Here is a 144,179-nt window from a genome sequence, read left to right as displayed (position 1 = left end):
GGTTAAGTAACATGTATAGGTAGCTATCCCTGTCTTTTTTTACTTTAGCTGAAATTATAGAGTTTAGCTTCTTATTTTGTCTGTGTCTTTCTATTTCAAGGGTTTCTTGTAAATAAAATCTATTTTCTGAATCATTCTATTTTATTTCATTCTATTTGATGCATTTCTATTTTATGCATGAGTTCATCTACTCACATTCACAGTTATGATTACTAAGTCTGTATTTTCCTCTATTCTATTTTCTTTTGTTTTTCCTTCTTTCTTTTTTTTAACCATCCTCAACTTCAGAAGTCTGTTTTGCTTTTGACCACTTCCTCCCTTAATCCACTCTTAGGGGGCAGCTGGGTAGCTCAGTGGATTGAGAGCCAGGCCTAGAGATGGGAGGTCCTGGGTTCAAATTTGACCTCAAACACTTCCCAGCTGTGTGACCCTGGGCAAGTCACTTGACCTTCATTGCCAGCCCTTACCACTCTTCTGCCTTGGAGCCAATACACAGTATTGTGTGTCAATAGACTCCAAGACAGAAGGTAAGGGTTTTAAAAAAAATCCACTCTTAATCTTCCCTTAGGTCTCACTCATTTTAACTTTTTATGCCTTTATTGAGTCTTGTGTTTGCATGTCAAATTTTCTATTCTGTTTTGATCTTTTCACCAAAAAATGTCTAGTTTTCTCATTAAATATTTGGTTTTTTGTTATTGTTGTTTTTCCATTTTAGGATTATGCTCAGTTTTTCTGGGTAGGATTTTTTTTATTGTTAAGAATCTAGCTTCTTTAACCTCAAGAATATAATATTCTAAGCCAATCACTCTTTTTTATAGGAGCTATTAAACTTCAGTTAACCTTAATGTGGTCCCATTGCATTTGAATGATTTATTTTTGGATACTTACAGTATTTTCTACTTGACCTGGGAGCTCTGGAATTTTGCTATAATATTCTTGAGAATTTTCATTTTAGGATCTCTTTTAGCAGGTGACTAGTGGATACTTTTAATTTCTATTTTGACTTCTAAGATATCTCAGTGATTTTTTTAATTATACTTTCATGAAATGTGTTTAGGCTCTTTTTTTTTATGACTTTCAAGCAGTTGAATAATTTTTAATGATCTTTTCTTGAACTTTCCCCCAGTCAGTCATTGTTTTAATGAGATATTTGCCATTTTCTTCTATTTTTTTCAGTATTTTAAATTTGTTTTATTGTTTCTTGATGTCTCATGGAGTCATTAACATCTACTTGACTGATTCAAATGTTTAAAGAATTGTTTTCTTCATTGTAGTTTTGTGACATTATTTACATTTTGGGCAATTCTGCTTTTGGGATCAGTATTTTTTCAAATTTTTTTGTGCTTCTTTTACCAAGCTTTAAATTCCCTTTTCATATTATTTTGCATTGTTTTCATTTGTTTCCCCAATTTTTCCTCTGCCAGTAATATCTTATTTTTTAATAAGATTTTGGTGGAGGTTGCTTTTTTAAAATCTCTTCTAAGCATTCTTCTTGTTTTTGTTTCCAATTTGCACTTTTCTTTGAGTCTTTACTTATATTTTCATGGCATCATCTTCTGATTTTGTGTCTTGAACTTCATTCAACATCACTATAACAGCTTTTTATAATAAGGCTTTTTTTGTTGTTGTTGTTTATTTTTTCCAGGCTATTTCTTGACTTTGAATTTTATATTAGAGTTGGCCTTGTTTTACCTTTTAGAATAGAGAGCACTGTTACTGTTTCAGGGTTCAGTTTTTTTTCTTTTGTTTTCACAGGTAGTTCTAGGGGCCTCTCACTTACTTGTCTGGTGGAGGTTCTTATATTCTGAAGGACAAGGAACCACATGTATGGGTCTGGGACTGTTGCCCAGATTTAAAGCCTCAATTATCTTTTAGTTGTTTTGTCTTAGAACGTTTCCAGTATGCGTCATGCTCCCCATGACATACCTCATAGTTGACATCTCTGTCGCCCTAAACTAATGTGAACTTGGATTTCCTGTCCTCACTCTTTTTTCTCTCCTGTTAATAACTTATGTTAAAAGCTCTTTGACACTTCTTCCTCTTACTCTGCCCTCTTGGGTCTGCCTGAGCAGCCCTCTTTTTAAGGTATAACTGTTCAATTTGAAGACCCACTCTTTCAAGGAATGCCTTTTGAGAACTCACCATTTTTAAATGGAATAATAGTGTTATTTCATTTAAGATACATAAATGTAAATATATCAAACTGAGGAAGTTCTTTAGTGAATTGAGACCCCACCTTCCCAAATGACACTTTCAAATGAAGCTTCTATCTTGCTTACCACTGTTTACTTGCACCCTGGCTTTTTACTATGAAGCAAATGAGAGAGAACTTGGCAAATGAGGATGGGCTTATAAGCCCAGGTCTAGAAGAGAGCATGATTGTGAATAAGGAATTCTCTGAGCATAACCAATAATCACTCCCTTTGCTTGGCCTTGTTTTATATGTCTTATGCTAAGTATTACAAATAGAATTTGTTCAGTTGGGGTTGAGCTGATTGAATTACTTCTAGTGACTGACTAATCAGTGTCTTGTTTTGTTTTTTTTTTCTTAAATCCTCTGTTACTTAGAAGAGGAGGTGGCAAATATTTCCATGAAAGAGATCACAGAGGGATATACTAGAAGGAACTTTGAAGGTCATCTTGTTCAAAGCTGCTTTCATTTTGTAAATGAAATGAATGAAGTGGTGATCAAATCCACAGTTAGCAAGTCACAGTGTAGAGACCTCAGGGTTCTTGCCTCCTAATACCATACCACACATGATACTAAAGTGTTTAGAATGTTCATAATTCACGTATAGGTTGGTTTTGCCCTTTGCTAATAAATGGGACATTTTCAGTATTTTACTCATTGAATTATTCTTTTTCCTAGTTCATAAAGGGGAGGCAAAAATCACCTTTGTAAGAATCACCACTAAGGGAGCCTGCAAGGGTATCCACAAACTCCAGGAAGGAGAGGCAGGCCTTTAAAAAAGGAAATGAACAGAGAGATCTCAGCAGGACTAGAATTTGTGAAAAGCCTCCCTATTAGAAATATTCACTGCCAGGTGTTTTTCTCTATTCCAGCCACTCCTCAAATCTGGCTATTTTGAAGTTCTCCTTATTTCCCGTATATCATCTTACTAGGATTCCTGTGATTTCAGCTTATTCATTAGTTCTTTGAAATAGCTACATTAGACCCTGGAAACACTGTTTTTCAAAAACCTTTCCCAGGAAGAGGAGAGGCTCTCAATCTTCGTTGGGACTATTTTGTGCACTCATTCAAATTCCTTGTGTTCTTTAGCTATAGTTCTCAACTGAAGAGCTCCATCAGGGTCACCTGCAAAGTATTTGGATTAGTAAGACTTTCCAAGACAGAAAAATCTATGGCTCTCCTCCATCATCCCGAGTGAGGAAAATGAAGAAATCTTCAAAGGCAGTGGGAGAAGGATGGGGAAGATTTGGGTCAAGAAGACTAAAGAGACCTCCCAGATCAAACTAAGAAGTTTAAATAGGAATAATGAAGAAGATGTCGGTACTCTTGTCTGTGAACATTGGTTTATTTAGAATCTCCATTATGGATACTTTTCAGCCAAACTGGAGAAATTGGTTTGAATTGCTTCCAGGTTTTCACTGAATATTTTATTATAGTTTAGGCAGTTCCTTGAAAAGAAATTTTTTTCAAATATATGCATTGAAAGATATCTCTTGCAATGTTGCACATGTGATTATAATATGCAAGCAAAAAAAATAGATGGTATCATTGAAGAATCTTTAGAATCCTAGTTTACCCAGAGCCATGTAAAGGAAGCTGCAAGCAGCTTCAGGAAGTGATACTCATTTTGAGAGACAATGATCCTGAGAATGCTCTACAAGATGGTATTGACTGGGGATCAGTATGTGAAGAACTTAGTGAATGAGAAGATGAAATAGTCCACATCTAGACTCTGAAGTTACTTTAAAGAAAAGTGATTATTCATCACCTTTTTAATGTGCTGAGAAAATGGATCACTGGGCAGCATCTTGATTAAGATAAGTAAATCCTGAATAGAACCAGAACTTTATTTGCTCAGAAAGGGAGTATTTGGGAACAAATTACCAGATGAACCCCAAGGAAACAGATATAGCTAAAGATTCTGATAAGTTGAAGTGGATGCTGGGCTGCTTATGGAAGCACTCCTGAAACTCAAGGCCCCTGGAGGGAAGGTGACATAGAAAATACTTGAGACCTTCAGCATCCATACCCTATAGGTTGCCTTATTGTGCCACTGGAATTTTAGTAGACTCATAGATGGTATGACCCAGGAGCAACCCTATGAAGGTTATGCTAGCCTCCACATACCATTCTCCATCCTGATCTTGCTGGTTGTTACCTAATGGATTATCTCAAGCATATCCTGAGAGTGTTTGTGAATGAAATCTTGACCTGGCCATGCAGCCTATTACCTAGGACAAACTCATTAACATTTTGGCTCAGAGTCGAATTCCATTGAGAAAGCACGGGATGAAATCTACACGCCCAAAAAGGTGTTACTCTTACCTCACCATCCAATCTGAATTGTCCATGCTTTGTAACGTGGTTACTACATGCTTGAGAATACTTCCCTAAACAGACGGAAATAAATATAGAGGCGGCCACATGAATTTTCTCTTGGATCTTCAATCTGCTCTAGGAATCTCTCTGTCTCTGTCTCTCTCTCTCTCTCTAAAGCTTCTCCTCCCCAGAGGCTGTAGCCCCTCTCAGCTTGCATTCTCTACCTTAATCTCCCCTCTACCTCGTGTTCTATAATTCTTATATTTTCCTTCCAAGGAGAAAATCATAGGGGTTTGCCTGCCCTATTTAAACCCTGATTTGTCTGTGTCTGTCATTCTTCACCCTGGTTCTCGGATTCCCTATCTCTCCTCGGGTCCCTATCACAAAGGAAGAACCCCCTCTTTGTAGACCTGCTTATCAGACTCTACAGTTGGAGGCAAAGAGTCTCAAAGTTCTATACTGTGTCTATAGGACTCTGATTTCATAATGTTCCTTTTAATTCTTTAAAAAATTTTTTTAAATCTTAAAATTTTTTCAGTTACATGTAGAAAAAATTTTTGACAATTGTTTTTTGACATTTTAGAATTCATACTTCCTCCCTCTTTGAGACAGTGAAGGGTATGATATAGGTTATATTTGTACTTTCGTGTAATATATATTTCCATATTGCTCATGTCATGATAGAAGTCACATATTACACAGAAATCTCATGAAGGAAATATAGTGGAAAATGGCATGCTTTGATCTGAGTTCAGACTTAACCAGTTCCTTATTAGGCTGTGGAGAGCATTTTTACCATGGGTCCTTTTTGGATATCTTGGAGAATTGCATTGCTGATAATGGTTTAGTCCTTCATGGTTCATCATTTCACAGTCCTTCTGTTATTGTACAAATTGTTCTCCTGGTTCTGCTTATTTCACCTTGTGTCAGTTCATACAAATCTTTCCAGGTTTTTCTGAACTCATCCTGTTAATCATTCCTTATGGCACAATAGTATAGAATCATAATCAGATACCACAACTTGTTCAGCCATTTCCCAAGTAATGGACACTTGGATGGACACCCCTATCCCCTTAGTTTCCAATTTTTTCCCACCATAAAAAGAGCTTTTAAAAATATTTTGTTTTAGTTAGGTTCTTTCCCCTTATATCTGATCTCTTTAGGATATAGACCTATATGTAGTATTGCTGAATTAAAGGGTATCCATAGTCTTATGGCCCTTTGAGCCTGGCTCCATAAGTTTTATCAGTTCATAGTTCCACCAACAGTGTATTAGTGTCCCAATTTTCCCATATCCCCTCCAATATTTATTATTTTCCTTTTTGGTCATGTTAGTCAGTCTGGTAGGTGCGAGGTAGTATCACAGAGTTGTTTTAATTTTAATTTCTCTAATCATAAGTGATTTGAAGCATTTTTTCAGATTTCTATGGATAGTTTTAATTTCTTCCTCTGAGAACTGCTTGTTCATATTCCTTGACCATTTTTCTACTGGGGAATGCTTTGTTATTCTTATACATTTGACTCAGTTCTCTATATATTTGAGAGATATCTTTTGTCAGATATATTAGCTATATTATTTCCCCCCAAATTTGATATTTCTATTTTAATCTTATTTTGATTTGTTTTATTTATACAAAAAACTTTTAAATTAAATATAACCAAAATTATCTACTTCATTTTTTGTCATTATATTTTGTTTGTTTATAAATTCTTCCCTTGTCCATAAATAGGACAGTAAACTTTTCCATGTTCCCCTAATTTGTTTATGGTGTCATACTTTATTTCTTGCTCCAGTATCCATTTTGACTATATCTTAGTGTCTGGTGTGTGATATGGAAATCACTTTAAAAGACTGATATATATTAATTTAAGGTCACCAAGGAATTCAGCTAGGTAATTCCTAAATGAAAACTCAAGTAAGCTGTCAACCTTTTTATGGTGTTTTAATTACAAACAGGAGGAAGAAAAGTATTAGAGAGAGAGAGAGAGAGGGAAAAAGGGAGAGAAGGAAATAGGGCTTAAATACCCACTCTGCTTAGGCTGAGCCAAAGACCCAAAGCCCTGGATAGCCGAGGCAAAGAAAAGAAATCAGTCCCTATCACTCACATGACCAAAATGAAGAAACAGTCTGTGGGCTCCTCCACTACAAGCACCAGGCTCCAATAACCCCTCTCTCTCCTCTCAGGAAGTCCCCAGAACTCCTGAGCTGTCCTCTACCTCACTTCCTGTCTCTCACATGTGCCAATGGTGGCTCTAGCTTGACCTAGGACCACCCAGAGGTCTGTCCTTCTTGCACATGTCTGAAGGCCATATTCTCAAATAATTAAATCTTGAGTTTTGCAGCAACCCTTCCTAATCTTGTTACCCTGAGTAGGGTGGAGATTGTAGTTTCCAAGATCTAATTCTGTTATTCCAAGTATCTCTGTTGTTATTGATCAGGAAATAGCTAAATCCCATCTTTTAAAGAATGGCCTGAATATGGTTGAGTAGTTTTTGAGGCCCTGAGGCCCAAGGAAGACTAATCTCTCTGCTGGGTCTTGTAAACATACCAGCTATGAGATTACAATAGTTGGAGATAAGAGAAAAATAGGAGAGATAGAGAGACAGCAAAACCAATGTTTTGCTGGGCACATTGACAAAAGCCAATTAGGGGGCAGTCCCCTTTGACAGAAGAGTGTACATTCAAAATAAATTCAATCAACCTTCAGTTCAAGCAACCACACCCCAAGGTTCATTCTTGATCTTGATGTAATGCAGGTTTTCTGACATCTTTTTTACAACAGTTCATTCTCTTGATTTAGGAGTTAGCAATCTTCTTCCTTGAAGATCTTTCTCAAACAAACAAAAAAAACTTTTCAAAATCTTGGATTTTTATTAAAATACAATCCCCCCTGAAGTGGGTGTTAAAAAAAATCCAGTTCAGCTCAGGATGCATTGTTGAGTTATGGGGGTGTATGAGTCAGTTATTAAAAGAATTCAAAAACAATAAAAACAAAACAAACAAAAAACAAAAATGTATAAAGGGAAAAAATATGGAAGAAAGTTAAACTTTTGGGAGAAAGGGAAGAAAAAAAATTCAAAATCAGAATCAAAATACCAAAATCTATGTATAAAATGTTGAGTAAACAAGAATAACTTCATAATGGGCCCTTGTAAAGGTCCAATTTACAGTGATTTCTATCCCACAAGTCTGTAGGACAGAATGCAGTAATATTTCACTTATCCACTTGCAGTCAAGACTACAGGAAGTTATCACATTATAAGAAGGAAAGAAACTAGAATTTTATTTTGATAGGGAAGAGTCATTCCCTGGTCTGACTTTTTTCATTCTCAAGGATATAGGGAGCCAGCATGATAGTCAAATTTTTATACTTGTATGAGTACTTCATAAAGAGTGTAGATACAAGGAAGTCCTATGACTTAACATATGTCAAGCGTCGCAACCTCGAGTCCACATTAGTATTTCCTGTGTGCTCTTTTGGTATTATTCAGGTTAAGTCTGTGCTCCTTGTTTTTATCCCATTTCCTGGAATCAGACACAAACATTAATCATAGTCCCATAACATTTATTCAATAAATGGCAGGTTTCCACAGTCTAAAGCTGTTTGGGTATGTATATTTAAACTTATATTACTGCAGAGAGAGAGAGAGAGAGAGAGAGAGAGAGAGAGAGAGAGAGAGAGAGAGAGAGAGAGAGAGAGAGAGAGAAATTTAATTGTATGTACTTTTAGTACAAGAAAGGAGGAAAGGGGAAAAAATTCAAATATTCAAAAGAAAAGCAATAATAAAAAATAAGGGAAAGAGAAGAAAAAAAATCAGGAATTCAATGCATTTTTGAAAAAACAGCATCCACTTGTCAATGGATTATTATCTTCAATGCATGTGATAGGATACAGTCAATCAGTCTTAGCAGAAGATGCTCTCTTTACATGTGAGCAATGAATCCAAGAGTCCTTCTCTCCAACCTTTATAGATTTTGGAGTAGTTAACAATATTTGGAATGGTTCTTCCCACAAAGGCTGAGTTGCTCCAGTACGCTGGAAATTCTTAATATACACCTTGTCTCCTGGGTTCAGGTCATGAAGTGAAAAGTCTAGTGGTCTGGCTTGTACTGCAGCTCCAGATTCATGAAGTTCACGCAGTTTATGCTGTAATTCCTGTATATAGGAAGCAATAGTAGTATCTCCCCCTAATAGTGATGTATATGCCGGGGAGAAAGGCTTAGCCTGTATAGGCGGATGTCCAAAAAGCATCTCAAATGGTGAAATATGTAAGTCTCCTCTAGGCCTGCTTCTAAGATAAAATAAGGCCAGAGGGAGAATTTTAGGCCATTTTAAATGGGTCTCTGCATAATTTGCCAATCATAGTTTTAAGTTCTTTATTCATCCTTTCAACTTGGCCTGAGCTTTGGGGATGATATAGAACATGGAATTTGGGAGTTATCCCAAGCAAGAATATATTTGGTTTAAGACAGAATCGGTAAAATGACTTCCTCTATCAGAATCAATATGTGCTGGCAGGCCAAAACGAGGAATAATTTCCTTTAAAAGCACCTTAGCAACAAAAGCCGTTGTGGCTCGGGTCACAGGAAATGCTTCCGGCCATCTGGTCAGTTGATCTACTATGACTAGACAAAATTTATAATGTCCGGCCTTTGGCATTATTATGGAATCTATCTGGAGGTGCTCAAAAGGTGTGTAAGCCAGAGGACGCCCACCAAAAGCTTTGCCACGAAAGGCGTGTTGGTTATATGCCTGGCAGGTAGAGCAGGCTGAACACAATGTTAAATGATCAGTGGGGAGACTAGTCTCCTAATGATCATCAGGGAGGGTTGTGTAGATTAAATTTAACTCTCCTCTGATTGGGAAAATGAAATTAATTAACTCTCCCCTGATTGTGAAAATTAAATTAAATCCCCTGCCCAGTTTTAGATTTAATCACCAAAAATGTAAATATCCCACTTAATCATTTAGTGGGAAGTCTGTGATCCACGTGTGCAATAGTGGATGACAAATCAGAATCAAATTGACTGCCCACTGGGCAGTCCTAAAGCAAAGCTTTAACTGTGATTGGTAGACATAAAATTAGGGGAAGGCACAGGAAGTGATGTAAAAGAAAGTGTCTTTAAAAGGGAGTTACAATTTCCTGTGAGAGGAGATCTTCAGAGATCTTCTTCAGAGAGTTCTACTTGGAGTTCGTCTTCTTCTGGAGGTCTGAGTTGGAGTTGGAGGCTGGTGAAGAATATGCTGACTGGACCTGAGACCCTGTTCCTGGTGAGGCTGTTCTTAAATCTCTTCCTTTGGACTGCCATGTGGTGAGTGAAAAATGCTGACTCCTTTCTTGGATTTTCTGAAGATTCTAGCCTCAGGAGAGATCTGCTTCTTGAGAGAGACATCCCCAGGTCCTCAGCTTGGGTGAGGCCTCTCTAGCTAAAGACTAACTCTCCCTGACTGGGTTGAGCCAGGGGTTGGGAGTAAATTACTTAGTGCTTAGACTAGATGTCTTACCCTATCCTCTTTATGATTTTCTTACTTTATTTTTTCCTATATTTTGTAAATAAATTGTAAATAAAATCTTTTTGGAAGAAATTAAATTCCTGGAGACCCTATTCTTAAATAATCCAGTCCAACCTTTTTTTGTAAAATAACCTCCTTTCCCCTCTTACAGTGTGAAAGATAACTTCATTAGGCAAGTTGTATTTACATTTACTATTTTATACCTTTGTAAAACTGTATATTTTCTGCATTTAATCCTATTAAGATAACCAGTATTTTAGTGATAAGATGCAAGGAATAATCCTGATGATTAATTAATTGATTATCTGTATATGAAAATTTAGAGGAAACCTAGAGGGGAAAAAATCCTATTGTGAGTAAAATAACTTTTTTTAAGAAAATCCCTTCAAGTGCCTTGAAAAATATCGTTGCCAAGGGAGTTTAGTACATGTCTCCAGTATTCCCAATGTATGAATGAATGAATACTTCATAGAATAGATAGGAAAAAAACATGACCTTCTTGAAGAAGGATACCTTCTGAATGATTAAAACTCTGGTTGCCTCTGTGAAGAAAATTTCAGAAGCCTACTCCTCTTTTTAAGAGGTGGTCTGTGTAATTTGACTCTATGCATACCAATTAACAGATAAGTTCTGGGTCTTTGGCTGAGCCATGATGGGCCTAGCCTCCTAGTTTTTGTTCCCCTCCAAGAGAGCCTCCTGGGGATGCCTGAGATCCTTTTCCTCAAGGGAGGGACATTGGACTTGGATGCTCCCCAGCCAAAGTCCCTATCCCTAAGTCAGGAAAATATCCTTTCTGTTTAAGAATTAACTCAATTCTGGAATCTTGTTATAAGTACCATATTTTATTAAATCTTTTTTTGTTAGGATTTTGTGACCATTGAAAGAGTTAATTTTTTTACCATTTTAGATTATCTGTGACCATTTTAAGGGTCAGTTTGTGACCAGGCTATGAGAATAGAATTATTTTTATTTCTTGTGCCTTCTGACAAAAATTTCCAGATTTATTGACTTATTCTGTATGTGTGTGTGTATCTGTACTTTAAAGGGCTATTTGTAGGTTTATAGCTCCTTTGTTGACTAGTCTATAAGTGTGTATCTAAGATTAGAATTATAAAACTATTTCATCCCTTATGTTAAAATTAAGTGCTATGTCTAGCCCTGACAATGTTTTATGGAAAATAATAGTACTCTGTCTTCAATAATTTTGTGTTTGTTAATATAAGAGCTTCTTAGTGAGACTTTTGATTGTCATATGATATAGGAAACACAAACTCCATAGCATGTGATACTCCATGAAGGCAGCTGATAGCGACATGGAAAAAGGGAAAACTTCCTATTCAGTCAGGCAGGTCAAGAAAAAAGGCAATAAAATTGAATATATTGTGGTCCCATTAGATTAGAGACTCTCTAAGTGAATTGCTGTGGCCAAAGTACAGGGGTTTTAACCAGAACATGTTGAAAGTCCTTAAGTTAGCTCCACAAAAGCTTAAATGTGGGGCACATAAGTTGCTGGTATTTATGGGTTAGTTTATCTAGGTCATACAACAAAGTCCATGCAGCCCAGAATGACCCTACAGATCAGAAACACCTAAAAGAGGCGGAGAAGCCAGTAGCTTCTCCTCCAACTATTTATCACCAGAGGTGCTTCAGGCTTTATAGCTAACCACATCACAGCCTTTTACTCATTCTGTCTCAATGTGTGTATGTAAACAGACAGCTGAACTCTTCCCTTTAAGAGAGGAAGTAACACAAAATGAAACAGGTCTTATGAATGCAAGGATTCATCTCTCCTTTAGCCCCTCAGAATAAACTACATGGAAAAAAAGATGTCTTCCCATTTAATGATTCCCCTGTGGCAGTCATTGACTAGTTCTAAGCTATATTTAGAGGCTTTACTAATGGGGAGATGTTAAAGACTTACTTGATATACTTCTCTCCCCAAGTGAAAAAAATGCAATCACTGAGGCAACCAATAGACTAGTCATAGCTGAATTGCCTCAACAAGGGTGAAATCAGAATGCCTACCAGAATTGGCTGACTTAAAATCCTTATTGAGATCCTAACAACCTGTATACGTGATAGTCTCCTCCAAGAAAGAGATGCCTTGGTTAGAAGAATGGAGGCATTGCAGTCTAGACTGAAAATTATAATAGGTTTCAGGAAATTGCTCAAGAAGATAAGGAGATCTCCTAGTCACTTTTAGAATAGATTATGCAAAGGAGCAAAAGATTTGCTGGCTTAGATTCCATTAACCCTAGGGATGCAAGAATTCTTAACACAGCATTTGTTTATAAGCCCCTAAAATGAACAATTATTATAATTATTAAAAAATTTTTTGTTTAGAATATTTTTGATGGTTACATGATTTATGATCCCCCACTCTTTACTCCCCCCTCCTTAAGCTGACAAGCAGTTCCACTAGGTTATACGTGTATCACTGTTCAAAGCAATTTTTTTTAAACAATTGTTTTACCTAATATGAAAAGACCATAAGTGAAGTACAATCCATAGCACTCTGCATCTCTGAAAGAAAAAAGAAGGAAGGTGGGAAAAAGAAACCAGTGACACAAAACATTTTTGCAGTAGCATCATATTATAGGTTAAAAGCAGATAGACCTAAACCCTTAGATTGCAAAAATTGTTTAAAAAAGGGACATTTAGCTAAAGAATGCTTCAAAAGGAAAAGAGATCAACAGCATAAATTCCAGCACTATTTTGAGTGTGGACCAGGATGTGATGACTTCCAGGAGAGCCATCCTTAGTGTGTCAAGGAAGTTCATCCCCTTCCCCTTCCTGAGTAACTTTACATGTCCATCAAACATTCCTGACACACCACAGTTGCTCCAGGTTTGCATCGGGACATGTTCTGGATGTCAATAAAAGTTAAGGTTTGGAGCAGAACTGGGGAGACCAACGAGAGAAAGGGAGAGATGGATGAGAAGACCATGAGGGAAGCCTGAGGAGAAGGGACAGTGCAAGAGGTGAGGGGGAAATGAGAAAGGAACTGGCAGGCTAGGCTCCATGAAGCTAGGTTACTTAGGAATGATTGTCTACCCTTCATAATAAACTTTGTAAAATATATACCTCTGGGTAGCAAGCAATATTATTACATTATTACATTAACCAAGGCAAGGGAACATGGCCTTTTACATACAAGAGATACAGCATGACAGTATGGGGTGTGGGGAGTTAGAACCTCAACAAGAAAGAGAAAAAATTATTATTCCTGATGTTCTTCTAGCATCAATGAGCTTATCAACTATATATGAGTCCTGCTATGATTTGATTGTTATGATTTAAATTCTCTGGAGATTGTATATTAATTTATAATTTAATTATTAGTAAAGGTGAAAATGGGAGAGGGAGGGAGACAGACAGACAGACAGACTTACCTGACCACCCTAGTTCTTAGTTTCTTTACACAAACTGCCTCACCTCTTCCCACAAGTGCATATGAGATAAGCTAGTTAAACACTCCAGGGAAGGGAGAGAGAGTGATGATTGTCTAGTGTGAGAGAGTGCTTCTTTCATTCCCTTTCTTATAAAGCCAGTTTTTGCCACTCCACCTGAGTCTCTGGTTGGACACCCTTAACTTAAGTTCAGGACAGAGTCCTGACTTTTTGTCATGACACCCTTCATGGGAACTTCTGCCAGTCCCCTTTCTGCTCATCAGGACAGCGTGTAGCTTTCAGACTTCTGACATCCTCCCCCAGTACACATGTGTGACCAGTCAAAAACTGGGCCTGACATCTACCAAGAATGGGTTTTCAAATGGAACAAAAGGGGAAAATTTACATTACATTCTCACAATCCCCTCCTCTGATTCTTTGGGTGATTAACCTGTGTCAGTCTGACTAATGATCTGACCAAGGGACAAATGAGACTAGAGTGAGGTGGTACAGAGAGTCTCAGAAAACCTCAATGTCAAACCCAATTCGGGGAACTGGGGGAGGCCCAGTCTGACTGAGTCACACCTGACTAGATCAGATTAACAGCACTATATATCAGTCTGACTGACAGAAATTTGACACAAGAGACTAATGAGACTAGAGTGAGGAGATATAGCAGGGCTTTATTGGAGGAAAGGAAGGGGGGAATGGGGGAAAGGAGAAGCAAGGAGGGGAGGTCCAATGCCAGGAGGTGGCTATGGAGTCATCTGTGGGGAGGGGAACAAGGAGGAGGGAGGAGATTGATACTAGTAAACAAGACTTCCAAATCTCTACCTGAGTGGAGAAGGGTGTAACTTGTTGTAGGGTAGGAAGAATTGGGAATTGTCATGAATGAGGTAACCTGGATTGCCTCTGTTGGCTATCTCTGGACAAGGTGAGCTACTTGGGTTCAGTTCATTGGATGGTCCTGAGAGGGTGCAGAGTCTCAGTTCTTGGGGGTGTGGGGAGCTGGTTCCTAGACCTGATGTTCAGCCAGGCAGGACAGGCTGAGGGAACAGTGTATTTGTGCCCTGCCAGGCTTTGCTGGGGCTTTGTCTCAAAGTTTGGGCAGGTACTGGGTTGGGAGACTATCAATTTTGGTAGGTGTTGGGGGAAAGGGGGCTAAGGCCCATCAACATGTAGTCTACCCAATGAATCATTTCATATATGATATTTGTACATTTCTGGGTTGACTCACCAGGGTGCATAAAGGCACAATGATATTATACATTTCATGGAGGGTCTAACTATAATTTAGGGGTTTCTTATATTAAAAAATGATTGATAGGCTCATTGGCAAGGAGCCATTAGGAGACATTCCTCTTTTTGGCATAAGGGTTTTATAATCGGGATAAATTAGTGGCACATGAGAAGAGCAAAAGTGGATGGAGGGGACCAACCCCCCACAGTTCAGTTCATTATATTCAAAGGCTCATTCAGTGTTTCATGATGTAGCATTTGATTTCTGGGGAACATCCTCTATTGAAGTCATATTTTTAGTCCATCTGGAATGTAAACCTTAAAATTTCTTAGACTTATGAATGTTGGAAATTTCCCCATTGGGAAATTTCTTACTTGAAAAATTTCCTACTGATAGTAAGAACTCTATTGGAATGTGAAAACCCCTTGGCATGGGAGGATCCTTCTCCTGCCTACTTAAGACTACTTTAGGACAGAAACCTTTTGCTAAACAATGGAAAAGGTTTTGACCTATGCTTAAGCATAGAACAGGAAGTTCTTTGAGTCATGATTGATTTTAGAATTGATACAATAGAGATACTTGGAATGACAGAACCAGGTCTTGGAAAATACAATCTCCACCCTACTCAGAGTAACAGGATTTAGGAAGGGCTGCAGCAAGGATCAAGATTTAATTATTTAAGAATATGACCTTCAACAGACATGTGCAAAGCCACAGACCTCTGGGCAGTCCTGGGTTAAACTAGAGCCACCATTGGCACAGGGGAGACATGGACAGTGATTGGTAGATGTGAGAACTGAGGGGAGGGAACTTAGATGGTTTCCTTAAAGATAGTGGGGTCTGAGAGAGGAGGTTTTGCTCTGAGCGAGGTGGCTCTGAAGGAGGACTGAGGAGGTTGCTCTGTTGGAGGACCAGGAGAGAAGGCTGGCTCTGAAGGAGGAGAATTCTCTGGAAACATTTCTTGAAAGGAGGCTCTCTTGAAGGTGGAGCCTGAGGTTGGCATGAGAAGCCTTACCTAGAGAGATCTTGGGTGAGTGATAAAACCAACTGACTGATTTATTCACTCTTATTCTTTTCTTACTTTCTCTCTTTTTCTATTGATTAATCAGTGTATTATAAATTAAATTTCTCTATAAAACCCAGTTGGCTTGGGCATATTCATAAATTGGGAATATATTCCCTGGTGACCATCTTATATTTATATAAAACCAAGACACAGTAGAAAACATATTTCAGTGGTCATAATTGATGTATATATATATATATATATATATTCCTTTGCTCCCAAACATTTAAATTATCACAGTTTATGGCTCCCACTCTCTTATCTTATCCTCCCTTAGGAGGATAAGATACTGCCCAAGATCTGATACTAAAATAACTTGATAATAATACAAAATTATATTCCAACACAGACCATCTTCACAGAGAGGAAAAAATTTGTTTTGAATAGCAAGCAATTAAAAAGTAAGTAAAACTGATAGGAGACAAACATGAATTATAATTTCTAAATTAAATTAAATAATTCAATAACCTGGAATATTAGAAATTACTATCATCTTTATAGAGGGAAGAGGCAATTAAGCACTAAGATTTTTTAAGTAAAAAAAATAAAGATGCTCACAAGTTTCTTCACTTCACAAGTACCAGCACCCCCCCCCAAAAAAAGAAAAAAGTCTTAAATGAGTAAATTTAAGATGGAACATCTATTAACTAATTTGGGATGCTGTTAAAATACATTTAGAATAAGAATGATTTCATTGATTGGATATTATTTTCATACAGGGCAATTTATATTAAGATTGATTTAATGTGATTGATAAAAACTGCATGTTATCAGCGATTTTGTCTAACGAGACATCTCAGTTTACCAATTTATATTAAGGACTAAATGAATGCTTAAAATAAATTTGATAAAGCATTGTGCTAAAGAGTGTTTAAATGGTAAAAATTTTAACAATCAGGATTTTTTAGAGTTATTGATTTGCAGTTAAAATGATACTTAGTGAAGTGTAGATTATTTGGAATGATGGGTAAAAGCAAAATGAAGAAGATGCAGGGTCTGCTGGATCTGTATATGAGAGAAACCAGGAACTTTAATAAGCTACTAAAATGCAAAGAGCCTGATTAGTTAATACTGATAATGATTATTGTATTACCTTTGTTTTCTGTTTCACTATATTTGTACATTCATTGTAATGATTATCTTGGGGATGATATTTATAGACCTGGAGGAGGTTACTATTTGTGAGTAGGTGAGGTGATGAAAGATAGAAGCCTAGATGGAGTGACTCCTACTGTGCCCTCACATATCAAGGGTGTGATTCAGGAATATGTGATTCCCCTGTGGTAAGCAGGTGATGGGGATTTGAAGGGAAGCCTCCCCCATTGGATGATGGAAGGGGGACCCCCAAATTCCCATGCATGAACCTGCCAGGAAGACAAGCCTCTCCCTAGTCCAGTGTAGGGCAATCTTTTGAGCTTGGTGTGTCAAAATTTGCCAAAAAAAGAACATAACTCAGGTGCTGTGTCACTTCAAGGGAAAAAAACCCCATAATTTTGTGATATTCGGTCCTTTTCTGTATGCGTCTGCATGTGGCCACATGTCATCGAAAATGGCTATGTGTGTCAGTGCTGACATGTGTGTCATAGGTTCGTCATCATGGCCCTAGTCCGCTGACTCAGCAGGAGAAGGGGTCCTGACCAGCACTAGTGGTGGCTGATCAGTACCTCAGAGAGTAGCTCCCTCAAAGCTCCTTTGAATAAATTCCTTTTGTAATATCTGACTGCGATTGAATAGTTTAATAGATATTGGATACTAGGAAAGTGGGGAGTTGGTTTGAGGGTAGCAGGGTCCCTATTTTTCTAACTCCCACGAGGTCCTTTGTTCTGTCAGTTTCAGAGCCAGATCAGAATTTCTCCTCACCTCCCCACTATCTCTGGCTAAATTAAATACTAAAAGGGGTCAAGGAAAGAGTAGAGCAGATGACATAAGGCTGATAGGGGGGATCGGCTCTCGGGCCATGAGTCCAAAGCCCCCACCTCCCCACCCCTATAGGTCTGACAAAACCAAAATCTCTCTATAGATGTTATTAGAGCTATTAAGATGTAATATCAGTCTTCTGGAGAAGTCACAGGGCTAGTGACTTGGAAATCCTTCAGTTGGCTCTTGACAAATCTCTAGCAAGGTAAGACACATCTTCCCACCTTGAGCTCCAAACTCAAAAGTTCCTCTCAGAGCTCTCTCAAGTTCTCGTTCTTCTCCCATGATCCTCTGCCACCAACAGTCTTTGCCCATCAATCGTATCTTCTTCCAATGTTCCATCCTTACTTTTGCATCCTGCTCTTATAACATAAAGTTCTCGTTTACAAGTTGAGAGGATAAACAGGGGATTTATGCCCAAGATAGGGAAATTTTAGGTCCCAAACCATCTCAAATGGCCTGATATTTAGCCTTTACCTCTGTTCTACCTGTGGTAGAGAGAAAAGGAGGAATTATAAGCCTCACCCCATGAAATGTTGTTTGGTCACCTTTCTTTCTTTGTTAAACTTACTTCTAGTGTATATACCTCTCTACTGGGAAGAGACCAGTCTCTTCTTACATCAGATGACTACAGTGATGGCTAAATAAACTGCATGAAATGGGCCTTGCTACAAAGTTTGAAACTCTTGATTTTTTTTTTTCCAATCATGGGAAGAACCATTTCAGATACTGTTAACAATTGCCATTGCTGTTAAGGTTGAAGGAAAAGACTCTTTGATTCATTGTTCTCATGGCAAAAATGGATTGACTTGTTCTTAATTTCCTCATTTTTACACTAAGTGGGGCTTGTACCCTCATTAATCAGTTCTATTTTCCCCAAAAAGTTATAGGCTATTTCAAGCTAGGCTAACCTTATTTAAGCCTTATTTTTCTAGTATTTGATAACAGTGTGGCAGACCAAAACCTTCAGAACCTCTATCAAATTTGGAATGTGACCTTATTGATTTTACTAGCAAATTTCCTTTCCTAATGCCCTTTGGCATCAACTAGGGTACTTAAACAACCTGTACTCCAGTAGAGAATCTAGACAACTCAATTTTGACATCACCTTTGTCCTAGAAAAACCATGTCCCAGCTTCACTATCTACATTTTTTAAAAAGTGACTATCGTCTTCACCTTATAACTTGAAACAATTTAGCTTTTAAGTCTCTTTTTTTAATATTTAATTTTTTCCAATTACAAGTAAAATGTTTTTAACATTTCTTAAATTTTTTAATTCCAAATTCTCTTCCTCTCTTTCCTCCTACTTCACTGAGAAGGCAAGTAATTCAATACAGGTTATACATATATAGTCATGTAAAACATTTCCATGTTAGTCACATTGTGAAAGAAAACAGACCAAAAGAATCAAAAAGCCATGAAAATAACAATCTAAATAATAGTATGTGTTAATCTGCAATTGTCTTGGATTTTCGTATTCTTGAATACCTAAGTCCATCACAGTTGATGATTGTACAATATTGCTCTTACTGTGTACAATATTCTCCTGGTTCTGATCACTTTGCACCAGTTCATGTAAGTCTTTCCAGGTTTTTCTGAAAGCATCCTGCTCACCAATTTTTATAGCATAATAATATTACATCAGTAATGATCTCTTGTAGCAAGTGCTACCTAAGTTGAGGGTTTTTTTTTAAACCTTTCCTTTCTGCTTTAGAATCTATTCTAAGTATCTGTTGAAAGGATAGATGAGTGGTAAGGGCTAGGCAATTTGGAGTCAAGTGACTTGCCCAGAATCATACAGCTATGAAGTGTCTGAGGCCTGATTTGACCCCAGGATCTGATCACAGGGCCGCTGAGAGAAGGCATGACATCCTACCTGGAGTACAGATAATTCCAGGGAAGGTAAGCTGCCAAAGTTTGCATAGTCATAAATTGGTGTGACCCCTGCAGCCCTCACGATCTACTAGTGAGTTTTTGAGAGCTTGTGTGAAATTCTGGGTCTTGAAAGTATGGAAGTATTATGCCTTTTTAAGATGTTTTATGAGCATGTGGACAGTGGCCTGCCTGTGTCTCAGGTGGCAACTATTTGGCCTGATGATTAATGTTAATAGCATTAACCTTATGTCCAGTAAATGAATTTTACTGCATTTGCAGTGGTGCAAAGATGATTATTTCTTCTAGGCGGAAAATTTAATTTCAGTCAAAATAGTTTTTTAAAAAAGAGAAAGAGAAAAAAGAAACATTGTTGAATTGCATTTCCCTCCCCTAGCTTTGTTGTTGTTGTTGGATATAAATAAGGCCATTTATATTACTATTATTCAGTAAATACAAAATTTTAGGATCTGTTGCTACAGTTTGTTCAAAGGGCCTCATGGCATTTGCAAAGCCCATGTTAAGAACTTAAAATGACTTTTAGGCTTTGATTTATTTTTAGTTGATGAATTAATACGCTCTTAGTAATTCAATACTTCACTAGCCTCAGGGTATTTTGGGAAGTCTCAAAGGTCATATAATTTGGACATGAAAATGAATGTGACTTGTTTTAGTAGGATTTTAATTGGGAGAGAACCATATGAGAGTGTGCAGAAATTTGTTCAGAATCTCAAGAAAGTAGAGGAAAGGAAAAAAGTTTTCCTGAATCATTCTAAAGAAGAGATATTGTATGAAATCACTGCAAAGGACAGGCAAGCTCAATCTGTTCTATTATGTCTTAAAAATAATTTAAAAATCAAATCTCTCTACCTAGTTGCAATAATATGACACATCAACAAATGCCATGTAATTCCTCACATGAGTTTTGGGTGGGAATATGGGGTGAGCAGAAGGGGTTATAAAGTTTATTCAAATATTTTCTGTTTATACACTATTTGTTTCCAAACTTACATCTTCACTTTCACCTTTGAGCAGTTCCTTCTAACATAAAGGTGTCTGTATACAATCCCACATAGATACATACTTCAATATATACATGCAAATATATAAACACATCATAAATAGGCATTTTATAAAGAAACAAACAGCTCAGCATAAACAGCCAACATCACTGCATCGGACAGAAGAAACAGCTTTCTGAATCTGCTGGCCACAAACTTTGAACCAAGTGGAGGAGAGTATAATTCAGTTTTTGCTTTCCAGACTAGGGCTAAGATTCTTCAAGACAATGAAAAAGAGAAAGGCAAACAGGGCTGGAGGGCTAAAAAGAAGAGGAATGACACAAAATCGAGTGATGCTCTATTTTACCGCCCCAGTCTCCAGAGTAGTAAGGCGTCTGCTGAACAATCTTTGGGAAAATCAGTAGAGTTTTCTCAGTGGTGGAGAGTTACCAGTGTTCTGAGAAGTCAATGTTCTTTCTGTCACATCCTGTAAAATCCCTCATGCAGCCCCAGCCACTTTCCGAGGAGATAGCCCACATCCTGAAACTTTTCCCAAATCCAGTTCGTCTGTCAACCACTAGAGGGCAGAATTGTTCCAGGGATATCTTGTGCTTTGTCATACTTGCAGAATAAATGGAGAAATTGCTATTGGAAGGGGCTTGAGGCATTATCAAGACTCATTCAATTTGAGCTGATGCTGAGCACTATCAGAGATACAAAGGCATTTCCACTGAAGAAAGTATCAGGCATAGACCTGCTGAGTTGCTTTTCAGGGTCAGACATCTATTGGTTGACTTCATTCCACAGCCATTGTCTATCTCTTAGCACTTCCTTTGGGACAAGTAGCAGCTTTTGATCTCCCTCTTGGTTGACCTTTTCCGCCAAATTGGTCCATCTCAAGCAATATAGCATTCCAAGTAGGGAGACACAATTGAGTTCTGGAATCAAATTCTGGATGATTTCTCAGTTCAGTAGCCTGGTATGGTCAATGGTACTTGATGAGTAATTATATTCATTAGGGGCTAAATCAAGTTGTGGACATACTTGCCCCCACTGTAGCAGACATAATAACTGTAACTGAAATGCTAATGGTATACTGTAATTGTTAGCCTTGGCCAGTGCCTTTATTTCTATTCTTGTAAGGGAAAAGGATAAAGTTCAATTTGCTTCTACTGCTCTTTACTGCCCTGCTCCAAGGATATCTCAATAGGCTGGCCATTTGGTATGAATATATGGAATGGATAATGGCCATGCTTCAACTTGACTCTAACATGTCTTCCACTATACTGATGATATTATAATAGGAACAACTGATGGGAAGATGGTGGAGTAGGGTATGAAGCTTCCTTCTTAATACCCTCCATAAACAATCAAAATAACTCTATAGAGGGGGCAGCTGGGTAGCTCAGTGGATTGAGAGTCAGGCCTAGAGACAGGAGGTCCTGGGTTCAAATTTGACCTCAGACACTTCCCAGCTGTGTGATCCTAGGCAAGTCCCCTAACCCCCATTGCCTAGCCCTTACCACTCTTCTTCCTTGGAACCAATACACAATATTGATTCTAAGACAAGGTAAGGGTTAGGGAAAAAAAAAACAAAAACCAAAAAACAACTCTACAGAATCAGTACTATAAGGGGAAAAACCAGATAAGAATCAGAAGTGAAACTCAGTAATCAAGGACAGCAAAGACAGAAGATTTCTGTCCTCCCTGACCTCAGTCCCACCTTGAAAAATGCAGAATCAACAAGCTACTGTCCCTGGAGACAGGACCAGCAGTCTCACCTTATCTGGTAAATCTGGGAGCTTGCATCTAGAGGAAATCACTAGAGCCTGCAGGTTGAGGGTCTACAGCTGTGTCAGCTGGGGTCTTGGCTCCAGAGATCCCCTCTATGTGCACTAGGTGCTGAAAGGGCAGGACCATTGGCCTCATTACTGACCAGGCAAAGACTTTAGAAGCCCAGATGCTTGGACTCGACACCTGCTCTATCTCAGAGTGCAGCACTGGGAGAGAAGGAGTGGGACTGGGGCCCTGTAAGCTGTGCTCACAACTAGGGGAGTAGAGTCCCTAGTTCGTGGGGGATGAGGGTAAGTGGTGGGGGAGGGCAGCAAGCTATCTGCTTGCAGTGGCAGAACTTCCCAGGGGCTCTTATTGGAGTATCTGGGGTCAGTCATATATTGGGGCTTGAGTAAGGATTCAGGGATTACACATGACCTTGGATTATAGAAATTGGAAGAACTAAATAGAAAAACAAACAAAAAATCCTGAAACCTGAGGTACCATCCCCCAACACCTTAGGATCCCTGGGACTCTAGCATAAAGTTAATCATTAAATTTATTGGCCTGGCCACTAAAATTTTTTTTAAATGAGTAAGCTAAGGGGAACCCAACTACTGATAGCTATAATGGGAACAAAGATAATCTGGGTTCAAACTTAGGAAAATGAAGTAAAAACACCTACTTGAAAAAGAGCAAAGAAATATAATGAATGGTTTCAAGCTCATAAAGAGCTTTTGAAAGACCTCAAAAACCAAATGAGAGAGATGGAGGGAAAACTAGAAAAAAGAACAAGTACAATGAAAGAAAATCAAGAAAATTATGGAAGAAAAATCACCCAAATGGAAAAAGATCCAGAAACTCATGGAAGAAAACATTAAGAACTAAAATTGGATGAGGGGAAGCTAACAATAGTCCCTAAGACAACACGATCCCTAATTCCCAAGACAACAAGAAATAACACAAAATCAAAAGAATGAAATAATAGAAGAGAGTATGATACATCACAAAAACAACTGACCTGGCAAATACATCAAGGAGATACACTATAAGAATAGTTGGACTCCTGGAAAGTTACAATAAAAAAAAGAGTTTAGATACCATATTACAAGAAATCATCAAGGAAAACTGCCCATAAAACCTAGAACCAAAACAAACAGACCCTAAGATAAAAATGCACAGGAACATCATTGCTAAGTTCCATAGCTCCCAGTTTAAGAAAAAAATACTATAACCAAAAAGGAAAAGAAACAATTTAAATATTGTGGAGCTACATTCAGAATAACACAAGACTTAGCTACCTCAACATGAAAAGAACTAAGGGTATAGAACACAATATTTCAAAAAGAAAAGGAATTGGGTTCACAACCAAGAAAAATATATCCAGCAAAGCTAAGCATAATTATACAAGGGGGAAAATGGATATTTAATGAGCCAAAGGAGTTTCAACAAAAACCTAGAACTCAGTAGAAAATATGATCTATAAGAAATACATAAGAAAACAATGATAGAAGACCAATTATAGGCAACCCAAAAGGTCAAGTTGTCTAATTCTTATATGAGAAAATTACATCTTTAACCCTTGTGCTGAGGGGAATCTCATCCCCTTCCCCCTCCTGAGTAACTGACAGGTTTGTCAACATTCCTTACATGCTAGGGTTGCGCCAGAGTTATGCCAGCGTAACAACCTGAACATCAATAAAGTCAATAAAGAAAGTAGGTGGGAGCTCAGCCTTGAGCCAAGGACCTGGGGATGCATGAAGCCTCTCTTGAGAGGGTAGGTCTCTCCTGAGTCTAGTCCCTTCAGAAAATCCAGGAAAAGGAGTCAGTTTTTTTTTCACTCATCTCACATGATAGTTCTAAGTTCAAGAGCAGTCTGAGGTGTCAAGCTGGAGCTCCTCCAAAGTCGAGTTGAAGACTAAAGACTGAAGTGACCTCTCACAGGAAGTACTTGGCATTTTTAAAGATCATACCTTTTAGTCACTTCCTGTGACTTTCCTCCACTTTACGTGTACCAATTACAGCTAAAGCTTTGCTTACAACTGCCCAGGGGGCAGCCAGTCAATTCTGATTTGTCACCCATTGTTGCACACATGGGTCATAGACCTCCCCCACTCAAGCCATGGGAGAGTTAATTTAATCTTCACAATCAGGGGAGAGTTAATTTAATCTTTACAATAGCCACTTTCCAAAAAGTTCAAAGAAGGGGAAAAAAACCTAACAGCCCAAACCCAAAGCCCCAAACCCAAAAAGCAAAACGTTCTCTAAAGGCTAAAGTCAAAAGCCCTCTCAGTAAGCTCAGGCCTACCTTTATATTCCAGCAACTAAATGCCAACTACCAACTAATCACCAACCCACACCACCAGCAACCAACCCCCAATGACCAACTCATGCCCAGCAGCCAATTTCTCTGCACCTGCCAGCCGTACCTGTCAGCAACTGACCCCCCTACCTGTCAGCAACTGATAGCCTGCCCAACTGATGTTTTGCCCAGTAGGGTTTAAAAATTTAGCTGAAATTATCAATAATTTTAGCAAAGTAGTAGGATATAAAATAAACCCACATAAATCATCAGCATTTTAAATATTACTAACAAACCCTGCAAGAAGAGAGATACTCGATATAAAATATCCATAGACAGAATAAAATATCAGAGAGTATTCCTGTCAAAACCAACCCAGTGTAAACCTCAAAATTTCCTTAGGCTTGTAAATGTTGGAAATTTCACCATTGGGATATTTCATACTTGGAAAATTCCTTACTGATAGTCTATTGGAATGGGAATCCCATTGGCATGGGAGGTTCCTTCTCTTCCCTTCTTAAGATTACTTTAGGACAGAAACCTTTTGCTGAACAATGGAAAGGACTTTGACCTATGCTTAAGCATAGAACAGGAATTTCTTTGAGTCTTGATTGATTTTAGAATTGATACAATGGAGATACTCCACCCTATTCAGTCCTAATAGGATTGAGTAAGGGCTGCAGCCTAGATCAAAATTTAATTATTCCAATCTCTACCATACTCAAGTTAACAGGATTTAGAAAGGGCTGTAGCAAAGGAGTAAAGATTTAATCATTTGAAAAATATGACCTTCAACAGACATGTGCAAAAGCCAGAAACCTCTGGGCGGTCCTGGGTTAAGTGAGAGCCTCCATTGACAGGGAAATTGATGAAGAGTGATTGGTAGATGTGAGGACTGAGGGGAGGCAACTTGGATGGTGTCCTTAAAGATAGGAGGGTCTGGAGACTGGAGGGAGGTGGTTGAGTTTTTGGTTGGTGTGGTTCCTGGGCTCTGAGGAAGCTTGCTCTGAAGGAAGCTGAAGGTGGGGGCCTCTGAGACTGTTTCTCCATTTTGGACACGTGAGTAATAGGGACTGATCTCTTTTCTTTGCCCCAGCTATCTAAGGGCTTGGGCCTTTTGGCCCAGCCTAAACAGAAGGGGTATTTAAGCCCTATTCCCTTCTCTCCCTTTTTCTCTCTCTCTATCTCTAATTCCTTTCTTCCTCCTATTGTAATTAAACTCCAAAAAAGGCTGACGGCTGACTTGAGTTTTTCATTTAGGAATTACATAGCTGAATTCCTTGGCGACCTTAAATTAATATATATCAGTCTTTTAAAGTGATTCCCTTGTAACACCAGGCACTACATGAACATAATTATAATAAAACACTTTTAGAGAAAGTCAGATCTAAACAATTAAAGAAATATTCATTGTTCATGGCACATTAACCATGCAACCACCACCTTTGAAGATGAGCGACATCGACGTCTTGCCACTGCGTGTGAACGCCGACACCAGGCCACAGCCGCACCTCCCATAACAACTGGCATCCCATGCCCCATGTGCCACAAACTGTGCGCCTCAAACTTTGGACTTCAAAGCCACATGAGGGTACACCGTAGATGAAACTGCACAAAGACAATAGTCATTCTTGATCACCAAGAGACTACCATTACATTGTTCATGGATAGGCAGAGACAATATAATTAAAATGACAATCCTACCTAGCCTAATCTACTTATTCAATGTCATACCAATTTTTTTTTAAAGGAACCACTGACTAAAGGGGTACTGACCTGATTACTCTGTGGGACCAACTGGGACAAGATAGGGGATCAGTTAACCCAAACTGATATAATTGTTTCAAAAGGACAAGTTCCTGGGTGCCCAAACACCAAGGGCCTAGTAGGGGGCCCCAAGAATATCAGTAGTAAACTTCTGACCCTGAAACTCCTAGCAAGGAACAAAGAGACTCAGTCCTTGATTGGGCTGATGGTAGCACATTCCATACATAGGGATCATTAGGAAGCTTACTCCATCATCAGCAAACTAGAACCTATGGCAGAAGGATGTAGCTGGGATCTAAGACCTCTTGGGTTCTAAACATGGACATTTATAGGAATCATGGGCAATTTTCTTTTGCTCCTGGGTACTGATTGAAACAGAAAGAATGACTGGTGAAATTCCCATCACATTGAAACCTGAGATCCCCATTGTTAAATTTATGGTTGGACTGAATATTTAACTGGTCACCAGGGATTTAATTTCTTTTAAACATTATTTTATTTGGTCATTTTCAAACATTATTCCTTGGAAACAAAGATCATTTTCCTTTCCTCCCTCCTTCCTACCACCCCTCCCATAGCCGACGCACGATGCCAAGAGAGGAGAAAGGAGAGAGAGAATGAGAGAGAACTTGAGCTTCGGCTTCCTCTGAGTCAGGTAGCAATTCTAAGGCCCCAGCCAGGGGAAAGGAGTCTCAAGACAATGGGCCTTTTCTGGAGCCTAATGCCTCCAGAAAGGCCAAGGAAAGGAAGTCAGACTTTACATTCAACATATGTCAGTTCAATCAGCAGATTCTTTATCAGCCTCAACTCCAGTAGAACTTCTTCTTACAGGAGGCTCTACTCCAAGTGTATCTCTTACAAACTCCCAGAAGAACCCCATTCAGATCCTTGTCTCTTTCTTTTAAAGACCTTTTTTCGTGTATCCCTTCCTCTTATTCCATGTCTACCAACCACAGCTGATGCTCTACTCTAGGACTGCCCATAAAGCAGTTAGTCGATTCTAATTCCTTACCCACTATTGCACACATGGGTCACAGACCTCCCACTTCATGATTAAGTGGGATATTTACACCTTTGGTGATTAGATCTAACAGGGACAGATCTTCCCACTCAACTTTAAGTACTGTGCTTACATTTTGGGGGATTAAATCAACAAATAGACAGGGTATTACAATTTAATCTTCACAATCAAGGAAGAGCTAAATACCTTCGTTGTTACAATCTGGGGTGAGCCAAATCCAATCTTCACACCATATGCTAATCATTTCTGACCAATACCAAGTCTAGTGAGAAAGAATTGAGGAAGGGAAGATGTGGGCTGATGGGAAAAAGCTTGGACTCTGGCCTCTCCCCTTTTTAGTTTTATTTACACAGATTATACCAGATGCTGGCTAGGAATTGATTGATATTCTATGACTCTTCATATTGTTGTCCTTTTTTATTTTCTATTTGACTTTCAATTCTGGCCCTCACCCCTATGGTGGAGGCAATCAGGTTTAGGCAGTGCCAAGAAGGTTGTACTACTTCTCGAAGACACTTTTTCATTTTTGTTCCCCACCCCCACAAGGTATATCATTGTAGGGCCAACAATTCCGAATTATTCTTGCATTTAACTTAACCAAGAGCAGCAGCAGCTGATTTCAGTACCAGATGAATCTGTCAGTCAACTCTAAAGGATTGAAGGAGTGAACCTAAAGTGCCTTCCAAATGCTGGCCTTCTGCATGAGAGGCATGGTAATAATCCAATGGATGTTGCAATATATTCGGCATCAGTTCACTAATTCCTTCACTATCCACATACATGCTCTGGATGGGAGAGCTTTGATCAGGATGATGGGGCACTGGGAGAGCTGGGTCATAGGAAGTGGATTGTTAAGGATTGTTAACCTGTGAGGAACAGTTTAACCAACATGACCTCTGGGCACATTTTTGGACTCATGTTGAAATAGTATTGTAAGGGCTCACTTTCCTACTTGTCATTCCTTCTTCCCTGCTCTGAAATTCTTCTCCTTATTGGATCATTTAAAAAGTAACTTCAGGGGGTAGCTGGGTAGCTCAGTGGATTGAGAGTCAGGCCTAGAGACGGGAGGTCCTAGGTTCAAATCCGGCCTCAGCCACTTCCTAGCTGTGTGATCCTGGGCAAGTCACTTGACCCCCATTGCCTAGCCCTTACCACTCTTCTGCCTTGGAGCCAATACACAGTATTGACTCCAAGATGGAAGGTAAGGGTTTAAAAAGAAAAAAAAGTAACTTCATTTTCCAGGTCCTGTCAATAACAGAATGGTATCTTTCTGGTATCCTACTGGATTTTTGTCTCAAATGATATGCAGACAGTTCTCACTTGATATCAGTTTGTATTGCAAAGTTGACTTTACTTAAAGAATTATGAAAGAAATCCACATTTCAAAAAACATCAATATTAACTTTACTGTATAATACTGAACTCTTTCTCTGCTCTTGCCCCTTAGCTCAGTGCTCCACAGCTTCCCACTCTCAACCAGAACCAAAAATCTTCCAAGTGAAAACGGAGGAATGGAGACGTGGAGAGACACCCTCTTGACCCCATGGATTGGGGCTTGGCTTTGAGACCTCTTCAGGAAAGGACACCTTTATCCCACCCCACCTAGCCACCTGTGTGTGTATCTGTCCTCCCTCCTGTGCTAGGATTCCGTGTCTTTGTCCCATGCCCTGTCTGGCACTTGTCCTCTCAATGTCACCCTTCCTCCCCTGTGTCCATGTCTGGCTCCCACCTCTTGGTTCTTGTCTGGCCCTTGCCCATGTGTTCTTCCTCCTCTTCTCGCTTCTCTGTCCCTGGCCCCAAGTGTCTTTTCCTTCCCCCAGTGAGGCCGCTTGCTTCCTCTCTTCCCTTCTCCATGACCAGCAAATTCACATCATATCCCAGTTGCTTTACGTAGAATAGCCCCCTTCTTGTCTGTATAAAGTTAAGCCCTGAGAGTCTGAGCCTTGACTTGAATATAGCTATTTCCCCCAGTACTTCCCCTGTGGCTAAGGAGATTGAGCATGAGATTTCCCCTGGGAGCAGCTATTTCCCTCCTTCCCTTGCGAGTGACAACAGTTTGCTAAAGATTTCTCTGTGGGCTGACACTTCTTGTCTGAACTTCTCTGCCCGACTTATGGAGAATGTTTTGCAGCAGCCACAATGGCTGTGCTTTCTAGAGGTGAGTAGAAAGGGCTCTCCTCCAGGAAGGCACTTTTTTGGAGCTGAGTTTTGAACTTTTGATCTTTCTGCCCTTCTGTCAAGTGGACAGAACCTACTGAGGGAGTCTAGAGCTTGGAGGCTTCATCTGTCACACAGGAGCTCATGGAACTCATCAGAGCTCTCGGGCTTCTTTCGGGGCATGTGGGTAATTCTCAGAAATACACACACTGACCTACCAGTAAGAGTACATGCACTATACAGTAGCAGCCCGTGGGGCCTCCCCAGACTAGTAACTCTGTCCTCAGGTGCCCAACAAAGAGCCTTCTGTTCCCTCCCCACCCATCCCCAGCAGGGAACACAATATAATTCTCCTAGATGATACAAAAAGCCTTTGTCTGTCTTTGCCTTCCAAGAAAATGAATCTTCTCCCAGATGAACATAAGTAGCATTCATATCCCTCCCCCACTTTGTTCCACATTCCTTTCCTTAAGCTGGGGAGATATGAGAGGAGGGGAAGTTGAAGGGGCTGGGTGTACCTCCTTTCCAACCTATGTAGGGTAGAGCCACCTGATATTCCAAAAAAGCCCAAGGAAGGAAAGAATAAAATGACAGAAAAGATTGGCCTCTCCTCTCCACACCTCCCACAAAATCCAGTTACTTACAGTTCTCTCAAGGGCACCTCCAGCTATTCCCAACCTCTGAGTCACAGCTTCACTTGGGCCTTCTTTTCTAATGTGACTTAAGAGGGAAAAGCCTTTAGAGGTGGCAGGACTGGCATGAAATGGTGGTCTGGAAAGAGTACTCTGTGCATCCTCCCTCCTCCACTGTAGATGCACTGCCTGGGTTTGAATCAGTCCCAGCCCTGAGACCTATATGAACTTGGACAAGTTACAATATCCAAGGGACTCAGTTTTCCCTTTAAAGATAGCCACTAAGATTCCTGACAGATATGACTCTGATTGGTGGAATGGCTTTCAGAGGCCATGTAGTTATTTCTTTTTTTGTTGTTTGGATATTTAATCATGTCAAATTCTTTGGGACCCCATTTGGGTTTTCTCTGGCAAAAAATTCTGGGGTGGTTTGCCAGCTTATTTCTTCAGCTCATTTTATTTTATTTTAAATAATTAGATTGTTGCATTAGAATTCTCAGATACCACCTTCCCTCTCTCTCCTTCCTGCACCAGAGAAAGCCTTGTTTGACAAAAAAGACATGTGAATAAATAAAACTATATTTTACTTACTTCTATTTGTCAGTTCTTTCTGTGAAAGTAGACACATCCCAGTCATTCTTCAAACAATACTTCTGTTGTTGTATATAATGTTCTCTTGGTTCTGCTCATTTCACTCTTTGTAATTTCATGTAGGTCTTTTCATGTTTTATTTGGTTTTCATTAACTTGCCTGTCATTTCTTATGGTACAATAGTATTTCATTACCATCATGCCAACAAGACAACATAAGCTCTGAGTTTGAAGTGCCTGTTGTCTTGATTTACATTTCTCTGGTCAATAATGATTTAGATCATTTTTTCATATAGTTATATATAGCTTTGATTTCTTCATTCAAAAACTATCTGTTTATATCTTTTGATAATTTGTCGATTGAGTAATGGCCTATATTATACTTTTGACAAAGTTCTCTACATATTTTAGTTTTGAGACCTCTATTCAAAAATCTGTCTATAAAATTTCCCCCCTAATTTTCTTTTTTCTTTCTAATTTTGACTTTATTAATTTTATTTGTACAAAACTTTTAAATATATTAAAATTTTTCTATTTTACATCTCACAATGCTTTCTATTTCTTGTTTATTTGTAAATTCTTCTCTTATCCATAAATCTTATATGTAAAATGTTCCCTGTTCTTCTAATTTGTTTATGATATCTTACTTTGTGCCTAGCTTATGAATCCATATTGATCTTATCTTAAACTATTATAAAACAGTAATTATCAAGTTATCAGTTACTAATCTTTATCAAAACTAGCTGGTACTGACTAAGAAATAGAATAGGAGATCAGTGATTAAAAGAATAGATATACAACAAACAGTAGTTAAAAAATTATAGTAACCTTGTGTTTGACAAAGGTAAAGATCCAAGATTTTGGAATAAGAATTCACTATTTGGTAAAAATTGTTGGGAAAACTATAAAGCCATTTGGCAGAAACTTATCTTATAAATATCTTATACCATGATAAAATCAAAATGGATACATGATCTAGGTATGAAGGGAGATATACAAAGAACATGCTACCTATCAGATTTGTGGATAGGAGAAGAATTTATGAATAAATGAGATAGAAAGCACTGTGAAATGTTAAGTGGATAATTTTGAATACATTAAATTAAAAAGGTTTTGTACAAATCAAACTAATATAGCAAAGATTAGTAATAAATCAGAAATTTGGGGGGAGTAATTTTATAAAGTTTCTCAAAAAGAGGTCTAATATCTAGAATACATGGAGAATCACAGGGGTAGTGTGGTGTAATGGATGGGAGACTGGCTTCAGAGAGAGGAAGACCTGGTTTCAAGTCCCACCTCTGACAGGTATTGAATGTTTGACCCTGGGCAAGTTTAACTTCTCATTGCCTCAGATAGCTCTCCAGTGATCTAAGTTGCAAAGAAATTACTGTTGTTGACTGGGAAAAAACACAGAACTATTAAATAGCCAGAAAAAACACTCTTTAATTAAGGAAAGGGGTACAGTGCTGAGTTAGGCTTCTACAAAGAGCTGCACACAACACACCTATGCAGATCCGCGGATTGACCGCTGGGAATGCCAACAGCATTAGATTGTACAATTCCGAGGAGCCATTAAAGTTGGGAAGCTTAAATGCTTTTCTTGAGGAACATGGGGACTGAGGATGAGAGAGGATAGCGGATTGACTTTACAATGGTCACATAGATAAAATAAGGAGTGCCCAACAGGAATAACAGTGAGGGGCTGATGCTTTACAATGGACACAAAAGGGAAAGACCTAGTCAAGGGCTGGGCCACCTCGGTAAAGGATTTTGTCCTAAGGAGAGAAACCATTGGGACAAAAAGTTGGGATTAGCCATCCCCACCTAAACTACTTTAAGGTCTATCTGAGACTAGTGAAGTTGGACTTTCCCTCAGGGAGAGACTTTCATGAGACAAGGTCAAACCTGGGGCTTTCGCCTTTAGCTAACTAAATTGGGGGTCATTCAATCTTTCTAGGCTACAAGTTTGGGGGCTTCTAGATTCCACATTGACACTGTCTAGGGATTTCTTGTACTGTAAATAGCAAGAACACTTGGAAACAAAACAAAACAAAAAAAATCTTAGAACTTGAGAGATGGAAGAGACAGATATTATCCAATCCAAATTCCATCCTACCACAATACCCATGATTGATGGTCATCCAGGGTCTATTTGAACACTTCAGGGAGTAGTATGACTCAGTATCACAAAGTAGTCTGTTTGATTGTTAAGGTGTTTTTCATTATTTCTGCCTTGTTTGGGGCTGAAATCTGCCTCTCTTTAGCTTCCATCTATTGGCCCAAGTCTGAATATAAAAACATAGCTACTCCCTCATCCACAAGATACTGGTTAAAAATATTCAAATGTGGAATCCCAGACTTGCAGCATTGAAAGAAATGTCAGAAGCTATCTAGTCTTAAACAGAACCAGCTAGAAATCTCTTCCACAGCCTCTTCCCCCAAATGGTCATCTGGCCTTGGATTGAAAATAGAAGCTTCTTTTACAAGGCATTCCACTCTACTTTGGGGTGCCTCCAGTTGATAGACTTGGGTTTCCCATAGCCACTAGGATCAGAGAGTAAAACAGGGTCACTTTAATGGAAATATATTCACCCTGAGAGAATCTTTCATCTTCCATCTTTAGTCAGACACCATTGACATACTGAATCTCAGATTTAGAAGAAAACCCAGAAGTAATTGAACCCAACCATTCCTAGGAATCCAATCTATAATATCCCCTACCAAAATTCATTTAGCTTCTGCTTGAAGCCTCCTAGTGGGCTGTCCCACATCAGTCCATTTCTTTTTAGAACTATTCCTAAATTATTAGTGTTTCTTTATAGCAAGCTGAAATAAACCTCTCTGAAATTCAATCCATTGTGCTCATTTCTGCCTTCTGGGGACCAAGCCCAATTGCTCTTCCATATGACAGTTCTTCCAATACTGCAAATCATATCATGTTGTCCTTAAGGCCAGAGTTTTTCTGTTTTGCAGAGCATGCCAGAATCTCTCAGGTTAACTCTCAGAGCAATCTCCAAAATGATTGAGTGTTTTTAAGTTCATCCCCTACACAAAAATATTACCTTTTGCAAATTAAAGCAAAATCACAGTTAAAAAAAAAAAGCAAGACCAACATGGGAAATTGTTCCAACTAATAATGATTTTAGCCCAGCAATTATTTAATGTAGTATGCACAAATGAGAGCAATTCTGAGTTAGTATACAAGGGTAATCTGATATCATCATCAAGGTTTGGGTTAGGCTCATGGTACAGATGTACTGTGTTGGTGAGCTTGTTGCTACCTTGAAATAGGAAGTGTGAAAACTCAAAACAAAACCACCTTGGTGGAAGTTAAAGGTATTATGTCATCTATAATATTTCTTGATGTCCTTCATATTGTTACCTACAATATAATAAATATCCAATCAATTCTAAAATACATCCAAAGAAAAAAAGTTTTTTTGGTTAAACATTTTATAAAAAATCCAAGCATAAATTATAACCATAGCCAATTTGCCAAATTTAACCAATTAACTTTTTTGGGTCAAAATTACCATTAGTTGAGTTAAAGAGAACAAAACAGACATTGAAGTATTCTCCTCAACACAATGGAGGGTTTTCACTTTTCACACTGCATAGCCAATACTACATACACTGCAATATTAAGAAAAAAAACCTACCATTTCATTCTCTTTCTACAATAAAAATATGGCCTTTATACCTACATGAGGGAAAGAGAAAGCAGAGAAAGCAAACTATAGATTAATATCCCTAATTAACATGGATATGAAACAAAATGTTAGAAAAAAAGATTAAGCCAACATATCACAAAGATTAGGTACTATAATCAGACTGAGTTTATACCAGAAATCCAGGATTGATTCAACATAGAAAACCTCTGAATATATTAAATCATGCTAATGATACACATAATGAAAACCATATTGTTATGTCAATAGGCTTTTTAGTAAAAACACATATTTTTATTAAAAAAACCAAGAATAAATGAAATTTTCTTAACACAAATACCTATCTAAATTCAAGGATAAAATGATATGTAATTGAAAAATTAAGGCCTCTCTTATAAGCTCAAGAATAAAGTGAGGCTGTGCATTCCCACTATGACTGGTAACATGATATTTGGATATAGCAATAAGACAAGATAAAGAATTGAAGGAACAAACACAGGCAAAAAGAAACAAAATTATTGCTTTTTGCAAATAATGTGATATATGTAGACAACACTAGAAAGTCAAAATTAATTGAAATGCTTTCAGAAAGTTTGCAGGACAGAAAATAAATCCATATAAATCTTTGACATTCCTATGTATATAACCAACAAAACGCAGCAGGAAGTATTAGAAAGAAAATTCCATCCAAAATAACTACTGAAGCTATAAAATAACTGGGAATGTAGCTATCAAGATTGACTCGACTATACAAATCCAACTATAAAATACAGTAAGGCACTTGTAGCCACTGATTTGATATCCACTAATTCAATTACCCATGAAATGAAATAAAAATGAATAGAAAGTTTGGAAAATTCTAGAAAATAAAACATTAGTTCATAGTTTCAAAACATCCAACAAGTGAGTATAGGCTGTATCATGGTCTGTCAACCCAGTACATGATTCATCTCCCTTTGAGAGAGAGAGAAAGAGTGTGTTGTTTTTCTTTTGTTTTCAAAAGGACCAATAATATCACAGGATGATATTTTGACTTGTTCATGAATTAGATTTAAGTGAGTCAGAGTTGTACAAAGGCATCAGTCTCACTCTTCCATAGTTGTTTCAGTTCCGTAGAAAGACAAAAGTCAAGATGACAGGTGATGACCAGGATGCTATGGATGACCTTGACATCATCAATGTCTGACCAAGCTCTAAGTGTCCTGCAGAGCTTGCTTTAGCTGCCTTTCTCGCCATTGGAAAAATTTGTTCTCTTCTACCCATTTCATCAGAGGAAGTCTACAAATGCTTTATGTAGACCCTCTCCAACTCACTGATGGGTTTGTGAACCATCAATTACCTTTAATCTGGTTTAGCCAGTCTGCCAAGATGGTTTTACTGGGGTGTGGCTGCTGGACAGGCTACATTTTCTTGGAGTCACAGATGAGAGTTGAGTGTTGGGTAGACACCAAAGATGGATGAGTGGCCCTAAAAAGAGCTCAGTAAGACCTCTCACCAGAGGTCCTAGTCCTCTTTCATACACCCTGAGAATATAGTGCAAAATAATAATAATATATAATGTACTTTTTATTACTGTATCCAATATTGGTAGTGTCTTACTATGTATTTATCAATTAAACTTTATTCTATATATGTGTGTACAAGAAAATCATGTTATATGTGGGATCAGCAGATGTTTGCTTATATCTGTAGTTTCAACCATACATGGTAGGTCTTGGAACATATCCTTTAAGGTTATGGGGGACCTACTGTACTCTTTTCAGTTCTTTTCATGGAAGCCCCAAATTGAAAACCAAGGGATTGTTCTCTTATTGAGGAATGATAGAAATGTTACAGTTTATTAACATAACAGAATATTATTGTATCATATGAATGATGAAATGGACATTTTCAGAGGAAATTGGGACAGTCTCTCTGAACTGATACAAAGTGAGCGGAAGTAGAACTATTTATATCATGACAATATTATAGCAAAAATACAACTTTGAAAGACTGTGTGACTCCAATCAGTAAAACAATAAACTTTTTTTTAACATTATTTTATTTGGTCATTTCCGAGCATTATTCATTGGAAACAAAGATCATTTTCTTTTCTCCCCCCCCTCCCACCACCTCTCCCATAGCCCATGCGCGATTCCACTGGGTATCACATGTGTTCTTGACTTGAAGCCATTTCCGTGTTGTGGGTATTTGCATTATTAGAGAGTTCATTTAGAGTCTCTCCTCAGACATGTCCCCTCAACCCCTGCAGTCAAAAAGCATGAACATAAAACATGCCACTCAACTTCTGGCAGAGAGATAATGAACTTAAAATGCAGAAAGAGACATACATATTCAGGCATGCTTAACTTGGGGATTTGTTTGACAAAAACTTTGCAGCTATGTATTGAAGGCTTTATTTTGGGGGGGGGTGTTTTTTGTCATTTGCTCAGTAGAGAAGAAGTAGTGGGAGATTCGTTTTAAAAAGAAAAGAAAAAAACTGTTCACTTTATTACTTATAATAGTTTCTACAAACTACATTTAAAAAATTGAAATTCCCTCAGATCATTGTTTCAAATTTTTAACAATGAAATTTTTATCATCATTAATTTAAAAAAATAAAATAATAGCACTTCTTGATAGGCAAATATATAACTTACTTGAAGGAAAAAAAACTACTACATCAGCTAAATCTAAATAATAGAAACAGTTTAAATATCAAAGTAAAAATCCCTAACTCAGAAAATATGATCCACCATATTTATCACTAGGATTCATGGGCACTATGATTGGTGGAGAGGAGACTGACATTTCTCCTTCTTGTCTACCAGGACACCCTGATTCAATCAGTTTTAGACTTTCTAACTCTACTATCATCTATTTCACATCTCTCCTTGTCCAATTCTGAAAGCCTTTGTTAAATTTTGTTAAACTTTGATGAAACACATATATACTAAGATTATTTCATTTCCCCTGAAATACCAGTTGAATAATCCTGTCTAAAGAAAGGGGAAAAAACAAGGTTCTTCTAGCATCAGGACCATGCATGTCCTCAATGAATGCATAGTGGCTTTTAGTCATCAATATTTCTCTTTCTAAATGGTCACCACCCATCCTCTTAATAGTACATTTCAAAATTTTGTCAGGAATTGGAAGGCAGGTTCATCGGCTTATGGTCTCTTGAAGAGTCTTCTTATCCTTTTTAAAGCATTTGTCCAATTCCAGGTCTCTGAGACTCCATCTCTTTTGATAGTTCAGCAATTACATTTATTAAGATCTTTTTTGGGAAAAGACCTATTGGCTCTGTGAGCAAAATATTGTCTAATACCTAACTATCTTCTAAAAAGAAAAACGTCTGAAAGCCTCTAGGATAGAAATGATACTTTATTCTTTTTTTTTTTCAGGATAATCTAGATCACAATACAGAATATGACAGTCTTTGATCACAGCAGTACGGTTTGCTTAGTTTCCACAAGAACACAAGGGTGGTAGGGAAGCAGATTGTGGCTTTCTTTTCCATTTACATTACAATACTCAAGGTTGCACCATTTATGACACACATTTGGGGTAACAAGGGCTAGATTTTTGAGAGGACAAAATAAACAGCCACCTCATGTAATCACCTAAATTATCGCCACCATTCTGAGTACAGGAGTCAGTGTGCAGAGCAAACATAGAAGGGCAGTTATTGAGAAAGAGACATAGGGAGATGACAATTAAAGTCAGGGTGATTGTTGGAATAGACTGAATGATTCTCTCTCTCTCTCTCTCTCTCTCTCTTAACCTCTCTCTCTCTCTCTTTCTGACCTCCTCTTTTCCCTTTGTTCCTCTCTATCTACCCCTCCCCACCATCCCCATAGTTTCTCATTCTGCAACTTTAGCTTCCACTCAACCACAGAGAAAATAGCAATGGGGGACAGATAGCCTCTACATATTATGACCAAATACCCCTAATGAAGCACAATAATCAATCGTTGCCACAGTTCCTGTTTCACAAAAACAAGGGACAGGAGTTCTGAGTTCAGATGGCCCTGGGACATTGAAATTGAGGTCCCCAAAGCAAGATTTGTTTTTCAGAGTAGTGTTAGGTGTCAGAGATGCTGGGGCTATTGCTGAGATTCTGAAAAGCAAGACAAGAGAGAGACTACCCACAGAATCGCAAAACCTTCCCTTTCTTTTTGATTGGAGTGGGTGGGTAGGGTTGTCATGGAAGAAGGACAGAGACTTTAAATGTCGCTGTGACACTCTGGCTTTTCCCAGTTTGGAGTATGGCAAATGAAGGATTATGACTGGAGTTGCTAGCAAGGAAAAAAGCCAAGATAAAAGCCAGACTCACAATGGAATCAAAATCAAATAGATTTTGATTCAAAATATAAAGGAAAGCTTTCTGATCAAAACAATCCAACAATGGCACAGCCTACCTTGAACGGTTATCAACATCCCCATCTCAAGGTGCTCATGCAGGGATTAGGTGACAAACCGTATATGAGGATTGTTGTAGGGGGAATTATTGCACTAGAGGAGGGGTTTCCTAGATGACATCTCAGTGCCTATGGTTCTGAGAGGGGGGAAAGCGGGACCCTTCTTCCCCAGAGGCAAGAGCGCAACTCTGAGCTGCCTTGGGCTTGTACCAGTGAGTACGCATCTTCAGACCAGGCTGACAGGCAGAATAATGGAGCTGTTACAGGCATGAGAGGTGAAAGACCACAAAATAAGAGAACTGACTATACCACTTATCCTGCCAATCTCTGGGAGACTTAAGATAATCAGAAATGTATATCCTGTCCTTCTGTATCCATACAAATCAACAGAAAGAACTGCTGGATCCCTTGGGAAATAGAAGCCTTCTCTAAGCAAGAGGGGAAGGATGCAGATAGGAAGAGAAGACTATGGTGACGGATGGATGGATGGATGACCCAGCTCCTGGCCCTGGGGAAAGCTAGTCCAAGTTTTACTAGGGACACGATATCATCCACAAACATCGAGCCACAAAGACCATATTGACCAACCACACACATACACATCACACAAATTAGACAAGACAGTAGGCTAAGAAGAGCATGAGCATTAGTTTGTCTAGTGAAGTCATGGGCCAGTTTTGGAGGAAATGAACGGGAACAGACACATGACTTCTTGGCTTCTCCTGGGAAATGTTTTGCTGCTATGGTTCCAGGTTTTTCAAGCATCAACGTTGGCATCTAGGGGGTTGAGCAGTGGTCTTAGGGATTGGTGGCTGTGAAAAGAGAGGATAAAAACAGTTCTTTTGGTCTTAAAGGATATTACCAATAATAATCCAACAATAATAGAGCTAGCATACATACTGCTCTTTGCATATATACTGCAAAGTATTTTATATATTTATGATCTCATTTGAGCCTCATGATTACTCTGAGTATTCTGCCTTGGTTGGGTGTAGTTGCACAAACCACGTGGCCAGTTTCCAAGAGTGTCTGATCTGTGCATGGCTGATGACTGACCTCCAAACTCCTGACCCTGAGAGGAGTTGGAAGAGAGAAGCGATAAATAGAAGGAGGGGTGGTATATGTACTTGGTAGTGTAGAAGAAAGCAGGTTCCAAGTGAGGAAATCCAGTGCAAGAAGTGTCAGACCAGCACAGGGTGAGAGATCATATGCAAGTCTGTGTTGGGGAAAATAATGCACATCTCCCCCTTGGATGTTGGTACCTTAGGACAAAACTGAGTTTTACCCTAGTTATGGATCTGCAATCACTCAACTTTCCTAGGATTGAGTTTTCTGATCTATAAAATGGGTATTAATGATTTCTTCCAACCTTACAGGAACATTGAGAAATCATGGCTATTATTTTTAAATAGGTAAATAATGGTAACTACATGGTATTTTAGTTATATTAAAAGTTGGTTTACTTAATGTTCTAACAGGAGAAAGTGTTGCATATGCAGCTCCATACTAAATACAGAGGGGATGCTAGGTGGTTCAGTGATAGAGCACCAGGCCTATAGTTAGGAAGACTCCTCTTCCTATGTTCAAATCTGGCCTCAGACACTTACTATCTGGGTGAACCTGGACAAGTCACTTAACCCTGTCTGCCTCAGTTTCCTCAGCTATAATGAACTGGAGAAGGAAATGGCAAACCACTCCAGTATCTTTGCCAAGAAAATCCCAAATGGGGTCACAAAGAGTCAGACATCACTGAAATGACTGAATAACACTATATGCAGAAAGGACAAATTGTCCTATGATGTATTCATATTACTCATATTTTATATATGTTATATTTTACAGATGAAGAAAGTGAGACTTAAAGAAGCAAAGAGATTTGTATATGGTTCATAGCTAGTGTAAGAGCCAGGGCTCAAATCCAGATCTCTTGTCCAGTGTTCTTTCAGTCTAGCTCTGTGGTAATCCTGAGGACTTACCCAAAGTGCCCTCTGAATCCTCAAATAAAGGTAAAATTGTCTTCAGTGTAGCTTAGGTGTTTTATTACATTCTAATTTCTCAAAAAAGTATAAACACGCAGTATCCATACTAACTCCCCATTAAATAAAGTATTAGATTATCTAGAACACCCTACTTATTATCTGTGGTGCTAGAGAATTTATAGCATTCACACATTTTAGCAATTCTCAGGGTCTTTCATCACTTATCCTCTCCCCTCAGACTCAGAACTCTTTCAGGGCAGAACCCACTCTCTGCACCCATCCCCTTCCCCACAATTCTCTCAGTTACTAGAATAAGACTTTGCTTTATCATTTCCTGCTTAGCTGGCAAGTCCTGCCTCAGTACCATCACAGGCCAGAATGGGAGGAGGAGAGTGGAGTTACAATTAAAATTATCTTAAGAGTCTGATTTTGGGGTAAGAATATAAGTTTATTGATTATATCAGGTTTAGTGGTCAGGCCAGCATCATCACCAATAAAGTGATATAGATTTCTGTGGCTCTTACAACTGGAGCTGCATCAGGCAGACCAATAAATAGATTTTGAGAAGCTCATTATTCAGTTGCTCCCTTGAACAATCCAAGGGATCTTTAACTGGTGAAAGCTAATTAAAAGGTGGCCTGTCAACTTGTCTGCCCCTCCCCATCCCCACAGATAATGTCTATAGGAAAAGAAATTTTGTCTCCTTTAGCTATTAACCAAATTCTTTTAAAAAGGAAGACATACTTTAGGATTTCCAAGGACAAAGAAAATGCAAAAAGCAGCAGACTAGATGCTATATCTGACCCAGATCCCAGACACAGAAATATACAGTAATCCTCCCTTATAGAAATTGACACAATATATGAAAAATAAATTCTCAAGGGGGGCTCACCTTCTTGCCTGATGGACACCTCAGTTCTCCACTTTCTGTGGTTCTGTGGCTGAAATAAAACAGCATAGAACATAACATAGAAAAGCCCAACCAGCAGAGAGAGATTGCCAAGCTCTACCAATGTCTGACCTATTTTTGCTTTCAGTGGAAGGAAGGGGGAAAAGAGGGAGCAACAGTGATCTGGGATATTAGAGGTATTGCTGGTGATTTGGCATTGCAAGATTTATCTAGCCAGCTTTGGGGCAGGCCTCTCTATTGCATTCCTAATGCCCAATGACTTGCTCTATACAAAACTTCTAGGGTTTTTGTTTTTTCTTTTGTTTTTCTTCTTCTTTTAAAAGTAAAACTCTTCTGTCTTAGAATAGATACTAGGTATTGGTTCCAAGGCAGATGCAAGGACTAGGCAATTGGAATTAAGTGACTTGCCCAGGGTCACAAAGTTAGGAAGTGTCAAAATTTAGATTTGAACCCAGATCCTCCAGACTCCAGGCCTGGCCCTCTATTCACTGAGCCACCCAGCTGCCTCTGTTTTGTTTTTCTTTACCATGTTCTTCACTTTACTCTCCATCTCCACCACTGTGATCAGATAGCTATGAAAAATTACCATTTGAAGTTATCAGGTTCTCCACCTGGGCTTCCTCATCTCCAGGAGCTCTGCAAGAGAAGACACAATCCTGGTCCATTGTTCCAAGATAAATCCTAAGAGCATCTATTCCTTAAATTGAAGATATTCTGATAGAGGCCAAGACAGCTCAGAGGTGTTAAAGGAATTTTCTTAATCTCTCCCTCTGTGTCCTTGGGAGGCTAGAGAGCAAGATTTCTAGGTAGATCAGAACTGACAGGAGTCAATGAGCCAGAACTGAAGATTCTATTACCAGGGAGACTAGGATGGAGGAGAGGAAGTGGGCTGTCCTCGGACAGGAAGTTAGGGGGAGAGTTGGTCAGTGAGGAGAGAAAGGAAGCATCATTAACAGTTGAAGGTCTTTTGCCTCTGGGATCTCTAGAGAGCACGAGGTCTGCCTCTGAGGCAAGGGTCTGCTGGCAGTTGGCTACTGAAAACTGATTGAAGGAGTGAGTGAGTGGTGGCTGTCTATTATTTTAGGGAGTTAGGTAGTTAGTGAATAATTTATAGATAGAGTGAATAGGTTAAGATAGGCCTGGTGTGCCAGGCAGAAGAACCTATCCTGTGAAGACAGAGATAGTTTTAGGAAATTTTAGGTGTTATTAGGAATTTTAGGTATATTTACAGGGTATAAGTTTAATAATCTCTCTTTCCTCTGTCTTTCTATCTGTACTTCTTTCTCCAGTTAAACAAAGTTTCTGTTTAACTGCTCTCCTCACTTTGTTGAACCCCTTAATTTAACCCTTACAGAGGGAAGTTAAGAGGCAACCAAGAGCAGAACATCCCTGGTCATCTAAGGGCACTGAACCAGTTACTTCTTGGAGCCCAAGGGTGAGGGGATACTGTGGACAAACTGATAGAGATGGTCAGAATAGACATATACATTTTAAAAATATAGAGCAAAGACCATATAATATATCTGGTCAAAAACTTCCAAAGTCAGTCAATCAGCAAGCATTTATCAAGCACTTACAATATATAAGGCACTGTTTGGGATACTGGAGACATAAAACAACAAGCAAATTATTGTCCTTGGGGGGGGGCACCCTCTTTTACTGTTACTTTCCAAGAGAATTTCTCAGCTTGTACAATCTGCCTCTTCTAACTAGTCCCATCCTCTCTTAAACACATTCATCTTCCATCTGTACCCACTTACTATTTCTAGTATAGATCACAACAGCTGCCCTGCTGCTAGAAGTACAAGAGAGTATTCTGCAGGCTTCCAAAAACAGGAATCAACAGGCTCACCCCTTGGGTCATTCTTTGGCTGATCTGAAAACCTAGTCAGCTTAAGAAAGGATAGAAGGAAACACAACTCTTTGAAATGGTCTCCTAGGCTCCTTGTCACTCATGGAGCCTAAGTTCTCTGAACTTTGGTAGTCTTCTTCTATGTACATATATATCTGTTTGTCAAATGATACCTTCTCTAATGGAGGGAGAGAAAGGAGGGAGGGAGCTAAATGGGCATTTTAATGTGACAAACTAACAAATAAATCTAAATTTTAAAAAAATGGAAGAAGAGAGAATCGTTAAAACTCATTCCATTCTCCTGCTCATAAGATGTACTGTCTTGTGTCCTCCAGCTTCAAGACACAGATAGACTTTACTCCTTCCCATAGGCAGAAGGAAGAGGAAGTTTTCTCTCTTCATCTCACCACAAAGTCCTCAACCCACTCCTCTGCCCCTGACTCTGATTAGGAAGGCAGAAGGACTTGACAGCTTTGGGATCAACCTGGACATGCCAAGCTTTTTCCCAGTCATTTCAGGCTTCACTCTCCCAGTGCATTCCTTACCTGGGCTTCTGATTGAAACTGCACTTGCATCTCCGACCTAAGAGGAAAGAAAGAAAAGATCTAGTGATCCATGTCTCAGATTATGATGGATGAAACTCCTAATGTAGTTAACCCTAGGAGGTCACAGCTGGAGTACTGTGTTTGGTTATGGGCACAACATTTTAGAAAGGAAATTGTCAAGCTGGAGCACATCCAGAGCAGGGCAATGAAGAGAGTAAGGGAATTTAAAGCCATGTCGTATGAGAATAAATTGAAGGAAGTAGGGATTTTCAGCTTCAAGAAGAGTTAGGGGAGACACTGGGGCAGCTAAGTGGTACAGTGAATAAAGCACTGGGCCTAGAGTCAGAAAGACTAGAATTTAAATCTGACCTTGGGCATTTACTAGCTGTGCAAACCTGGGCAAGTCACATAGACCTGTTTGCCTCAGTTTCCTCATCTGTAAAATGAGCTGGAGAATCTGGAGCTGTGTGACCCTGGGCAAGTCACCTAACCCCCATTGCCTAGCCCTTATTACTCTTTTGCCTTAGAACCAATACACAGTATTGATTCTAAGATGGGAGATAAGGGTTTAAAAAAATTTTTTTTAATTAGCTGGAAAAGAAATTGGCAAACCATTACAGAAAACCCCATCAACAGTTGGCCTATGTAGTCACAAAGAGTTGTGCACCACTGAATGATTGAATAATAACAATAAAAATAGGAGACATAGTTAAATACAGAAAGAAAGAGGGATTATTAACTTGTTATCCTTGACCCAGGTAGCAGAACCTAAAGTAAGAGAGAAATTGCAGATTTCAATTGTGAAAAAAGCAAAAAACAAAGCAAAAAATCCCCTGCTAATGTTTAAAGCCAACTAAAGGTGGAATGCATTGCTTTGGAAGTCGGTTAGTTTCCCACTTACTGGAAACCTTCAAAGTTTGGATGGCCACTAACTGAGTATATGAAAGAGGTGATTCCTACTCAGTAAGAGCTGGATTAAACGACCTCTGGAGACCCTTCCAACTCTGAGGCTCTGTGATTCTACTGTCTTTGAGTTAGCACATAAAATTATATAATGTTAGAGCTGGAAGGGGCTTCATAGATCCCCTAGTCTAATTCCTTCATCTTTTTTTCCAATTCTATCCAACTCTTTGTGATCCCATTTGGGGTTTTCTTGACAAAAATACTGGAATGGTTTGCCATTTTCTTCTCCAACTCATTTTACAAATGAGGAAACTGAGGCAGACAGGGTTAAGTGACTTACCTAGTTTTACACAGCTATTAAGTGTCAGAGGACAGATTTGAACTCTGGAAGAAGAATTGTTCTGACTCTAGGTCTGGCACTCTCTTCACTAAGCCACCTAGTTTTTGTCTTACACTCATGGAAATTAATCTCTGGAGAGAAATGATTTGTCCCCCAACATAGGTCTGGTTGGGTCATGTCTGGAGCCCAGGCCAGAATGCTTTCTACTACAACATGACGTGTCTCTTATTAGGTTTAAAAATAGTATTTTTGGAAGGAAGGAGGACAGGAAGGAGAGAATTTGGAACACAATTTTTTTAATGAATGTTAAAAAAAATTGTTTTTATGTGTAATTGGGGAAAAGTAAAATGTTTTAAAAAAAGAATGGTATATTTGAGGTGAAGGGCAAAGGTAAGCCTATTAACTTTGCTCTCTCCTGTGTCCTATTACACCCCTACCTTGCCCACTGTCTCAAACAGAGGTACCATTGTTCATTAAGGGAAATCGAGAAAAATATGCAGAGCTGAGTACAAACCATCCCCACTCTTAGAAAAATAAAAACAAGTACATGCTATTATATATATGTGTATACATATGCCATATTGCTTTGGCTCACTCAGTTTTCTCAACCTTTATTCCATCCATCTCACTTAGTGCCGGACCATTTAAATGGAGAGGCAGCAAGGGATACTGGGGAAAGCTCGGGATTCCAGGTTAGTGCTCCTGGTTAGTCACCTCCTGCGTGACTTTGGGTAAGTGACTTTTAGCAAGTGTTCCTAATTATAGAAGCAACAATTTAGAGCTGGACAGGCCAGAGGAAATCAAAAAACCCATTCTTTATTTTCCATTTAGGCAAGTAAGGTCAGGAGACATAAAGTCCCACAGATAGCTAGGAACAGGGCTGGGATTGGAACCTTCTGATACTATACCCAGAGATTATTCTGCTACACTGCACTGACTCAGTTAATGATTTTTCTACATCTGTCAAATTAAGGGATTTGGATGGAGGATCTCTAGGGTCCCTTCATATTCTAAAACCAGACTCAAGTAATCCACAAATATGTATTTAACTAGACACCAAATACTGATGCTCCAGTTGGGAAGACAGGGTCAATGATGATGATGATGATAACTAACATTTTTATAAAGGCTTTAGATTCTGTAATGCATTTTATACAAGGATAACTTAGAGTGCAAGATAAGTCACAGCCCAGGAACTAAGGAATTATTGGAAGGAACCTCTGCGTCCATAAATGACTAGCCTCAGATTCAAGAAGATCTGGGTTCAAGTTCTATCTTTGACACTTACTGTGTGCCCAGGCAACTCTCCAAAGACCTATGGCCACAGAAAAGGGGTTGATCTGCATTGGTTGAAGAGTGTCCTTACTGCTCGTTCCCTAGCTCAGTGAACTCATAGGTCTAATTCAAAATGAGGATTGGGGCTAGACCTGTGATTCCATTACTATAGGAACTCCCAGGTGAGGAACCATTTTCTCTGCAGTTTATAATCTTAGAGTTGCCTATAACTAAGAGGTTGATATGTGTCAGAGGCAGGACCTGAACACATTTTCCTGGCTCCAAGGGTTCCCAGAGTGATACACTCTTAAAAATTATCGAGGGAGAAGCAGTTCTGTGACTTAATGGATAGAAAGCCAGGCTTGGAGTTGGGAGGGTCTGGGTTCAAACCTGACTTTGGCTACTTCTTAACTGTGTAATCCTGGGCAAGGCATTTAATTCCCATTTCCTAGCCTCTATCATTCTTCAGACAGAAGTTAAGGGTTTAATTTTTTTTCTTAATTGTTGAGGGTATCAAGGGGCTTTTATTTGGGTGGAGTTTTATCTAACCATATTTACAGTATTGGACATTGACATGGATACATTCTTTAATAGGGGAAGCTAAAGGGCTCAGTGGATGAAGTGCTGGGTCTAGAGTCAGGAAGGTTTGAATTCAGATGTAGTCTCAGACACTAGCTTAGGCAAGTCATTTAATTTCTGTTTGCTTTTATCCACTGCAGAAAAAAATGGCACACCCCTCCATTATCTTTACCAAGACAACGCCATGCATAGTTTTGATGTGCCAAAGGGTTACGAAACATCAGGAACAACTGGACAACCACATTTTAAAAATCTATCTTTTAGTGTAAAGTAACAATAAAACTATCACATGTTAATATAGATGGTATTTTATGAAAACAACTATATATAAAAATAACTATACCTTCCAAAACAATAAAATTCAAGTGGCATTGCTTTACATATTTTTACAAATCTCTAATGTCTCCCTTACTAGAAGACAGCTGGATTCTCATCTGTTCCTACAGCCAAACTGTTGCCATCTGTTATTTGGGTTGGGGCGTATGAAGAAAATCTGGTCGCATGCAGATAACGTAGTTGGAAAAGGGAGGAGTATTTTAACATGTCGTTGTTGTTTTTACTCAGTTGTTTCAATTGTGTCCGATTCTTTGTGACATCACTTGGGGTTTTCTTGGCAGAGATACTGGAGTGGTTTGCCATTTCCTTCTCCAGCTCATTTTATAGATGAGGAAACGGAGGCCAACAGGGATAAGTGACTTGAAAGGGTCACACAGTAAGTTTCTGAAGCAAGACTGGAACTCGGGAAGATGAGTCTTCCTGACTCCAGGCCCAGCACTCTATCCACTGTGCCACTGAGCTGCCCCAATGGGTAGTTACGTCTTCTTATTATTCTGAAAATACTTTTGACTTCACAAAAGCCCTGGAAGAGTCTTAGGAAAGCCAGGGGTAGTTAGGCCACACTTTGAGAACTGCTTCACTACATCATTATGTATCTCTACCCAAAATAAAAATTTTAAACCCCAAAATATATAACAAATATAACAAATATATCATATAAATGAGTATTCAGTTTTAAACATATCTAGATTCTGCTGTGATTAATGCAACACACGTTCACTTGAAAAGTTACTGAATTGACAGCAATTTTTGCCATTTTGTGTTTTTTCTACTAATGGTTGACTAATAAACTATTACTAATAAACAACTAATAAACAATTACTTTAATGTAATGCTATTTGCTTTTTTTTTAATGGTAAAGAGGTGTCTTCATATGCAACAGCAGCTACTAAAGACTTTGGGAACCAATGACCTATACCATTAAAACGAGAGGAGTTCAGATGAAGAAACCCTTATGGGCTGGCACAATCACAGAAAGCTTCACAAGAATGAGCCAAATTTGAGCTGAGTCTTGAAGGTTGAGTAGGATTCCAATACAAAGAGAAGCTAGGTGGCCCAGTGGGACTATAGTCAGGAAGAAATCCTCCTGACTTTGAATCTGGTTTTGGACACTAACTGTGTGACTGTGGGTAAGTCAATGAATCTCGTTTGCCTCAGTCTCCTATCTATAAAATAAACTGGAGAAAGAAACGGCAAACCATTCTAGTATATTTGCAAAGAAAACCCAAAATAGGGTCACAAAGAGTTGGACTTGACCAAAACAACTCAACAGCAACAAATCCATCTTGTATATTCAAAGTTGTTTGTTTTGATTTTCTAGGAAGTCACACAGGCCAAAAGTGGTTCCAACAAAAGCTTACATAGAAGCAGGTAGGTGGGTAGGAGCAGTGGATAGAATGCTAGATCTAGAGACAGGAAGATCCTGGGTTAAATCTGTCCTTGGACAAGTATTAGTTGTGTGACCCTGAGCAAGTCACTTAACCTTTGCTTGCCTTGATCCACTGGAAAAGGGAATGGCAAACCACCTCAGTATCTTTGCTGAGAAAACCCCATGGCCAGTATTGTCTATGGGTCACAAAGAGGTGAATGTGACAATATTTATGGGTATCTTGGTGGCAGAGAGGCTAGAGTGGCTGGTCTAGAGTCAGGAAGACCTGAGTTCAAACTGTACGACCCTGGACAAGTTCCTTCATCCTTTTTGCATCTGTTTCCTCATTTGTAAAATGAGCTGGAGAAAGAAATGGCAAACCATTCTAGTCTCTTTGCAAAAGAAAACTCCAACCGGGGTCAGGAAGGGTCAGACATGGCTGAACAACCACTAGAGAAGAATAGAAGACATTCTGAATCATGGGAAGAGACAGATTAGAATGATGGGGATAATAATCATATCAACAATAATAAAAATGAACGGCTAGGTGGGTCAAGGGATAAAGTACTAAGCTTGGTGGCAAAAAACCTGAGTTCAAATTCTACCCCAGCCATTAAATAGCTATTTGATCTTGGGCAAGATGCTTTGTTTTTCTCAGTCTCTGTTTCCTCATCTATAAAATGGGGATGAAAATAATAGCACCTGCCTCATAGTATTATTATGAGGATCTAATGAAATAATATGTGTAAAGTGCTTTGCAAATTTTAAAAGGCTACATAAATTCTAATGATAGTAAGATTTGTATAGCACTTTAAGGCCTGCCAAGTACTTTACAAATATTATTTCACTTGATCCTACTAGCCCTGTGAAGTATATCCTATAAATTCTATTATCCCTATTTTATAGATGAGAATATTGAGGCTGAGAGAGGTAAGGGACTTGCCTGCGGTCACAAAGCTAAGTGTCAGAAGAAGGAATCTCAGTCATTCTTGACCCTGAACCTACCACTCTCTCCACAACATCTCTAAGAGGGATTTCACAGTAGGGTAGGCAGGTCTCAGAGAAGGGCAAACCGCTCTCTTATCTTTGCCCAGGAAACCCTCAATGGGGTCAGGAAGAGGCAGACACGACTGAACGACAACAAAGAACAGAAGACGTTCTGAACCACGGGAGGAGGCAGATTTGAATGGTGGGGATAATAACAACAGCATCGATAATAAAAATGGGCAGTTAGGTCGTAGTCGGAATAGTCAGTTCTCAAAGAAGGGGTCTTTGCCTTAGGAATCATCTCTCTTATAGGATAACACCATTCCCTTAGATCAAGCCCTACCTCATTTCGGGAACAGCTGGGAACTTGAGTTCTAAAAGGACCCCCATTATGGGAGTCTTATTTCCTCTCTCTTCCCTTTATCACTTACTCAGGATGAGGAGAATCCCAACTGAAAACAGGACCACAGCAAACACCAAGCCTCCAATCCTCAGACTCTGGTAATCTGTAGAGGGGGCAGCCAGGTATGAATACAAAGGGCAGGTGAGGCACCGACAGGAACTTCCCAACCCACTTTCAGGCCACCCTCCTCAAAAAACCCCATTAAAACCCCTTTTCCCAAGCCCCCTTAAAGTCCCTTAATGCCCCCAAGAGGTCTTTAGTGCTCACCATAGTGAAAGGGATCTTTTTCTTTCTTCTGATCAGCTGCTGAAAATATAATGAGTAAGGCCATGAGAAGGGGGGAGGGATAATAGTTCATTTACTGAGTACTTAATAGTTACACAGCATTTTCACGTACATTATCTCACGTGATCCTTATGGCAAGCCTGTCCTGTAAACAGGAAGAAGTATTTCTTCTTCTTTTTTTAAACCCTTACCTTCTGTCTTAGCATTGACTCTAAGTATTGGTTCTAAGGTAGAAGAGTGGTAAGAGCTAGGCAATATGGTTTAGGTGACTTAACTAGGGTCACACAGCTAGGAAGTATCTGAGATCCCTTTTGAACCCAGGTCCTCCAAACTCCTGGCCTGGTGATCTAGCCACCTAGCTGCTCCAGGAAGAGGCATTTTCAGTCTATAGCTACAGAACATTAGAATTGGAAGAGATCTCAGGGCTATTATCTAGTCCAGGTTTTCTTAACCCCCCCCCCCTTTTTTTTTCATTCTAGACTCCTTCCTTTCTTCCTTTTTTCTTCCTCCTATTCCTTTCTTCCTTTCTCTTTTCCTTTCTTTTCTTCATTTCTTTTTAATTCCTTTCTTCCCTCCCTTCCTTCTTTTCTTCCTCCCTCCTTCCTTTCCTCTTATTTCCTCTCTCCTTTCATTCCTCTTTCCCTCCCTCCTTCCTCTCTTCCTCTTCTCTTCCCCTTTCCTTCTTTTCTTCATTCCTTTTTTCTTTCTATCTTCCTCCATCCCTCCTTGCTTCTTTCTTTTTCTTCCTTCCTCCTTCCCTCCATCTCTACTTCTCTCCTCTCCTTTTCCTCCCTCCCTTCCTTCCTTTATTCATTCTTTCCTTCCATCCATCCTTTCCCTTCTCAGAATAATGGTTTAAAATATATAAGGAAGGGACAGACAAGTCGCATAGCACATAGAATGCCAGGCCTGTAATCAAGAGGACTTGGGTTCAAATTTGATCTCAGACACTTCCCAACTATGTGAATCTGAGCAAATGACTTAGCCTATTTACCTAGCCCTTGCCATTCTGTCTTAGAGTTATTACTAAGACAAAAAATAAGGGTTTTTTAAAAATGTGTAAAGAAGCCAATGATAGTGAAATATAACTACCCAAATATGGAAAAAAGCAAGAACCTCCAGGCTAGGGCAACTCACACTTGACTGGGAATCCCCTTCACAACACTTGGGCCAAGACTCTACTTGAAGACCTGCAGTAAGAGAGAACCTCCCACTATTTGCCAAGGTGGCCCATTCCACTTTGGGTTATTTTAATTCTTAGGAAGCGCTCCCTTGTGTCAAGCCTAAATCTTCCTCTCTATAACTCTTCATGTTGCAAAACTCAGAGCCAAGCATCCTACCAGGCTCCGGGCAATGACACTGACCAGTACTGAGCTTCATCATAGAAGCCAAAGCCTGGTTCTGCCCCTATACAAGGGCTAGTAGTGCTAGGCTGTACCTGGCAGCACCCAGCTTTTCAGACAACTCTGGGGCATGCAAGGGTGGCAGGTTCTTATCTCTCCTACCCAGGTCCCAGAGAAATCCACTTACCACTGGCCAGAATCACAGGAACCAATAAGCTGCATAGAAAGGTCAGCACCATCTCCATGGTGGTGTCTAGGGAAAGAGGGGAAAAAACAAAAAAAGAAGTGACTCCAAGCTGGTGATTCTCCAGAACTATCATCAGCAAACTTGAAGGAAAAACAAGGTCTGGTCCTGCCTTCAAGGTGCTTACAGTCCACTTGCAGAGAAAAGAGAATTGCTTATTGAAGGCAGCTGGGAGGTGGCGGCTGGAGATCTGGGTCTGGACTCAGAGGACCTGGATTTAAATGCAGGTTTTGCTACCGACCTGTCCAGTGACCACAGAGAAGTCCCTTGACCTCTCTTCAGTCTTAGTTCCCTTAGAATGCTGGGGTACATTCTATGAACCCGTTATCATTGTACCACTCAAATGAGTCATTCAGAACATAAGGGCTACGGAAGCTCAAAGGAAAGAAAAGTCACAGGTGACGGAAGGGATTCAAGGAAGACTTCCTAGAGGCTTTGGGGAGCTGAGCAGGGTACAGATGGAAAACAATAAGGGAAAGCAGGAGAGGGGTTCTGGGGAAGAGGAAGGGTATGAAAAAAGCAGGTAGGCAGAAATGGTTGGTTGATCAATGGGTTGATATTAATATTTTACTCTGTTTAATGAACTGTGCTAAAGTGCTGAGATACAGAGAGAGGTAAAAGACAGTCTCTGCCCTCAAAGTGCTTACATTCTAATGGGTGAAGCAATGCATACTTAGCTATGTACAGGAAACATAGGAAATAATCACCAGAGAGAAGACACTGAAATTAAGAGGGATCGGGAAACTTTTCCTGTAGAAAGAGGGATTTGAGCTGAGACTTGAAGGCAAGGAAGCCAGGAGGCAGAGATAAGGAAGGAGAGCATTCCAGAAAAGGGGGACATGTTAGTGAAAATGCCTGGAATTAGGAGATGGAGTATTTTGTTCCAGGAATATCAAGGAAAAGAATGCCCCAGAATGATAAAACATATTGGAATGTGTGACCCTGGGCAAGTCACTTTTAAAGCTCTACCTTCCACCTTAGAATCAATACTACATATTGGTTCCCAGGCAGAAGAGTGGTAAGGGGTAGGCAATGGGGGTTAAGTGACTTGCCCAGGGTCACATAGCTGGGAAGTGTCTGAGGTCATATTTGAACCCAGGACCTCCTATCTCGAGGTCTGACTCAATCCACTGAGCCACTCAGCTGCTCACCTTGGTATCAATTCTAAAAAAGAAGGTTAAATATATATAATATTTATATATTTAAACATATATATTTATATTTATTTTATTTAAATATTTAAATAATATATTTATATTTAAATAAATATATAAAAATAAATAAATACTATATATAAATTATATATAAAATAAAAAAAATAATAAATATACATATTGGAGTGGGGGAAACATCAGGCAATTCAGCTTTGGTAGGAGAGATCCAGAGTTTGAAGGAATCTTAGAAATGATCTTGTCCAAACTACTCCCTTTATGGTTGGCAATTTATGTTCCATAAGACCAAAGTGAAGAGAGCAAGTGCCTGCTAAGATTAGGAGGCATAAAGAAGGAAAGAGAGACAATTTATCTTTTTAACCAGAGCCTTGCACAACACCTGCCACAGAATAAACAGTTAATAGCATTTCTACAGTGCTTAATACATTCCAGGCACTGTGTTAAGAGCTTTATAATTATTTTCGTATCTGATCCTCACAACCACCTTGGGAGGTAGGTGATATTATTATTTCCATTTTACAGATAAGAAAACTGAGGCAAACAGGAATTAAGTGACTTGTCCAGGGCCAAACAGAGGCACAATTTGAACTCATGACCTCCTAATTCTAGACTCAGTGCTCTAGCCACCACACCATCTAGTTGCCCCTTAGATACTTGTTGATTGACTGTTACAGGACTCACATTTTCTGATGACACTCAAGATCCTCTGGCATTACAGTGCCAATATTCACACGAAGCCACAAAATGTGGGTCCCCAATATTCATAAAGCACCTTTCATGTCCGATGTAGGGGCTGAAGGACATACAAAGATAAAGCAGATGCTGCCCCTGCCCTCACAGAGTTTGCAATCTGGAAGACAGCTAGGCTCACTTCTATATCATCAATACATCCCTGCCCTTGGTGAGCTTGCAGTCTGGGAAGGAGCCTGTGGTACGTATACAAGGAACTATAATTTAAAAAACAGGACATTATATACCTATAGAGAAATTCTTGTGTGCTATAGGAAGTTTGTTAGAGAAAGATCACTTCTGACTGGGGAGGAAAACAAAAACATTGAGGAGGACACAACATTTAAGTTCCTTCATTCTCTCTTTCCTTTAAGAGAGCAACCTGCTGGGGGTCGCTGGGTAGCTCAGTGAATAGAGAGCCAGGTCTAGAGATGGGAGGTCCTGGGTTCAAATCTGCTCTCAGGCACTTCATAGCTGTGTGACCCTGGGCAAGTCACTTAATGTTCATTGTCTATCCCTGACCACTCTTTTGCATTGGAACCAATATACAGTTTTGATTCTAAGATGGAAGGCAAGGCTTAGAGAGCAACCTATGGAATCAATTCCGGACTTTCAGGCGCAGGAACCCCATTAAAGATGCAAAATTTCCACTCTAGGACATTTTAAAAACAAGGATGATGTCTGGCAGAAATCTATGAGAAGCATGTCATATTTCTGGGATGAATCAAAATTCATATTATCTAAAAGTAGAAGATTGGAGCAGATAACCTCCAAGGGGACCCCAATTATGGGACCATACGTCGCACCACACACTAGCAGAAGCAGGGGTGGGGGAGACGGGGCTGGGAAGAATGAGAACTTGATAGAGAAAAAAAGGAGAATATGGAAGGAGGCCACAAAATGGACCTTTGGGGGAAATTCCATCATTTTCAAAGGCTAGCAGTGACCTGTGGACTTAAACTCTTCCTACCTCAAGGTCTGAGATAAAGACTGTCCCCCTGTGGGGAGGCTATCCGACACCCAGAAACGTTTCCCAAGGCCTCAGTACATCCAGAGAACAGCCATCCTTCAAATCCTCTGAAAACCACCAGGCGTCAGGATCGTTTCAGGGATGCCTTACACTCTTCAGTAACTGGAGAGGAATTTTGTCATTGTGTTTAGAAGGGATCCGAGGAGTGATCAGTAAGTCCAGTTCCTTTATTCAATTTAGCAGATTGTAAGCCGAGCTGATGTCGTGTCTAGCACCGTACTGGCCACCATCGCGGATACGAAGATGGATGGGACGGTATCTGAGCTCACAGAACTCTCTATCTAGCTGGGAAGCCATGAAGCTAACAAGATGGCATTAATCCAGCCTGTGAAGGTCCTGGAGGAATACACAGGAGAGAGAGGTCACTGGGGGCTTCATGGAGGAAAGCCTGTGAGGGACTGGAAAGAACCCTGGCCAGGGGAATTACTAGCTCGTTCCAGTCCAATAAAGCACTGATGATTAAACCCGTATCCCTGGTCAGAGTGCTGCTGATACAAAGACGAGGAAAACTAGTCCCTGTCCCCAGGGAACTTGCGTTACAGAGTGTGTATATAGAGACGTCTGTCTGTCTATTTAAGGTAATTTAAGGAAGGGCATCACTAACAATTAGGGAAATCAGGAAAGGCTTCCTCTTCCTCTTCCTCCTCTAGGAGGAGATAAATGCGTTGAGTCTTCAAAGAAAACAGGGATCCCAAGAGGCTGATCCTAAGGGGGAGTCGCGAGGGGACAGGCCATTACCGGCCTGGAAGGTCGTGAGTACAAAGACCACAGAGGGATGAAGTAGTAAGCAGAATCCACGGAATAACAATGAGGTTCATCTTGTAAGACTACAGTGTGTATTTCGGAATTGAGAATTTCAGAAGTGATTTCAGAATAATCTGAAATAATCCTGGAAAGACCAAAGGTCGAGCAAATTAGGAGGAGTTTTAAATGCCAAGCCGAGGAGTTCATATTTTATCTTAGAGACATAAATAGGGAGCCACTGAAGTCTTTACTGAGCAGGGGAGTCCTATGGTCAGATGTGTTTTCCGGGAAATGATGTTGGCAACTGCATGAAGGATGGATTGGAGAGAGGGAGAGACGGAAAGTCAGGTTCTAGATATCAATCTGGGTTCTAGAGTGCTATTCACTCACTCATAAGGATTCCAACATGGCTGAAAACAATTTAACAATTATAAAGCATTTTTTTTCTCTAGTCTCTAACACTCTTTGTCATTGAGGATGGTTTAGAAAAGATCTCAGGCAGAAATAGGCCACTTCTCCTAGGCATACAGTACTTCCAGAGGGGTTGAGATATCTATCGAACTTTATCAAATCTACTACTAAACCTCCACTTTCCTCTTTTGGCAGAGGGTCACTTCTTTATAGTCTCCCCCTAGATCCCTTTTCCACATCCTCCCGGCCTTTCCTACTCAGCCTCTGGCCCTCCTCCACTGCCTTGTGCAAGTTCTGGGGAACAGGGTCATTCCCATCAGAATTCCAGGCCGGATCATCTCCCTCTCTGCCTCTCAGCCTTCTGGACGAAGCCCAAGACTCAGTTCAGGCACCCGTTCTTCGCTGAGGCCCTGAGTGTGGGAGGCAACGCGGTGAAAGTCTCCTGTCCAAGGACACTGACTGGATTGAATTCTGCCTCCCTCTGCCTTTGACTCCTTGTGTGACTTTGGGCAAGCCTCTCTGCGTCTCAGGCTCCTCACCGAACAAATGAAGGGTTCTGAGTAGCCATTTCTGAAATCTCATCCAGCTCTAGAACGAAGACTTTAGAATTTAAGGGATGGCAGGAACGGCCACAAAGTCCACATTTCAGCCCAGAGTTAAAAACAGAACAGTCACGGAGAGAGCGCTGCAGCAGCCGCTGGCAAGGTCACACTTTCTTTCTGACTCAGAGACCAGCAGGAAGGGCTCTCCTCTACCAAGCTCCCCAAGGTAGAGAGGCGGACACTTCTGTGGGCTGGGAAAAACTTTCTGCTCTTCTGTAAAGCCAAGAGAGCCTGCGGGGTGAGTCTGCAGCTTAAAGGATATCTGGCTCATACAGGCCTGGCTCTCGGGGAGGGCCTCCTGAGAGGGGCTGTGAGCAATTAACCAGAAAACACACACACACACACACACAGGCCTACCAGGCCTGGTGCACGTACCACACACACACACACACACACTCTCTGACTCTGTCTCTGTCTCTGTCTCTCTCTAGCTCTCTGTCTCTGTCTGTCTGTCTGTCTGTCTCTCTCTCTCCCTCCCTCTCTCTTTCTCTGTCTCTCTCTCTTTCTCTCTCTGTCTCTCTTTCTCTCTGTCTCTCTTTCTCTCTCTCTCTTTCTCTCTCTCTCTTCCTACTTCTCTCTTTCTCTCTCTCTGTCTCTCTCTCTGTCTCTCTCTCTCTTTCTCTCTCTCTGTCTCTCTCTCTCTTTCTCTCTCTCTCTTCCTCCTCTCTTTCTCTCTCTCTGTCTCTCTCTCTCTGTCTCTCTCTCTCTTTCTCTCTCTGTCTCTCCCTCTCTCCCTCTTTCTCTCTGTTTCTCTCTCTCTCTCCTCTCTCTTTCTCTCTCTCTCTCTCTCTCTCTCTCTCTCTCTCTCTCTCTCTCTCTCCTCTCTCTCTCTTTCTCACTCTCTCTCTTTGTCTCTCTCTCTCTCTCTCTCTCTTCCTCCTTCTCTCTTTCTCTCTCTCTGTCTCTCTCTCTTCTCTGTCTGTCTGTCTGTCTGTCTGTCTGTCTGTCTGTCTGTCTGTCTCCTCTCTCTCTCTCTCTCCCTCTCCCCCTTTCTCCCTCTCTCTGATATCTTAAGAGCGCCGGAGGAGATGGAGCCTCAGTCTCTCCCCTCCTCTCTCCGAGTACTTCCCTGTCTCCTAAGGACACTGACTTACCCGGTCTCCAAACTCAAGAGACCAATGAAGGCTGGGGCTCAGAGGAGCAAGAGAAATGTGGGATGTGACAAAGAAAAGGCCTAGTTCTAAATAGGATACTCTTCCTCAGTCTTCCCTGTAGTCTTCTTCTGGCTTCTCTCTATGGGTTTCTTCAAGATTCCACTAAGATGGGGGGTGGGGGGCAGGCAGCTGGGTGGCAGCTGGGAGGCTCAGTGTATTGAGAGCCAGGCCTAGAGGTAGGAGGTCCTGGGTTCAAATCTGACCTCAGACACTTCCTAGCTGTGTGACCCTGGGCAAGTCACTTAACCCCAGTTGCCTAGTCCTTCCCATCTTCTTCCATAAGCCTTTTCTGGTCCTTCTTAATTCTGGTGCCTTCCTTCTGCCACCACCCTCCATTTACCTTGTGTATATATCTTCAATATACAGAGCTATTTGTTTCCTCCCCATTAGAATGTGAACTTCTTGATTGCAAACACTATGCTTTAGCTTTTATACCCCTAGTGATTCACACAGTGCCTGGCACATGGTTGTTCAGTTGTTTCAGTCATGTCTGACTCCTGGTGACTCCATTTGGAATTTTCTTGGCAAAGATACTAGAGTGGTTTGCCATTTCCTTTTTCAAATCATTTTACAGAGGAAGAAACCGAGGCCAATAGGGTTAAGCAAATGGCCCAGGGTCACATAGCTAGTACCTGAGGCCAGATTTGAACTCAGGTCTTCCTGACTCCAGGCCCAGAACTGTCCACTATACCACTTTGCTGCTCAGATCCATATTTAGATAAAGAACGTTCTATAATTATATTGACATCATTCCTGTGAGTGTCTTGGCTGGAATACAGAAGACTCTTAATAAGTGCTTATTAATTTGATTTAAAAAGAAGGTGGGAAATCTCTCAAAAGAAACCACCTGAAATGAGGACCTTCAACAATCCAGGGAGAGCTCATTGTACTGGCAATGCTGGGTATGAGGAGCCACATATATTTTTCTGGATCTGACTTCATACTCTCCACTCTACCCAATCCCAAATATACCCATATAGGTGCAGGCCTGGAATTATTGAGGTTAGAAAATCTTAGACATCATCTCCTTTGACTTCCTAATCAATGTAGGAATTCCCTCTAAGTGATTTCCAGTGCTTGAATACTTCCATTTATGGGGAGCTCACTATCAACTGAGGCAGTCCATGCCATTGTCACACATCTCTAATTATAAAAAAGTTCTTTATTATATGAATTCAAAGGTCTGTTTTCCCATGTTTCCCACCCACTAGTCCTTGTTCTATCCTCTGGGGCTACATAGAATAAATCTAATCCTTCTTCTCCATTAAATCCTTCCAATATTTGAAACAAGTCATCAGAATAACAGAATCTCCAGAATATAAAGAACTATATAGAGATTTTCTAGTTTGACCTGGTCCTGAACAGAAATCCCATTGCTAAATCTTTGACTTATCCTTAAAGCTGACTTACCCCCATCTGGAGATGAAGAAGTCTCTGCCTCAAGGTTAATATTCCCAGGCTAGATTGTACCCTTAAGCAAACAAGGCCCCTATCCTTGGGATTAGCACTTAATTATAGGCAAGAGCACCTGACTGGTCCCACGTTGAGCAGAGCCATTCTTCCAGAGTTTGAGAGGGTTTTTTAGGATCCTAGATTCAGAAGTGGAAGAAGGATCTCTAGTCTAACACCCTGAGTTAAATGACGAGGAGCCTGAGGCCAAAGACTTAGTCAGAGGAAGAACCTAAACCAAGGTCCTCTGACTCTAGACAATGTTCTTGCCACTTAATCACAAGAATCTATTCAACCTATAATTGTAGTGGAATACAACGATGTCATAAGAAACGATGAAACAGGTGATTTCAGAAAAATATGGAAAAATTTATATGAACTGATGCAAAGTGAAGTAACCTGAACCAGGAGAACAATTGTACACAGTAACATCAGTACTGTATGATAATCAAATGTGAATGACTTAACTATTATCAGCAATGCAAAGATCCAAGACATCCCCAAGAGACTCATGATACAAAAGGCTATCCACTGCCATAGAAGGAACTGATGGAAGTTGAATGCAGATTGAAGTATACTATTTTCCACTTTTCTTTCCTTCACGCATTTTTTCTTGCATGTGTGATATTCATAACATGAGATATATGGAAATATAGACTGCATGGTAACACATATATAACTTATATTATTTGTTGCCTCAGGGAGGGAGAGAATTTGGATCACAAAATATCAGAAAATTAATGCTAAAATTGTTTGTTTGCAATTGGGTGAAAAAATACAAGAAAGGAAAAACAGGAAGGAAGGAAGGAAGGTAGGAAGAAAGGAAGGAAAGAAGGAAGAAAGGAAGGAAGGAAAGAAGAAAGGAAGGAAGGAAGGAAGAAAGGAAGGAAGGAAGGAAGGAAGAAAAGAAGGAAGGAAAGAAGAAAGGAAGGAAGGAAGGAAGGAAGGAAGAGAATTTATACAACCTCCCACAGTAGTGAGTAAAGTCTGTTTCCAAAGGATCTAACCTAGCCTCTACCCCATCAATGGGAAAATGTTGCCTTTACAATATTCACTCCAATTCACAAAGTCATAGATCTTGAAGCAAAGTGCCCTTTGGGGTCATCTTCTCCCACTGCCTCATCTGATAGATGAAGAAATTGAGCTGTGTAGTTTAGAATGACATAAATTCAGACTTGGAAGGGACCTGAGAACTCATATGGGCAAATTCATTTTGGAAGTGAGACTCAGATGGGTCAAATGATTTGCTCAAGGTCATACAGAAGAAAGTGTCCACTCTGTAGCTATAGATAGGAGACAGTTTACTACAGAGGCTAGAATGCTGGCTTTGGAATCATTGGACTGGAGTTCAAATTCTATGTCCTGACACTGCCTGTGTGACCTTAGGTAAATCATTTCATCTCTCCAGGGCTCATTTTCCTCATCTATAAAATGTGGGTATTGAATTAGATAATGATCTGTGTATAGACTGTTTCTCTTGATGCAGTATAAGCTCTTTGTGAACAGGAACTATCTTATTTTTGTCTCTGTATCCCCAACACTTACTACAATGCCTGGCACACAAAAGACATTTAATGAATGCTTGTTAGGGACAGTTAGTTGGCTCAGTGGAAAGAGAGCCAAGTCTAAAGATGGGAGGTCCTGTGTTCAAATTTGGTCTCAAACACTTCCTAGCTGTGTGACTCTGGGCAAGTCACTTAACCCCAGTTGTCTACCCTTACCACTCTTCTGCTTTGGAACCAATATGCAGTATTGATTCTAAGATGGAAGGTGAGGGTTTAAAAAAAAATGTTCGGGTACCAAATTTTGCAAACACGTCATTATCTCTTCTTCCTCTTCTCCTCTCCCATAGCCTTCCCTTCCTATTTCCCTACATCTGGAGCACCTGGCTTGCATCTTTTGCTCTCAACTCCTAATACCCAGTACATCAACATCAGGATGGCAGTCACAGGGTGATTACAGATGCTATGGAAGACAGGGCCCCTGCCTTTGAACCAAAACATACGCACTTAAATACATAGAAAAGTAAAGGCAACAGAATTTTTGTGGAATAGGAAATCCCTTGCAGGTTCAGACCAGGGTAGAAGACTTCTTTTAAAGTCAAATGTATTATGATTCTGTCTTTTATGGGCTGGGAATAGCATTCAACTGTTAGTTTACTGGGTTATGTTGTTACTATTATTTTAAAGTTGATTTAGTAGTGTATGACTCTTTATAACCCCATTTGAAGTTTTCTAGGTAGAGATTCTAGAGTATTTGCCATTTCCTTCTCCAGCTCATTTCACAGATGAGGAAACTGAGTCAAACAGGGTTAAGGCTTGCCCAGAGTCACATAGCTAGTACATGTGAAGCCAGACTTGAATTCAAGAAGGTGAGTCTTCCTGATTCCAGGCACAGCACCACCTGGCTGCTCTCACTAAATTACACTAGGCCTCTATTCCATGATGCTATTGGGTATTAAAGGATGCAATTGGGCCTAAGGTATATCTAAGCCTATATAATAATGAGTTGTTTTATAAGCAGTTTCTATTTCAAAAAAGGAGGGAATAAATATGAAGATGGAAAAGAAAGGAGATGGAAAAAGAAGAAAGAAGAAAATGGGGGAGAGGGGGAAAAAGTTAAACAGGTAGAAAGAAGAAAAGTCAAAAGAAATCATGGAGAAAGAAAAGAAGAGAAGAATTTAGATTTTTATAGAATATGATGGCAGGGTCTGGACATGAGTTTAATAGTGTAGGAAATTCCTTTTACCAATACCAAACAGCAACTCCTTAGAGGATCACCTGAGGCTCTGAGAGAGACAAGATTCCAAGTAAAGTCTCCTTATTCCTGGTAATGTTAGTGCCACATGTTTAATGCAGGACTCAGATTGCATGGGCTTAGAATCACAGAATGACTGCACTGAAGGAGAGTTTAGAGATCCCTTGGTCTAACCCTTTCATTTTAAAGATTGGGTAATTAAGTGTTTGGGCTTAAAAGTCTTCCATTGGACTATAAAAGGAAGTAAACATAAACAAGAAAATCAGCCTTAAGAAATTTAGTGACTTACACTGAGAGCTATTTAATGGTTGGAGAAGGGCTACAATTATATCCCAAGTCTACTGATTCCCAGTCTAGGCCTCTAAAAAGTACTCAGTGGCAAAAACGGGATTGTTGGGATTTGGTGATGAAGAGAGGAAGGCAGTATAAGTGGATGGCACAGCACATGTACAGGTGAGAATGATGAGTGTGAAATAAGGTTTTTCTGTGTGGGTTGGATCTAAGAGCACAATCCAAGGAACACAACGAAAATGCCAAGCAAGGAAGATGAGATGAGGATGAAGGAAACAGTGTGGGAGGCATCTGATGGGAGGCTTTGCAGTCTATAATTAGGGGTTCACATTTGATCAGAGAGGCAATCAGAAGACAGCAATGTTTTCTGGGAAAGGTAGAGACAGATGGTCCAGAGTACGGGGTCTGGGCCCAGGAAGACTCATCTTCTATGGCCTCAGACACCTACTTACTAGCAGTGTGATCATGGGAAAGTCACTCAATCCTCTTTGCCCCAGTTTCCTCATCTATAAAATGAACTAGAGAAGGAAATGGCAAACAATCCAATAACTTTGCCAAGAAAATCCTAAATGGAGTCACAGAGTCCAAACACAACTAAAAACAAAACAAAACAAAACTGAACAATAGAGACAAAATAGAAGCAAAGAATGTTAATGTTGGAAGAGATCTGGGGAATCATTTAGTCCAACCTTCATTTAACAGATGCAGGAACTGAAATAATCAAAACAAGCCCTGACCATCATTTCAGTTGTTTTCTGTGTGTACGTTGGGTTTGGGGCTAGATGCTATTATTATAGCCCAAATATAAGATGGCTGGTTTTGGGTCAAGACTCTGGCTTCAGGAAAGAAGAGGAAGAAAGTACAGTCATGAGAAAGATTAGAGAGGAAAAAAAGAAAGAATTTGGTGCTGAAATGGGGCCATTCTTATTGTGTTGGGCCATTGAAACTTCTCACTCTTTTGGTAGAAAATGGGAGACATGGTCATCTGATTGAAGTCATGTAGACCTAGCCTTTCCTGGAGGGAAGGTAATAGAGACCATTGTTTTAATATTCTATAAAGACATTTTGCACAACCCATTCCCCAGTCTGTGTTCAGCAATGCAGCGATGAATATAAAATGGGAACTGGCCCCCAAATCATTTCTGTGTGTCTTTGGAATAGAGTTAAGGTTGTATGAGTATGCTAAGAATTCAAAATCTTGTCAAAAGAAGAATTAAGTTCAGCTTCAGAAGGAGAGCTCAGCTATGAGATCTAGGAAGCATCTTATAATGCCTTGAGAATGATGGGGGTCAAGGAGTAGGCAAAATCATCCCCTTGCACAGAGAAACATAAACTACCCTTGACCTCATTGACTTTGTCACCTTCCTGATTCACATCTTTCCTTTCCTCTATTGGACATCATAGGGGAGGGAGGTAAAAACAAACAAGGACTAATGGCTTCTGAAACAGGACTTTCTCCCTTTCTGCTGATTTATAGCACAGACCCTAACGTACGTGGTCATTTAAGTACTTATTGACTGATTGATTATACCAACAGAGATCTGAAATGGAATTAGCAGTCCAGGACCTGGTGATAACAGTCTCATCATGTCTGACTACCAGAGTGAGTAGTGTGTGTGTGAGCACAAAACGCACACATACACACAAACACACATGATTTCCAGGAGTTGGGATAACTTTGTGCTAATTTACTCCTGCTGTCCCCCCTTTTGTTAGATTAAGATGTTAGAGCGATAGTAAACCATGGTGACAGAATATAAGAATCTGGGACTATGGGACGGAGTGGGTGACTTTGCATGCACTCTTAAAGCTATAGGCAACACTAGAAGAACCGTCAATAACTCCTCTTTTTTTTTTGCCTCAGTTTTCCCAGTAAAATGAGCAGGAAAAGGAAATGGCAAGCCTTTGGCAATATCTTTGCCAAGAAAACCCTAAATGGGACGGACACAAAGAGTCAGCCCAAACTGAAAGTGACTAAATAAGAACTGATAGGAATTTGTAGTGGGTTCACAAGTAAGGAATTAAACAGTGTTTGAGGAAGACAGTTCTTGCTGCCTCCTACCACTCCACTCCTCCATTTCTGAGGAAGGGGTGTGCTCATGAGTGTAGTTCTTCAAGAATACACTGTACACACTGACAAAACAATGCCAGTGGACACGCTAGTCCCACTGCTCTGTCTCAGATCTTCCTTCATTAGGCCTGAGCCTTATTGGGCTGTCTTTGCCTTTTTCAGCCAGCTTTCCTTCCTCTACCACCATGAAGGTTTAATTAAGATGCCAGAATCATCTCATAGAAAAGAGAGCCAGACTGGTGGGAGGCAGTCCTTCTGGCTAAACATTTACCAGATGAGCTGGGCAACCCTACTATGCCTCACAAATATTCATATGGTGCCTGTCTGCCTGCCCTCCTGAGAGATGATTCATATTCCCTTGTTAAAGCTTGTAAAATGAAAGGGACAAACAGATTATCTCCCCAGTGGGCCCCTTCCAGTTCTAACATTTTGAGTTAAGTCTTATGTACTTTCTTCAATAAACAATGAAGGGTTTCTTTATAGATCTCTGGATTTAAGGAGGGTAGATTTTAGCTCTATTGAAGAAAAACAAACTACTTACTGTTGTCCCAAAGTGGAAAGAGCTTTCTTGAGAAAGGATGATACAGAACAGGGATTCACATTTGGATGCTGCTTTGAAGGTAACAAAGAGTTTTAAGCCATGCTGGAGGCCTAGATAATGAATGACTTTTTGAGAATGTTGTAGAGAGAATGCCTCTTCAGGTGCTGTTTAGACTAGATGCCCTCAGCAGTCCCTTTCATTATTTAAAATCTCTCTTTCAAAATATCCTTTCTCATATTTTGTAATCTTCTACACCAGGTGTTCTTAATTTTGTTTGTGTCAAAGGCCCCTCTGGCAGGCTGGTGAAGCCTAGAGGCCCCATTTTCAGAATAATGTTTTTTAAGTACATAAAATAAAATACATAAGATAAAGGAAACTAATTATATTGAAGTCGTTATCAAGATTTTTTTTTAAAGTCCAAGAGCCTTTACTCTCCAGACCAACTTGCCCATTCCCCACCACAGAGCTAAATTAATTCTTTGTAAATAGGGGGTCTAACCTTAAAATTTTCCAGTATTTCAAAGACTCACTGCCAGAAGATTTTCCCTCCTGTGTCTAATTCAAATCTTTCCTAGTTCAGTGCAAGAGCATTTCTCATATGGATCTAGTCACTGACCATTGTAAGGATGAACTAACACAGGTTCAGAGGATATGCAATAGATCTAATATGGAAAGCTGAATTGTTAGAAGGGAGAAATACCTTGTCCATCAATTGATATCTGGGGGAAGGTGGAATGAAGCTAAATAATGCTAATTCCTCTGTAGGTCTGTAAGTGTATACATAAGTTCTAATGTCAGACTTTTTCTCACAGCATTTCTGGTCCAGTTGTTGCAGAAAAGTGTGCTTGAAGATCCTCATTGCAAGAACTCTGCTGTTAAGTCACACATTTTGCCCCATCTACAAAAAGTCATCTTCCCCCTTGTGGATAATTTTTAGGAACCTTGTCTTCCAAAATGGGGAGGAGAGAGATGGCAAAACACAGTGCTTAAGGGACACCCTTCATGGTTTGATCAATTGGAAGTAATACAAAGAGTTGGGAGTCAGGGGATTCAGTCTAGTCCTGCCTACGACGAACAAGCTTTTTATTGCCTTTATTTATTTATTGCCTTTAGGCACTGACAGTCCCCTGTCAGGTACTGTTGTACACAAACCTGATGTACAAAGCATATAAGGGAGACAGCCACTCCACCGCCATCCACTCCAGGAGTAAAGCAACCCTGGGCTAGGAGGGGCTGAAAGTTCCTTGAAGATATCTCCTAAATAAGGTCTCATTTGTATTCCGGGTGGTGGTGTCACATTAAAGTGAGAAGAGAATTATGGTCTTGTGACTGATACAGTATGAGGCCTTAGAGGTGCCAACAGGAAAAGGGCCCAGGTTCTGTGCTCTGCTTTGACATCTTGGAATTTGTAATATTAGAGCTGTAATCCTTACCTTGATTTGGCCAGACTTCAGAACTGACCTCGCATTCCTGGGTTCAGTAAACACCTCACCTGCCTTACCAGAGGGACGTAGTCTATGGCAAGTTATCTCACTCTGTCTCCTCCTCTCCCTAACATGCTGCCTCTTGCTTTACCCACCCCCCCTCCATTTTTATCTTTTATCTTCCCCTAAAAGAGGAGAGGAATCAGGGAGACCAGGAAAAGCAGAAGGGGGACCAGAGAAACAGGAGGGAACAAGAGAAGGGTGAGTGCTGCCATCTGTTCTCCTCCTCCCTAGCCAGTGTCACATTTGACTTTCTTTCACACAGTGATTCTAGTGTTGGGGAGGAGAAAAGAGGTTAGTCTGAAGCTGACACAAGCACAGAGCAGGACTTGGTGGAGGAGAAAAATGACACCCTAAGCCAACATTTCTGCCTCTATGAGAAAACAACCTGAGTCATCTGAGGCTCTAGTTAATTCTGTAACATTGGAAGAATGTTGTCTGACTGAAGTCCTGGAATGGAGGCAGACATTGTTCTGTGTGTATATGTGTGTAATATAGAGAGGGATAAAGGTGGGGAGGGAAGGGGGAGGGAGGGAGGGAGAAGGATGGAGAGAAGAAATAAGGGAGGGTGGGAGGGAGGGAAAGAGGGAGGGAGAGAAAGGGAAGGAGAGAGAAAAGGAGGGAGGGAGAGAAGGAAGGAGAGAAGGAGGGAGGGAAAGAGGGAGAGAAAAAGAGAGGAAAGGAAGGAGAGAGAGAGAGGAAGAGAGGGAGGGAGAGAAGGAGGGAGAAAGAAAGAGAGAGGAAAGGAGGGAGAAAGAGAAAGGGAGGGAGAGAGAGAGAGAGAAAGAGAGGGGAGAGGGACCCCAAGAGAGGCAAAGGTAGAATGGAATTAGACAAATGATGAGAAAGAAATGATGGGATGGTTACAGAATAAATGAGTGCGAAAGGGAGAGTTCCACAAAGAGCCAGGAACAGAAAACAAAACACAGAGGATGGCAAAGAAATAGGAGGAAGAGACAAAAAGGAAGAGAGGAAGGTAGAAATATAAAGGCAGTGAGAAAAGCCCAAATTGGAGATAAAAATCAAAAGACAGGATGAAAGACCCTGAAATGGGAAAGTCAAAGTGGGGAGCAAGAGAGCTTTAGTGGGAGAATCCAAGATTCTGACGGTAACCCCTTAAAACCTTTGACTAAGCCTGTCCCAAGGCTTGTTGTGTCCGTCCTGTTTCACTGGTGACCTGGCAATACTCTAAAATTGAGAGGAGCTGGAGGCCAGCAAAGGAACATACCATGGGAATGTGTAGAGTATAGAAAAGTCAAAACAATTGTTAAAAGGCAGAAAATCTCTCATGTGTCACTCACTGCCTGACAAAATCTACTTAGTGATATTATAAAATTCCAGCTGCAAAATCCACTGTTAAGCCACCCATTTTGCCCATTTACAAAAAGTCAGCATAGAGTATCAACTTCTTGTGAAACCCTTTCCCCCCAAATGAGAGGAAGAGAGGTAGCAAACTACACTCTTTATAGTTTGATCGATGGAATGTATACAAAGAGTACCTGGTTAGGTGCCAGAGGCCATCATACCCCAACTGGCTGACAAGGTCACAGTCTGAAGAAAGGAGGTCTGCAAAGCAGACCCCAGAATGAGGGCCTCCTGCTGATCTTCCTCTGTGATTTCTCTCCCCAAATTTTCCCCACTAATGGACTTGTTATGATTATTATTCCCTCCCCAATACAGGAGAAATAATATGAGAGCAAATACTTATAGGATCAATAAACATATACACCCTACTTCAATCCCCTTAGGTTATTACCCCCCCCTCAAATTGCAGTTACAGAATTAAAGCCCAAAGATTACTGCCCATGACCCCTCCTTTCTCAAGCACAAGCTCCAAGGCCCTATAATAAACACCAGTCAAAAGCTTGAGTAATATAATGAATCTTTTTCTACAGTTAACCACACTCTAGTGAATTTGTTGAAACAGAAGCCAAGCAGCATTGCTAGGCACTTCAAAGTAACACAAGAAAAACAGAACTTGTAAATTGAGGAAAATCCCCAAACTGGTCTGCTTTAAGTCCTCACACCTAGATACAAAGATGTTTTGTTGTTCATCTCCCAAGCAATTATGATTGATAGTGAAAGCTGACCAAAAGCACAATGATCCTCTCAGCAGGTCTAGGGGTACTAACCTACAAATGGCTTTATTCACATTAATCATATCTATCACAGAGTGTTGTAGAAACCTAGTAAATGATCACAGAATTCTTTGTTGTAGTAACATCACAAGTGTTGTTTAGGTGATTTGATAATATCCAATCAAACTGTAGAATGTCACATACATAGAAGATTGACTGCAAAAATCATCATCCATAGCTAGGTTCTACCCTACATCAAGTACAAGATGAATTGAAGTCACTCCAATTAAAAAACAAAAAAGGGGAAAATGCTGGGATCCATCAAAGACCACGCTGTTTGACATGGTCCATGTGGAAATCAGGGACTGCAAAGCAGCCCCCAGGATGGATGGAAACACCCATTGAAATCCCCCTAAGTGACTTTCCTTATTACCATCCCCATATTATTGGAATTGCTATGATTATTATTCTTACATAGCCCCAGGAAAAGTAGATGAGAGCAACATGCTTGCAGGGTTAATACAAATGTTCCACTCTGTCCCCCCAGTATATTACCAGGAGACTCCACTTGCAAAATTAAACCTAAGGATTCTTATATACCCACTTAGATAGGACTCTCTTTTCTAGGCACAAAAACTTCTGGCAAATCTGTGCTCTAAATTCCCTAAGCTATATCTGGGTCATGTTGATTCTACCCACTGATCCTGCCCTTAGCAACAAAGTTTCATTGACTATCTCCCTAGGCTTCCTGTCTGTTCCTGTCCATGGGAACATGTATGTTGAGAATGAAACTGTGTGCCAGGATGATGTGTGATCATGAGGGTATAAAATAAAGCCAGGCCTCAGCCAAGGTGGAGCAGTTTATCCTGTGAAACCTGTGCTATTGGTCATCATTTTGCCAACACCGTCCCATCTCCAAGACCCCATGCCCTGTGGGAGGCTGGTCCACCCCACAGCAGTTAGGAGTCAGGAGATTCAGTCTAGTCTTGCCTGCTACTAACCAGCCGTAAGACCTTGGACAAGTCACCTAAACTCCCTGGTTTCCTCCTTTATGAAATGAGGAGGGTTGAGCTAGGTCTCGAAGGTATCTTCTAGCTCTAGCCCCCAAGAATGGGGAATGGGCAGTCTGATGTGCAGACATCAAGCCTATGACGAGCCAAGTCATGTACTCTGAACTGCCCAGAGAGAGGCTTCTTTACCACAGCCATTGTATTCCAGCTGTCTCCTGGAACTCTTACTTTACTTGTCTTAAATTAGGAAACCCCCTCTCTGCTCATTATCTCCAGTTTTACCCTGACTATATTTCAATTGTGCTTGGCTGTTTGCATATTGCCTCACCATTAGACTATGAGTTTCTTGAGAGCAAGGACTGTCTCTTGCCTTTCTTTGTTTCACTACTGTGTAACATTTAGGAGGTGCTTAATAAATGTATAATCACTGACTTTCCTGATCCCCATGAATGGTAGTGCCTCCCCTCTCTTGATTATCTCCAATTTATCCTGTCTTGTACATAGATCTTGTTTATACACTAAAGTCTGATATTGTCTCTCCTTTAGATTGAGTGCTCCTTGAGAGCAAGGACTGAATAAATGACTTATCTAAGGAGAATGTTCTTTGGACAGGAAAAGATACGAAACTGGAAGGTACCTTAGAGATCATCCAATGCAAAATGCTTCTGAAAGGAGATATTATAGAGGAGACTAATGCCAATTGGTCATGTAGTATTCAAGTAAAGATCCCTATATGGCATGATATGGAGGCCCTTCAGCATCCCAGGATTACCTTTTTCTGGACCCTCATCAGCTTATCAATAGCTTCTCTAGAATGTGGAGATCAAAACTGAACACAGTACTCCAAATGTCAGATAGGACATATTTCATTCACTTTCTATTTACTTATTTGCAAATATGTCATATCCTCCCTGCTTAAGGCACTCTTTAATTTTTTTCTTTGTAGCTCCATCACTTAGCCTTTATTCCTAGAAAGTGTTTAGTAAATGTTCAACCAGGAAAACAATATGTGTAGTAACATCAATATTGGATCAACTATGAATGACTTTATTATCAAAAATGCAAAGATGCAAAATAATTCCAAGATTCATGATGAAAAAGGCTATCCACTGCCATAAAAGGAATTGATAGAGTCTGAATGGAGATTGAAGCATTCCATTTTTTAATTTATGTCCTTCATGAGTTTCTTCTTGAGTGTGTGATATGCATCTTCTTTTATAATATGACAAATACAGCGGTATTCAGTTGCATCACAGAAAGCTTACAGTTCATTTAAACTCCTATATCTTTACACATGAACTATTGCTTAGCCATGCCTCCCCTCTCTCATGCCTGGTGAAATCTATTTTTTAGAACCAAGCATGGGGATTTATACTTATTTTGATGAACTTTTGTTAGATTTGGCCCATCATTCTAGCCTTTTGATATTTTTGGTTTTCCTGTATTTTGATTTTGCCATCTGAAAAGATGGTTAACAGGGGTTTTGAAATCTCAAATGGGTAGAGAGATGGCAAGAAAGTACCTAGCCCTTCTTACTGAATGTAAGTCAAGAGCAGACAATTGCCTCCCAAAAGACTGAAACAATTAACAAATGTGTTTGCTGAGTTGCTATCTATGATCTTTGAAAAATGGGAGAGGGAGCACAGGATGGAAGCCTAGCAAATGTTCCAATTTGCAAAAATGGAAAAAGATACCCAGAGGCTTCAAATAAGCCAATGAGCTTGATTATGAGTCCTGTCAACATTCTAAAACATATTGAAAGGATGGTTTGTGAGCATTTGGCAGTGAACATTAAAAAAACAACAACTTGGATTCAAGTCATGTCAGGCTAAACTAATTTCCTTTTCTAGCTTGGCTTACTAGACTAGTATATCAAAGAAATCTCTTAGACATAATGTGCTTGGATTTCAGGAAAGCATTTGACAATGAATCAACAAACATGTATTCAATACTTACTATATACTATTTGACAATCAATCAACAAGGATTTATTTATTAAGTACCTGCTGTTTGCTAGGCACTAGAGCTGCAAAGTCACAAATGAAACAGTCTCTCCCTCAAAGGTCACAAAGAATATCCTTATGTGTAAGGTGGAGATACATGAAGATTCTGTTAGGCAGAATCAGAACTTTTTGAATAATAGTGCCAAGGATTAGCCATAGATGATCACCTGGAATGAGTCTCTAATGTAGTCTTCCAGTGGTCCATTGTTGGTGCTGCTTTATACAACATTTTTATCAACGAAAAGATGCAGCATGCGATATTTTAGAGAGCACTGAATCTGTAGTCAGGGGACCTGGGTTTAAATCTTGATTCTGCTGTTCACTAGTTTTGTAACACTAGGTAATCTTTTCTCCTTTCTGGGTCCCAGTTTCCTCATCTGTAAGTTGGGTTGATTAGACTAAATTGTTTCCAAGATCCCTTCAAAATAGCTCTAAATCCTATTACCTATGATCCATAACTTATTTATTATTTTTTAAAGCCCTTACCTCCCATATTGGAACCAATTGGTTCCAAGGCAGAAAAGTGGTAAAGGCTAGGCAACAGGGGCTAAGTGACTTGCCCAGGGTCACACAGCTGGGAAGTGTCTGAGGCCAAATTTGAACCCAGGACTTCCCACCTCTACACCTGGCTCTCAATCTACTGAGCCACCCTGCTGCCCCCATGATCTATAACTTAGATGAAGGCATAGATGAGTTATCTACAATATTGCAAATGTCAAGAAACCAAGAGGGACCTGCCAACACATTAGATGACAGAATCAATATCAACAAAGATCAACAGGATAGGGTTATGTGTCATATCTGCTCAAATCAAATTTAATAGGTATAAACTTAAATGTTTTACACTCTGGTTCAAAAATCAAATTCACAGATATACTCAGAGTTAAAAAATAAAGAGCTAAAAAAATTCACAAGTATAAGATGTAGGAGTCTTAGTGGGCTTCAGTATCAGCAAGAGTCAACAATGGAATGTGCAGGCTGCATTCATAAGAACCACTTTTATTTATTAAGTGCATATTGTGTGACAAATGTTCCTAACATAGTGAAGAGCTGGGAAGGAGATTAAATTTAGATAAACCAAGATAGATCTGCCTTCACAGATCTTATAATCTAGTAGGGGATAAGAGATCAATAAAGACAGCTAGAATATAAGCTATTAGATAATAATTACATCAAAGTAAAATAGAAGAATGCTAAATATGGTCTCAGAGGGAAGGCTGCTTCTGATCTGAAGGGATCAACAAATGAAAAATAGCAATACAGTAACCACAATTAGGTAGGTTCCTCTGTACTCTACCCTGGTCAAACCATATCTGTTCAGTTACGGGCACCACAAGTTAGGAAGAATTTTGAAAAACTAGAACATGTCCAGAGGAGATCAACAAGGATAGCAAGAAGACTGGTTGCTAGATTTGGGGGTGTTTAATCAGGAAAAGTAAATTGATAGTATTTGAAAGGCTGTTATGTGGAAAAAGGATTAAACTCATTCTGCTTGGCTAAGATGAGCAGAACTCAGAACAGGGAGGCAGATATTTGCTTAATAAAAGGAAAAACATTCTAGGAATTAAAGCTTTCCAAAAGCAAAACAGAGTTCTCTATCACTAGAGGTCTTCAAGAAGTATATGGATGTCCAATTGTCAAGGATATTGCAGAAGAGAAAACTGTTCATGTATGAATATGACTAGGTTTCCTCTAAATTCCCTTTTAATTCTGAAATTTTGTGATTCTCTAATGTTCTTGAATGTTAATGATTTCTGTCCTTCTGTGGTATTTCCATTCCTAATCAAGCTCTGCTTAGAGTGATTAAAATAGAAGATGATCTCATGTAATGATCTCATAAAATCCCCACAACCCTGAGAGAGACAGGGAGGGAGTTAGCGTCACTATTTTAGCAACTTTTCCAAGGTCACATATCAAATGACTAGCAAAGGTGGACCCAAATCTTTTGACTTCAGGTCTAGTACTTCACTCTTTCTAGTACCCCATCCTGCTTCTCTTCAATACGTCAAGCCATTAGATTCCATTGACTTGTTTTCTTTCTTTCTAGTAGTTCTGTCTAAGAAGTCTAATCGAATCCAACAAACATGTGCAAAAGACTATGCTAGGTGGTAGGGATAAAGACAAAATGGTCACTTACCTCAAGAATCTTACCTTCTTCTGCATGATACAACATGTGCACAGAGAAAGCATGGGCATTCTAACTTTTTTTTTTTTAAACCCTTACCTTCTATCTTGGAATCAATACTGTGTATTGGTTCCAAGGCAGAAATATAGTAAGGGCTGGGCAATGGGGGCCAAGTGACTTGCCCAGGGTCACACAGCTGGGAAGTGTCTGAAGCCAGATTTAAACCCAGGACCTCCTGTCTCTAGGCCTGACTCTCCATTCACTGAGCTACCCAGCTTCTCTCTGTGCATTCTAACTTGATGTAGAATGAGATAAGGCTAACAATTTGGAGGATCAGGAGAGACTCCTCATCCCCAAGGGTGCATAATTGAGATATGGAGGAAATTAGACAGGCAAAGGGAAGAGTAGAGTGCATTCCAGCCCCACAAAGGTATGGAAGCAACAAAGAGAATACAAAGCAAATAGGCTAGTTGGACTAGACTACAGGGTATAGCACGGTATCTTGTACAGAGCAGGTACTTAATATATGTTTATTGAGTAATTGATGTGAAGGAGAAAGTAACATGCAATAAACAAGCCATACCAGAATGTGAAGGGCTTTGAATACCATGCCAGGAAGTTGATACTTTATCCTAGAAGCAATAGGGAGCCAGTGAAGTTCTTGGCCAAGGAAAAGAGCAGGGAGGGAAGAAGCATTTATATAGCACCTACTATGTGCCAGGCACTGTGCCAAGCACTTTGTTTCTTAACATAAATATTATCTCATCTGATTGATGATCCTCACAAAAACCCTGCAAGGTGGGTATTCAGGCTTTAGGAAGGCATCTGAGTCAATGATAGATTAGAGAGGGGGAAAGACTGGAAACCAGGACTCCAATTAGGAGACTGTCCCAATTGTCCATGCCAGAGGTGATGCCTAAACCAGCGTGGTTACCATACAAGTGGAAGAGGGGAACAGATGTAAGAGATGCCCTAGAAATATAATTAACATGATGCAGCAGTTAATTGGGTATATGCATGAGGGTGAATAAAATTCTGAGGATGACTCTGAGACTGCCAACGTGGATGATGTGAAGGATAGTGGTGGTCTCAACAGAAGGAGGAGACTTTGAAATAAAGATCAGCAGATTTGGCCAGGGGAGGGAAAATAATGAATTCCATTTTGGATATGTTGAATTCAAGATGTCTAGTAGGTAGCTGGTGACAAAACAGGGGCTCAGGAGAAACTTATGCTAGCTAAACAGATTTGAGAGTCATCTTCTAAAAGGTTACAATTGAGCCCATGGGAACAGATGAAATTATGGAGAGAAAGGATAGAGAAAGAATTGATCCCAAGACAAAAACTTGGGGGACACCCAAGGTTAGGGGACAGGACATAAATGATAATCCAGCAAGGGAGTCCAAGGTAGACTAGGCAGATAAATAAGAAGAGGGTTAGGAGAAAGTTGTGTTGTAATCCAGAAAGGAAAAAAGATTTAGTAAAGAGTGTTGTTATCACTGGCAAAAGCTGCAGAGAAATCGGAAGATGAGGACTGAGAAAAGTCTAACAGATTTAGTGATTAAGAATTCACTGGAGGAGGGGCAGCTAGGTGGTTCAACAGATTGAGAGCCAGGTCTATAGATGGGTGGTCCTGGGTTCAAATGTGAGCTTTGATACTTCCCAGCTGTGTGACCCTAGGCAAGTCACTTAACCCCCATTGCCTAGCCCTTACCATTCTTTTGCCTTGAAACCAATACCTGTATCAATTCTAAGACAGAAGATAAGAGTTTTTGTTTTTTGTTTTTTTTTTAAGAGAATTTATTGGTTATCCTGGAGAAAGCCCTTTCAACAAATGATGAAATTAGAAGGCAGATTGCAAAAGGGTGAGAAGTGAGTGGGAAGAGAGGAAATACCAGTCAGTGGAAATACAGAATACCAGGAAATACTAGCAGAAATACAGAACATAGGGGAAACATTTAAATATAAAAACAAACAGATCTAGACATTTTTTATGAGGTTGGCTATGAAAAGAAGGCATATAGGGTGATAGTTTGAGCACATGAGAGGGTCAAATAAAGATGCTGTGAGGGGTGGGCAAGTCTCAGCTCCTTCATTTGTAAAATATGGATAATAATACCTAAGGTAACCACTTCTCAGAATAGTTATATGGCCCAAGTATTATACTGTATGTAAAGCATTTTTGAACTTTAAAATATTATATAAACAGTGTTTATTAAAGCTATTACTCAAATTTCCCCAAATATAGTTGATGGTTTCCTTAGTACAGAGCTAAGGAAGTCATAAATTATTTTCAGAGAAATTTGTTCATGTCTCTTCCCATATCTGAAATGTTCTCCTCACCATCTTCATCTATCCAAATCCAATATTCATTCTGCAAAAACCAATTGTTCTCTGAAAAAGCCTACTCCAATTTCCCAACTCATAGTGGTCCTTCCTTCACTGAGTTCCTTGATTACTTCACCCATCACACTTGACTTTTCCGTTATATCTTTTCCTTCCTACTATATTGTAAGTCTCTCATTGGTGGGGACTAAATCATTTATCTTTATATTCTCCATATTACCTAGTGTGCTGGGTTCATTTCGCATAGTATACACTCCCATAAATGTTTGAGGGAGAAAAGATGACAGGAAGAGAAGGAGGCAATACTGGAAGAAGGGAAGGAGAGAAGAATGCATAAGAGCACTGGGTGCCTGGGAGGCAGAAAAGGTACAAAAAGTAAGGTAATATGGGGCCCATGACACACTTCATCTGTGTATTGTGGTCTAGAGGAAAGAGGACATCTGGGTCTGGGTCCTAGCCCTATTTTTTACTAGCTGTGGGTATCAAAGTCATAGAACCTTTCTAAGATTAAGAATCTTCAAAGTAAAATGGGAATGATATTTACAACACTGATACAAGTAGTATAAAAATTACTTAAAATATTGTTTGTGAAAGTACTTTGTCAAATATAAAGTATTCTGTAAGTGAACTATGATTCTTTACAATTTTGCCAAGGTTTGTGACAGCGGACCCCTCTGAATACTGAAAACTACCTTCCTTGTTGCTTTATGGATCAAACTACCAATGCCTAGTTTAGCCCCTCAGAAGAGACACTTATGATGAGGCTCATGAGCTCACCACTACTGGCCAGGATCCTGACTACTCAAGAAGGATGGGACAGAGACGAGGACCAAGAAAAAAGGTCACTGCTCTATTGACCCAACAGAGTCAGTGAACAGTAAGTAGCTTATCAGTATCCATCCTATCTGCCATTTCTGCATGTTGATGGAAAATCCAAGACTAGAGATATTTTTTTTTGTTTGTTTCCAGCAAAAGGAACTACCATATCAAAAGAAGGTTCCCTTCTATCCACTTGCCCAACCACCTCCTTAGTTTAGGCCTTGTCATCTCTTGTCAAGAATACCATAATATAATTCTAGAAGAGATGTTGAAGATCATTTACTCTAAACTACTCAACTAGGTGGCACAGTGGATAGAGTATCTGGCCTAGAGTCAGGAACACTCACTTACTAGCTGTGTGATCCGGGTAAGTCACTTAACTCTGTTCACCTCAATTTCCGCATCTGTAAAATGAGCTGGAGAAGGAAATGGCAAACCATGCCAGTATCTTTGCCAAGAAAATCCCAAATGAAGTCACAAAGAGTCAAACATGACTGAATGATGACAAAAACTCATTTTATAGATGCAGAGACTAAGGCTCTGAAAGGTTAAATGATTTGACCCAAGATCACACAGGCAGGAAGTATCAGAAGGATATGAACTCAGGTCCCCTGACTCCAGTGCTCTTTCCCCTGTACCACCAAGCTGACCTCAGGAGAAAATGCAATCTTACTTCACCATTTCTATTTTAAGGGCCTCAATATGCCACTAAATACTGGTTTTTCAGTTTCATTGGATTAACTGAGATGTGAAATTCTGCTGATTTTCCTGCAAAGACAGGAAAATTGATGGAGGCTAAGTCCGAGAATTCCAAGATCGTAGACTTAGAGTTGGAAGGGGTATGAGTGCCATCTAGTCCAACCCCTTCATTTTACAGATAATAAAACTGAGGTACAGGGAGGTTAAGGGCCTTGCCTAAGGTAGCCCTAATACAGTCTCTAAATAGAAAAGATGGGTTTTGTACCAAGTTCATCTGACTCCAGATCTAGTGGTCTCTTTACTGTACTAAGTTGGTTCTGAAACAGAATTAAACCTGGGTACCAGAAGGAAAGAGAACTTGTCTAATCTGGAACAGACTTAAATTCAAGAAAAGAAAATGGATTTTTAATAAGGCATTTTTTTTAACTTGAAAGACAGTGAGCACTGGGTTTAGAATCCAGGGGATCAAATCCTGGATGTGCTTACTTCTATGTGATTTTAGGCAAATTAACTTACCTCTCTAGGTCTCACTTCTTTTTATTTATTTATTTATTTAGCTATTTTTAAAAATAAAATGAGGGGGTCAGCTTCTATAACTTCTAAAGTCCTCTCTAGCTTTAAAGCCAATCTCTAGGAGTCCTGATTTTTAGTTCCTGAAAATGTGGTTACCATCAGTTTGCGAGGCAGTCTGCATGCAGGATCTATATACCTACAGAATCTAAAGAAGCTCTCCCCAACTCTCATGTCACTGTCTCACAGACCAGTCCTACAAGTGAGACAGACAATCTATTTTTTCCTGTCACTTTCAAATCCTGACTCTATCATCAAATCTCTTCAAATCGTAAAGGAGCTGTTTTTGTTGTTGTTCAATTGTTTCAGTTGTGGTTAGGCATTATTTGGGGTTTTCTTGGCAGAAATACTGGAGTAGCTTACCATTACCATTTCTCAAGCTCATTTTTCAGAGGAGGACACTGAGGCAAATAGGGTTAAGTGACTTGCCCATGGTCACATAACTAGTAAATGTCTGAGGCCAGATTTGAACTCATGAAGATGAGACTCAAGGCCTGTTACTCTATCCAGGGTACCACCTAGTTGCCCTGAAGGAGCTATTAGGTAGAGCTAAAGATAAGATTGTTTCCTTGACTTTTCAAGCTCCATGGAATGTGTGAGACTGAAAAGTAGCTGGGAGGAGAGAGACTTGACTCCCACATTCTGTCTGGGCACCGGAGCTCAGCTCTTGAGAAGTCTTGCCATCTTGAAGTTGGCAGCTGAGTCAGCCAACAAATGCAGCATTTTTCTCTGTCACCATCAGTAGCCCGGAGACCAGCCAATGGATAGATGATTCTGTTTAGCATAGAAAACTATCTAACTGCTTCTTAGAGAATTCTAGGTGATTTCAAGATGTTCCCTGAAACCCAGAACACACAAAGTAACAGTTGTAGGCAAAGGCATCCTCTCTCCCACCCTCCTTAGAGAAGGAGAGGTGATCATCCTTACTATGTAGTTATTTCCAGGGTGGGAAAATGCAGGCAATTAGAATAGTGCCTAATAAAATGGAGAGAGGGGGTGATGAAGAGAAATCCAGGCTTAGGCAAAGAAATCTGGTTTTATGAGTTAGCAGCTCATTGGATTCAGATCTAAAGATGGAAGGAACCCTGAGAACCACCATAGCCAATCCCTTCATTTTGTAAGTCTAAAAAGGTCAAAGGTTCTTGAGGGGAAAGTCACCAAAAAGTGATCTAGGGGGCAGCCAAGTGGCTCAGTAGATAGAGAGCCAGGTCTAGAGACAGGTGGGCCTGGGTTGAAATCTGGCCTCAGACACTTCCTAGCTAGGTGACCTTGGACAAGTCACATAACCCCAACTGTCGAGTCCTTGACACTCTTCTGCCTTAGAATTAATATTTAAAATTGATTCTAAGACAGAAGGTAAGGGTTTACAAAAAAAAGTGATCTAATCCATCCCTCCCATTTTATTCATCTCACGTATAAAATAAGATAAAGTTACTTGTTCAAGCTCACATAACAGAATCAGAATTTGAACCTAGCTTGTTTGACTGCTCCCTTGAGGCAGTTATAGATAGCTCATTGGATGTGCAGAAAGGAAGTCCTGAGTTCAAATGGATTTTGAACCTCAGATCTTATGGGCAAGCCATTTAAACTCCATCTGTCTCAGAAAGAAACTGAAGCATAGCTGGTGAAGTGAGTAGTCTAAAGTCATAAAAGGTTAGTTGATTAGATTAAGGTTAAGGATAAGAGTTGGAACTAAAATCTCAGCCCCAATTATTCATCCCACTGATCAAGCACCAACTGCTAATACTCTAGGGAGGCTAGATAAATAAGAAAACGATGCTGTCCTCCAGGGGGCTGTACATAGAAATCGGCCACAAATTAGGCTGAGTTCTAATACTCGGATTTTTTGTCAGAGCCTCCCACAGGAAGACAAAGGCCTGGATGGCAGCAGACATTTCATCTGTGGTTCCTGAGAGTCTGAACAGCCACATTCCAACCCAATACTTGACCTGAGAAGTCCCAGACCCAAGAAGCAGCTGGAGCTGGCGTCAAGGATCCCACCAGTGCCTCCTCCCACTTCTTCCCAACAAAGAAGTATTCAAACTCCTCCTTTTCCACCCATGTGAGGGCAGAAACAGTAGCCTCTGTCACAGGCCACCCAGGGCCACACCAAAGGGCAAGTTTCCTTCCTTTGTCTTCCTGCCTGTTCCCACAACTGACCCTTTTACCCCTTCCCTCGAGAGTTCAAGGCTGGCTAACCAATCAAGGCAATAGAGAATACCACTCTTCTGAGAATCCTGGAGACGCGTACTTGTCTTGTGAAGTTTGTGTTTTCTAAGCAGAAGAGGGAGAATACAAGGACCTGAGACAACAACAAGGCTAGTAACCTAGACTGTGCCTCCTCTGTGAAGGAAGCTTTCTGCAGTTTCTGTGGATGGGCCTCAGTATCCATAATATGGGTAATTCTAGTTCATTCTTAGTTAGGTCTAAATTAATGGACTCATCTCCATTAGCTCTCTCTCTTTTTTTTTTTAAATTCTTACTTTTCATCTGTGTATTGGTTCTAAGTCAGAAAGGCAGTATGGGTGAGGCAATGGGGATTAAGTGATTTTCCCAGGGTCATAGAGCTAGGAAGTATCTGAGATTTGAACCTAGGTCCTCTCCTCTAGATCTGGCTCTCCATCTGCTGAGCCATCTAGCTGCCCTCTCTCCCCATCAGCTCTTTTAGTTATTCTGGGCAAATCCTGGGCAAACCCAGCCCAGCACCTGCCTAAGAATCCTTGAAACAGTTTAAAAGAAATTGTAAACTTCTCTCCCTCTCCCCCCCTCCCTCCATCTTCTCTCTTTCCCATACCTCCTTGCTCCTGAACTGTCAGGCTCAGTAAACTCCCAGTCATCAAAACCCATGAATGCCAGCTTCCCTCCTTTACCCTTAGGGCATCTTCCAGACATCAGCTCACTCAGAATTTAACTTCTTCAAACTAAGGCCTAGAGGCTTTGTCAGGAGAATTCAGATGAGGGAGCAGGGAAAAGAATAAAAGTAAAAGGTAAAAAATAAGTATGTGTGTGTATGTGTGTGTGTTTGAGAACAAGTGCATTTATACATCCATGTATAAATTATACAGATTAGAGAGGATATGTGGCTAAGAGGGAGTAATAATAATCATTCACATTTACATAACATTTTAGAATTTACTGACCACTTGGGGGGGAGGTAAAAGCACAAGAATAATTATCCCTATTTTACAGAAGAAGAAAGTAAGGCTCAGAGAAATTGAGGTCAGCCATTTATTAAAGCTCAGCTAGACCTTTAGTATGGTTAGTCCAAGGGGCTCACTTAAAGTTAATGGCAGCCAGAATATATGGGAGACATTGGATTTGGAAACTCCCCTATATAACCTGTGCAGGCCTCTTTGACTAATATTAGGGAAAGCTTAGGAAAAATTTTTCATGCTCTGAAACTCATGAGATCTGCATTGTATGTTCTGCTTTATTTTACATTTCTCCTTTGCTAGTAAAAATGTCTTCTGGTTAACTTCAATCTTGGTCTCGGGAAGAACTAGGGGGACAAAGAATTTGGTGGCCAGAAAAGCAAAGGGAATTCACATCTCCTGGAGGCTAAGCCAGTGCTGGTGGCAGCAGTAGTGAGAGAGAAGCTCCATCCTTGCAAACCCAAGATCCAGGATTGGGAGAGGTTGAAGGAACATTCCCAAAGGTTGTAGTTCTGGGATTCTGACCTTACACCTTCCAAGCCAAACTTCAATTTTCCTTTCCCACTAAAGGGAGACTCCCAATGTATGTCTAAGAAGGAGATATCTTGCCACTGATAGTGATGCTGCCATCAGGAAGAAGAATATGGCACTTACCTCTTTTTTCCTGAGCAGTAACCTGACATCTATGAATTTTAGATTTACTCCACCCTGCTTAGTCTTTAGAATTCTAGCAACCAGGGATGTATACACCCTCACTTAAGGATTAAATGTGGGGAGGATGGTCTGTGAACTGCGTGTGCTAGCAAGTGACAAATCAGAAACAACTGACTGACCCCCTGGACTGTCCTAAGCTTGCTGGCTCTGCAGGTGTTGGGAGCTTTTGGCAGTGTTTGGCATTGGAGTTGATTGGGAGGAGCTCTGTAGTATGGGTCTAGGTGAGGTGATTTCCCTGAATCGACCTTGGTGAGTGATAACGCTGACTCCCCCTTTCCTTGACCTTCTGAAGGCACTATCCTCCAAGGAGGCCCCTCATCTTGGTGGAGGCCTCATGGTTAGAAGCTGAACTAGATTTAATCTTCTGAGAAGGCCCCTTGGCGGAGGCCTCTGAACTCCCCCTGGCTTAGGCCAGGCCAGAGCAGATCATTTACCTTTTTCCTCTTTTCCTTCTTAATTTCTTCCTTCTATTATAAATAAAGCACCATAAAATCCCATACTGACTTGAGTATTTCATTGGGATTGAATTTAAATCCCTGGTGACCACTAATATAAAATATTCAGTCTCAACCCCTAATTTTACCCCTAAAACATCACAGTCATCTTTGGCCTGATCCAGCATTCCTTTTAGTTTATTTTTTAAAACCCTTACCTTCTGTCTCAGAATCAATACTATGTATGGGTTCCAAGGCAAAAGAGCAATAAGGGCTAGGCAATGGGGGTTAAGTGACTTGCCCAGGGAAGTATATGAGGCCATATTTGAACCCAAGACCTCTCATCTCTAGGTCTGACTCTCAATCCACTGAGACACCCAACTGCCCCACCAGCACTACTTTTAAAGATCTTTCAGGATAGTTTTTTTTTTTAAACACTTACCTTCTATCTTGGAGTCAATACTGGGTATTGGTTCCAAGGCAGAAGAGTGGTAAGGGCTAGGCAATGGGGGTCAAGTGACTTGCCCAGGGTCACACAGCTGGGAAGTGTCTGAGGCCAGATTTGAACCTAGGACCTCCCGTCTCTAGGCCTGGCTCTCAATCTACTGAGCTACCCAGCTGCCCCCAAGATAGTTTTTTTTTAAAGAGCTGGAAAAGCTAACTCATTCGGTTTCTTCTCCTTGACACTTCTTGGCTATATACACCATGCCAATTCAATTAGTGAGTAACCAATGTTCTAAATACCTCTAATACAATCCAACCAAACAAGCTTTTAAGTGCCTACTGTGTGCCAGGGATATACTAGGGGATACAAGGACAAAGATGGAACATTCTCTGACATAACAGAGCTTAGATTCTAGGGAGGGCAAGCAGTAGCACCAGAGAATAGATACTACATACACATGGAGGTATAATATTATATAGTGGAAAGAGCATAAGATTTGGAGTTCAAGATCTCAGGTTCTAATCTCAATTCTGCTGCTTACTACCAGTGTGACTTTGGGCAAGACATCTCATCTCTCCAGGCTTTAGTTTTCTTATCTATAAAATAAAGAGATTGAACTGAATGACCTCTAGTCAAATGATCAATGATTTGATAGGCATTTCTTAAGTACTTACCAAATGCCAAGCAGTATGGTTACAAATACACAGAATGAAGCAGTCCTTACTTTCATGGAGCTTACATGCTTTTAAGGTCTCTCTCTCTCTCTCTCTCTCTCTCTCTCTCTCTCTCTCTCTCTCTCTCTCTCTCTCTCTCTCTCTCTCTCTCTCTCTCTCTCTCTCCTCTCTTTACCTCTTTCCTTTCTCTACCTCTTTTTCTTTTTCTTTTTTTTATTCTTTCTCTCCTCTCTCCCTCCTCTTTCCTTTCTTTCTTCTTTTTCTTGTCTTCTTTCTCTCTCTCTACTCCTTTCTCTCCCCTTCTCTTCTTGTTCTCATCTCTCCCTCTCCTTTTCTCCTCTCTTCCTCCTTCTCTCTCACTTCTCCTTTCTTCTCTCTCTTTTCCCCTTTTCCTTTCTCTTATCTTTCTCTTTCCATATGTGTGTATATATGTGTGTCTGTATATATACATAGAAAGAGAATATATAGAATAAAAACAAACAACATGGTTAAAAAACAAGGTATTCAGGGAAGGAGGTATTTAGCAGTTGGAAGGAATCAGGAAAGACTGAAAAATTACAGTGATTGCACCTTGAAGGAAGCAAAGGATTCTATAAGGTAGAGGTGAGGAAGGAGTGTATTCTAGGCTTGGGAGACAGTAAGAGCAAAGATATGGAGATGGGAAATGGAGTACTATGTGTGAGGAACAGAAAGAAGGTAGGTTTGGTTAGACTGGGAAGTACAGAAAGGGAAGGAATGCACAATGAGGTCAGGAAGACAGACTAGAAAGATTACATATATTATCTAAGCTAAGTTTCTCAGAAATACCTCCTTCTACTCCACTCCTTAGAAAATAAAATTATATGGGATGTGTCATCATGGTTGAGGGAGATTTGGAAAAGAAGTCTCTTGTTTGATACCTGGAAATCTCTAAAATAAAGGTTTTCTTTCTTACACTGACTCTGGAATCAGCTGTGTCACTTAGCATATGTCATGCATCTTTCTAAGTCTCAGTTTTCACAACTGTAAAATGGGGGAGATGGGCTAGATTAGATGACTTTTGAAATCCCTTTCAGCTTCAAATATATGATCTATGATCTGGGAAAAGCATAAGAAGGCAAGTACTTGGAAGTACATAAAGTATCTATGATAACAGTTTGCCAGCAGAGGGATCTGAAATTCATCTAGTCCAGCCATTTTTTCAGATGAGGTAACTAAGGTCCAGAGAGGATAAGTAATTAGCCTCAGGTCACACAGCTCACAGATGGTAGAAGGGCTAAGGCCCAAGGCCTCTTGATTCTTTCTATCAGAATGTGCCTTCCTTCTGAACCACATTTCAGCTGCCTGGGCACCAGATTCAGTGCTTTGGCTGGTCTCCATGAGGGAGTTGTAGCCCAGTCTCATAGACGATTTGTTACACAGAAGGTCTTCAAGGGGTGCCTGGCACAGATACTTCACCAGCTGGCGCCTGTGAGGCCTCACCCTCTTAACCTCTACCAGCTCTCATCATCAGAATTTTTGATGGGCTTCTGATTTGGGGGTGAAAATAGGGAGAGGCAGCTTCCCTCTAACCTGAAAGGGTCACATTTTCAAGATTCCTAACAATCAGAAAAATAGTCAAGGGCTCAGGAGCAATCTATGCCTTTCTCACAGGCTCAGAGATTTAGAGCTGATAGGCACATTAATCCGACTTCTTCATTTTACACATGAAGAAACTAAAAGCCAGAGAAACTGGGTGATTTGGTCAGGGTTGCCCAGCTCCAGTAGTGTCTGAGGAGGAGAAGCTTGAACCCAGGACTTTGTTACAAGTCCAGCTTACTATTCATTATACCTTGCTGAAGTTTGGAAAATAAGGTTCCAGGAGCACATATCATCTGTTCTTTGAAGGAGCCAGGAGTAGGACAAAATAGACTGTTGTCCAGTATGTTAAAAGAAAGGTAGGCAGAAGAACATTTTCACCCTCCAAGGGCACAAAATCATCACCATCATCGTCATCATCTTTTTTTTCCTTGTAGCTATTTCTACAACCCCTTGGAAGAACTCATATGAAGAAAACCTAACCACAAGGCATAATCTACAGTAAGGGAAAGGCAATCACTGCTCTTGAGCACAGAATCATAGATTTAATGCTGGAAGAAAATTCAGAAGTCATTTAGCCTAACCCCCTTGTTTTACAAATGAGGAAACAGGCCCAGAGGAGTGAAGTGACTTGACCAAAGTCATAAGGGACCATAAATGGTAGAGGCAGCACTTGAATCTAGGCCCCCTGACCTCAGTCAATGATTTTCTCACTGCACCATAGAAACTTCCTTTCCTAGACTAGATTAGACTCCAATCTGGGGGCTCTGAAGTTCTAAGCGAATATAAAAGAGGAGACAAGGGTGGGAGGGGGATAGAGGAAGAAGGGGAAAAGGAAGAGAGAGATGGGGATAGAGAGGAAAGGGGGGAAGAGAGAAAAGAGGAAAGGACAGGGAGAGGGGGAAGGAAGAGGGAGAGAAGAGGAGAGGAGGGAGGGGAGGGAAGAGAAAGGAAGTGTAAAGGAGGGATGAGGAAGAGAGGAGGGAAGGAAGGAAGGAGAAAAGAAACCATGCTACATGTTGCCCAAGAAGTTGGGAAATAGCTCTTTCCTTCCCTTCCCTTCAAAGCAACTAACTTTCTCAGAGTTGTCAAGGTGGCCGGGGCTCATCTCAGAGTCTCTTAATTTCCCTGTTTACTAATGAGAATCAAGGGGAGCAAAGGTTGCAGAAGAGAGGAATAACATTGAGCACATGACTTTCTCTAGAGTTCAGAAGAGGAAGATAGCAGAAAAATGGGAACATTTCAGCCAAATTTCTGTCCAAACCTCTCTTTCTTCCTTTCTCTGAACTCCAAACACTATATATAGTGTCTCATGTCCAAATTCCAAGCTCACCCTTAGTCCACTGCCTCCAGAAACCCTTTGCTGTGACACCCCAAGGAAACCCTCTTCCTTCTTTTTAATAAGAATAGCTGATTATTCATAGAGAGACAGAGAAAAGGAGACAGAGACAGACAGAGAGAGGAGAGGGGGGAGGGAGAAGAAGAAAGAGAGAGAGAGAGACAGAGAGAGACAGAGAGACAGAGAGACAGAGAGAGAGAGAGAGAGAGAGAGAGAGAGAGAGAGAGAGAGAGAGAGAGAGAGAGAGAGAGAGAGAGTTGTGGTTTTTCATTTGTGTTCAACTCTTTGTGACGTTTTTTGGGGTTTTCTTAGTAAAGATCTTGGAGTATGGTTTGCCATTTCCTTTGCTAGCTCATTTTACAGATGAGAAAACTGAGGCAAACAGGTTACTTTATTTGCCTAAGTTCACTCAGCTAGCAAGTATCTGAGGTCATATTTGAATTTAGGACTTCCTGACTGCACGCCTGGTATTCTGTCCACTATGCCACCTAGTATCTCATACACACGATCTTACTTGAGCAAAAGATATCCTTTGAGGTAAATAACTATTAGTATTATGATCCCCATTTTAGAGAGGAAGAAATTCAGAGACTAAATGATTTGCCTGAGATGATATGCACATTTAACAATCCTGATGAAGGCTAGATTTGAATCAAAAGTTTCTACCAACACCATACTTGCCCAAGGTCACTGAATGGTTCATCCCTCCTGACGTCAAGTCCAGCATTTTATCCTCTGCTTCCTCCCCACCTCCAGGTCCTTACATGGAGTTATGTGAGCGGCATCCATCCCTATGCCTTCATATACTTAGAGCTGGAGACAAACTTGAGAGATTACCCAGTATGGCCAAATTAGCCCTCTTGCCTAGAGGTCTGTCTCAGTTCTACCATTCTCCCGAAATCCTCCTTCCCAAAGCCTGAACCACCATCAGCTCCTTCCTGGTCATCTTCTCTTTTCTCTCAGTTTTCAAGTGACAGGATAAGCCCCTTCTGATCCTCAAGTTAATAGATTCAAGGGTTGTTGGTTACCAGGTTTACTAAGTTTATTAAGGGAGAAAAAAGGAGGGAGGGTGTGAGGGTAGGAAGAAGCAGTGAGGAGGTCAAAAACGGGGAGAGCCTCCGCCTCGAAGGAATTGGGTTTATGCTGGGGAGGGGGTGGGGGAGAGCTTGGGGGCATCAAATTGGAGATGGGGGTTGGGCAACCACAATATAGTCTCCAGAAAACCAGGGATAACCAGTATCTAAGCAACAGTGGGAAGAGGAGGAGGAGGTAGAAGGCAGGGGTGGGGAGTGGGGGAGAGAGGGAGAGGTGGGGAGTGGGCAGGAGAAGGAAAGCTGAGAACTGGAGAGGAGTTTCCATGGCAACTACCAGGCAGATCACGTGAGAAAAAGCGAAGTTACCGAAACACATACACAATTTGAGGGAGGCTAGGCGGGTATAGGGACGGCCAGGGTGGGGTCCATTCAGAAAAGGGACAGCCTGGACACCCCGCTCACCAAGGAGATCCATCCCAGCGTCCGTCGAAGCCCGTCCTAGTTAGTCCTCCCACCCCGTGGAGACAAAGAAGGGGAAGACAAGGGCTGGCAGCTCTAGGCAGACGACTGTACCTCACTCTAAACCTGAGTGCCCGCGGGGCTGTAGTCGTAGCTGGGGGAAGGGGAAATGTTTTGACACGTACCCATTCTCCAGGTGGTTGTGTTTACACCCTACCGGAGGGCCCAAGTCAGTGTCTAAACTCTGCTCCTGCCCCTCCCTCCCCACATCCCTACTTTGTACTGGTCCCTTTTCTAATCCTCTATACCGAGAGAAGGAAGAAGCCTCTGCCGGTCAACGCCCCCAGTTCTCTCCGCTCTAATTGTGGGAGAAAAGAAATAGCCGGAGAGAGGAGAAGGAGGAAAATGAGGCGGCGGCATTCAATCCTGGGAGGAAAGCGAGGGAATGAGGTGAAGGTCCAACAAATTAAAGAAAAGAGAAGGAAGCTTCGCATCCTCCTCCACTAGACCCCCAGCGTTCTCTTCCATCTGCCTGTGCTCCAATCATCACCCTACAACTACTACACCCAGAACTATTACTCGGATACTCGTGTATACACACACAAGCAGGGCACATTCCCAAATCCATACAGCTGCACAGACATACTCTTACCCTGGAGCCACTGATACGGCCTCCAAGTAACAAAGGGTAAATTCCTTTTGAAAGAAAAAAGAGTGAAGGGGGCCAGGACATCCTTTCCCCTTCCTCCAATCTTCATGCCAAGTTCAAGACAACCATAGAAATCTTTCCTGTTTTAAAGTCTCCTCTCCCTGCCTCCATCACCCCTCCAACAACCCGTCTACCCCCCCACCTCCATCTTCGAATCCCCTCTTAACACCCCCTCCTCCAAAAAAACCCACCACACCCCGGTTTATGGCTCCTAAGGTTAGTACCCCTATCCCATTTTCTGAGGGAATCTCATCTAACCCGCCAAATTATGCTATTAGCAAGTCAAACGATTTCCAAATCATCCCTGGGCTCCAAGGGGCTTCCAGGCAAGTCTTTTTCCCCTCCCCCAAACAAGTATCAAACTTTCTCTATCTTCCCCCTACCCATCCCCACCCCTACTTACCTTTATAGAGTCCCAGTCTCCCAAAAAATCCCAGGAGGCCCAAGAAGTCTCAGGTTACTAGGAGTGATGGGGGTGGGGCAAAATAGGGGGTTGCAAATAAACGTTTGCTTTTTACCCTCCTCCCTCTCTTCCTCTGTGTGGGAGTCCAGGCAGGCAGGAATAAAGTGTTCTCTGTGTGATGTGTGTGTGTTTGTGTGCGTGGCAGGGCTGGGCTGCGCTTGTTAAGTCTGGGGACCCAGATGCATCCGTCTCAGCTGTCTAATGGCTTCTGGGTAGCTTCAGGCCCAGATACCCCCTCCCCTTCCTCTCCCCTCCCCCCATGGTCCTGTGTACAGTCCTCTTCTCTCTGACTGGTGGAGGGAGAAAGATAAAAAGGCCAGTCAAGCATGGAGCAAGCAACAGGAGCCCTGCCTTAGAGTGGGTGTGGAGGTGGGAGAAAGAATTTGCAATCAGCTGTTGCTTTTTCATTTTTCTGGGGTAGGAGTGGATGAGAGAAGCATACACATACACAATGAAAGAACTGGCATTTCCCCCTCCTACTCTGTCTCTCAGAAATACTAAAAGAAGGGAAGGGAAGGGTGGGGGGGGGCACCATTAAAAAGCTCAGTGCCAGACTCAGCCCACTTTAATTAGGAGCCTCAGTAATTAAGAAAAAATGAATTAAAATTATGAATGGCTGCATAGTAGTTACAAGGAGCCTGGCCTTTGTTTGGGAGAAGTCTTATTTTCAGCTATTCCTGACCAAGTGGTCCTTGCCAGGATGGCCAAACCTTTCCAGAGGTTCGCTGTTCAGCATACTTGTGGGGTTTAAACACATCCCACCCCCCACCAGGAGGCCGAAGATTCAGGGAACCCCATCTCAAAACATATGTAGTCCCAGCATGCCAGAAACAGTAACAAAACAATAGCAATCTACATGGAAAAAACCAAGGGCAAGATGGGGGCCTTTCTACTGAAAACCATAAAGCATTTTCTAAATAGGAGTTCTTGGTATTATGCTGCCACCACCACAAACCCTGGACTCCTGGCCCATTAGATGGGTATAAAGAAAACCTCTCTGAGTACACATCTTTCCCTGCCTGGACTCCTCAACCAGGAATCAGCCAAGTGGTCTGGGAGAGAGCAATTTGATCCTTAAGAGAGAAATATTACCTTCTGGGATGGGGTGGGGTGGGCTGGGGGGCAATTTGGAAGAAGCACAACAGTAACCTATGGGGATTCATTGCTCCACCATACCCAAGCTGCTTTATGGAAAGGCAAAGACTGAGAGGGGATGTGATTGAATTCCATAAAATCCAAGATGATGAAATCTCAAATGTCATTTGTGCCAAGAGGGATAAAGCTTCGGTCACCTGATCCCAGAAGGTGATGAGGAAGGTTTACCCCCTTGAAACAGTAGTGAGTTACACTTAGGACTTAGATAAGGAAACCACCAATTCCCATGGCAGGTAACAATATACTTAGGGAGCTCACTACCCCCAGAAAGTTCCAATATCTACAGACATAAATGGATTACAAATAGATTTGGATCAATTTGTGAATTAGAGTCGTGTTCTGTTCTCAAGATATGCTAGAACTCTGTTCTTCCTTTTAGATGACGTCAGGGGAAACAACACTAACCTTTCCTCCAATAGAATGTAGGCTTCCTAGAGGAAAGAGAAAAGAAGTACTTCATTTCAGTCCTTGTATCCTCAGCAAAATTATAAGCTTCTTGAGAACAGGAACTGTCTCATTTTGTGTTTGTATCCTTAGCATTTAGCAAAGTGTCCTATACATACAATAGGTACTTAATACTTAATTGATTTGAATTCCCACAACATGTATATGGCTCTGGCTGCATCCATGGTATGAGCCAGTGTAATGATTCCTATGTTCTGTAAGATTAAAATTAATATACAATTACTCCAAGTATTATATTTTATAAAGCTTATTAATACTCACTTGAAGTAGAAGAAATAAAAAGAACAAAAGTAAAAGCCTGAGTAAAAATCACCTGAGTAAAAAGCTCCTGCCTCGCACCTCAGTCCGCTTCCACAGCCACATTTCTGGGAGAAGAGATAGAGAGGGGACGGAGTTACACAAAACTTATATCTTCCCTATGTAAGTAATGTAGATACATAACTGGGATGCTGGGAAAGAGAGTCCCTGGGGAGCAAAATCCTAATTATACAGTTCTTAGGGAAACATTCAAAGTCTTGCAACCAATCAAGGTCCAAAACGTGACCATATCCTATGCCATATTTTTTGACTGAACAGATTGTTCACTCCTTCTGTGCCAAATTCTTTCCACCTAAAAATTCTAGGTTATTCACTTTCTCTTTATTTTCTATTCTGGGCATATCCCAATTCCTGCAACCTGGGCATCTTCTACTGCTATTTTTTAGAATACCTTCTGTCAAGGAAGGGACTACGTCAAATGTGGGCTTTACAAGTTCTTGGGTATGAGAGGATTTGCCAATGGATTAGAAGTCAGAAGTGGTGCCACCTGTTGGTCCTCGCCCTTTTCATGATAAGAATTCCAAAGTCTTTTGCCAAAATACTTCTCAAGGTCACTGACCAATGCTGCAAGGCCCACTTGACTATGATAGAATACAACAGCTGGGCTAAGAAATATTCTCCCTCCTACAAAAAAAGTCCAAGAACAAATAGTAGATGGTTAAAGCTGAAATGGACTAAGATTTTTGAGGACCTCATAGATTATCTAAAGCGATCCCTTATCTATTCCAACACAGTGCTTTGGAAGAATTTTTGGGTGAAATTGGTAGCATTTCATCATTGTGATCACATCCTCCACATATATAGAATATGCACTAATGCTTCATTTTAGTGACCCAGAAAGGTAAATAAAGAGGCTGGTTTAATTTTTTGTCCAAAGGCAAAGAGAATGATCCTTTTCTAGGACACAATCACCTACACAGGAATGTGGTAGAGAACTAAACTTGAAGTTAGGAGAACCTGTGTTCAGATCCTACCTCTGATATTACTAGCTGTGTAACTCTGATGAAGAATCACAATCTCTCCAAGCCTCTATTTCCTTCTCTATAAATAAAGATAACTATGCTTATAATAACTATTTTTAAAGGGTAATTGTGAGGTTCAAGTAAGACAATGTATTAAAAAATTAAGACAATTGCAATTTGTAGACCATTTCAGACAATAAACAGTGAAATTCTGTGAATAATGAGAAACAAACTATGAAAAATTTAGAATGTTATCTCCTTTAGGGAAGGAACTTTTTTTTGTTTGTTTTAATTTTACAAATTTTACCTGTATAGTATCCTCAGCACCTGGCAATCATACCTGACATAGATTGAATTGGGTCCTCCAAATTAAATCAAAATATACTTTGATATTCAATGATTCTTATTTGAAAGTAGACATAGGAGAAGATATTGATGACTATGTTGGGAAATATGATTAAGGCAAAGAAACAAAAGGAGCCAATTCACAACCCCTAAGCTATAAATCACCAATTTACCTCCTTTAGGAAGGGAGCTAGAAGGTGCTAGAACCTGCAATTACTAAAAAACTTCAAATAAATGTAGAGAATCCCCAGAGGTTGTGAGGACCCCATGTGGTTATGAACACATAACCCAGGTGTTATGAAGGCTGTTCCTCATGGGGTTCATAGGGAGGTGGAGGTGGAATAGATACATTTAGCCTCTTCTCCCCCTGCTCTTCTCCAAGGGAAACTTTAATTCTTGCCAGGAGGGGAAGTTAGAAGTTGGGACAGAAAGTCACTCTGCTCTCCTCAGAAAGAGGGGGTACCAGACTAGAATTATATTTGATCCCTTTGATATTATTAGTTTGGGGAATATGATCAAGTTCAATCTAACTTCTGATTACTGTACTATTATTAGGGAGAAGGAGGACTCCAGCTTCTATATCCATGGCTTGACAACTTTCCCACAAAATACCAGTTGGACAATGAACTAATAGAAAACAGCAAAGAAAAGTATTAAGCAAAACAGAAATCAGAGAAGGTATACACAGGACTATATATTGGGAATGAGGTAACTCAGCTTAACCAAGAGAGTCCTAGATTTCACTCAAGGGGAAGATAAATCAAAATCTCTACTGTAGCAAGCTGCAGTTAGGGGGCATTAATGGAAACTGCCAGTTCCTTTCATGTCTTCCTCGAGCACTCTGAAATGGAGTAGGACTCTTCCATCTTCCTTCTCAAAGCTAGAAGGAAGAGGTACCTGAAGCAACTCAAAACTTGAAGAAGATTGAAAAAAGTTGGACAAGAATCGAAATTCTTGCTCTTATGAATTCCACCTTTTCCTTCACACAGGAAAGGACATTCATTTCCATCAATATAGAACATCTCCACCAATTAGGAGAGCATCCTATGCCAATGGACTCTGACATAGAAGTTACATCAAAAAATGAGATGTCTTTACAGATAGGAAAGGGCAAGTAGAACTGCCTTTCAGAATCCAGCATCTGTGTGCAGTTGGATCACAGAGAGATTAGAATAAAGGTCAAAGTCAATACCAAATTAGAAGAGAAGATAAAAATGAGTGTGATTGCAGAAGCTCAGATCCCAGTCAATGCAAGGCCAGTGTTGGGGGGTAGATCTTCTCAGAAAGATTTATGAAAAGACATGGATAAAAATCTCCAAGGAGAAGAAGGCTTAAAGAGCTGTGATATATATTAGTAAAGAGCTTACTCACCCCAGTGAAATCACAAATCAATTGTATCAAGGGGAAGGGCGGGTTGTAGAAAAGAAGAAAATCCATTCTGAACAGAACTATCTAGCTGGTGGCTTTGCCTGCCCAAGACAAAGCTATAGTTGTGGATAAAGCAGCTGAGCACCAAGAGAGCATCAGGAAGAATCTATAGCGTATGTACTAGCAAAATGTAAGCTTCTTGAGAAGAGAGATGTTTTTGTTCCTGTAGCAGTCCACCCCTAGCTATGGGCAAGGGGAACAGTTGGTATGTGCAGATTGCCTTAAAAGAGAGCATGCTCAGTCTTGAGCATGCTCAGTATTGCACATGGCTGGGAAGGCCTCTGACCCTTGACCCCAGCTTCCCCCAGGTTAGGCGGGAAAACAGGTTTCTTTGTGCTCGCCTGGTTAAGAGAAACCACACCTATGCCTTGTCATTAACCAATGAGGATCATCCCTATGTACTGTGTATATTTGCATATCAAAGGGTATATGTAGCCCAGCAAGCTCCGCCTCTAGCTCTCTCTCTCTTTCAGGCTAGCTGATGGCTGTCCTGGCAGGAGCTTGGCCTCTGGCCAAGCTCCATCTTTAATCTTTCTCTATCGCCTCTCTGACCTGTGTGGTATTAAATGTGGATCTCTGGACTGGTAAAATCCTTCAGAAGGGTCCTTTGATCAGAGCTTAGCTGTGGCTCATGGAAAATTAATAAAGACTCATTCCTGCCACCTCATATCTCTACTTCGACTCCGTCATCCCCCTTGTGGTATCTAAAACTTCTATCCTGTCTCTATCTTCCTACCTTAAAGCTTCTCTCCCCTCTGAGGAAGCTTTAGTTCCTGTTTTCTTTGTATCCCCAGGGCTTAGCATGGTGCACATAGAAGATAGTTAATGAATATTGATTAACATTGCATATTATAGGATATCGTTCAGTGAGTTTATGCTGTTCTCTGTCACTAGAATGTTCTCTCCATTTCTTCTGAATTCTTATCCATTGTCTAAAGCTTAACTCAAATATTGCTTCCTCCAGGAAGCCTTACTTGAACTCTTTTTACTCTTTATACTATCTCTCAGTTAATTTACAAAGTTTCTGTTGACTTGAGAATCTGTAATTTATAGGGTAAGGAAAAAGGATAGATATTGGAGCTGGTCCATATAGAAATTATGGGTTTCTCCCAGATACCACTGCTCCTCAGTCCACTCTGCCTTCCCCATTTCCACTCAATAGCCTATTCCACTGTCTCCATTTTCCTCTCTGACTGGGCTTCTATGATAATGCTTATATCACAGCCTTTAACTTCAGGATGAGGGAGACAGAAATAGAGAAAAATAAACAGAGAGAGGGCAGAGAATAAAAAAGACAACGACAGACGGGACAATCCAAAGGCTGTAAGCTCACAGTACCTGCAAGACTCTCAGTTGTGCCTCTTATGGCATGCATGGTGCTATAAAAGTTGACAATGTTTTAAAAACTCTACTCATCCATACTAGTCCTTTCTCCCACCTTCTAACTTAATGCCTGCCCTGAAGTTCCTGCCATTTTCTCTGGTATCTAGAAATTTAGGAATTGCAGGGGGGGAGAGATCCTTTATAAGATTTTTCAGAATGGAAACTTCATACAGGCCTCAGTGGCTTGACAACTGTCCCTACTTTAATGTCTCCTCGAATGGAGATGAGCCTAGTGCTCAAAGAGGAAACCATCGCCACCCCTCCACAAACACAGGTCCTATCAAGATGGAAACTTCTCTAGTCTATGCTCCCTAACACAGGGAGTGCCTGCTGATCAACCACTGGCCCGGCCAGATGCCGAGAGATTAGGTTGACATCTGAGCTGGCCACCGAGTGATGATTTTTGTTTGTTTTTTTTGGTCACAGAAACTTGTGAAGACAGTCTACAGTTATAAAAAGGATGTGATGTGTGACCGTGGAGGGAGGACTATAAAACCACAGGTCTTTTGATGTGCCGTGTCCCCGGCAGACATGAGCTCAGTGCCAAGCACATGGGCTGGTGAGACTGAGGCAGAGTTGTAAAGACCTGCAGGGGAGGCAACACAAAAAGAACACCAGAATTGGAATCGGAGAGCTTACGCTCAAATTTGAGCCTTGCTTTACTACTCTTGTCACCTCAAGCACCTTATGCAACCTTTCTGATTCCCAGTTTCTCTTCTATAAGTTGAAGGCATTGACCCATAAGGTCCCTTCCAGCTCTAAGCATTCAATATATGAACCTTTGGACTTAGAGATCTCTTCCCATTAGCCCCAGGACAGAAGTCTATGAGCAGAGGAGCTTCATTTACAATTACTGTCCTCTATCTCATTGATTATACCTAGATTACCCAAGCTTGATTTTCCTTTATTTTTATTTATTTATTTATTTGTTTATTTGTTTATTTGTTTATTTATTTATTTATTTATTTTAAACCCTTACCTTCCATCTTGGAATCAATACTGTGTATTGGTTCTAAGGCAGAAGAGTGGTAAGGGCTAGGCAATAGGGGTTAAGTGACTTGCCCAGGGTCACACAGCTGGGAAGTGTCTGAAGCCAGATTTGAACCTAGGACCTCCCATCTCTATGCTTGGCTTTCAATCCACTGCCCCCTTGATTTTCCTTAAAAAAAAAAAAAGATTTTATTTTACCAGTTATATATAATAATTTTCCTCATCTGGTTTCTGAAATTATAAGATTCAAATTGTCTCCCTCCCTGCAGAGAGTAAACAATTTGTTCTGGATTATACAAGTATTATCATGCAAAAAACTTCCATATTGGTCATTATTATAAAAGAACACATAATGAATAGATAATATAAAAGAACACTCATATAAAAACAAAACAGTAAGATAAAATCAGAAACTAAAGTTAAAATATAGTATGCTTTGATCTATATTCCCATCCATACAGTTCTTTCTCTGCAAATGGAAAGCATTCTTTGTCATAAGTACTTCAGTACTGTCCTGGATCATATTGCTGAGAGTAGCTAAGTCATTCACAGTTGATCATCATACAATATTGCTGTTACAGTGAACAATGTTCTCCTGGTTCTACTTATTTCACTCTGCATCACTTCGTGTAGGTCTTGCCAGCTTTTTCTGAAAACATCCTGTTTATCATTTCTTATAGCTCAAGAATATTCCATCACCATCATGTACCGCAATTTCTTCAGCCATTCCCCAATTCCTCAATTTACAATTATTTGCTAATACAAAAAGAGCAGCCCTAAATTTTTTTGTGCAAGTAGGTTTTTTCCCCTTTTAAAAATCTCTTTGGGACACAAACATAGTAGTGGTATGACAGGATCAAAGGGTATGCACAGTTTTACAATCCTTTGGGTATCGTTTCTAATTGCCTTCCAGAATGGTTGGATCAGTCCACAATTCCACCAACAATGCATTAAAACATTTATCACTTTCCTTTAATATCATGTTGGCCAAGCTGATAGGCTCGAGGTGGCATCTGTCAGTTGTTTTAATTTGCTTTTCCCTAATCAAGAGTGATTTAGAACATTTTTATATGAATATTGACAACTTTGAATTCTACTTCTGAAAACTATTTATTCATATCTTTTGACCATTTGTCAATAGGGAATGACTTGGATTCTTACAAATCTGGGTTAGTTCTCTGTATATTTAAGAATGAGAGGGGCAGCTGGGTGGCTCAGTGGATTGAGAGTCAGACCTAGAGATGGGAGGTCCTAGGTTCAAATCTGGCTTCAGACACTTCCCAGCTGTGTGACCCTGGGCAAGTCACTTGACCCCCATTGCCTAGCCCTTACCACTCTTCTGCCTTGGAGCCAATACAGTCTCCAAAACGGAAGGTAAGGGTTTAAAAAAAAAAAAGAATGAGACCTTTATTAGAGGAATTTGTTATAAAAATGTTTTCCCAATTTTTTGTTTCCCTTTGAATTTTGGTTCCATTGGATTTGTGTATACAAAACATTTTTAAATTTAATATAATCAAAATTATTCATTTTATATCTCATAATGTTCTCTATTTCTTATTTAATCATAAATTCATCCATTCTCCAGAGATCTGACAGGTAAACTATTCTATAGCCCCCTAATTTATTTATGGTATCACCTTTGTGTCTAAATAATATATCTGTTTTGACTTTATCTTATCGTAGGGTCTGAAATATTGATCTATTCTTAGTTTCTGTTGTCCAGTTTTCCCAGCAGTTTTCGTCAAATCGTGAGTTCTTATCTCCAAAGCTGGGATTTGGGGGTTTATCAAACACTAAATTGCTAAGGTCCTTTACCTCTATATATTGTGTATCTAATCTATTCCATTGGTCCACCCTTCTATTTCTTGGCTAGTTCCGGATTATTTTGGTGATTAATGCTTTATAGTAGAGTTTTAGATTTGGTAATGCTAAGCCAACTTCCTTAAATTTTTTTTCCATTAATTCCCTTGATATTCTTAACCTTCTGTTCATCCAGATGAATTTTGTTATTATTTTTTCTAGTTCTTTAAAATAGTTTTTGGCAGTTTGACATGCAATGAAGAAGTAAATTAATTTAGGTAGAATTGTCATTTTTTATTATATTAGCTCAGCCTATCCATGAGCAAGGAATATTTTTACAGTTGTTTAGATATGACTTTATATGAAAAGTCTTTTGTAATTGTATTTATATAATTCCTGTGTTCATCTTGGCAAGTAGACTCCCAGGTATTTATCTTGTCTATTTTAAATTAATTTCTCTTTTTATCTCTTGCTGTTGGACTTTGTTGGTAAAACAGAGAAATAAAGATGATTTATATGAGTTTATTTTGTATCCTGTTACTTTGATCAATTATTAATTATTTCAACTAGTTTTTAGTTGATTCATTTTTTCTAAGAATGCCATATCATTTTAATAGTTGCTAGTTTAGTTTCCTCATGGCCTATTTTAATTGTTTTGATTTCTTTTTGTTCTCATCACTAAAGCTAGCATTTCTACTACACTATTGAATAATAATGATGATTGTGAGATTTATTGGTATATAATTGGGCAAAATAGCTCCTAATGATTGCTTTAATTTCCTCTTCATTGGTGGTGAATTTATCCTTTTTATTTTTGATCCTAGTAATTTGATTTTCTTCTTTCCTTTTTTAAATCAAATTAACCAAGGCAGTATTTATTTTGTCCCACCCCACCATAAAGCCAACTCCTAGTCTTATTTATTAGTCCAGTGGTTCTCTTACTTTCAAATTTATTAATTTCTCTTCCAATTTTTAGGATTTCCATTGGGGTTTTTGAATTTGTTATTTTTCTAGTTTTTTTAGTTGCATGCCCAATTCACTGATCTGTTCACTCCCCCCCCCCAATCTATTTTGTTCATGTAAGCATCTAGAAATAAAAATTTCCCCCTAAGTACTGCTTTGGCTATATCTTATAAATTTTGACATGTCTCCTCATTCTCATTCTCTTAGTGAAATTATTATTTTTCTAATTTCTTCTTTGACCTATCCATTTTTTAGAATTATTTAGTTTCCAATTAATTTTTAATTTGTCTTTCCCTGGACCCTTACTGATTATAATTTTTATTGCATTTTGATTTGGAAAAGTGGCATCTATTATTTCTGTTTTTCTGCATTTGGTTGTGAAGTTTTTATGTCCTAATACATGTTCAAATTTTGTGTAACATGTACTACTGAAAAGAAGTTATATTCCTTTCCATTCCTATTTCATTTTCTCTAGAGATCTATTAAATCTAACTTTTCCAAAATTTAATTCACTTCTTTTATGCTTTCTTGTTTGTTTTTTGGTTAAATTTATCTAGTTCTGAAAAGGAAGCTCAACCTTCTAGTATATTTTTACTATATTTCTTCCTAAAGCTTATTTAATTTCTCCTTTAAAAATTTGAAAGCTATACTATTAGGTGCATATATGTTTACATCTAGATATTACTTCATTGTCTATTGATGTAAAGATGTTAAGATATAATTTCCATCTTTATCTCTTTTAATTAGATCTATTTTTGTTTTATTCTTGTCTAACATCCTTATTACTATTTCTGCTTTTTTTACTTTAGCTAAAGCATAATAAATTCTGCTCCAGCCCCTTAGTTTTATTCTATGTGAGTCTCCCTGCCTTAAATTTGTTTCTTATAAACAACATATCATAGGATTCTGGTTTTTAATCCACTCTGTGACCCACTTCTCTTTTATGAGTGAGTTCATCCCATTCACATTCACAGCTATAATTCTCAGCTGTGTATTCCCCTTTTGTTTCTGCTGTTTCCCTTTACTTCACTCTATATGTTCTCACAAATGTTTTGCTTTAATACTATCCCCCACACCCCCTCCCCCTTCTATTACCTGCCCCTTGTCTTATTCCTCTCCCACTTCTCTAGAAGGTAAAATAGGATTCTATACCCAAATAAGTATGGTTGTTATTCCCTCTCTGAGTCAATTCCTATGAGAGTAAGGTTTAAGCATTGCTCATTACCACCCTCACCCTCTTTTCCACTGTAATAGTTTCCCATTACCACCCTTCCCCTGCACCTCCTTAGATGAGATAATTTACCCCATTCTATTGTTCCCTTCCTTTTTCTGTCACAACAATCCTCTTTTTCACCCCTTGATTTTTTTTACATTATTATATCATTCTAATCAACTTACTCCCATACCGTCTGTTTATGTATGCTCCTTCTAACTATCCTAATAATGGTAAAACTTTTAAGAATTACAAATATCATCTTTCCATGTAGGAATATAAAGAGTTTGACCTTATCTAATCACTTAACATTTCTCTTTCTTATTTACCTTTTTATGCTTCTCTTGAGTCTTATATTTGAATATCAAATTTTCTGTTTAGGTATGGTCTTTTTGTCAGGAATACTTGGAAATCTTCTATTTTATTAAATAATGATTTTCTCCCCTGAAAGATTACACTCAGTTTTGTTAGGTAGGTGATTCTTGGTTGTAAACCTAGTTCTTTTAACTTTCAGAACATCATAATCCAAGCCTTCCAGTTCTTTAATGTAGAAGTTGGTAAGTCCTGTGTAATCCTAACTGTAACTCCATTATATTTGAATTGTTTCTTTTTGGCTGTTTGCAGTATCTTCTCCTTGACCTGGGAACAGAAGCCTCCTCTCTGATATATATATATATATATATATATATATATATATATATATACCTTCAAACCCTAACAAGGAAGAACAGGATCCCACCTGAGATGGCTCATTTCACTTGTGGACAGATTTAATTGTTAAGAAGTTTTCCCTTACAATAAACCTAAATTTGTGTGATTGTCCAAATTGTCACTCTAGTTTTAGAGGCCTACCTTCTTTTTCAGCAGCCTGTCTACTCTGGAGAGAATTGCACCCCTACCTTCTGCCATTTGCTGAGAATTTCTATGGTGGAAGTTCCCTTGTGTCCCACCCTTACTCTCAATATACACTTTGTACACCAGGAGACTTCCCCTGGCTAATTCTTGCTGCCCTCATTCTAGTGACACTAAGGATAGTTAACTAACCAGAAGCCCTGAAATGAGACCCCTGCTCCTTCCCTATAAAATCCACAGCCCTTAACTGTTATTGGGCACCCTGCTAGATTGCATCCATTCCTTGGCTCTGATATGGGAATTTGACCTGCCCTAATGTTTGAACATGTTAGCTGTTATCATGATTGTAGCCTTCAACTATCCCTCTGTTTTCAAGCAGAAACCTTAAGTGTCTCCTTAAGCCTTTCTTTATATGACTGAAAACACATAGTAATCAAATTTATTGTTTTAACATTAACATCCAGCCTGATTCTTTTATGAATCCTTCTATAAATCCCTAAATTGCCACAATAAATGTGGAATGTGTACTCCTTTGAAACTTCCACTTATCATCTGGGACCAAAAGAAAAAATCCAATTCCTCTTCTACTGGCAGAAAGATATCAGCTCCTTCCCCTATCCAATCTTCTCTCCTCATGTCTCATTCCCATTTCCTTCAACTGATCCTCATACAGCATGATCTTGAGACCCTTCATCATCCCAGTTGCCCTCTTCTGGATACTTTCTAGTTTATCAATGTCCATCCTAAAATTCAGCAATACAACTAAATATCATTCTCCAGGTGTGGTCTGATTGGAATGGAATACAACAGAACTTCCACCTCCTTATTCCTGGACATTCTGCATCCATTAATGGAGCCCAAGATTGTATTAGCTTTTTTGGTTGTCATACTAAACCAGTGATTCATAATTCATTCATAGTCCACTAAAGTCATCAAATCCATTTCAGACAAGAAACTGTTTGGCCACATCTTCCCAATTATATCATTTGAAAAGTTAAATTTTTGGTCCCAAGTATAAGATTTTACATTTAATCCTATTAAATGTTATCATATTGGACTCAAACCAATGTTCTAGTCTTTTCAAGTCTTGTAAAATTCTGATTTTATCATCCAATGTGTTAATTTTCCCATAGTAGCTTTTGTCCTATTTTTAAATTTGATAAGTTTGTCATCTATTGATTTTTAGTTAATGTTAAAAATGTTAATATCACAGAGCTAAGCCTATATTCCTGGAACACTCCATAAGAGGATTTCCTTCCAAGTTGACATTGAACCATTAATGACTATTTTTTCTGTCCAGTCTTCCAATCAGATCCAAAGACACCAAAGATTCTGTTGTCTACTCTGTATTTCTAGACTGCAAGAAAAGCACGGCAGCCTATGTCAAATGCTTTGCTTAAATTTGGTTAAACTCTGTGTATAGCATTCTCCTAATCTACCAGTCTATTAACTGTCAAAAACAGAAATAAGATTAATTTAGTGTGATCTGTCCCCGATGCATCTATACCAGCTTTTTGTTACTACTTCCTTTTCCAGTTGGTTTCACTAAACATATCTTTACAAATATGTTCTGGAATTTCGTTAGAAATAGAAGTTTAGCTTTAGCTCAAAATCTGTAGATTATACTTTTCCTTTTTTGGAATATTGAGATAACCTTTGTTTTTCTCTAGTCTTGGTTTCCACAATCCCTGGCAATGGTGCAACAATCATAGAATCCACTTCTTCCAGTACAATGGGATATGATTATGTGGGGCTGGTTTCTTACATTTATCAAGGAGAGCTAGGCATTCTCTATCTCCCTCCTTACCCTCTTCAATAATAGTGCCCCTCTCCTTTTTTTTCCTGTGCTGACCAGTCCAAAGATCATCCTCTTTAGGAGTAAAAAACAAGCAAAAGTCCAATAGTTCTATCTACTTTCTATCATTCATTGTCATTATTCTATCTATTCCAGACAGCAATCCTTGCTTAATCCTTTTTTTTTTCAATATAGGTAAAGGGGGGGGGAGAGAGCAAACCCCCCCTCTTTTTTAGTTGTTTTTTGCTTTCCCTACTAGGCTTTCCCTACTAGATTATTCTGAGTGATAATGCTCCCCAGACTTCTTAATTTTTAAATTTTTATTTATAGTAATATTACTTTCACTTTTTTAATATATGCCTCCCCACCCCCCACCCCCATTCCCTGCCAGCCAGTGAAATATTCCTTGTAAGAAAGAAGGGAAAAAAGCAGTTCTGAAAACAATACATTAACTGAATTTGACTGGATATGTTGTACTTCAGACATAATATCCCACTTCTATGAAGAAGGGAGGATGGTATATATTTTCTCACCTCTTTGGGGGAGATCAACTTTGTCTATTATAATTGCATAGTATTATTTGGGGGGTTTGTTATTGTTATTGCTATTGTACCACTTGCATGCTTGTAGTCATTGTGAGACAACTAGTTGTTGCAATAGGTAAAGGCCTAGACCTAAGTTTAGGAAGCCCTGAGTTCAAATCTAGTTTCAGACTCTTACTAGTTGTGTGAGCAAGTCATTTAACCTCAGTCAGTCTTTATTTCTTGGGCAGCCAGATGGCACCATGAATAGAGTGTCAGGCCTAGAATCAGGAGGGAACTGAGTTCAAGTCAGGACTTAGATACTTTCTATCTATGTCACCCTGGACAAGTCACTTAAATCTTTTTACCTCAGTTCTTTCATTTGTAATATGAACTAGAGAAATGACAAACCACTACAGTATCTTTATCATGAAAACTCCATGGGGTCATAAAAAGTTGGACATGGCTGAAATGACATAACTGCCTCGGTTTATCCATCTATAAAATGGGGATAATAGCCCCTATCTCCCAGACTTTTTATGAGGATTGAATGAGAATATTTGTAAAATTTTTTTGCAAACCATATAGCACTATATAAATTTAACTATTTAGACCATTGTTTTTTTTTTTGTTTTGCTTACTTCACTTTGTATCCATTCATAGAAGTATTCCCAAGCTCCTCTGAATCAATATTCTTCATTTCTTACAGTGTATTAATATTCCACTACATTAAATCTTCATCATTTGTTCAACCATTCCCTAAAGAGCATTTTCTCCCCAATTCTTTTCTAACTCAAAAAGTAGCTATTTTGATGTCTGTGGTACCTTTTCTTTTGTCCTAACATTGACCTTATGAAACTGTTATATCTATATCTATATCTAAATATATCTATATATATATATCTTGTTATGTGGTAGGCACCGGTTCCCCCTGTGCACCCCAAATTCCTAGAGAGACCACAGGTCAAAGATTACATGAGGAATTTCGCCCTTGCAGTGCTGGTGGCTAAACAAACAAAGGAGTCTCTGACTCTAGCTTTGGATGTATTTACACTAGTTTTATGATAAGGTTTATAGCACAGAGGGATACCTCCTATTCGCATCTCAAACATCACGAGGTTTCTCAAAATAGGTAAATTATCCACTTTTATGATCAGGATGTCATAACTGATGTATATTTGTGCTTAAGCCCCCAGACCCAAAGGCACCTTATTATGGCACCTGTTCTCCCTAGATTGTCCCTCTGTTTGTTCTCATTGTTCATCCCCCTCCCTCCCTTTCCCCTCCAAGTCACATAGATCCCATCCCTTTCGGATATAAAAATCCTGAACTTTTCTCTGTTCAGGGAGGCAGTTTGGTCCTGCATTCTGCCTCTCGTTCATTTATCCTAAATAAATTTCTCTCTTTAAAGGGTAGCCATCGGAGTCTGTCATTCTTAAAAGGGCATCCTCCCCAAAGAGAGTTTAGCCTCCATTTCTCCCACAACAATTACCTGCTCTTTTCCCCATCTGTGGTACATTATGTTCAAAACTCTAAGTTGATCAATGAATTCCTTGGGAACCCACACAGGTTTTTTTTAGATATCTTCTTTTTTATCTCCTTTAGGTTTCATTTACATTTCTCATGGGCTGATTTCCTTGGGAGAATTTTAGCCCACTGGATCCTACTTATTCTTCTCTGAACCCTTTGAAATCATTTCTGCCAAAACCTCGGGTGTATAACAGACTGTGTTCATCTTTCCTTCCGCTATCATAAATTCAAAGATTGAGTGTTTCGTTCAGGGAGACCATATACTCTATGTAAAATCAGATCCAGAATAGGAATTCTCATCATTAGTTTTTCCACCTTTGATGAATGGAATTATCATTAAAGGAAATCAAGAAAATACTAATGACCGTGCTTTTGTATGAATGGCAATACCAAAAGACGTCCATCTGGGCAATTCAAACACACATCACTACTGTATCATACTTCCACCCCAGACTTGGCTTATGATCTATTTCCAAAAAATTCCTCAACTCTTTCCTCTTTCTGTCCACGCTTAATATGTATTTATGTCAATACCAGTGGAAGCAGCTAAATAGTTCAGAGAATATAGCACTGGACCTGGAGTTAGGAAAACTAAATTCAGACTCAGACACTCACTAGTTGTATGATCCTGGACAAGTCATTTGACCTCTATTTGCCTAGTCCACTGGAGAAGGAAATGACAAACCATTCCAGTGTCTTTGGCAAGAAAACCCCATATGGGGTCACAAAGAGTCAGGCTGAAATTACTGAACAACAATATCACTTCTGTTTCTTTTTCCACTGATCTTTACCCAAACATTTTCCTTCTCAAATTCCTAGATTTCCTCATATGTGTAAATTACTCTTGATATGCAGTATTAATCTAATCCATCTTTATTTAACCTACAACTTTTGAATATTGTATATACTTCCAGAACTATAATCCACTGAAAAGTCTCATCTCACTAAGTTTCAATGATACATGTGATGCCACATGTACCCCTTATATTAGCATCTCTAGTTGATCTTTCTTGTTACTGTTATTTAGTTTCTTGGTGCATAAACATCTGTGGTCATAGATTTTATTGCAGAATCCTATCTTGAATTTCATTTTTTATAACCTTCTGTATCTCTATTACTATTCTTCTTCCTACATTATAGCCACTGTCTATATTATATAGTTTGGTGGATATAAGAAGATAGTTTTCTCCCTTTCCATTCTTGGGATGCTGGAAAATACAAAGACAAAAAATACAAAGACAAAAAAAACCCCTGCCCTTAAGAGGGTTATATTATTCCTTGGGGGATGGGGATAAAAGGATAATAACTCAAGGTGCCATGCACATAACAGGCAAACAAAAATGCTTGATGAATGGAATTCTTGGAGTGCTTTAAAGTTTACAAAGAACTTTATAATCAACATCTTGATTCTATTAGTTCTAGCATTTCATTAACCATGTCAATTTATTTAACATTTCTGAACATCAATTTCTTTCTCTTTAAAATGGGAACAATAATATACCTAGCTAACAGAGTTCTAATAATGATCAGAAGAGATAATCTGTGTGAAATTGTTTTGTAAACCTTAAAGTTAAAAAGAAAGTCCCCAATAAACTTCTATATCAATTTTCTTAGTCTCCAATTTGATCAGGAAGACCCTAATCACAAATGCCTTTGTACCCAAGGATTGACCTTAGATCTATGAGATGGAATTAGTGTCTGATTTCTTTTCCCTTCTCCCAAATAGAACAAAAATAGCTAATGTTTCAAAAAATTGCAGCAGGAAAAATGGGAGTGGGGTGGGGAAATGGGATAGAAAAGAGTAAAATACATCATTGGTTCCCAAAACTCACTTTATCCAGGGGCCAAAGTTCTCAAATTAAAGTTCCTGGAAACTTGCTGAGTAAAGGGTTCTAGAGATGATTTGGTAGGGCAGTGTGACATCAGGGAATTGGTTGGGAAAAGAAAAAGGAAGATAGAAGTCCTTCTGGGTCCACATATGAGAAGAGATTGTATTGGGTGGAGTGGAAGAAATGGAGGTCTGGAAGCCAGGAAGTCTGTCTTCATCAATGGCTAAAAAACTCACTTTCCACCCTAGTTCTCTACTTACCATCCAAAGATTCTCTCTTTCTCTCTCTATGTCTCTCTGTCTCTGTCTCTCTGTCTGTCTGTCTGCCTGTCTGCCTGCCTGCCTGCCTGCCTGCCTGTCTGTCTGTCTGTCTGTCTGTCTCTCTCTCTCTCTCTCACACACACACACACACACACACACACAGACAAACACTATATACATGTCTTATTGCTGGCACAACCACTTTCCTCAGTCTCTCCTTCCAAGGTTTGTTGATAGAGAAGACAAGACATATTGAGCAAAGCTACTTTCTCTAAGCCTCAACTTCCTCATCTGTAAAATGGGGGAACTGGATTGGAGAGTTTTTAAGGACCATTTCAGTTCTATATCCAATGATCCTATGAAGTCAGGAATTAAATCAAACCCCAGACAGTGATAATCTAAATGAAGAGCATTATTTAGCGTTATCCACAAACATGGATGAGATTTATTCCCAAGTTATAAACTTTGTCATCCTTCCTACACTGGTTGCCTCCTTAAGTTAAATTTGTATTTTAACAGTGTGAAAGATCATCTTCCAGGGTTGTCCTTTAATTACTAGCCTACATCTCTCAGGGCAGTCCCTTAGCCCTATTTAAAAGCACTTGCCTATCAATTCTCCATCGCCTTCCCCCACCACTCCAGGGTTTACGTGGGCACATTTAGGAGGAACATTTGGCACAATGAACACAAATAGGAGGGATAGCGAGCCACACCAGCCTTTGGAGATAATGGCTTTGGAAACTGAAGACATAATGGGTCCCCAGACAAGACCAGAATAGCTCTTCCCTTCTGCTTTTCTCATGCATAAGGAAGATGACAGCCTGTCAGCATAAGCAGGCACTTGACCTCCTCACTTGCCATGAGGAGCACCAGGGGCCTGGCTTTCAAGGAGAAACACAGGCATTTGCCATTTCATACTTTCAATTCAATTCAATAACCATTTATAAAATGCCTGCCATGGGTCCACCAGTGAGCTGAGCACTCAGGGGGCCAAGATGAAAAAAAAACCACACACACAGAATGCACCTTATTCTGTCTCCTCAATGGTGCTTACAATGTAATGGAGATGTGGGAGTTAGGCAAATAAGATTGATGAGAGGTGCATTATGATAAGGGTAAAAGAGAGATACAAAGGAGCTATAAAACCTTTTGTAAGCCTTAAAGTTCAAAAGAAAGTCCCTTATAAACTTCCATATTAAGTTTCTTAGATTTGAGACATCACTTGGGTGGAAGAAAGTAGTTAGGCAAGGAATCAAAGGAGGCTTCAAGGAGGAGGTGACACCTTATCTAAGCCTTGAAGGAAGTTGTTTTTTTTTTTAATTTTATTTAGTCAATTTAGAACATTATTCCTGGGTTACAAGAATCACATTATTTCCCTCCCTCCCCACCTCCACCCTTCCCGTAGCCCACGCGCAATTCCACTGGGTATTAATTACATATGTCTTTGATCAGAACCTATTTCCACGCTGTTGATGTTTGCACTAGGATGTTCCATATCCTCCTTAACCCATGTAAACAAACAGTTGTTTTTCTTCTGTGTTTTTACTCCCACAGTTTTTCCACTGAATGTGGATAGTGTTCTTTCTCGTTGATTCTTCCAAGTTGTTGAGGATCACTGCATTGCCAGTAATGGAGAAGTCCATTACATTCTATTGTGCCACAGTGTATCAGACTCTGTGTACAAAGTTTTCCTGGTTCTACTCCTTTCGCTCTGCATCACTTCCTGGAGGTTGTTCCAGTTCACATGGAATTCCTCCAGTTTATTATTTCTTTGTGCACAATAGTATTCCATCACCAACATATACCACAATTTGTTCAGCCATTCCCCAATTGAAGGGCATCCTCTCATTTTTCAATTTTTTGCCACCACAAAGAGCACAGCCATGAATATTCTTGTACATGTACATTCCCTTATTATCTCTTTGGGGTACAAACCCAGCAGTTCTATGGCTGGATTAAAAGGCAGACAGTCTTTTAGCATCCTTTGGGCATAGTTTCAAATTGCCCTCCAGAATGGTTGGATCAATTCACAACTCCACCAGCAATAAATTAATGTCCCAACTTTGCCACAACCCCTCCAGCATTCATTTCTTTCCTTTGCTGTCATGTTAGCCAATCTACTAGGTGTGAGGTGATACCTCAGAGTTGTTTTGATTTGCATCTCTCTGATTATCAGAGATTAAGAACACTTTTTCATGTGCTTATTAATAGTTTTGATTTATTTGACTGAAAATTGCCTCTTCATGTCCCTTGCCCATTTATCAATTGGGTAATGGCTTTATTTTTTGTACAATTGGTTTAGCTCTTTATAAATATGAGTAATTAGACCTTTGTCAGAGGGTTTTGTTATGAATATTGTTTCCCAATTTGTTACTTCCCTTCTAATTTTGGTTGCATTGGTTTTGATTGTGCAAAACCTTTTTAATTTATATAATCAAAATTATTTATTTTTCATTTTGTGATTTTTTCTAATTCTTGCTTGATTTTAAAATCTTTCCCTTCCCAAAGATCTGACAAGTATACTATTCGGTGTTCACCTAATTTACTTAGAGTTTCCTTCTTTATTGTCAAGCCATTCACCCATTCTGAATTTATCTTGGTGTAGGGTGTGAGATGTTGATTCAAACCTAATCTCTCCCTTACTGCCTTCCAATTTTCCCAGTGGTTTTTTTTATCAAATAGTGGATTTTGGTCCCCAAAATTGGGATCTTTGGGCTTATCATAGACTGTCTTGCTGAGGTCACTTACCCCAAGGCTATTCCACTGATCCTCCTTTCTGTCTCTTAGCCAGTACCATATTGTTTTAATGATCACTGCTTTATAGTAAAGTTTGAGATCTGGTACTGCTAGGCCACCTTCCTTCACATTTTTTTTTCATGATTTCCCTGGATATCCTTGATCTTTTCTTCTTCCAAATGAACTTTGTTATGTTTTTTTTTCTAATTCAGTAAAAAAGTTTTTTGGTAGTTCAATGGGTATGGCACTAAATAAGTAAATAAGTTTGGATAGGATTGTCATTTTTATTATGTTAGCTCATCCTACCCATGAGCAATTAATGTTTTTCCAATTGTTTAGATCTAATTTTAATTGTGTGCAAAGTGTTTTGTCATTGTGTTCATATAGTTCCTGTGTTTGTCTCAGCAGATAGATTCCCAAGTATTTTATATTGTCTAGGGTGATTTTAAGTGGAATTTCCCTTTCTAATTCTTGCTGCTGAGATGTGTTGAAGATATATAGAAATGTTGATGACTTATGTGGATTTATTTTGTATCCTACAATTTTGCTAAAGTTGTTGATTATTTCCACTAGCTTTTTAGTTGATTCTCTAGGATTCTTTAAGTAGACCATCATATCATCTGTAAAGAGTGATAGCTTGGTCTCCTCATTGCTAATTTTAATATCTTCAATTTCTTTTTCTTCTCTGATTGCTACTGTTAATGTTTCTAGTGCAATGTTAAATAATAGAGGTGATAATGGGCATCCTTGTCTCACTGCTGATCTTATTGGGAATGCATCTAGTTTATCCCCATTGCAGATAATGTTTGCTGATGGTTTTAGATAAATACTGTTTATTATTTTTTGGAAAGACCCTTCTGTTCCTATACTTTCTAGTGTTTTCAATAGGAATGAATGCTGTATTTTGTAAAAGGCTTTTTCTGCATCTATTGAGATAATCATGTGATTTTTGTTGGTTTGTTTGTTGATATGATCAATTATGTGGATGGTTTTTCTAATAATGAACCATCCTTGCATTCCTGGTATAAATCCCACCTGATCATAGTGAATAACTCCTTATGATGACTTGCTGGAGTCTTTTTGCTAGTATTCTATTTAAGATTTTTGCATCTATGTTCATTAAGGAGATTGGTCTATAGTTTTCTTTCTCTGTTTTTGACCTGCCTGGCTTTGGAATCAGTACCATATCTGTGTCATAAAAGGAATTTGGTAGAACTCCCTCTTTGCTTATTATGTCAAATAGTTTATATAATACGGGGATTAGTTGTTTTTGAATGTTTGATAGAATTCACTTGTGAATCCATCAGTGATTTTTGGTGATTTTTTTCTTAGGGAGTTCTTTGATGGCTTGTTCAATTTCTTTTTCTGATATGAGGTTATTTAAGAATTCTATTTCTTCTTCTGTTAATCTAGGCGATTTATATTTTTGTAAATACTCATCAATATCACCTAGATTGCCATATTTGTTGCCATTTAATTGGGCAAAATAGTTTTTAATGATTGCCTTAATTTCCTCTTCATTGGAAGTGATGTCTCCCTTTTCATCTATGATATTGTTAATTTGGTTTTCTTCTTTCCTTTTTTAAATTAGATTGACAAGTACTTTGTCTATTTTATGTTTTTTCAAAATACCAGCTTCTAGTCTTATTCAATAGTTTTTTCACTTTTGATTTTATTAATTTCCCCTTTAATTTTTAAGATCTCTAATTTAGTTTTCATCTGGGGATTTAAAATTTGTTCATTTTTAAGTTTTTTGATTTGCATGTTCAATTTGTTGACCTTTGCCCTCCCTAATTTGTTAATATATGAACTCAAGGATATAAATTTCCCCCTGAGTACTGCTTTGGCTGCATCCCATAGATTTTGAAAGGATGTCTCATCATTGTCATTTTCTTCAATAAAACTATTGTTTCAATGATTTGTCCTTTAACTAACTGATTTTGGAGAACCATATTATCTAATTTCCAATTAATTTTTGTTTTGGCTCTCCATGTACCCTTAGTAATTATTATTTTTATTGCATTATGATCTGAAAAGGTTGCATTTATTATTTCTGCATTTTTGCACTTGCTTGCCATGTTTTTATGCCCGAGTACATGGTTAATCTTTGTGAATGTACCATGTGCTCCTGAAAAGAAGGTGTATTCCTTTTTTTCCTTATTTATTTTTCTCCATATATCTATTAACTAAAATTTTTCTAAGATTTCATTCATATGTCTTACCTCTTTCTTATTTACTTTTTGATTTGATTTATCTAAATTTGATAGTGCTAAGTTCAGATCTCCCACTAGTATAGTTTTACTATCTATTTCCTCCTTCATCTCCACTAGTTTCTCTTTTAGAAATCTGGATGCTATAGCATTTGGTGCATGCATGCTGATTACTGATATTTCCTCATTGTTTATACTGCATTTTATCAGGATGTTGTTACCTTCCCTATCTCTTTTAATCAGATCTGTTTTTACTTTGGCTTTGTCAGATATCGTGATTGCAACTCCTGCCTTCTTTCTATCAGTTGAGGCCCAATAGGTTTTACTCTAACCTTTAATTCTAACCTTGTGAGTGTCTACCAGCCTCAAGTGTGTTTCTTGCAGAAAACATATGGTACAATTTTGATTTCTAATCCACTCTCCTATTTGTTTTTGTTTTATGGGTTAGTTCATTCCATTCACATTCAAATTTATGATTGCCACTTGTGTATTCCCCAACATTTTGATATCCTCTCCTAGTTCTATCCTTTTTTTCTTTTGCTATATTCCTTTAAACCAGTGGTTTGCTTTTAATCAGTTCCCCTAATCCCTGCCCTTAATAAGCTTCCCTTTCTTCCCCCTCCCTTTTTGTTCCCTTCTTATTTTTGTAGGGTCTGTTATGTTCCCTCCCCCCTCTCTTTCCATCCCCTTTTGTACTCAGTGTCTCCCTACCCCCCTTAGCTTTCCCTTTTTACTTTCCCTGTAGGGTAAGATAGAATTCAGTACTCCAGTGGATCTAGAATTGATTTCACTGAGAGTAAGGTTTAAGTATTTCTTATTAGCACTGTCTTCCTCTCCTTCTTATAAGAGTATTCTTCCCCTCCCCTTTCCATGTGTATCTTTGTGTGATAAAGATTATCCTAATTATTTTATTTCTTCAAGTATCTCTTGGTGCCATCTTTGATTTCCCCCTCCCTTTTTCTTTTTTTTTACATATCATCTTATAGTACTTATTACCCCAATCTCTTCCTGTGAATGATTCCTCTAATCACTATAATAGTGAATATAATTTTTAAGAGTTACAATTAACATTTCCCCCATATACTAATATAAATAATTTGATCCTATTAAAGCCCTTAAAGAAGAAAGTTTGAATAAAAAGCATTTTCCCCCTTTTCCCTCTCTTTCTTTTTTAGCTTTTCATGTTTCTCTTGATCTTTGTGTTTGGATATCAAACTTTCCACCTACTTCTGGTCTTTTCTTTACAAATACTTGGAAATCTTCTAATTTGTTGAATGCCCAAACTTTCCCCTGGAAGTATATAGTCAGTTTTGATGGATAGGTGATCCTTGGTTAAAGACCCAGTTCTCTTGCCTTTCTGAATATTATATTGAAGGAAGATTTTTTAAAAATTTATTTCAGGAAGAAGATTTCAATGTTCCCTACAGAGGTGTGAAAGAAGTGTCAATGCTCAGAATCAGGGCCATAGTCACCTTTCTGAGTTGAGAAAAATAAACAAGAGACTTCCAAGTCAACTTACTATTTTCATTGGGAAATTAAGACTAATTTTCTTCTATTTTCTCTTTCTGTCTCCCACTTGGAAGCATTCTTGGATGGGGGTGGGTGGGCAAGCTGGCAAAAAAACTACACTTAGCTGGTAAATACTTGGAACTTATTTGCAAGGCTACTTTGGCCTCACAGGACATTGAAAAACTTTCAGGCAGACCACAATAAAGTGGGGAGGCAGGATGGGACTCCCCCAGAACAAGACACGGTACCTGTGCACAGTGGTCTATACACACATTGGGGAGTTTTTTCTCAGCTGTTAGAAAACAGGGAAAAGATTGGGGCAGGAACACCCATGGTCAGAACATTGATAACTTTGACTACCTTCTTATCACTGGGAAAGGTGCCTAGTTCTATTAGCAGCAGGTGGTCAAGGGAACCCTTACCCATATGGTCCTGCCCTTTTCTCTGATAGATCCTAGAATGGGGGGCAGTCTGAAGACTCTTCTAACATTCCCTGCTCTTCCCTGATACAATTATCTCAATGATGGTATGTTGAAGTAACCAGCTCTCAGACTGAGGGTCATGGTTAATGACGACCTTTCTCGGTTATTGATTTTTGTTTTACAGGATCTGTAAAATGGATCTGCAGAGCAGCTATCTATGGGTTTGATGGAAACCAGTCATTACTCTGTTATGCATTGTGTCATCAGATATTTACATAGCCCTTGGAAAAAAAATGTCCTTCTCTGTAGATTTATAAAGTATAAAATGAACATCCATTTGCCTGAGTCGAGCTCAGTAGGCTCTGTACTGGAGGCAAGAAATGCACTAAAAGACTTGATTCAAGGAGTTAAGCCATATAATTGACATTTAGGCATCAGGAATGATGGGAAGCAGATCAGGGCTCTTACATATATTTGATAAGTGAAGAAACAGTGGCAGTAAATTCAATTCACATCAGTTAGACAAACATTTAGTAAGCACCCACTACCAGTAAGGTACCAATCATGCTAGGCACCAGAAATATAAAGATAGACACTCTGCTAGCAGTGGAGACACTACGATCAGGAAAGTGAGTTTCCCAGTCTGAGACAGCCATTGCACAAACATGGGAAACAATTTCTGCCCACTGAAGGCAATACAACATATGCAGATAAGTAAATATGAGGTATATATGTGACATATGACTTAAGGCCTCCCAAAGGAATCCTGGGATCATGGACACCCAGTTCTGATCCTGGGGAACCTGGTCCTAAAGGGTAAATTAATATCTCTGGCCAATTCTTCCCACCCATGAGCAAAATTCTAGGAAAATCTAAAGAAATGTTAGATACAGATTGTGGATTTATATATGTATAGATTCTCCAGATATAGGTCTCACAGTCCACACTTTCCCATAGTTAATGATTAGGATACATAATACATGATAGCCTTTACTTATTCACCACAGAAAAGTCAATATTCAAAGGATTCACAGGAGCTCTCAGACAAATATAATCTAGCAACATACATCGCTCAGCCAATTAGACTTCTCAAAGGTAAAGACACTTTGGGAACTTGAACAAATATGCTCCATTCCCTTCAGTTTTGCTTCATTTGAGGAACTCATAGCAGTAACAGAGTAGACCATATCCCTGGGGAATATGAACAAGGAAACGTGCTATTCCAGAACTCTTTTCCCTCTAGACCAGCGGTTCTCAACCTCTCAATTTGTAGCCATGAGGATACATAATGCATATCAGGTATTTACATTCCGAATCATCACTGTAGCAAAATTACAGTTTTGAAGTAGCCACCAAAATAATTTTTTTGGTTTGGGGTCACCCAACATGAGGAATTGTATTTCTGGGCCACGGGTCACTGGGAACCAATCAGAAGTGTCCCCTGAATCCTCACAACATGCCTATTCCATAGGAGGTGCCCTTTCCATAGGAGAGAGAAATTTTATCCAATTCTTCTGAGGGACAGGGAGAACTCATTAGCTTCTCACACATACAAAATTATATAAAGTAATTTCAAGACATAGAGAGTCCTAATAAATAGGCAGAACAATAGCAAGGGGGGACCCCCAAACTAAGCTTTCAAGGAAGTTAGGAACTCTGAGAAGCAAAGGAGCACAGGAGAGAATTCTCACATCTTGAACCTAGGGGGACCACTTGTGCAAAGGCCACTTTGATCAGGAATAGATACCAGGCCAGTTTGCTTGGAATTGGAAGTAACTAAAAGGGAATAAAAAGATACAAACCTGGAAAGGTAGACAGGAGACAGATTTTAAAGGGATTTTCAGGTCATACTATGCAATTTGTTTATATTTTAAAACAGAGGTAAAACATTTTTGAACAGGGTAGTGACATGGTTAGACCTGCATTTAAAGAATAAATATTCACTGCTCTGAAGGATGTATTAGAGAGAAGAAAGAATCGAAGCAAAGACTATTTAAATTCTTTGTTAAAAAATCCTTTATTATGATTCAAATTCTCTGGAGACCATATCTTAATTTATATTTATTTCTAATTGCTAAATAATAAAAAGCAGAGCAGAGAAAAAGTACTGGTGTGGCCAGCTGCTTTCTTAGCTGCCTCCTCCCCAACTGGGCTGCACCGGCCCCAAGCCAGACACCTACATTTTCTTAGCCACCTCCTCAGTCCAGGATTCCAAGGAAAAGAGTCCCTACTTCCTCCTCCTACTCCATCTCTTTCCTATGCCCTTCTGATACAAATGACTCCAACCTCAATCCAGACAAGAGGTGGGTCTTCCAGATGCCAGGAATTGCCATGTGATCTCTAGAATGGCCACACAGTGCTGGTACAGTGTGTCCTAGCTTGATAAGACAAGAATAGGGAGGACTCATTGCCTCAGAGAGATATGATTCAGAGGTTCAGAAGTAATTTTTTTTTTGCTTTAAAATCAAAAGGTTGCCTCTGTCTTAGACTCAAAATCTTCTGCCTTGGAATCAATCAGGAGAGCAGTAAGGGCTAGGCAGTTGGGATTAACAAAGTGACTTACCCAGGGTCACATAGCTAGAAAGTGTCTGAGGCCAAATTTGAACCCAGGTCCTCCTAATTCCAGGTGTGACTTTGTAGGCCCTCAAGCACCTAGCTACCCCTAATTCATAAACTCTTAAAATGGTCCAATCAAGAGGCAGCTAGGTGGAGTCAAGATGGTGGCTTAGTAGCAGGGAAAGGCAAAACCACTCAGACAAACCTTCCAAACAAATCTTTTAAAAGCACCTCAAAAAGACAGGAGTCAAAAACCAATAGCAAGACAGAATGAGAGGGCTCTTCCACTGAACACAACTTGAAAGGTAATCAGAGAGAGTTGATTTTCATGGGTCATGGGGGAACTGGAAGAAAAAGTGCGCACAGAGGAGAGCTAGCCAAACACCTTCCCCTCCCTACCACCTACTGTGCCAGGTTCTGCAACTGGGTATAGACTAACTTCTGGATCCTAGCATGTGGGCTACATCAACAAAAGAGCCCCTCAGACCTACCCCTTTCAGTATATGGCCCTGGCACCAGCCTGCAGTGAGGCTCAAAAGTCCATTGAGCTGGGCCCTTTTGAGCCTGTGCTGCTGTTCTGAAGACCTATCCCCAGGGCAAAATAACTTACAGTGTTTATCTCTTTGAGCCAGCAGAGGAGATTAGAATCAGCAAGCAGCTTTCAGAATTCCCAGACAAAGGTAAAAAAAAAAGCAAAATGAACAAATAGCAAAAGAAACATTAAACCTTTAAAAATTTCTTTGGGGACAAAGACCAAAGCACAGAACCAAAAGGGGATGGTGAGATCCATGCAACCACATGCAAAACTTAAAAAAAAAATGGGAATTGGTCTCAAGCTCTGGAAGAACTCAAAAAGGAATTTAAAAATCAAATGACAGACTGAAGGAAAATGGTGGGAAAGAAATGAAAGTAATGCAAAAAGAAAATAGCTTAAAAAGCAAAATTGATCAATTGGGAAAAGAGGCAAAAAATCCAATGAAGAAAAAAAATTTCATGAAAGCTAGAATTGGCCAAATGAAAAAGGAGGATCAAAATGTCAGGAAGAAATTCAGTTTTAAAAATTATAATTAAGCAAATAGAAGCTAATGACTTCATAAGACATCAAGAAATAATAAAACAAATCAAAAGAATGAAAAAAAAATAGAATAAAATGTGAAATATCTCATTGAAAAAACAACTATCCTGGAAAATAAATCCAGGAGAGACAATTTAAGAATTGTTGAACTACCTGAAAGTCATGATCAAAAAAAGTCCAGACATCATATTACAAGAAATTATCAAAGAAAACTATTCTGATATTCTTGAATAAGAAGGTAAAATAGAAATTGAATCCTCAGAAAAAGAATCCACAGATCACTTCCTACAATAAATCCCCAAATGACAACTTCCAAGAATAATCAATCATATAAAAAATGTTCTAAATCCCTCTTGATTAGAGAAATGCATATTAAAACAACTCTGAGGTACCATCTTACACCTATCAGATTGGCTAATATGAAAGTAAAAGAAAATAAATGTTAGAGGGAATGTGGCAAACTTGGGACACTGATGCATTGCTAATGGTGATGTGAATTGATTCAACTATTCTGGAGGCCAATTTGGAATTATGCTCCCAGGGCTATAAAAGAATGCATACCTTTTGATCTAGTAATACCACTACTAGCTCTGTATCCCAAAGAAATTTTTAAAAAATGGGAAAGGACCTGCTTGTACAAAAATTTTTATAACTGTGCTTTTTGTGGTGTTAAAGAATTGGAAACTAAAGGAATGACCTTCAATTGGGGAATGGCTGAACAAAAGGTGGTATATGATGGTAATGGAATACTATTATAAGGAATGATGAACAGGATGGTTTCAGAAAGAGATAGAAAGACCTACATGAGCTGATGCAGAGTGAAATAAACAGAACCAGGAAAACATTATACACAGTAAATGAAATACTGTGGGACAATCAAAAGTGATAGATTTTGTAATTAACAGCAGTACAATGATCCAGGACAATTCTAAGGACTTGTGAAAAAGAATGCTGCTATTCATCTCTAGGGAAAGAATTGTTGGAGCAGAAATGCAGATGAAAACATGATTTATCACTTGTTTATTTGGGTATATGATTTGGGGTTTTGGTTTAATAAGATTATTCTCTTATAAAAATGAATAACATGGAAATGTGTTTTTCATGATAACATGAATATAATCCAGATTGAATTATTTATTAACTTTGGGAGAGGGGAGGGAAGAAGGGAGGGAGATAACATGAATCATATAACTTTGGAAAACTTATGAGGAAATTTGTTGTTAAGATCAAATAAATATAAAACATAAAAAAAAGGCAGCTAGGTGATAAAGCAGACAGTATGATGGACCTGGGATCAGAAAGAACTGAGTACAAATTCAGCATGAGATACTTATTAGTAGTGTGACCCTGGGCAAGTCCCTTCCCTGCTAGCTGCCTCAGCTTCCCCATGTATCAAATGAGGGTACTAATAATATCTACCCCAACTGTTGTGAAGATAAAAATTCTATGATATGTGTAAAAGTTTTGTAAACCTTAAAATGCTATATATAGGCTCACTGTTGTTATCATCACTCAACAGATATTTTTAAGTGTCTAATATATGCCGGCACTGTGCTAAGTGTTGAGAATACATACTTTGGCATTCCCTCTCCCCTCAAAATAATTTGAAAGTGAAAGCAGAATGGCATGTAGAGAGACTCCCCTCTAGCCATCTGCCAGTCTATCCGACCCTACAGATCTATCTTCCATCACTCCACCCTCACCATCTTCTGTCTGTATCCATGTTGAGCCCCATCATGCCCCCACCATGTTCTTCCTCTCAGTAAAATTGCTTTACATAGAAGGATGGTCCTCTAAATAGAGAGCAGCTGTACAAAGCAATTTCAGTAGGGGGAGGCTCAAGAAGTTGAGAGAAGGGGAATTGGGAAAGGCTGTGCAGAGGAGCTGGCACTTGAATTACGCTTTAGAAGAAGGTAAAATATTCTAAGAGGTAGAGGTGAGGAGGCTGTGCATGCCAGGCATGGGGGTCAGTCTGTGCAAAGGAAGAGAGGCAAAAGGTGGAGTGTCACATGTGAAGAATAGCAATAAAACTAGTTGGACATTTGATTTTCTGTCTCTTTGCCTTTTCACAGGTATCTCACACCTGAGATGCACTCTGAATGTGCATGAGGAGGAGTGATCTATAATAAAACTGGTGAGGTAGGTTGAAGCACTTTAAGAAGCAGACAGGAGAATTTTATATTTGATCCTTAAGGTATCAGGAAGGGGAGTGGCACAGTTAGACCTGGGCTTCAGGAATATCATTTGGGTGGCTAAATGTAGGATAGACTGAAGAGAGGAGAGACTCTTCAGGGAGATCAATTAGAAGGCTATTTCAATAAGCCCCATGAGAATGACTGTGGTGGCTAGATGAATGGAGAGAAGGGGAAAGATACCACAGAAAGGTTGTTTGGGTAATATCTCTCCCTCCACCCCCAAATTAAACAAGATACACTTTAAAAAAAATCCTTACCTTCCATCTTAGAATAAATACTGTGTATTCATTCCAAGGCAGAAGAACAGTAAGGGCTAGGCAATGGGGGTAAGTGACTTGCCCAGAGTCACACAGCTGGGAAGTGTCTGAGGTCACATTTGAACCCAGAACCTCCCATCTCTAAGCCTGGCTCTCAATCCACTGAGCCACCTAGCTTCCCCCTATATATACTTTTAAATTTAATCTGCATTATTAATATTTTCTTCGTTACTTTAAGTCTAGACAACTAACAAAACAATTTTGTGGCATTTGCTTTTTCTCAGGTGTAAATGCTCACACCAAAAATTTAATAATCTGCTTTCTAGAGCCCACACCTGCTCCTGTTTAATCTTTCTGGGACATTATTTTCATTTCCTTCAGGAGATCGAAAAAATTTCCATCAGGTTTCTGCTTTTCTTATCTGATTCTCCTAATCACTCAGTGGAGTACTGACTGGTGCCCATGCCATAGCTGGGCAAAGGGTACCACTGACTGATAAATCTGATAACTGTTAGGCGTCTCTTCAAGATAACAGAAGAAGCAGGAGTAGAGGGTGTCAGTCACTAAAGCTTAGGGGACCTAAAGCTAACACCTTCTCTCTCTTGCTTTGTTTCTTTTCTCTCTCCCCAGAGGCTGCGTCCCTTGATATTAGGATTCAGAAGCGGTCTTAGAAGCTCCGTTCAAACTGGGTTTTATTTTTAGTCCCCTCCCTACCCCCCCTTTTTTTCTAAGGCCGCTTGGCAAGCTGTTTAAATGCTCCCAGCTGTTATCTGCCAAAGCCTAAACAAGAGGGAAGGAGCTTCCATCTTAGCAGGAAGGGTGGAGGTTAGATACATTTCCCCCAACAGTTTGAGTTAACATTATGAAGTAGAAAAGCCTGCCTTCCCAGAAGATAGAGTTTGCTCTTGAGTGATAGTTCCAGGGACTTCATGAAACATCTTCCCAAAGGCTCAGAGCCCCTCTTTTCCAAGAGTAATTCTGGGAACCACTTAATGAGAACCTACTATTACAATAATAATAAAAATTCCCAAGTACCACGTACTAATCAAGATGGGCTGCATCTTCCCCGAAATTGGCAACCTATAATCAAGCAACAATAAAAATGAAAACTAGACCAGTAATGGTTAAAAAAGAAAAGCATATTTACCAGAAAAGAAATGATGGTCTATAGATAGTTTGTGCCAAACTCTTTCCATTTTTCCTAGAAACTTTTCTTGTGATTTCTTGCCCCCCAAATCTTAGATCTTTGGCTTGTTAAATATTAGATTTCTATGGTCATTTACTATTGTCTATTATGTAGCTAATCTGTTCCACTGTTCTACCACTCTGTTTCTTAGCCATTACTAATGCTTACTTTGATGATTATCATTTTGTAATAGTTTGAGATCCAGTACTGCTAAGGTATCTTCCTTCACATTTTAAAAAATTGACTCCTGACTTTTTGTTCATCCAGGTGAATTTTATCATTTTTTCTAGCTCAATAAAATACGTTTTTGGTATTTTGATTGGTCTGATATAGAATAAGTGAATTAATTTAGGTAGAATTATCATTTTTATTGTATTGGCTCACCCTACCTATGAGCTATTGTGTATGGGGTGTTCCGAAAAGACTCATACTCTGGTGGGAAAGCTGGTCAAGCCCTCTTCAGAGCTATTCGTCCACCTTTGGTGTCCATCTTTCACCTGACCCTCATCTATGGCTCCAAGACACTGTAGCAGCCACACCCCAGGAAACTGTCTCCGTAGATGGGATGAACTAAATTGAGGGGTTATCCTCTACTTCACTCCTCTCTCACCCTCATCTCAATCTGTTGCCAATTCTACCTTAATAACATATTGCATATAACCCTTTATTTCCTCTGACATTGTTACCACTCTAGTAGAGATCCTCATCCTCTGACCCCTGGGTTATTGGAATGGCCTGATGGTCTAATTGTAGCATACCAGGCATTTTGGCATCTGGGAAGTATGGTTGATGTATTAGATACCTGGTCAGATCAGTTAATGATCAATGTATAGACAGTTCAAAGGGTAGGAGAATTCCTGAGCCTAAGCCACAGATGCTTAGCTCTCACCTGGTCAAACCACATTCCTTTGAAAAGTGCCTATCAGGGGAATCCCCACCTCCTCTGATCTTGTCATTGTCTGTTCAACCAATGTTAAAACCTATGCTATGTTACGTATTAATCGAACACCTCCCAATCCACATCCCTCAATAAATGCTGGGGTAGGGCGCACTATTCTTCCTCTTGATTCTTGCATCCTCGGAGTTCTTCATCCTATCTCTCCTTATCTGTCCTAGCAACACTGTTGCCCACATGCTTTCTATCTTGGAATTCTTACTTCCCGTGTTTTCTTATTTCTCATGTTTTCCTTTAATTAATCTTCAAAGGAAAACATTATATGGAGCTAGCGCTGCTCCCTATAACTTTTAACTTGTCTTTGAGTTATCACCCATTTTCCTCAGGTTCCTTTCTCCTTCTCAAGTTATAACCCACAAGGAACATCTTTATATAACAACCAAAATCTCCGATTGTTATACTAATCCACTTTCCTGCCACAAGTCTCTTCTCACGCCAATATATCCTCCACTAAGCTGCCAAAGTGGTCTTCCTAAAGTGTACCCCCTCCCCTAAATAAATTTTAGTGACTCTTTTTCATCTCCAGGGTCAAATATAAACTCTTCTGTTTGGTATTCGAAATCTTTCATAACCTGACCACTTCTTACTTTTCCAGTATTCTTCATTCACCTACTATTTCCCTTTCCACCTCCATACTCAGTGAATCAATGACAATGGACTCTTTGCTGTTCCTCAAAGAAGACACTCAGGCTCCCAGTTCTGTGCATTTTCTCTGGCTGACCCCAATTCCTAGAATACTCTCCCTCTTAATCTCTGACTCCTAACTTCTCAGACTTTCTTCAAGTCTTACCCAAAGGCTTATTTTCTACAAAAAATGCTTTCTTAATCCCCCTTACTTCTAGTGCTTTCCCTCTGTTAATTATTTTTATCTTGTATTTTGCATATAGTTGTTTATGTTTTCTCCCCTATTAGACTATGAGCTTCAGAGTAGAGACTGTATTTTGCCTTTCTTTGTATTTACATCCTACAGTGCCTAAAACACAATAAATGTGTTTTTGTAAGTAAAATGCTTAATAAGTACTTGTTGACAAGAAAAGAGAGAATCTATGAAGGGGTAGTGGTTAATAGTGTAAAACAATCCACAGATGTCAGGTAGACCATTGATTTCTTTTTTATTATTATTATAAAGATATTTTATTTTGCCAGTTACATGTAATTGCAAATTTCCACTTAAGTTTTCCAAAGTGATATGATCCAAATTGTTTCCCTCCCTCCCTTTCCTCCCCCTTCCCAGAGCTGGCAAGCAATTTTATCTTGATTATACATGTATTATCAAATAACATTTCCATATTATTCATTTTTGTAAGAGAGTAATCATATAAAACCAAAACCCTGGGGGCAGCTGGGTGGCTCAGTGAATTGAGAGTCAGGTCTAGAGACAGGAGCTCCTGGGTTCAAATCTGACCTCAGACACTTTCTAGTTGTGTGACCCTGGGCAAATCACTTGACCCCCATTGCCTAGCCCTTACCACTCTTCTGCCTTAGAACCAATATACAATATTGATTCTAAGACAGAAGGAAAGGGTTTAGAAAAATAAATAAATAAATCAAACCACCACCCCCCCCCAAATAAAAACTCAAACTAAAGTGAAAAATAGTGTGCTTTGATCTTCATTCTGACTCCAACAGTCCTTTCTCTGGAGATAGATAACATTCTTTGTCATAAGTCCCTCAGAATTTCAACCATTGATTTCAAACTCAAATAGAAATAAGGACTAAGGATCACACATTGACCTAGTTTTAAAGTAAAAAGGCATATATGTGTATTTATTTCATTATTTCATTAAGTATTTCATTAAGTAAGTTTAATCTGACTCTGCCCCACTCAAGTATTGCAAGTGGTATGTACCCCCAGGTATGTTTGACACCCTTGCTCTAGACTAAAAACTAAGAAATGATTGCCAGTTTAGCAGTTAATAGATCATTGGTAGAGAGCATCTTTAGTCATGTGGTGTTATGAGAACCAGGATACAAAGAGCTGAGAAGTGAGTGATGACATAATGACAGAAAACTTTCTCAGAATTTGGTTGTGAAAAAGATTTAAAGAAGTTTACTTGAATTAAGGACAACAAAAAGAATTTTCTTGGGGGAAAAACAATAATAGTAATAACCAGCATTTGTAGAGCATTTTAATGCTGCCAGAGAATTGAGAATATAGGCAATGAAAAAGAAAAGATTGGAGATGAGAGATAGAAAGGGAATAAATGAATAGGGCAGTTAGGTAGCTCAGTGGATAGAGAGTCAGGCTTGGAAACAGAGGTCCTAGGTTCAAATATGTCCTCAGATGCTTCCTAGATGTGTGGCCCTGGAAAATTTAAACCCAATTACCTAGCCCACTGGTGGTAAACCTATGGCACATGTGCCAAAAAGGTCATGTAGAGTCTGGCTCTGTGAGCATGCCTACAGTCAACTGCCAGAGTTTGTTACTAGAAGGCCAGAGGGACTCAGGATGGAGTTGTTCCCTCTCCCTCTCCATGCTCCAGAGGACATTCCTTACTTCCCCTGTCCCTCTGCCCAGCAGCCCAATGGGAGTACTTCTTCACTCCCTTGTCTGGGGCAAGGGGTGGGGCATAGCACTCAGTCTGGGGGTGGTTTAGGGTCGGCACTCTGTCTCTAAAATGTTTGCCATCACTGATCTAGTCATTACTACTCTTCTACATTGGCATCAACACTTAGTAATGATTCTAAGATAGATGGTAAGGGTTAAAAAAAAAGGGGGGGGGAATGGATGAAGGTCCAAATTTCCAAACAAGAAAAAAAAGAGATAGAAATCAGGTTACAAGTAAACAATTAGGCTCGATGAGGATGAGGACCATCTCTTCCTCAGTGACTGGAACAGATAATGATATGTGATTTTGAGGTGGGAAATAGGGAACTCAAAACATTCTATGTTTTCTCCAGAAAGCACGAGACAAGGTCTTCTCCTGAGAGAGGTTTGGACAGTGGTGTCTTAGGGGATTTGAGGAAAAGCCTGAAACAGTTTCAGTGGGGAGTATGACAGAGTTGATTATAAAAAAATAAAAGAATTGCTGTTTAGTTTTGAAGTCCCAGTTAAATTTAGATCTCACCTATTTTTCATGGGCCCTGAAGGTATTATGTGGTATTTAGGTATTTGATGTTTGTGGTGAGTATGGACTTGAAGTTATGAAGCCCTGAGTTTGAATCCTGACTCAAGTGCCCTAAAGCAAGTCATTCAACCTCTCTTTCTCAGTTTCCTTATCAGTTAAAAAAAGGGGTAGGATTTGAGCATATTTTTAATGCTAAATCTCTGACCCTTTGACATATGGGTTTTGTGACCAAGGTAATTTCAGAAGAACCTAAGTATGTAGAGAAAGGGGTAACTAGGTAGTGCAGTGGATAAAACACTGGGTTGGAAAATATATTCCTGAGTTCAAATCTGGCCTCAGACACTGCTTATGTGACCCTATATAAATCACTGACCCCTGTTTGCATGATTTCTTCATCTGTATAATTACCTGGAGAAGGAAATGGCAAACCATTGCAGTATTTTTGCCAAGAAAACCCCAAATGAGGTCATGAAGAGTCAGATACAACTGAACAACAAAAAGGAAAAGAAAAAGCATATGTGATGAAAGGAACAGGCAGAATCATATACGTAAACTGCTCTTAAAGCAATATAAAAATGCTACCTTTTATTATTGCTATATTATATTATATTATTATAAGGTTAGGGTTTAGTAAGGATTTCCTGGAAATGAGACAAAGAAGTTAGTGAAGAAACTGGTGCTCAGTTGAACTGGTCAGCTATAGGGTGAAGGAAGAAAAGTGAAGCCAGCTTTGGGGTAATGGTCTGGGAGAACAAAAAGGGATGAAAAAATTGGAGATCAAACTGAGGATGAAGAATGATTCCAGAGGACCAACAATGAAGTATTTCATCCACCTTCTGACAGACAGATGTTGGATGCAAGGAGTAGAAAAGTACATATTTTTAGCATTGTCTTGCTTGACCAGTATATATACTTATTATATAGAATTTATTTATGTTCCCAATGAGGTGAGGGTAGTGTATTCGAGGGGTTGTTTGCTTGTAACTGAGGGGTTCAGTCTTTCAGTATAGAGAGGGGGAAAGAGTGGAGACCCCCTTCTCAAAAACAGGGTTCAGGGGAGACAGCTGATGTTTAGGGTTGGCTCAGAGAGAGGAGAGAGGGTTTGAAGATTTTCCCTCTTCTGCCTTCCCTCTTTAGCTAGGGCTGCTCTCCCAGATTCTCTCTTTTCTCTCTTGTCCCCCCTCTACTGCTTGAGACCAAAGGGTCTCCCTTGATCTGTTCACTCACACTTGTTCATAGCTTGGGGAAGAGATAACTTTTAATGTCAACTCAATCAGTAATACAAAGAATAACTATTAGGGAAAGAATGGTAAAGGAAAGGGGGTCCCTGTCTCTATCTAAACCCTTCCCCCTCCCTCCTTGAGTTTGGGGGGAACTCAGGTTGTGGCAGCCTGAGCCCCCTGAGAGAAAGTCAGGTTGACTCACTCTGGGTTTGGCCCTTTGGCCATAGTTCAGACTCAGGGCAACAGGAGCTGAAGTAAAGTTGGACAGAGATTTAAAATGTCTTTCTCAGGTTTCCTCTTCAATAGCCTTTTTAATTGGGAAATGTTGGGGGAAAATGATTTCCAGTCACCAGCAGGAAAGGTGGGTAGCTCTCAGGAGAAAGTCTTTTTTCCACCTTCTCTCTTCGGCTTCTCAAGACTGAGAGACCAACTCCTCTACCAGTCAGAGTCTTCTCCTTCTCAAGATTCCAATCCCTTGGGGCCCCTTCCCTATCAAGGTGATCAGTTTCACACACTCTTTAGTCTGGCACTTTTCTTATGTGCCAGCCTCTGTCACAGTAGGAAGGAAGGAACATTGATTTTTTTTTTATTAAAGTGGAAAAGCTTAGTTTTTAAAAGAATAGGTTTAGAAAGAGTGAGGCAGAGGCAGTTCAGTGGTTCAGTGGATAGTGAGTCAAGCCTGGAGACAGGAGGTCTTGGATTCAAATCTGATCTCAAACACATTCTAGTTATGCCGCCCTGGTCAAGTCACTTAACTGCAATTACCTAGCCCTAACTGCTCTTCTGCCTTGGAACCAATACTTATGATTGATTCTAAGGCAAGGTAAGGTTTTCTTGTTTACTTTCTTTTTTTTTTTAAGGTAGTGAAGCAGAGGAAGAGAATAAAAGTGAGGCAAGTTGGAGAAGAAGATTTAAGAATTTGATATATTAGATGTAGCACTCTAATGGGGAATGCCAAGATCTAAGCCATGACCATCACTGTGGATGGAAGTGGAGTGAAGATACAAATCTGGAAATTGATGAGATTGACAAATGGGGAGGCCAGGGGTACTTGATGCATAAATTGTCTTTATGGAATTTCCCTAGTATAAAAGACAAGGGTTGGGGTATGGAGGAAAATGTGGATCAAGGTACTAAACTTGTTCAGAGAAAAGAGAAAGTGACCTGGAGGCCGAAGACTGCATCAGGGATCTACACAGAATAATATTGATGGATGGAGGGAACTTGGAAGGTGGAAAAGTTGCTGAGAGATGATGGAAGAATGAAGAGCTAAGAGAAGTAGTGAAGAAGTGATCAGGGATACTTCTTGCCTAGACTTTGGGTCCTTTACATATGTCAGGTATGCAAATTTCTTGAACCATGTTTGAGATGGAATTGGCTAATGTTGTATTCCATCTGATGGTGAACTTTGCATAGCAAAGCATCATTCCATTGTGCCTTATAATTGCGACAATCACAAGATTTTGGAGCTAGAAGGGTACTTACCCACACTTTTTCTTGGTCCGTTTCCTTTCCTTTTCCTAGGAAAAGACCTAAGGAAGAAGTGCTGGGTAGCCAGTGAGGCAATGCCTTCCAAAGGGACCTAGGTTTCCATGAGTACAAGAAGCTAGAAACATGATAAGAGGAAGAAGTCTAAGATAAATGGAGGTTTACTCCCTTTATCTTTCTTGGGAGTCCAGGAAGTACAACCAAAGATGAGGCAGGAGGACAAGAACTGGGAAGGAGGCAAGACTGTAATGAAAATTAGAAAAGAAGCCAGGACTGGTTAAAGGAGAAGAGGGTTTCCATCTCAGCAGATAGTGACTGAATCACAGAGTTAAGGAGAAAAGATGGGTGCTTGGTAGTCATAGATAATTGACCCAGAAGCAAAAATCTTCAGTGTTGGCTCTGCATGGGGACATTTCCTATGTCTCTCAACACCATATTTTCTAAGGCCCTCATACATCCCTCGTCATCCCCACCCCAAAATCTAATGTAAGATTTAGAGTAGCAGAGACATCCCAAGGCATTAGAGACATGACCCATCTGGAGATGCCCAGGCCCTTAATGAAATCACTTCTCCCCACTCCACCCCCACATTGTATGTGCCCCACAACCATTTCTAAAACCCATTAGTTCAAAATTGCTGCCAGGGGTCTGGATACATAGCTCCAGGCTGCAGGCATTGCCCTCACTTCCTGCCTAACAGCAGTTGGAAGCCATTAGCCAGAGTTGGGCAGGAAATTGCTTTCTTTGTCCCTGCAAACTGTTTGGGGGGAGGAGAGAGGGTGTTTTTCCACTCTGAATAGGTTATTTCTTGCTCTCTTTGAGTAGGCCTCCTGTTTTCTGCACAGTTGAGATTAGATTTCTGACTGATAAAAAGAGGGAGCCTTGTGATAGTGACGTCAGAGAAGAACAAGAGTCAGAATGATCCAGTTGGGAGGAGAGAAGGAGCCTAAACTAGGGGTGAATCTGGACACTATCATCATCATTGCCATCACCATAAGTTTCATCAACATTATTCTTTGCCAAATGTTCTCAAGCCACCCAGCTTAGACTCAATGCTGTATCAGCAGAGTAGAGCTGTGATATTTAAGCATCATGGAAGATGGAGTTCACTGGACTTGGAGTCAGGAAGCCTGGGTTCCCATCAGGGTTCCAATCCTTAAGTGTGACCTGAATAAATTATTTCCTCTTTCTGGTCCTCAGTTTTCTCATCTGTATAAGGGGGAGAGTGGATGCTTTCATTATTGACCTCATGGAGTGATTAGATGGAAAGTCTAGCACTGTGATTTCATCAGTAGAGGAAAATCCTGGTGTGGCAACACCCTCTACCACCTCATATTAGCCACTGTCCGGCAATTCAGAGTCTTGAAGAATTGAACATTGCCCAAGATCTCACTACTAGAATGAGTGAGAGATAGAACTTGAACCAAGGTCTATTTCTATCAATTAAACAGCAGAGTCAAAGTCAAATAGAAATGGAGGTCACTAATTCCTACATATTGACTTTGTTTTAAAATGTGATACTATCTAAGTTTTACTGAATTTAAAATTATATTCTGCTAAATATTTGTCATTGCTATTTTAGGAGTATGGCCTAAAATATGGACTGAATGTTTGATGAACAAATGTGATGCTGACTTGGAGGAGGTCCATGTCAGTATGAAATTGTTTAGAAAAGCACTTTGTAAGTCTTAAAGTGCCAACTAAATAGGAACCATTGATGGTGGGACAAGCCCATAGGGCAGGTTTCTAGTTGCTTGAAATCATTAGGTAAAATATGAATTTTTAGGTCAAATTATATAACCTCATCCATCCATCCAAACATCCAATACAAGCACACCCACAGACACATTGGTTCAATTGAAGTATTTCCATGGCACATGTATTTATTTAAGTTAGAATATATAGAATATAGGATTTACTCCTCTCCATGGTTCTCCTTTCTCCAGGGTCCTTAACCACTCCATTCTTCCTTCCCTCATTTCCTACCCAACTCCACACCTGACTGCCTATGTTCTATCTATCATCTGTATCCCTCTCCCACTGGAACTTTGGCCTCTCCCCTGGGAATCCAGACTCTTTCACCTTGTATTTCCTGGGAACCATGTCTTCCTATCACCTCTCAGCTATCCCTATACCATACTGTTACAGGATACTACACTCTCCTTTATGGGTTATCACCCTCCATTAGAGCCTTAAACTCCTTGAAGAAAGGTATTATCTTGATTGTATTTGTATACTGAGGTTTAATGCAGTGCCTGGAACATGCATTTAATAATAAATGCTCTACCTCACTATCTATCTATCCATCCATCTATCATACATCTTTCCAGCATCTAATTATCAGTCTATCTATCCATCCATCCATTATATCTCAATTCTATATTTATCTATATCAATCTATTCTATATCTATTCGTTCATCTATCATCTAGATATCTATCCATATTTCTTTCTCCCAGGATTTTCCCTTATCCCTAACCTCTCTGTTCTTTACTTCCATTAGAGATCCATAGCCCTAAAACCATTCCCCTTCCTCTCAGATCTCCCTACTCCCCTGTTTGGGGAGCAGCTAAATTGTCTTACACTGGCCTGGTCCAACCTGGTAAAATGATTGGTTGGATATTGCTTAGCCATACTCAGCTTAGTCATATTATAGTTTTTTAAAACTTCTTATGACCTCTTTGATATTGCCTTGTTTCATCTCCCTACAATATAATTGTTTTCCTTTTCACTTCAACTCATTTTTATAACTAGTTAACCTCTCTCTGCCTTAATTTCCTCAACTGTAAAAAGGGGACAATAATAGCACCTATGTTCTTGGGTTCTTGTACACATTGAATGAAATAATCTCTGTAAAGCACTTAGCACAATGCCTGGCATCTAGGTAGTTATTTAATAAATGCTTATTTCCTTCCTACAATCATTCCATCTATCCTTCCTTCCATCCATCCTTCCCCTCCTCCTCCCTTCTCTCCCTCATTCCTTCTCTCTCTTCTTCCTTCTTTCCTTCCTTTCCTACCTTCTGCTTCCCTTCCTTTCTTTCATCCTTTCTTCCATTCTAAGATCTCCTTTTCCTTCCATCCTTCATTCCTTTCCTCCTAGGAAGCCAAGAGGCAGAAATGAGGCAAGGGGGACAATCAGTGAAAATGCCCAGAGCTGAGAGATGGAGTGTCTTCTTCAAGGAACAGTCAGGAGGTCAGTGTCATTTGCATTAATGAGTACATCAGGAGCATAATGTAGAAGATGAATGGAAAGAGAATAGAAGCTCTACATTGTAATGGGCTTTTAATATCAAATAGAGGATTTTGTGATAGGAAGCCACTGGAGTTTATTGAGTTGGGTCTACATGGGTATGTGGGGACTGGCTGGGTAATACCATTGGACTTTAGTGCTTTAGGATAGACTAGAGTGAGGAGAGAGTTATGGCAGGGAGACAAATCAGAAGGTTATTATAATAGTCCAGGTATAAGGTAATGGGAGTCTGTACCAGGGTGTTGGGAGAATTGAAAGTAGAAAAGGGAAATAGAAAAGATGTTGCAAAGGTAAAATTCATCAGTTCTTAACAACAGATTAGATAGGTAAGGTAGGGTAGAAGGACATAGGGGCTGAGAATGACACCAAGTTTATAAGCCTGGGGGACTGGGAGGAGGATAATAGGGAAGTTTGGAAGAGGTATAGGGGGAAAGATAATGAATTTTGTTTTGGACATATGGAATTTAAGATATTGATTGGACTTTCAGTTTGAGATGTCTGATAGGCACTTGGAGATGCAGACCTGGAAATCAGCAGAGATTAGGGTTGGATAAATATATTTAAGAATCATTAGCATAGAAATAATCATTGAACCTATGGCTGATGAGATCTCCAAGTGGAATAGTCTAGAGGGATAAGAGAAGAGGACTCAAGAGAGAGCCTTGTGGGACACTCATGGTTAGCAGGCTTGATTTGAATGAAGATTCAGTAAAGGAGACTGAGAAGGAACAATCATATAGGCAGGAGAACAAAGCAAGGAGTCATATCCCAAAGACCTGGAGAGAAGGAAGTAGCAAGTAAAAGAAGATGATGAACAGTGTGGAAGGCTGCAGAGAGGTCAAGATGTATGAGGACTGAGAAAAGTCCACTGGATCTGGCAATTAAGAGATCACTAACAACTTTGAAGAGAATTGTTTCACTTGAGTGATGAAATTGGAAGACAGATTGTAAAGAATTAAGGAGGGAATAGGAAGAGAATGACCTTAAATTTCACTCCAAAGGATGTAAGAGATTATGGGATCATAATGGGGATGGATTGATCAAGGGAGGATATTTTGAGCAGGGGGGAGGCATAAGAATGTTTGAGGGCAGTAGGGAAACAATCAATAGACAAGGATATACCAAATTATGAGAAAGTGGTGTGGTAGAGAATTGTTTTGGAGAAGATAGGATGGAATTGAAATCATTTATATTTTTAGAGAGGTTTGCTTTGGCAAGGATTAGAACTACCTCTTCCTATGAGTCAGAGATGAAGGAGGAAATAGTTGCAGAAGGCATATTAATCATATGAAATAAGAAGGAGAGGAAAAGAAGGAATTCTTAACAACTAGCCTTAATTTTTTTTTTCAATAAAATTTGAGACAAATTTCTCAGCTGAAGGGGGGAACAGTAAAGGGGAGCCATTGGAAGTTTGAAGAAGGATAAAATTATTTGAAAGAGTCACATTGGAGAATAGAATATTGAATTGATTAGGAAAGTTTGCCAAGCAGGAGTGAGGATCCAGTAGAGGTTTGTGGGGAACCAGGCAGAATGGTTCTCTTAGTTCTTATTTCAGCAGCATGTATGTTGGGACAAAGACAGTGAATGGTGGGAGTGGGCTTGGTAGGGCACAATCAATGATATGATAAGTGGGTAAGAGGTTCAAGAGAAGAAGATATTGTCATGTTGAACTATTTTGCCAAGGAGTCAAGATGGGGAAACCAGGAAAGAATGACTAGTGCAGGGGTCATGGTCTGGGAGAGAACTTACAGATTGAGTCTATGTCAAAGAGAGAAAAGGAAGAGAGTATAACTAATAGAGGGTGATATAGAGGGTAAAGAAGTAGAGAAACTCTATGAAGAAATTGACAAGATCCCCCCAAAGAGGTCAGTACATACCTTGATATTAAATGATTTCAATGTAAGGATGGGCACAGATGAGAATTTCCAAAATATAGGGCAGGGAGGGCAGGAAATAAAAAAAAAAATTCTAGACAACTCAGATGCTTCCAACCTGTATAGTATGAATGGTTCAAGAAAATATTTGGAAGACTGGACATGGTGACTATCAAAAAATGAAACTGACCATATATTGTCAAGAAACAAATACTTATTGATGTGAGAATCATTTCCAAATCAGCTGTGGGAGTTGTATCATGATCTAGTTAGAGCAAAGACCAAGATCAAAATCAAATTAGAAGAAAGGCTACAGAAGAGAAAAATTACACTGTGTGCAATTACAATACAATACAAACCCATTAAGAGATTAGAATTTAATAATACCCAGCATTTATATTTGTAAACCATTTTACAAATATCTAATTAAGCATATAAGGCAAGATTTAAATTTAGGTCTTACTGACTATAGGGCAAAGGTTCCATCCATTGTACCACCTAGCTGCCTCAAAATAAGCTATTGACTGTGCAAAATGGAAAGTGGGTAAAAACTAAAAGACATTGACTGATCATCACCATTTCTTAGAGAAATTTAACTGATATGAAACAGCTGCTACAACAAGAAGGCTAATAGTGCTTTAAGGCCACTTCAGCCAATAAATGCTTAATCTTCTTGTCAAACAGAAAGACATAGTAGCCAAGGATATTACCCATTTAGAGAGCAAGCTCATTTAAGAGACACCAAAGAAAATGATGATGGAAAGCTACAAAATAGCATCTAGCAAAAAGCAGAGGGGAGGAAAATGAGCTTGCGTAAGACTTGACATGAAACTCAAAACTAAGCCAGATCATCCAAAGAGTATCTATGAAAGAAACTGGAAGGATAACAAATAACCCTGCCCCTACGAATAGAGGAGTTTTATCACCATTTCTATAGTCATTTATCTTGTCACTCTTGACAATGATGCGACAACACTTAAATTCTAACACCTCAGTTCTCAATATGCAATATGAGGTGGCTGAAATGACAGTAAAGAATATGAAATTAAGAAGAATGGCACACTTGACCAAAGCCACATGCCGAAGGAAGCAATTTTGAAGGCACCCAGGGACTAATTTTGAAGTTATTTTAAAAAAGACGGAATGAGAACTGACAAATAGAAATAAGCAAGACAGTTTTATGTATATGTATATCTTTTTGTCAAATGTTACCTTGTCTAACAGGGGAAAGGGAGGGAAGGAGGAAGGCAGTTACTTGGACATTTTAATGTAACAAATAGATAAATTTAAATTTAAAAAAGAGGGAATGAAATACCCATACATACACCAAAAGCAAACAACAGAAAAATATCACAAATGGTGATATTACTTTTTTTAAGTGCCCCAGAAGGAGTCAACAAATATATCCCATTGTCTACTTTCTCATCTTTATAAAACCATCTTGTGCTTCTACATAATATAATGCTACATAATGGGAAACTAAGGAGCTATCCTCCTGTGGGGAAAAAGGGTAAAGAAATTATGGTATATGAATAGAATGCAAAATATTGTTCCATAAGGAATGATAAACTGGAAAATTTCAGCTGAAACTGGAAAAACCTTTATAAATGGATATAGAGTGAAGTACACAGAGTAGGAGAGCAATGTATACAATGATAATAATATTATAGAGGAAAAATGACTCAGAAAGACTTTAGAACTCTGATCAATGCAATAATAAACTACAACACTAAAAGAATCAAAATGTAAAAAAAATAATAAAAATTTTAAAATTAAGAAATAAAAGAATAAAAATGAAACTTGTTCTTTACCTCTTGACAAGAGAAGAGATGAATTTAACATGCACAGAAATCCATTTTAGGATGTGGCTAATGTGGGAATTTGTATTGCCAGACTGTATAAATCTATGTTGAGAGATTTGGTTTTCTTTTTAAAAAACAAAAAAGGGATAGTTCCTCAAAAGGCCAAAAAAAACCCAAATTCATTTGAACAAAGGGACTCCTCAGTGGTGCACAGCATCAAAGGTACAGGTGATTTGAACATTTCCACACTATAAGGGGGTGAAATAGCTTTCACCAAAGCATGAGCTGATCAGCCCACCCTCACCCCACACCCAATGATCTAGAGTCAAACTAGTGAGCTAGAATCAGTGAGCGAGCAAGGGGAACCTCTGAAGCAAGCGAAAGGCACCTCTAGGTCCTTGGCAGCTAACTGAGACCACCAAGGACCTACCCCTGAGAGCAACTAGGCGTGAGACCCCAGCAGGCTGAAGAGCATAGACTTTGGGCATGGAGATAGCACAGGCAAGAGCAGGCAACAAACCATAGAAACTGCTGAATCTTGAGAAAAACTCACTCCTTAGCTCCATACACAGAGAGCCTGTCCTCCTCAATCAGACTTCTGACTGGAAAGGGAAAGAAAAACCTGCATAGTGATGGCAAGCAATGCCAAGGAAAAACAACCTCCCAACACCACAAGGAACAAGAAGGGGGGACTGACCCTGGATAATTTTTATGGAAGTAAAATCCAGACTACAGAGGAAATAGCAGAAGTGGACAAACAAATAAATGCATCCAAACTTCCACAAAAACAAATGGAATTTGGCCACAAGCTCTTGAAGAATTTAAATTGGAGCTTATGAGAAAGATGGATGAATTGAGGCAAGAAAAGTGGGAAATAGTTCAAAAAAGAAAATAAAAGTTTAAAAGACAGGAATTCCTAACTGGAGACCAAAATTAAACAACTGGAAGCCATGAAAAGCAGGATAGACCAAACCGAAAAAGAAAATCAAAAGATTATAGAGGAAAACCAAGAGGTTAAAGTGAAAAATCAAAATATTATAGCAGAGAAGCTATCTTTAAAGACCAGAATTGGGCAATTGGAAGCCAATGATCTCACAAAACAGCAAGAATTAATAAAGCAAAGTCCAAAGATTGACAAAATAGAAAGAAACATGAAATATCTCACTGAGAAGATGACTGATCATGAGAACCAGTCTCAGAGACAATTTGAGAATCATTGGTCTACTTGAAAACCCAGAAGTAAACAGAAATTTTGACATCATAGTACAAGAAATTATCCAAGAAAACTGCTCTGATGTTCTTGAACAAGAGGGCAAAATAGATATTGAAAGAGTTCATAGAATACCCTCTACGCTCAATCCTTAAAAGACAACCCCCAAGAATGTAATAGCCAAATTCAAGAGTTTCCAAGCTAAGGAGAAAATTTTACAAGAAGCCAAAAAGAGACAAATCAGATATCAAGGAGCACAAATCAGGATTACACAAGAATCTGGCAGCTTCTACTCTAAAGGACCACAAGGCTTGGAATATGATATTCAGAAAGCTAATAGAATTGGGTCTTCAACCAAGGATCATCTACCCATCAAAACTGACTATATACTTCCAGGAGAAAGTTTAGGCATTCAACAAAATAGAAGATTTCCAAGTATTTCTAAAGAAAAGACCAGAACTAAGTGGAAAGTTTGATATCTAAACACAAATATCAAGAGAAACATGAAAAGGTAAATAAGAAAAAGAGGGGAAAGGGGGAAAATGTTGTTGTTTTTTTATTTAAATTTTCTTCTTTAAGGATTTCAATAAGATCAAATTGTTTATATTAATATGTGGGAAAATGTTATTTGTAAACTCTCAAAAATTATATTCACTATTATAGTAATAAGAAGAATCATTCATAGGCAGAGATTGAGGTAATAAGTGGTCTAAGATGATATGCAAAAAAAGAAAAAGGGAAGGGGGGGATAGAAGATTGCACCAAGTGAAACTTGAAGGAATAAGATATATAATATAATCTATGTCAAACAAAGAGACTCATGGGAAGGGGAGGGGAAGAATACTATTATAAATAGGAGAGGAAAAGAGTGCTAATACATAATACTTAAACCTTACTCTCAGTGAAATAAATTCCGAGAGGGAAGAACATCTAGATCCATTGGGGTATTGAATTCTATTTTACCCTAAAGGGAAAGTGAAAAGGGAAAAACTAAGTGGGGGAGTAGGGCAGGGAATTCAAAAAGGGAGGGAAAGAGAGGGGGAGAGGGAACTTAATAGACCCTAAAAAAATAAGATGAAGAAGGGAACAAAAAGGGAGGGGGCAGAAAAAGAAGTATAAATAAGGGTGGGAATTAGGAGGACTGAATAAAAGCAAACCACTGGTTTAAAGGGATAAAGCAAAAGAAGAAATGAAAGAACTAGGAGAGGATATCAAAATGTTGGGGAATACACAAGTGGCAATCATAGCTCTGAATGTGAATGGAATGCAATCATACATAAAACGAAAGCAAATACCAGAGTGGATTAGAAACCAAAATCTTACCATATGTTGTCTACAAGAAACACATATGAGGCAGGTAGACACCCACAGGGTAAAAATTAAAGGCTAGACCAAAATCTATTGGGCCTCAGCTGAGACAAAGAAGGCAGCAATTGCAATCATGATATCTGACAAAGCCAAAGTAAAAATAAATCTGATTAAAAGAGATAGGGAAGTTAATTATATCTTGATAAAAGACAGTATAGACAATGAGGAAATATCAGTAATCAACATATATGCACCAAATGGTATAACATTCAGATTTCTAAAGGAGAAACTAGTGGAGTTGAAGGAGGAAATAGATAATAAAACTATACTAGTGGGAGACCTGAACCTTCCTTTATCAAATCTAGATAAATCAAGCCAAAAAAATAAATATGAAAAGTAAGAGAAGTGAATGAAATGAAACAGATTCATGGAAAAAATGAATAGGGACAAAAAGGAATACACATTTTCAGCAGCACATGATACATTCACAAAGATTGACCATGTACTAGGGCATAAAAACATGACAAACAAGTGCAAAAATGCAGAAATAAAAAACACAACCTTTTTCAGATCATAATGCAATAAAAAAAATAGTAATGGTACATGGAGAGCCAAAACAAAAATTAATTGGAAATGGAATAATATGGTTCTCCAAAATCAGTTAGTTAAAGAACCAATCATAGAAACAATTAATAGTTTCATTGAAGAAAATGACAATTATGAGACATCCTTTCAAAATCTATGGGATGCAGCCAAAGCAGTACTCAGGGGAAATTTATATCCTTGAGTTCATATATTAACAAATTAGGGATGGCAGAGATCAACAAATTGAACATGCAAATCAAAAAACTTAAAAATGAACAAATTTTAAATCCCCAGATGAAAACTAAATTAGAGATCTTAAAAATTAAAGGAGAAATTAATAAAATCAAAAGTGAAAAAACTATTGAATAAGACTAGAAGCTGGTATTTTGAAAAAACGTAAAATAGACAAAGTACTGGTCAATCTAACTTAAAAAAGGAAAGAAGAAAACCAAATTAACAATATCATAGATGAAAAGGGAGACATCACCTCCATTGAAGAGGAAATTAAGGCAATCATTAAAAACTATTTTGCCCAATTATATGACAACAAATATGGCGATCTAGGTGATATGGATGATTACTTACAAAAATATAAATTGCCTAGACTAACACAAGAAGAAATAGAGTACCCAAACAACCCCATATCAGAAAAAGAAATTGAATAAGCTATCAAAGAACTCCCTAAGAAAAAATCCCCAGGTCCAGATGGATTCACAAATGAATTCTATCAAACATTCAAAGAACAACTAATCCCAATATTATACAAACTATTTGACATAATAAGCAAAGAGGGAGTTCTACCAAATCCTTTTATGGCACAAATATGGTACTGATTCCAAAGCCAGGTAGGTCAAAAATAGAGAAAGAAAACTATAGACCAATCTCCTTAATAAGCATAGATGCAAAAATCTTAAATAAAATACTAGCAAAAAGACTCCAGCATGTGATCATGAGGGTTATTCATTACGATCAGGTGGGATTTATACCAGGAATGCAAGGATGGCTCAATATTAAGAAAACCATTCACATAATTGACCCTATAAACAAACAAACCAACAAAAATCACATCATTATCTCACTAAATGCAGAAAAAGCATTTGACAAAATACAAGATTCATTCCTATCGAAAACACTAGAAAGTATAGGAATAGAAGGGCCTTTCCTAAGAATAATAAACTGTATATACATCTAAAACCATCAGCAAATATCATCTGCAATGGCGATATATTAGAAGCATTCCCAATAAGATCAGGAGTGAAACAAGGATGCCCATTATCACCTCTATTATTTAACACTGTACTAGAAACACTAGCAGTAGCAATCAGAGAAGAAAAAGAAATTGTAGGTATTAAAATAAGTAATGAGGAGACCAAGCTCTCACTCTTTATAGATGATATGATGATCTACTTAAAGAATTCTATAGAATTAACTAAAAAGCTTGTGGAAATAATCAACAACTTTAGCAAAGTTTCAGGATACAAATTAAAGTCACATAAGTCATCAGCATTTCTATATATCTCCAACCCATCTCAGCAGCAAGAATTAGAAAGAGAAATTCCATTGAAAAGCACCCTAGACAATATAAAATACTTAGGAATCTATCTGCCGAGACAAACACAGGAACTATATGAACACAATGACAAAACACTTTGCACACAATTAAAATTAGATCTAAACAATTGGAAAAACATTAATTGCTAATGGGTAAGACAAGTTAACATAATAAAAATGACAATCCTACCCAAACTTATTTACTTATTTAGTGCCATACCCATTGAACTACCAAGAAACTTTTTTACTGAATTAGAAAAAAACATAACAAAGTTCATTTGGAAGAAGAAAAGATCAAGGTTATCCAGGGAAATAATGAAAAAAAATGTGAAGGAAGGTGGCCTAGCAGTACCAGATCTCAAACTTTACTATAAAGCAGTGATCATCAGAACAACATGGTACTGGCTAAGAGACAGAAAGAAGGATCAGTGGAATAGCCTTGGGGTAAGTGACCCCAGCAAGACAGTCTATGATAAACCTAAAGATCCCAGCTTTGGGAACCAAAATCCACTATTTGACAAAAACTGCTGGAAAAATTGGAAGATAGTATGGGAGAGATTGAGTTTGGATCAACATCTCACACCCTACACCAAGATAAACTCAGAATGGGTGAATGACTTTAATATAAAGAAGAAAACTATAAGTAAATTAGGTGAACACAGAATAGTATTCTTGTCAGATCTTTGGGAAAGGAAAGATTTTAAGACCAAGCAAGAATTAGAAAAAATTACAAAATGTAAAATCAATAATTTTGATTACATCAAATTAAAAAAGTTTTGTACAAACAAAACCAATGCAACAAAAATTAGAAGAGAAGCAACAAATTGGGGGGAAATCTTCATAACTAAAACCTCTGACAAGGTCAGATTTATAAAGAGCTAAATCAATTGTACAAAAAATTAAGCTATTCCCCAATTGATAAATGGGCAAGGGACATGAATAGGCAATTTTCAGATAAAGAAATCAGAACTATTAATAAGCACAAGAAAAAGTGTTCCATCTTTCTTATCCACAATACTTAACCAGGTCTCCTAAACTGGTAGGATATTGTGGAGAAAAAATAGAAAAACACAGAACTTAAGACACATTTTACCTGGAATTCACAAAAATTTCTCCTCAAATTCCCTTCCAATTGCATCAGGAGTCTTTCCCCAAATAATGATAGAAATCAATGACCTGTCGTAGGTGGTTTGGTATGGATAAGGGGTGAGCAATAAGGATAGACTAGCCTCTCATAAATTGACTGGTCTCTTAACTGTAGCTGGCTCTTACTCCAAAATTCCACCCTTACTCCACTCTGAGGAAATTCAGTGGAGTCCATAGAGACATTGTCTTCCATTGGGAATGACTGCCTGAGCACCTCAGTAATTCTCAAATTCAGATGTCCCATAGTGGTGACTCAATTTCTCCTCATTTGTACCCTATCATTCCCTTTCCTCCTGCTGCTCAGCTTGCAAAGGACCTGGGAGACTTTGCCACAAATACTCCTTTCTTTGATCTTTTGAAATCTCTACTTACCACTCAGAAACAAATGAAAGTGTTTCCTCCCTTCCTTAGGTTCCAAGCCCCTGATCTTTCCCTGTGAAGCTCCTTGGGGCCAAGGCAAGCCTCTAGAGACTATGTGCATAGATCCCTGGGAAACTCCTGTCATTCAGCATCCTAGTGGAAATATCACAGTAGTCTCTGAGGAATGGAAATGATACAATTTTGCAAGCCCTCCAATACAAAATACAAGAGAATGGGGAGAGCAGAAGTACAAAAGCAGTCCCAGAGAGATAATAGGGAATCTTCTGTGAACAGCATAACCATGGTAGTGGTGTGGTGGTGGCTGCCTGGCCCATTAGTTTCCATTTCTCACCCCAAGAGGAGGAGGGAAGACAAGGACTGATATTAGAATCATATAGAGATGGTTCTCCATCACAGCAGCCCTCCTGGGACTGAAGCACTGCTCAGATTGCAGAGGCCTTTTGAAGACTGGAGGAACCTTTCCCCACTCCCCTCCACTTGCTCATTCATTAGCAGGCATTGGTTTGTGACTTATTTTCTTGTTCCATGCCATAAGCTTTTTGCTTTATTCTGACTTTTGCTCTTTCTAGAAATATTTGTGCAACCAAGATGAGTATTTATTTTCATGTATGCCTTTAACTGTGACATGAGTTTAGGTGGAACTTTGGTTGAATAAATCACAGTGTATACAAATTGGAAGTTCCCATTTCTAGCTTGGTGAGGGAGAGTCTCTATATCCTGTAGGGACTTACTGTGCTATTATTTTGTTTATTGCCCATTCTATAACTGTCTCAGCAAACAGAAACTTAAACCTAAACTTGGACATTGACTTTTCCTTGAGAAGAATAATCTTGTGCCAAATCGTGTGGCTGAGCTTTGATTCCTGAAGCTAAAACTCCACCCCTTTACCCAAATGTGAGGAGATTAATCTTAGTCTTGGTTTTGTTCTCCACTTTCACCCCACATCCTTGCCACATATAATCAATCAATCAACCAGCATTTATAATTATAAATGCTTATTAATCTTATAATAATAGTGCCTGGTGTATCGTATGCCAAGCACTAGTGACATCTAGTGGTTTTACCTAATATATCCTGCATCTACTCCAAGATGACCTCAGAGGACTGAGCCCTGGGACCCTAGGACCCATAATTTGGTCTTCTGGGGATTTATTTTACTATCTGCCCTGAGAAAGAAAATCAGACCTTGGTACTTGGTGAAGATGTCCTATGTCCCATCCTACTCACTATCTCCTCCTACATGTCTTCCTGGGGTGATAGAGTTGACCAAAGGGACCTTAGAGTTCACCTACTTTCAACTACTTCAATTTTCAAATAAGGGATCTGAGGAATAGAGAAGTGACGTTGCTTACCCAAAGTCACATGGGTAATAAATGTAGAACCAGGATTCAAAACCAAGTCCTCCAACTCTGAGTCTAGCTCTGTTTTTAAGAAAAGCTATCTTTCCATGACATTAACAGGCTAAAGTGACCACACTTTTTATATACAAGCACCAGGACATATGGAAGCAAACCAGAAGAATCCCAAAAATACAATGAGACTGTGTTCCTGAGTGTTCCATCCATAATGTTGGGAGGGATAGGATTAGAGGGTTCAGTCTAGGTTAAAGGAGAGGAACAAGAATAAATTAAAAGAGACAAGTGGGGAGACAAATAGGGACAATGAAGAGAGCATCAAATTTGAAATCACAACCACAGAATAATCTAATCTTAGAGTTGGAATAGGCCTCAGAGGCCACCCAGGCTAACACACCTGAGTAAGAATCTCCCTACAATATTCTTGACAAAAAGTCACCCAAACTTTTGAAGTCCTTTGGGGAGGGGGATTCTCCTATCTAAAGAGATAACTCATTCCACTGTTGGATAGTTCTGGTTGCTAAAAAGGTTTGCTCCACACTGAACTGATATTTGCCACTCTGAAGCTCCCATGATTAATGAACTGTTCTGCCACTGAGGCCAAGCAGAAAAAAGCTCTCTCTCTTCCACATGACAACCCTTCATGTCCTTGAATAAAGTTTTTATGTGCCCTTGAGTCTTTTCTTAGCTAAAAATGCCGGTTCCTTCAACCAATTCTCACAAAGCATGATGTTGATACTATTTATTTGTTTGTCTTATTTTAAATCAGATTAGCCAACAGTTTATCTATGTGACTGTTTTTTTTTCTTCATAGAACCAGTTCCTGATTTAATTTGTTAGTTCAATGGTTTTTTAACTTTCAATTCTATTAATCTCTCGTTTGATTTCCAAGATTTCTATTTATGGTGTTTAATTGGGGATTTTTAATTTGTTCTTTTTCTAGTGTTTATAGTTGCATGTTCAACTCACTGATGTACTCTTTTTCCTCAATACTGCTTTGGTTACATCCCACAGATTTTTGTATGTTGCTTCACTGTTGTCATTGTCTTTAATGAAATGATTGTTGTTTCTATGCTTTGCTCTTTAACCCCCTAATTCTTTATGGATATATTATTCAGTTTCCAATTCATTTTTAATCTATGATTCTGTAACCTTTGTTGACTGTAATTTTTATTGCATTATGGTCTAAAATTCATTTAATTCTTCTGCCTTTTTTGCATTTGTTCGATTCATGATCAGTTTTTGTGGAGGTGCCATGTACAGATGAAAGAAGAAGTATATATTTTTCTATTTCAACTCACTTTTCTCCAGAATTCTATATCTAACTTTCATAAAAATTGATTCATTCCCTTAATTTCTTTCTTATTCTTTTTGGTTATATTTATCTACCTCTGAAAAGGGAAATTTGAGGTTCCCTACTAGTATAGTTTTGCTATCTATTTCCTCCTATAATTCATTTAACTTTTCTTTAAGAATTTGGATACTTTTTCATTTGGTCCATAAATTTAGTATTGAAATTACTTCATTGTTTATGGTACCTTTTAGCAAGATGTAAGTTCTGTGATTATTTCTTTAGGAGTTAATTCTGTTTTTGGTTTCTCTGAAATCATGATTGTTACCATTGCCTTTTTTATTTCAGCTAAAGAATTTATTTTAACTCTGTTTATTGTTCTGTCTCAAGTTTGTCTCTTGCACTCAATAGATTGTTGAATTCTGGTTTCTAAACCATTCGGCTATCTGCTTCCATTTATGTGAATGAGTTCATCTCATTCACATTCACAGTTACAATGAG

At 39.3% G+C, this 144,179-nt stretch overlaps 1 protein-coding gene and 1 long non-coding RNA gene across 5 annotated transcripts; one reads left to right on the top strand and one right to left on the bottom strand.

Annotated features, from left to right (window-relative positions):
* Positions 1 to 37,767: 37,767 nt before the first annotated feature.
* FXYD6 (FXYD domain containing ion transport regulator 6) lies at positions 37,768 to 89,648 on the bottom strand. 4 transcript variants are annotated; one of them, XM_007494724.3, is made up of 8 exons: positions 89,176 to 89,648; positions 52,116 to 52,181; positions 50,568 to 50,603; positions 50,329 to 50,403; positions 44,109 to 44,145; positions 42,298 to 42,347; positions 41,694 to 41,742; positions 37,768 to 39,634 (listed from the first exon to the last, which is right to left on the bottom strand). In XM_007494724.3, the coding sequence occupies exons 2-7, from the start codon at positions 52,171 to 52,173 to the stop codon at positions 41,714 to 41,716; spliced, it is 285 nt and encodes a 94-aa protein (XP_007494786.1). In that variant the 5' UTR covers positions 52,174 to 52,181; positions 89,176 to 89,648; the 3' UTR covers positions 37,768 to 39,634; positions 41,694 to 41,713. The 4 variants fall into 4 exon arrangements, with proteins under 4 accessions (XP_007494786.1, XP_007494785.1, XP_056650306.1 ...); XM_007494723.3 differs by having other exon boundaries at positions 50,568 to 50,606; positions 89,176 to 89,621; XM_056794328.1 differs by lacking the exon at positions 89,176 to 89,648 and adding an exon at positions 59,425 to 59,742.
* LOC130453755 (uncharacterized) lies at positions 42,624 to 48,201 on the top strand. Its single transcript, XR_008911294.1, has 3 exons — positions 42,624 to 42,764; positions 45,985 to 46,082; positions 47,346 to 48,201. It is a non-coding gene; the product is annotated as an uncharacterized LOC130453755 (long non-coding RNA).
* Positions 89,649 to 144,179: the final 54,531 nt, after the last annotated feature.

The sequence above is a fragment of the Monodelphis domestica genome, chromosome 4, assembly GCF_027887165.1.
Source record: "Monodelphis domestica isolate mMonDom1 chromosome 4, mMonDom1.pri, whole genome shotgun sequence".
NCBI classification, from domain to species: domain Eukaryota; kingdom Metazoa; phylum Chordata; class Mammalia; order Didelphimorphia; family Didelphidae; genus Monodelphis; species Monodelphis domestica.
Note: the sequence above shows the minus strand (reverse complement) of the source record. Positions and strands in the feature narration are given on the sequence as shown.

Bases quoted from the DNA above. Each gene is read 5' to 3' on its own strand.
- FXYD6 (XM_007494723.3), bottom strand. From the start codon at position 52,173: ATGGAGATGGTGCTGACCTTTCTATGCAGCTTATTGGTTCCTGTGATT. The intron at 50,404-50,567 runs GTGAGCACTAAA...CCCCCTCTACAG, and splicing joins AAAAGATCCCTTTCACTATG to ATTACCAGAGTCTGAGGATT. The intron at 44,146-50,328 runs GTAAGTGATAAA...CTTTCCTCTTAG, and splicing joins TGGGATTCTCCTCATCCTGA to GTCGGAGATGCAAGTGCAGT.